The sequence below is a fragment of the Carassius carassius genome, chromosome 5 (assembly GCF_963082965.1).
Source record: "Carassius carassius chromosome 5, fCarCar2.1, whole genome shotgun sequence".
Lineage (NCBI taxonomy): Eukaryota > Metazoa > Chordata > Actinopteri > Cypriniformes > Cyprinidae > Carassius > Carassius carassius.
The window spans coordinates 16,673,254-16,817,432 of record NC_081759.1 but is presented as its reverse complement, the minus strand read 5'-3'; the positions used below and the strand labels follow the sequence as shown (position 1 = coordinate 16,817,432).

Here is a 144,179-nt window from a genome sequence, read left to right as displayed (position 1 = left end):
CATATTTATATTATTTAAATTCATTTTTATATTATTTAAATGGTGGCTGTCGTAAAAAAAGATGGATTTATTCAAACTTAAATTAAACATAAGAACAGTAAAAAATTATAATGAATATGTTATACTGTGCATATATTAAAAAAAATAAAACCTCTCTGCAGTTTTTTTCTGGCTGACTAATGAGTTTATAGTCACCGAATATGTTACTTAATGAGGTAAATGTGACTTTACGTGACATTGTTTACAAGACTTTATATTTATGAGCCCTATTTTAACGATCTAAACGCAAAGTGTAAAGCGCACGGCGCAGGTGCACTCAGGGCGTCCAAATCCCCTTTTGCTATTTTAATGACGGAAAAACGGTTTGGCCGCCCGGGTGCATGGTCTAAACGGGTTGTCCCTATTCTCTTAATGAGTAATGGGTGTTTCTTGGGCGTAACGTGCAATAAACCAATCAGAGTCTCATCTCCATTCCCTTTAAGAGCCAATTGCGCTCGTGCCATTACGGATTTGCTATTTACACAGCAGAATTTGGCAAGCGCAAAGACAGAACGCGTCTCCGAGATGAAACAGAGCTGCTTGTGTGCGAGCAAATAGCCTTATTCTGATACATGTGATGACTATCCATTATGACAAGTAGGCATTAATATGTCATAATGTTCAACTTATGCGCTACATTGATATGTCACTACACATTAAACAGTGTCAAAACTGTATTTATTGATTGAATACTGCAATACAATGGATGGACATCAGACTTTGCTTCATATTAAAAGCACCAAAGAACAATGCTTATTGCGATTTATTGGATGGGACGTGCCCTTCAATGTGCCATCCATTTACCGAAAACAGGCTAGACTAATCGATTCTTGGGATTTAAAAATCCATACCGTTCTGAAAAAAAGATAATCGATTAATATTGAGATATTAATATTTTTTTACCCAGCCCTATTGTTTTCTATTCTTACATTATCAGTAAAATGATCATATGTACCTTTAGGGACAGTGAGATGATCAATATATTTTTCCTTACAGTTAGCAACACGTCATATATTGGGGCTTTGGTTTGCTGTAGTGGGAAACAATCCCATTAGACTGAATTTACTTATTTATTTGCCCTGTAATCAGATCTGTAAAGAACTGTATGTTGGAAAGCTTTGTAAGTAGCTTTGACTGGAAGGTCTTAGCCCCGCTCTTGCAATTCTCTAGCAATTCGAACACTGCTGTGGGATATAAAATATTTACCTTTTTCATTAGTGTTTTTGGAGTCTTCGTTTGGCCCCCTGGTAATGAAAGCAGAAAAGTTTACGAAATAATAATAGTGAATATTTTGGAGTCTCTTGACAGACAGACTTAAACAAGGTTTTTTTTTTTTTTTGCTGTCACAGTCACCGTTTGTTCTGTAGGTTTCCCTTCAGGAGTTTCATTTAATGGAAAATCAAATGTAACTGAGCAAAGCTGTTTTGTCAATTACAGCTTGTAAGCTGTCACAACAGACACTTAAAGAATAAAATGTCTCTTTTCCCATGAGCAGGAAACCTGGCATTTTGCAGACAAATTAGCATTCTTGTAGTGTCTCACACAGCTACATAGCAACTCGTAATATAAAGGTGTGTTTTTATGTTTCGGTTCTCTTGGCTATTTTGGTCCAGACATTTCAGTTCCAAAATGTTATGCTCCTATGACAAGAAGAACCAGGTATGCTTAGGGATTTCAGTGTTGCATTCTAATATCAGTTGAACTGCACCAGAATTCATTTGGTGCGCACCAACAATTTGTTTGGATGCTTGTATATGTCTCTTATGCTCACCAAGGTTGTATATATTTGTTCAAAAAATGTGAAATATTAATACAATTTAAAACTATTTTCTATTTTAGCATATTTTACAATTTTAATTTATTCCTTTGAAAACAGGCAATGCTGAAGTATTAGCATAATTACTAAAGTCTTCAGTGTCACATGATCCTTCAGAAATCATTCTAATATGTGACCCTGGACCACAAAATCAGTCATAAGGGTCCATTTGTTTATTTTTATATTTTTTAAATAAGCTTTCCATTTATGTATGGTTTTAAAAGCATAGGACAATATTTGGCTGAGATACAACTATTTGAAAATCTGGATTCTGAGGGTGCAATTGCTAATAAAGTCCTTAGAAATGCATTTTTCTAATCAAAAAATAAGTTTTGATATATTTACAGTAGTAGTGTACTTTGTTAAGGATTCTTTAATTTAATAATTTTTTTTTTTAAATAAATATTTTGTAATATTATCAACATCTTTACTGTCTTTACTTGCAATCAATTTAATGCATCTTTGCTGAATAAAAATGTTAATTTCTGAATAATAATTAAAAATAAACATTACTGACTTCACACTGTTAAATGGTTGTAAAGCATCGACAGAGAAAAAAAAATAAGAAAAAGAAAGACAAAAAATAGCTCCTGCCACAAACCTTTTAAACTTTGATTAAGCCAGTGATTATTTATTTCTCAACAAAAATGTTTCCAGGCAGACTGACCTGTGTGTTGTCACTCCTAAACGTTTTGTAAAGCCAGCCAGACTCAAGCAGCCAATTTCAACCAATTTTTAGCACAAGGTCAGTTCACAGACTCTGAGACAAAGTAACATGTTTGTGAGTTTGAATCTAAGTCTTACAAGAAGAAACATAAGCAATATGATGAGCAACACCAAGCTTTATTAGCTTCTGTTCGCCATAGTTTAGATGAAATGGAGAATTAAGCAACAAGCAGGGTAGCGTTGGACTTTAAGTGGCTGAAATAAGCTGTCAAGAGCATGTTCATCTTCATAACAACAAACACGCTGTGGGTAATCCCTGCAGACCCCAGATCCAACAATCATATCAGCTCCCTATTCTAGCAGAACATCTGCAAGTATATATTGGGGATCTCATTGTTTTATTCGGTCGTAATACACAGGATTGCACAGCTCAGTGAATGTATTATTCATCAATGCAGTACAGTCGTTTCAGTACTGAGTGTTTCATGTTTTTTGAACACCTCAGGGGCGTTAGCTGCATGACATGAGATGATTAACCATTTTTGGCATGTAAATGCCAAGTTAAATGGATTCGATCAAGTTAGCTCTCGGTCCAACCCTGGTAATTAGTGCGAGGGATGGGGCACAAACCTCTAGTGCAAGACAGCTTGTACTAAGAGACTGCCAACACCAAGTAGGCAAAATACTTTGCAGTAATTCTGAAGTTAATTGTCACACATTGAGAGTATGAGCTGTAAAAATGGTAGAGAATAAGAATCATTTCACTGCATGAAAATACCTAACTCTAAACTGTCAAACATTCATTTCAGTTAAACTCACAAGTGCCATGAGGCATGATCGTAATATAAAGTCGTGTTTTCTAACTTTTAGACCTCAGAGACCCATTAAGGAACAACAGTTGCTTATATAAATAATTATAAAAAGTAATGAATAACAATTTGTGCACATTTACATTTTCAAAACTGTACCATATTAATATCATAAACACCATAAACAGTCTTTTAATTTCTTAGAAAAGGAAAACTTTTGGACTGCAATGCAAACATTTTATAAGTGACAAAGTGTGTTGGGTGACAGCCTTTGCTGGTGTTTTGGAAGAATGGCTTGGTAGTTTAAGTGCATTTTGGATTTAAAACAAATTTACTGCTGTGCCGAGTTGAAAGTTGATAAAAAAAAAATTGTGTGAAATGTTTTGAAAAACTGACCTGAGCATTAGGAAATGTGTGAAAACGTACTCGTTTTCACACCTGAAATACGGGAACGAGTACTGTGTCGAAGACGCTTATGGGAAAAACTTTTTCTCCTGAACTGAAGCCTTATTCAATCACGCAGTGAAACTGCACAGCCATTGGTTCATGCAGTGTTATTAAAACAAACCAATGGCTCGGCAGCGGTGCTGCACAAATCTATGGCAGCGAAGCCCGCCAAAATGGGCGGAGAATCTGGTTATATATTGGCCGCTTCAATAAGCTCAATGAGGTTACGTCTGGCCTAGCCCGATCATCCCGTGTTCGTATCGCCTCAGTACCAAAGGGACCGAGTGCATACGAGCAGAGTTTGAGACTTGGGCAAAGAATGGCCAAGAGCATGCAAATGAGGAACAAATAGGTGACCTTTATACAGAAAGTACCCTAACATGAAGTGCCGGGATGTCTAGATTATAAAATCTAGCAAATGTGGATGGCGAGTTCCAACCAGCCGCCGCACAAATTTCTGCGATAGTCACACCACTAGACCATGCCCAGGACGAAGATACTGCTCTCGTTGAATGGGCTCTTACTCCAATTGGGCTTTGCAGGCCCAAAGAAGAGTAGGCTAGCTGGATTGCATCCACAATCCAATTTTAAAGCCTTTGCTTTGAGACCGGTAACCCTCTGGCACAGTTTCCAAAGCATATGAAGAGTTGCTCTGATCGTCTTATCGGCGCAGAACGCTCTATGTAGACTTTTAGAGGCCTTACTGGGCAAAGCAGATTATTGAGATTGCTTGCAAATCACCCACACGCTTAACAGACGCTAGTGCCAACAGCAGAGCGGTCTTTAGCGACAGAGCCTTAAGGCCTATGGACTGTAGCGGTTCAAAGTTCTCAGTACCGTGGGCAGGTCCCATGAAGGGAAAGTGGGAGGGCAAGGCGGATGAAGCCTTCTGGCACCTCTCATAAATCGGACGACTAAGTGGTTTCTGCCCACCGACTGGCCTGCTATAAGGGCGTGTGACGACGCTAGAGTCGCTACGTAGACCTTGAGCATGGAGGGGGATCGTCCCTTCTCCAAGAGCTCTTGTAAAAATGACAGTATCACTGATACGTCACAGGAGGTCGGGTTTTCACCATGGTCTGAGCACCATGTGGAGAACACAGACCATTTGGAGGCATAGAGGTGTCATGTAGACAGAGCTCCAGCCTGTGAAATTGTCTTTAGCACACGCTCAGGGAGTCCCGTGGGTTCCCGTCGAGCGACCAAAGGTGAAGAGACCACATCTCTGGGTGTGGATGCCAAATCGTTCCGTCCATCTGAGAAAGGAGGTCCCGTCTCAGAGAAACGGGCCATGGGGCGCAGTCAGCATCTGTGACAGGTCGGCTATCCAGTGCTGATTTTCCCAGAGTGGGGCTACAAGAAGAACCCTGCATCTCTGGTCCTTGCCCCGACTGATTACTTGGGGAATCAGTGATCTGACCAGCACGTGGTGGCTCTTTAGGTCTCACAGGAAGCTCTGGCAGGCTCGTTGAACTGCAATCATCTCGAGGCAGTTGAAGTGAAGCCTGCTCTCCTCTTTCGACCATCGGCTGAAAGCGTGTTTCCCTTCGCACAGCGCGCCCCAACCTTTGTTGGACGCGTCTGTGGAGAACACTTTCCTTCTGCAAACCACACCAAGCGGGGCACCCCGTTCCATACATTGCATGTTCCTCCAAGGGGTCAGGGCCGAAATGCAGTCCTGACTCACCTTGATATTCAGGCGTCCGTGAAACCACGCATGAGGTGGAACACGTAGTTTCAGCCAATATTGGAGGGGGCGCATACGTAGCAGCCCGAGCTCCAGCACCGGCGATGCTGCTGCCATAAGGCCCAGCAACTTCTGGAATGTTTTTAGGGGGTGAGAAGCACCTATTTTGAAAGAGGCTGCGAGTCGCTGTAGAGCCGCAGCACGCTCCTTCACCATTGTTGCTCTCATCATAACTGAGTCTAACACTGCTCCCAGAAACAATATCCATTGGCTGGGGGACAGCGAACTCTTGGCAAAATTCACCCTTAGCCCCAGGCATTCCAGAAGGCTGAGGAGCAAAGTTCTGTAACCCAATGCCTCCCCCTCTGACTGAGCTAGAACTAGCCAGTCGTCGAGGTAATTGAGAATGCGGATTCCCTTCTGCCTGAGAGGGGAGAGAGCTGCATCCATGCACTTTGTAAACGTGCGAGGCGCCAGAGACAGCCCAAAGGGGAGAAGGCAAATCTCGAAGGCAAATCTCAAGAACAGCCTGTGACTGGGGGGCTATCTGGATGTGAAAGTAAACGTCTTTCAGATCCAGCGAAAAGAACCAATCCCCTGAGCATATTTGTGAGAGGATTTGTTTCAACGTGATCATTCTGAAGCGCCATCTCATGAGGGCACGGTTCAGATGTCTTAAATCGAGGATGGGGCGCAGCCCGCCATCCTTCCTGGGAACTAGAAAGTAACGGCTGTAAAACCCTGAGTCACGGTGTGCTGGGGGAACGATTTCTATAGCTCCCTTCACCAGCAGATTTTCTACTTCGGCACGAAGAACGTGAACGTTCTGGTTGTGCACTGAAGTGGTGACCACCCCGCGAAAGCGTGGTGGTCGTCATGCGAACTGAAGGGAATAGCCATGTTTTATTATTCCCATGACCCAATCTGATACCCCGGGAATGGCTTGCCATTGTGAGGCCCGGATGGACAGAGGTTGGATTAACTCGAGTGTTTGTCTGCCACGGGGGGACATAGCACTCGTGAGTGTTGTGTGAGGAAAACTGCTCTTTTTGTGAAAGAGTGTGTTTTTTATTTTGTGCACTAAAACAGCGCTTTGCTGTCTGGGTGCTAAAAAGGGCCCATTGTTTGCAGCAAAAACTACTACATCGACACCTGGAGATGGACGGCAAAACACACGGGGCAGCTTGGGGGGTGGTCCAGCCGCAGCGAGACTTAGCCCCCTCCTCTTTCTTTGCTGTAGATTAGGATGATGGCGGCGGTGCAGGGTCCAGCACTACCTTGGGCCAGGTCCCATGCGTTTAGGGAATTGAAACCGTCTGGTGGACGAGCGAGAACTGTGTCGAGGCTCAGATTTCACAGGCTGAGCAGCGGCGGTAGCAGCGGGCGCTTGCTTGGGAGGCTGACGAGTCGGCACCTGTCTGGGGCGACTGGCAGAAGCAGACGAAGCACGTTTTGGCAGGAAGTGTCGCATCGCCTGGGACGACTTCTGTGCCTCTGTGAAGCATTCAGCAAACCCTTCAATCGCTGGAACAAAGAGGCCGCTGGGGGAGATCGGCGCATCCAGGAACTGGACTCTGTCAGCATCCTTGATCTCCGTGAGGTTAAGCCACAAGTGGCGCTCCAGGACGACCAGGTTAGCCATTGAGCGCCCTATGGCCTGGGCAGTGCTCTTGGTAGCACGCAGTGCCAAGTCTGTTGCACTTCTCAGCTCCCTGAGCATGGTGACATCCGGGCCAGACTCTTTAGTGGCGGCGAGAAGTTTGGCCTGGAAGACTTGTAGCACTGCCATTGAGTGGAGCGCCGCGGCTGCTTGCCCTGCCGATGAGTAAGCATGCCCGGCGAGCACCGACGTCGTACGGCAGAGTTTGGACGGATGGTTGGCCTTGGCTTTCCATCCAATAGCCGTGGGTGGGCAGAGATGCGCGGCCACAGACTCGTCCAGCGGCGGCAATCGCTCGTATTCTCTCTCTTCAGCGCCGTCAATCGAGGTGAGGGCAGATGAAGATGAAGTACGCAAGCGCGCTGAGTAGGTGGCGGGCCAAAATTTTGTAAGTTCGTCGTGGACCTCCGGGAAGAACGGGGCGGTTCGCTGACGAGGGGCTTGCTGGCGCCCTGGCAGAAACCATTCATCCAGACAGCTACGGGATGGTTCCTCTGGAGGAGACCATTCCAGACCCAGCTCATCCACTGCCCTGGAGAGGGCTGAGCCGGCGTGAGTTCGCTTTCATCCTGTTGCTTTAATCCTCTGCCCCGCCTTTTCTTCCTTGCCGGCTCGCGGGAGGAAGAAAACGAAAGGGCGCGAGGAGCGAGATCACTCTCTGAAAAAAAAGCAATTTGCGAGCACAGAGAGGCGATATTCATGTTCTCGCAATGAGAACAGGAATTCCCCGCGAGTGCTGCGTCAGCGTGGGGTTTCCCCAAGCACGCGACACACTCGCTGTGCCCGTCATCAGCGTGCAGAGGGGCTCTACACGAGCTGCAATGACGAGACGGCATTTGAAACAACGCCGTAGAAAAGGCTATTTTAGAGAAATTTGCTCTTTCAATCTCTCTCGCGCCGGATGGCCGCAGGGAAGCGATGTATTTGCAGCGGGGACCGGCAGTCGCGTTCCAGTGCGAGGCGTGTCAACGGCGAGCAGTTCAGTGGAGTTCAGTGGAGATCAGTGAAGCGATGTGACGTCGTCGCTGAAAGAGAAGAAATCTGAATTCATGTGGCGAAGTGGCCAATATGTAGCCAGATTCTCCGCCCATTTTGGCGGAATTTGGCGGGCTCCGCTGCCATAGGTTCGTGCAGCACCGCTGCCGAGGCATTTGTTTGTTTTAATAACACTGCACGAACCAATGGCCGTGCAGTTTCACTGCATGATTGAATAAGGCTTCAGTTCAGGAGAAAAAAGGAGTTTTTCCCATAAGCGTCTTCGACGCAGTACGAGTGAAGTATTGAAAGGGAACTGTAAATAAGACACAATTCTAAACAGATATGGGTTAAAGCTAGATACAGTACAACAGTATTTTACTCATTTAAATGTACCATAACAACAATTTTGGCAGGAACCTAAGTCAATATGGTTAGTTGTTTTAACTGCTCAATCATCCATTTGACCTGTCCATTTTTTTCTTCTTCCCCTCAGTTTTAAATGATGGGAAAAAGACAACATACCTTCAACTTTTTGGAAAGCAGCTGCAGCCTCTAAAGATGCAATTTCAGAGAATATTTCTCTGACATGCCTCCTAGCATGTTCCTAGTACTCCATAGGTCAAAAGAGTAAAGTTTAGTCTAAATTTGAATTTTCAGTACACTTCACAGTAGAGTCTGTGATATGTGGGAGTAGTGTCTTGAAAAGATTAAGCTCTGACACAAACTTTTTATTTTATTCTAAATGTTCACCTCCTATGGCTTCTCAACAAAGCAAAACCCACATTTGCTTGTTTTCCTAATATAAAATAAAATAAAATATTGCTTCATATTTATGGATGCAGTTTGAATTGAAATCCTTTGAAGTGAAGTAAAATTCAAAGAAATGCACTATTATTATTAGGTTTTTGAAGAAATGTATTGTATCATTAATACATATCAGATGATGCTTGTAAGTACTTGTTAGAGCTCACCAGAGAGAAACCCTGGTAAAATCCTGCCGATGCTGAGGTTTTGAGTGTGTGAGAGATTGGCTTTCCTGGGTCGTTATTGATGTTTTCTTGTATTATGATTACCTGTCAAGCTGAATGCTGTAAACACGTCTATTGAACAAATGAAAGTCTCAAAAGGTGTTCAACAGAATTTGGGGCAGGATTTCAAGCCACCTTTGTCTTCTATTGACCTTCACTTTGGCTTATTTATGCAACATTCAGTACAAGGTTGAGAGCATAGTGAAGATTAATAGCCCCGTTAAATGCCTGTGGTCTTGCACTGCATGAAACAGTGTAGCACATTCTTACGTTAGTGTGAACCTAGGCACTCAGCCTGAGCTACATACATACATACATATTAATCACTCCTCTGTTCTTAAGCGAGTTTGATGACATTCACACACAAACTGGAAAAAGCAATCTATCATAGATGTAAATAAAATTGTGTGTAAATACAATTCTTTGGTTGTGGCACTGAGTAGCATCCAGATTCCACATAAAGGAATGGCTTATGGATTTTCTTCAGATTCACATACACAGTAATGTGAAATTTCTTTCAGTAGCAGAAAGAACAGCATACAGTCTAAGAACAGTCTTAGTAGCTAAAGCTCAGGACTAGTAATTGAAGGTTATTGGTTAAAGGATTCACTCCACCCCAACTTAAAATTTTGTAATTTATCACTTACCCCTATGTTGTTACAAACCCGTAAAAGCTACATTCATCTTCAGAACACAATTTAAGTTATTTTGGATGATAACCGATAGTCTTGTGACTGTCCCATTGACTGCCAAATAAATTGCACCATCAATGTCCAGAAAAGTATGAAAGACATCGTCAGAATAGTCCATCTGCCATCAGTGGTTCAACCGTTATGTTATAAATGTCATATGTTTATAAAGCTCCGAGAATACTTTTTGTACGCAAAGAAAAACAAAAATGATGACTTTATTCAATAATTTACTTCCTCTGTGTCTCTCCACATCACCACAGTGCTTTTTTGGAGAACATCTAATGAATGCAAGCAGTGTACGCTCTTCTGTGTCAAAAAAAAAATTAAAAAAGTATTCTCGTCGCTTCATAAAATTCAGATTGAACCACTGATGACAGATGGACTATTCTGACGATGTCTTTGAAACTTTTCTATACCTTGACAGTGCAATTTACTTGGCAGCCAACGGGACAGTCACAAGCCTACACCCAAAATATCTTAAATTGTGTTATGAATTGTTTTACGGGTTTGGAATGTCATGGGAGTAAGTGATTAATGTTGAAAGTTTGGTGAAGTGTGGTGGAGTATCCCTTTAAAGCTCTACAAGGAGCCCTTGAGCAAGGCACTTAACCCCTGGTTAAATGGAGGGCATGTCCGCATAATAAATGTGCTGTGAGGCACTGGATAACAATGTACAGTCCAAATCAAAAGTTTGGACACACCTTCTCATTCAAAGAGTTTTCTTTATTTTCATGACTATGAAAATTGTAGAGTCACACTGAAGGCATCAAGGGCTATTTGACCAAGAAGGAGAGTGATGGGGGTGCTGCGCCAGATGACCTGGCCTCCACAGTCACCGGACCTGAACCCAATCGAGATGGTTTAGAGGTGAGCTGGACCGCAGACAGAAGGCAAAAGGGCCAACAAGTGCTAAGCATCTCTCGGGGAACTCCTTCAAGACTGTTGGAAGACCATTTCAGGTGACTACCTCTTGAAGCTCATCAAGAGAATGCCAAGAGTGTGCAAAGCAGTAATCAAAGCAAAAGGTGGCTACTTTGAAGAACCTAGAATATGACATATTCTTACATATATTTTTTCACACTTTTTTGTTATGTATATAATTCCATATATAATTCCACATGTGTTAATTCATAGTTTTGATGCCTTCAGTGTGAATCTACAATTTTCATAGTCATGAAAATAAAGAAAACTCTTTGAATGAGAAGGTGTGTCCAAACTTTTGGTCTGTACTACCTAATGACCTAATGACTATACCTAATGACTACTTTCAGCCTACTGTGTCTCAGCAGCAGACATTTATCGAGGCCTATTTTATGAAAAAAGCAGAACAGATTTCTGTGTAAATTGTTCGTAAAAACCCACCATTATTACTTTAAATAGACACATTGAATTGCTGTAACACTTTACATTAAAATGGTTTTCAAACCATTTGGCTCATGTGCCTATGCTTAATAAATGAAGTCTGCTGTCCATCTGATATATCTCACAAAGCTCAAAAAGTACTTATGAATATTGTAAGCTTCACTGATAGTGCAAGAATGAAACCTGCGGGAATCAGGTAGCACAGGTTTTTATCAATGTAAATGTAACCAAACCATATTAAAAAAGGCTCCCTGTGTTGATACTAAAGGCTGATTTATAGTTCTGCTTCGGACCTATGCCATAGCCTACGCACAGGTGCACTCCCTTAAGCTGTAGTCTGACGCCCACCTCTATCTAACCAAATCTAACAGCACGTCAATTCTAAGCGGACACCAAATGTTATGATTGGTCTGATAGAACCTTCCTCCGTATGCACTTGAGTTTTGTGTTTTTATGTGCACTTTAATATATTTTTAATGTTACATCTTCTTATATATAATAAAATAAAGCAAAGAACAAGTGTCTTTTCAGTTATTATACTACATAGCATTATACATCAGTAGTTGTCCACGACAAACAATGTTGATCTGCCGTGATACAAGTCCTTGTGGAGATTGAAAGAATCCCATCTTCTGTTCCGTTGTTGTCTTCTTTTGTTTTAAATAATGATTCAATGACTTGATATTTATTTGCCGCCATCACGGCTATTATGCTTCTCTGACGAGCCGCTTCTTCTTCGGCTTTTATCGTGGACACTGCAGACAAGTGGGTTGCATGTGTACTGCATGTCAACAATGACAAGAATTATAAATAAAAACTGATGCACAGCCTACGTCGTAAAGGCTAAGGCATAGGCTTGACGCAGAAGTATAAATTGGGCTTAAGAGTCTTTTAGCGTAAATAATTATTTTCAATTTAAATTAGTTTTACAGGTTTGTGTAATTAAATATTTGATGAATATTTGGTTGTGTTTAAAATGCAAGTACATTAGATATCAATGAGCAGAATGATTACTGGGGGATAAAAACATATTCTTTACTTTGTTGCAGTAACTAATGGATATATTTAGGCTAAATCTGTCACGATCATTAGATGGAGTGCCCATGAACTTCAGTAGAGGGCACTCCACTCAGGACCATTCCACCCATCAACCACCAGATGTCACTTGGACACTAGCACCTCTCATACTGTTGCACCACACCCAAACTACATTCCCCATGCATCACAATCACCTTGCCACACTTGCACCTCATTCATCAGCCAATTTCCTTGCCACACCTGCACCTCATTTGCACACACATAAAATCAGCACAATCACTCTCACTCACTGCGAAGTCCTGTTTAGCCTGTTTAGCATTTCCGAGCCTTTTCCCTGGTGTTTATTTTTCCCGTGTCTGATCTTGGATTGTGTAACCGACTCTGATTCTCTGCTGCCTGCCCCGATCTCTGCTTGTTACCGTTAATGATTCTGGATATCCCTAACACACCTGACGCCGTTCCTGATTTCTGCCTGTATGACCATTCTCTCAATAAAATTCTGCACATGGATCCGAACGCCTCTGACTCCCTGTTACAGAAGACTTCGCCATACCAGGATCCAGCAGCCTGGTATCCCCTTGTCACTTAGGTATCGGTTCCGGTTTCAATGTCAGCCTATCACCAATCCAGCCTAACCACAGATCCAGTCGACCAGCTGTTAAATCTAAGGCAAGGAGATCGATCTATTGAGGACTATGTTCAACAGTTCTGTGAATTGGTATATCTAGTTCCTCTAGACGATGAAGTCTTGTTTAAGGATTTATTCCGTTTTGGACTCAATGAACCAGTAAAATCATGGTTACCTAGAGGGGAGTCTAATGGCAGCTTAAGGGTTATAATGGACTTTGCACTCTTGTTATATGGTTCTGCTTTCACTGAGGTGGCCGCCTGCCCAGCGCCGCTGCACAAGATGGCCACCAGCCCAGCGCCGCTGCATAAGATGGCCACCAGCCCAGCGCCGCTGCACAAGATGGCCGCCAGCCCAGCGCCGCTGCACAAGATGGCCGGCAGCCTCAGTTGAATTACCAGAGTCAAGTCAGGTCCCCGTCGACTTTCCAGAGTCAAGTCAGGTCCCCGTCGACTTTCCAGAGTCAAGTCAGGTCACCACTAATACCCAAGAGTCAAGTGAAATAACAGTTAAACTTCATGATTCTAGTCAGGTCACCGTTGATCAGGTCCCTGTTGATTTCCCGGAGTCTAGTCAGGTCACCGTTGACCATCCAGAGTACGGTCAAGTCTCCACTGACCGTCCAGAACAAAGTCAAGTCACCACTAACACCCAAGAATCAAGTGAAACAATAGTTAAACTTCATGAGTCTAGTCAGGTCACCATTGATCAGGTCCCTGTTGATATCCTGGAATCTAGTCAGGTCACCGCTGACCATCCAGAGTCAGGTCAAGTCTCCGCTGACCGTCCAAAGTCAGGTCAAGTCACCATTAACACCCATGAGTCAAGTAAAACCACAGTTAAACTTCATGAGTCTAGTCAGGTAACCGTTGATCATGTCCCTGTTGATATCCCGGAGTCAGGTCAAGTCTCCGCTGACCGTTCAGAGTCAGGTCAAGTCACCTTTAACATCCATGAGTCAAGTAAAACCACAGTTAAACTTCATGAGCAAAGTCAAGTCACAGTTGATCTTCATGAGCAAAGTCAAGTCACAGTTGATCTTCATGAGCAAAGTCAAGTCACGGTCGATCTTCAGGAACCAAGTCAAGTCACAGTCGATCTTCAGGAACCAAGTCAAGTCACAGTTGATCTTCAGGAACCAAGTCAAGTCACAGTCTATCTTCAGGAACCAATCAAGTCACAGTCGATCTTCAGGAACCAAGTCAAGTCACAGTCGATCTTCAGGAACCAAGTCAAGTCATGGTCGATCTTCAGGAACCAAGTCAAGTCACAGTCGATCTTCAGGAACCAAGTCAGGTCACAGTCGATCTTCAGGAACCAAGTCAGGTCACAGTCGATCTTCAGGAACCAAGTCAGGTCACAGTCGATCTTCTGGAACCACTTCAGGTCACAGTCGATCTTCTTGTACCAAGTCAAATCACAGTCGATCTTCATGAGCACAGTCAAGTCACCAAAGATCTTCATGAGCACAGTCAAGTCACCAACGATCTTCATGAGCACAGTCAAGTCACCAACGATCTTCATGAGCACAGTCAAGTCACCAATGATCTTCATGAGCACAGTCAAGTCACCAACGATCTTCATGAGCACAGTCAAGTCACCAACGATCTTCATGAGCACAGTCAAGTCACCAACTATCTTTATGAGCACAGTCAAGTCACAGTTGATCTTCATGAACTAAGTCAAGTCACCAATGATCTTCATGAACCCAATCAAATCACCACAGATCTACCAGAGCCTTGTCACGTCTCAGCCGAACTCCCAGAGCCTCGTCACATCTCAGCTGCACTTCCAGTGCCCTGTCAGATCTCAGCTGAACTTCCAGAGCTCTCGTCCTATCCTGTCACGGTCATGGAGGCCGTCTATGGGCTCTCATTCGTTCCGGTCATGGCTACGGAGGCCACCCATCAACACTCTGTCTGTCCTGTCACAGCCACGGAGGTCCTCCATGAACTAACCGCCTGCCTTGTCATGACCACGAAGGCCAGCTACCATCTCATCACGGCCAGGGAGGCCGCTATTAACCTGTTTATGTTCTCTGTTTCAGTCCCACCTGACCAGACTTGCTCTCCTGTGCCATCGACTCCACTGTGGTGGTCCTCTGCTCCACCCTGGTGGGCTTCTGTCCCGTCTTCTCGGCTGTATTGGTCCTCTGCTCCGCCCTGGGGGGCTTCTGTCTCGTCTGCTCAGCTATGGTGGTCGTCTGGTCTGCCCTGGTGGGCTTCTGTCCCATCTTCTCGGCTGTGGTGGTCCTCTGCTCCGCCCTGGTGGGCTTCTGTCCCGTCTGCTCGGCTGTGGTGGTCCTCTGCTCTGCCCTGGTGGGCTTCTGTCTCGTCTGCTCAGCTGTGGTGGTCATCTGCTCCGCCCTGGTGGGCTTCTGTCCCCTCTTCTCAGCTGTGGTGGTCGTCTGCTCCATCCTGGTGGGCTTCTGTCCCCTCTTCTCAGCTGTGGTGGTCCTCTGCTCCGCCCTGGTGGCCTCCAGCTCCACCTGCTCCGCTCTGGTGGGCTCCCACACCACCTGCTCTGCCTTGGTGGACCCCTGTTTCCGAGTTAGGTCCACGGCGGGCCCCTGTTCCCGAGTTAAGCCCATGGCGGGCCCCTGTTCCCGAGTTAAGCCCTGTTCCCGAGTTAGGCCCATGGTGGGCCCCTGTTCCTGAGTTAGGCCCATGGCGGGCCCCTGTTTCCGAGTTAGGCCAATGGCGGGTCCCTGTTCCCGAGTTAAGCCCATGGCGGGCCCCTGTTCCCGAGTTAAGCCCTGTTCCCGAGTTAAGCCCTGTTTCCGAGTTAAGCCCATGGCGGGTCCCTGTTTCCCCTGTCAGGCCCAGGAAGGGCCCCTTTTTCCCATGTCAGGTCCAGGAAAGGCTCCTGATCTCCATGTCAGGTCCAGGAAAGGCTCCTGATCTCCATGTTAGGCCCAGTTCCGCCTGCTCTGCCCCGGTCCCCGGTCCCCGGCCACTGCACATCCACATGGACCTGGTCCTCCGTCCCTCCCCCTATTCTGCCTCCACTCCACCGCCTCCTAGATTGTTTTGAGCGTCTGGAAGCCGCTCCTTTGGGGGGGGCTATGTCACGATCATTAGATGGAGTGTCCATGAATTTCAGTAGAGGGCACTCCACTCAGGACCATTCCAACCATCAACCACCAGATGTCACTTGGCCACTAGCACCTCTAATACTATTGCACCACACGCGAACTACATTCCCCATGAGTCACTGCATCACAATCACCTTGCCACACTTGCACCTCATTCATCAGCCTATTTCCTTGCCAAACCTGCACCTCATTTACACACACATAAAAGCAGCACAATCACTCTCACTCACTGCGAAGTCTTGTTTAGCCTGTCTAGGATTTCCGAGCGTTTTCCCTGGTGTTTGTTTTTCTCGTGTCTGATCTTGGATTGTGTAACCAACTCTGATTCTTTGCTGCCTGCCCCGATCTCTGCTTGTTACCGTTAATGATTCTGGATATCCCTAACACACCTGACGCCATTCCTGATTTCTGCCTGTATGACCATTCTCTCAATAAAATTCTGCACATGGATCCGAACGCCTCTGACTCCAAAGATTCAAGATTCAAGATTTTTATTCGTCACATACAAAATTATATATAGCATATATAACCAGCAGTGAAATGTGAGTCAGGTCCGCTCCATGGACAGTGCAATTATTAAAGAAAACAACACAGTTGAAAATATACATAAATATAGCTATGTAAGAATGAAATAAAAGTAAACAATCAAAATATAAGAATAAAATATAAAAAATGTATATTGTAGAATTAAATATAGAACGCAAAATAATGTGCATGAAAGTAAACTGTAGTCTTAAATATTAAGATATAGAGGGATGTACAATGTGCATATGTGCATTTTACTGTAGTCTTAAATATTAAGATACACAGGAATGTACAAGAAGCAAATGTGCAAACAGGGTGACACTGTCAGTGTGTCTATGTGAGGTAGTGAATGATGAATATCTTACTGATAAAGTGAACATTAAGTGGAGGCATGAGGATGTTAAGAGGCTGGTTAAGAGTTTAGGAGCCTGATGGCCTGGGGGAAGAAACTCCTCCTGAGTCTCTCGGTTTTTGCTATCAGGCTACGGTAGCGCTTACCAGATGGCAGCGAAGTGAAAAGATGGTTAGTGGGGTGGGTGGAGTCTTTGATGATTTTAGCAGCTCTACTTCTGCAGCGTTTGAGGTAGATGTCCTGCAGAGAGGGGAGAGCAGACCCTGAAATGCGCTCAGCTAAGCGCACAACTCTCTGCAGGGCTTTGCAGTCTTGACTGGAGATGTTGCACTGAGTCAATACACTTTCTATAGCCCCAGAATAGAAAGTTTTCAGGATTGCTGGTGAGACCCTGAATTCCCTCAGCTGTGTTTCAGATGGTACAGTCTTTGCCTGGCTTTATTAACCTGTGTTTGAATGTGAGTAGTCCAAGTCAGGTCCTCGGAGCTGTTTACACCAAGGTACTTGAAGCTGCTCACCCTCTCCACAGGGGTCCCGCTGATCATAAGAGGAGTATAGGGCTGCTGCTGTCTCTTTCTGAAGTCCACAATCAGCTCTTTAGTTTTGCTCACATTCAGAGAGAGACCGTTGTCCTGGCACCATGATGTTAATTTCTCTACCTCATCTAAGTATGCGGTCTCATTATTGTTGTGAATGAGGCCCAGAACCACAGTATCATCAGCAAATTTAATAGATGTGGAGCTGTGCGAAGACACGCAGTCATGTGTGTAGAAGGAGTAGAGCAGGGGACTCAGGACACAGCCCTGCGGTGCTCCTATGTTCAGGATGATGGAGCTGGAGGTGTACTGCCCTAGTTTCACCACTTGAGGTCTGCCGGTGAGGAATCAAGAATCCATTTGCAGAGTGAAGAATTCAGGCCGAGGTCTATGAGTTTAAAAGCTAGCTTTAAGGGGACTATAGTATTGAAAGCTGAGCTATAGTCACAAAATAGCAGCCTTACATAGTTCCTGTTATTGCTGTCAATGTGTGTGAGAGAAGAGTGCAGGATGTGAGAGATGGCATCATCTGTGGATCTGTTTGGGTGATAGGCAAACTGGAGAGGGACCAAAGTATCCGGTATAGAGGAGCAGATGACGTTTTTAACCAGTCCCTCAAAGACCTTCATGACTATTGATGTGAGGGCAACTGGACGATAGTCATTCAGACAAGAGGGTTTATTGTTCTTAGGCACAGGAATGATGAACGATTTTTTGAATGATGTGGCGAACCACCGATGTAGCAAGAAACTCATTAAAAATGGATGTAAACAAACCAGCGAACTGATCAGTGCAGGACTGCAGAACACGGCCAGAAATCCCATCAGGTCCGGCTGCTTTCCTTACATTCACTCACTTTAGTGCCCTCCGAACCTCGTCCTCCGACACGGTGCTCGCATGATGATCGCTGATCTGACTGCTGCTTCCTGTCTCGCTGATCGGCAGACTCACACTGCTTAGATTGCTTTCAAAGCGGCCGTAGAAAGTGTTTAGCTCGTCAGCCAGCGACGGATCTGCTCTCACCTCTGCAGGATTTATGTCCAAAGGCACAAATGGTCCTTAGTCCTTGCCACATGTGTCGGGAGTCATTAAGCTGGAAATGTGACTCTTCAGTTCCCTGTATCTGTGTTTGGCGGCTCTTACTGCGCGCCGGAGAGCATAGCACGATGCTTTGTACTCGCTCATGTTTCCCGACAGAAGACCGGCGTTGTAAGCAGCAGTGCGTTTGTTTACTGCTGCATGGATTGATCTGTCCACCCTTGGTTTCTGATTTGAGAATGTCCTTATAGTTATTGTATCCGTAGCTTGTTCGGCTAGCGTGTTTACAAAGCTTAATGCTACATCCGTGAACTCGCTGACGTCAGATGAACTTGCGCGAAACATGTCCCAGTCTACGTCATCAAGAGGCATTGTAGGCATTCTTAAACTTAGTGTAGCAATGATCCAGTGTATTCGGTCCTCTGGTTGGACAGGATACATGTTGATAAAAATTAGGCATAACTTGCCTGAGTTTGGCTTTGTTAAAGTCCCCAGCTATGATAATAGCAGCGTCAGGATGTTTGTTGATGTTGCCGCTGAGCGCATCGTGAAGCTCAGACAAAGCCAAGCCGGTGTCTGCTTGTGGTGGGATGTAAATGGCAGTTATGATAATCGATGAAAACGTACTCGGTTACTAAACGTAACCTCGGTTCTCTCTAGAAGAGCGAACGAGTACTGCGTCTTAGCTAAGACGCTACGGGAAAAGTCTCTTTTCACGAAATACTGAAGCAAAAAATTATCCTTAATTTTGTATTTTTGTAAAGCGCATTTGCAGCAGTACACAGCCATAGGCGAGACGGCTCGTTCGCTCATTGGCTTGTTCTGCGGCAACTGCACAGCCTATCGAGCGCAGGCTGATGCAACATCAGACCAATAAGGGCGCTTTGCGCCCTTCTTGCCACTTCCCGCCGAAACGGGTGTGGCCCAACCTATAAAAGGAGCTCGAAAAGGCTGACTCACCTGATTTATTTCATCGCCGAAGCGAACCAGAGTGAATCGTGCGCACGGCAGAGAACGCAGTACTCGTTCGCTCTTCTAGAGAGAACCGAAGTTACGTTTAGTAACCAAGTACGTTCTCTTACGAGAGCTCTCTCGTACTGCATCTTAGCTAAGACGCTACGGGAACCCAATGCAAAACGCCGTGCGCGCAGAGATCAAAGGCAAAGCCTGACCAATGTGGCAATGCGGGTCTTACGCAATACTGCCCATATAACAGTCGGCAGCGCATAGCACTCATGAACTCAGAATTCCCCTCAGGGCCCTGATTCGACTATACCGACAGCAGCCTTGCTTGCAAGGCAGGAACCTCCAGGTTATAGAACCTGATAAATGTAGACGGCGAGGCCCAACCTGCTGCCATACATATATCCTGCAAGGAGATCCCAGTAGACCACGCCCACGACGAGGCGACGCCTCTTGTGGAGTGTGCTCTGACGCCCAACGGGCACTGAAGGCCCCTGGAAGCGTAAGCTAACGCTATGGCGTCAACTATCCATCTGGATAGAGTCTGTCTCGAAACAGCCATTCCCTTGGAACGTCCACCGAACGAGACAAACAGCTGCTCCGTCTGCCGAAAGGCAGCAGAGCGAGACACATAAGCTCTTAAAACCCTGACAGGGCAAAGAAGACTCGAGTCTCTATCCTCTCCTGACACCGGCAGGGCAGACAGGGCAATAACCTGAGCCCGAAATGGCGTGTTGAGGGATTTCGGCACATAATCGTGCCTAGGTTTGAGTATGACCCTTGAGTCATTAGGCCCAAACTCCAAGCACGACTGGCTCACCGAGAGCGCGTGCAAATCACCCACACGCTTCACCGAAGCGAGAGCCAACAAGAATACTGTCTTGAACGACAGATGCTGAAGGCTAACCGATTGGATAGGCTCAAAAGGGGGACCCTTCATGGCCTCCAAAACCGCCGCGAGGTCCCACATAGGGACTGACGGAGGTCTGGGAGGATTCAGCCTCCTAGCTCCTCTGAGGAACCGGATGACCAAATCATTCCTTCCTATTGACTGACCGAGCGCTGTTTCAGAAAACGCTGCGATGGCCGCCACATAAACTTTGAGCGTGGATGGGGCTCTGCCCTTATCCAACAGCTCCTGTAGGAAGGAGAGAACCTCCGTCACCTCACAACTAAGGGGTGAATATCCTCGAGCTGTGCACCAGCTGGAGAACACCGACCACTTCGAGGCATACAGACGTCGTGTCGACGGAGCTCTAGCCTGAGTGATGGTATTCAGCACTCCCACTGCGAGATCAGCGGGTAACCGTTGAGCGCCCACACATGGAGAGACCACAACTCCGGTTGAGGGTGCCAAATCAAGCCCCTGGCCTGCGAGAGGAGGTCCCTCCTCAACGGTACTGGCCACGGGGCGACATCTGCTAACTGCATCAAATCTGGGAACCATGGTTGGTTCTTCCAAAGAGGTGCTACAAGCAGTATTGAACATCTCGTTTCTCTCACCCGTTCTATCACCTGCGGAAGGAGGGAGACGGGAGGGAAAGTATAAAGCGGGCAGCACGGCCATTCCCGTGACAGCGCGCTTTCGTTCTTGGAAAAGAACGCAGGGCAGTGAGCGTTTTCGTGGGACGCGAAGAGGTCCACCTCCGCCCTGCCAAATCTCTCCCACAACAGCCGGACTGTTTGCGGGTGTAGAGACCATTCGCCCGTAGGAACATTGCCTCTGGACAGCCTGTCTGGACCCAGATTCTGTAGCCCAGGCACATGCACTGCCCTCAGCGAACGCACGTTGCGCTGAGCCCAAACCAGGAGGCGTTCCGCTAGCCTGTACAGGTTTCAGGACCCGAGACCGCCCTGGCGATTTATGTAGGACACCACAGACATGTTGCCCGAACGGACTAAGACGTGGTGATCCTTGATTTGGGGACAAAAGCGCATCAGCGCGTTCTCCACTGCCAGCATTTCCAGACAGTTGATATGATGGAGCTTTTCCCGTTCTGACCATAGGCCAAAGGACGGTCTGCCCTCGAGCAGCGCTCCCCATCCCGAAGTGGAGGCGTCCGTCGACACCATCTTCACATTCGGCTGTGTGACACAGCTCTGATTGACCTTGAGATGCAGCCGGCCAGACGCCCACGCTCTGCGCGGCATCCGCGTCTTCAGCCAGAACTGCAGGGGGCGCATGCGGAGCAGGCCCAGCTGCAGAGCCGGAGATGCTGAGGCCATGAGGCCCAGCATCTTCTGACAGTGTTTGAGCGACACGGTCATGCCGCAGCGGAAAGAACCCGCTGCACGCTGAATGCCCATCACGCGCTGTGGTGACAGCCGCGCCGTCATGGAACACGAGTTCAGAACTATACCCAGAAACAGAATCGTCTGACTGGGGTTCAGCGAACTCTTCGCCCAATTGACACTGAGGCCGAGCTTCTCGAGGTGATCGAGTAAAACGGCCCTGTGGTCCACGAGCTCCGCTCGTGATCGGGCCAGAACCAGCCAGTCGTCCTAATAATCCAGCACTCGCATGCCTCTGAGTCTGAGAGGAGCGAGCGCTGCATCCATGCACCTCATAAACATACGAGGAGCCACGGAGGACTGTAAACTGGTATGCCTGGCCCTCGAAGGCGAATCTCAAATATCGCCTGTGGTTTGACGCTATCTGTATTTGAAAATACGCGTCCCTCAGATCTATTGACATGAACCAGTCCCCTCTGTGAATCTGCGCGAGGAGTTTCCTGGTCGTAAGCATTTTGAAACTGCGTTTCATCAATGCCTTGTTCAGCTGTCTTAGATCCAGTATGGGCCTGAGACCCCCGTCTCTCTTGGGCACCAGAAAGTATCTGCTGTACAGCCCCCCCTCGCTTTGAGCTTGAGACACAGGCTCTACAGCCCCTTTGCTCAACAGTTTTGATATTTCGGCCCGAAGTATGTGTGCTACTTCTGTTTTGACCGGAGTTTCGACACGCGTTGAAAAGCGCGGAGGGCGTCGAAAAAAAAAACTGTAGCGAGTAGCCTCTCTTTATAATGCCTAGCACCCAATCCGAAACCCCTGGATGCGCTGACCATGCATCTGCATGAATGGCTAAGGGCTGGATGTGAAGCGCGCTCTGTTGACTGGGCAACGGCGGCGCTCGGGTGTGCTGCGCATTTGAGGCAGGGAGCGCGCTGATCACAGCGGGCAGATCGCTCCTCCTCGACCCCGTCCCGACGCTTAACCGACTGGGGGAAGGCTGAGCAGGTCCAGTGGGACTCGATATGTCTGCGAGTAACTGTGGGCTGCATATGTGCACATTTACCACTTCCAACTCGCTGTCTGCCTGTGCAGAGCGTACGTGCACGGGCCTCGTTTTTACAGAAGCCACGCGCCGTATGTGACATAGTGTATGTGGGCACTGGGGAGTGGGCACGTTTACTATGCGGCGCGCTCGACCGATCTGTGTCGATCTTATGTGCGCGAGCCCTGTGTGCAGGGCTGTGCTTACATGTGGAGATGGGCACTGAGGAGTGGGCATCTTCACTGCATTTATAGGACCATCGGCCGTGGCCGGACGAGCGTGCACGGGTTTTGTTTTTACAGAAACCACATGACGCGTGTGACATAGTAATTGTGGGCACTGAGGGGTGGGCACGCTTACTATGCAGTGTGCGCGATCGACTTGAGTCGCTTTTATGGGTGCAGGCCCTGTGTGCAGGGCTGTGCTTACATGTGGAGATGGGCACTGAGGAGTGGGCATCGTCACTGCATTTATAGCACCATCGGCCTCGGCCGGACGAACGTGCACAGGTTTCGCTTTTACAGAAACCACATGACGCATGTGACATAGTGATTGTGGGCACTGAGGAGTGGGCACGTCTACTATGTAGTGCGCGTGATCGACTTGAGTCGCTTTTATGGGCGCGAGCCCTGTGTGAAGGGCTGTGCTTTTATGTGGAGATGGGCACTGAGCAGTGGGCATCGTCACTACATTTATAGCACCATCGGCCGTGGCCGGGAAACCAGAATTTACACCTTTTTCGGGAAATATCTGGGTAGCCGTGATAACGGTTTTTGTGTGCAGGCAAGCGGGCAACCGTACAGGCTTGCGCATTGCAAAAGACGCTGAAACTGTCACAATCTCTGGAACTGAAACAGCGGCGCGCTTAGGTGAGAGCCCGGCCACAGCGGAACTCGTACACCGGCGCTTCGATGAAGCAGCCATCGTGTGTAGTGCAGACACAGCGTCATGCAGCATGCATAGATGGCTTTCCTAGGATGGCTTCGGGGCTCCCGGCCTCACCGTAATCCTCTGCCGCGGTCCCCGCGAGAACGGGGGTCTCGAGCTGCGTTGCTGAAGCTGTTGTGATAACGGCTTTTGTGTGCAGGCAAGCGGGCAACTGTGCAGGCTTGCGCGTTGCAGAAAACGCTGAGACAGTCACAATTCCTGGATCTGAAACAGCGGCGCGCTTGGGTGAGAGCTCGGCCACAGCGGAACTCGTACACCTGCGCTTCGATGAAGCAGCCATCGCGAGTAGTGCAGCCACAGCATCACACAGCAGGCTTTAGATGGCAACACCGCTTATGCCGCCGTCCAGCAGAGGGCGGACAAAGGTGCGTCGCTATCGCCTGTTCCACCGGCGGAAGTGACTGGTAGTTCCTGTTTTTAGCATCATCAGTGTGGAGAATGCTAGTGAGACAGACGAACGAGTTCGCGCTGAATATGGAGCGTTCCAAGCCTTCGCCACCTCTTCGTGAAGCTCAGGAAAAAATGAGGCAGGCTTTGAGAAGTACGCTCATCCGAAAGGGAAATACCATCCAGCCGGGAACGAGAGGGGGGGGCGCTGGTGCAGACCACTCGCGGCCGAGACTCGTCGCGGCCAACGCAAGCATTCGCCCCGGCTCCTTCTCGATGTCAGCTCGTCTGCTGGGCTTCTGAGCAGAAGGCGCGAGATCCTCGGAGCTCGCCCAGCCCTCACTGCCCGAAGCTAGCAGAGAGCGAGTGTCCTCTTCCCCCGACGCGGCCCTGAGATCGAGTTCCTCGGACGACGCGCTGGCAAACAGCGGGCGCTGCCCACCGGGAAGCGATGCAGGGGGGGCCGGTGAAGCAGGGCGAACCGGCGAGCTCGGTTGAGCTGAAGACGGTTCCGGAATCCGCTGGAAGCGATGCTTTTACGGCGCCTCAGCACAGCGGAGAATGCAGGCTCAGAGAAAAAGGCCAGGCGAGTCCTCAGAGTCACCATGGCAACAGCTCGCAGTGGGGGCATCCGCCGTCAGCGAGCGCGAGCGCTGCATGATCTTCACCCAGGCAGGAGACACAGATGACGTACCGGTCTCCCTCGCTGAGTGGGGCTCTGACGAGCCGCAGGAAGGCATCTTAAAAAAGACGCGAGCTCTTTTACGAGTGTGTGTCGCAGGGCGAACACAAACACACATAAAGAAAAGCTGGATATAACAGAATTGAAAGGATATAGGCGCTGGATAGCGCAGCAGGAACGGCAGTGGAAGGCGGCGATGCCAGCAGCTTCAGAATGGCTCGTCCTGCTGATATGCTTTCTCAGACGGCGCTTGCTTCCTCCGTGATCCAGCGATGCGTGAGCTTCGCTGAAGAGATGAAAAATCAGGTGAGTCAGCCTTTTCGAGCTCCTTTTATAGGTTGGGCCACACCCGTTTCGGCGGGAAGTGGCAAGAAGGGCGCGAAGCCCTTATTGGTCTGATGTTGCATCAGCCTGCACTCGATAGGCTGTGCAGTTGCCGCAGAACAAGCCAATGAGCGAACGAGCCGTCTCGCCTATGGCTGTGTACTGCTGCAAATGCGCTTTACAAAAATACAAAATTAAGGATAATTTTTTGCTTCAGTATTTCGTGAAAAGAGACTTTTCCCGTAGCGTCTTAGCTAAGACGCAGTACGAGAGAGCTCTCGTAAGAGAACTCCCGAGGCAGATAGAATGGGCGGCAAATAATGGATAAATGTTCCAGATGAGGCGAGCAGGAGCGCGACAGAGTGGAGATATTCCTGGGGTCACACCATTTCTTGTTAATCATGAAACACACTCCTCCGCCTTTGGATTTGCCGGCCTCTGCTGTCCTGTCCATCCGTAAAACAGAGAAGTTTTCAGACGGCGTTACAGCAGCGTCCGGGACCAAGGGCGTTAGCCAGTTTTCAGACAAACAAAGGATGTCCCGTTGGAAACTTATCCTGGCTCTAAGATCGTCCATCTTATTCTCCAGAGACTGGACATTGGCGAGCAGAATGCTCGGTAAAGGAGGAATCCCAGCACGTTTCCCGCGGTGTTTCTTGATCCGTCGCCTCGGGTGGTTATTCAGGTGGCCATTGTTCATCTCGCGTTCCAGAGAATCTCAGATGGCCACAATGGGTTGGAGGATAAAGTGTCCTGAAACAGGTCAGTGAAGCGGTGTCCAATGTCCAAAAGTGTTTCCATTTTCGTATATGATCAGTGCAGAGGTAATGTGTATAAAAAGAGAAAGCAGAAGTAGGTAAAAAAGTAAATAAAAACATAATCTAAGCGGAGCGACCTGGACGACGACCGGACTCGGTGGCGCCATCTTGGAACACTGTTACAAAATCAGGATTATCATCAACTAAAACTAAAACTATTAAATCATTTTTGCTAATTAAATCAAAGGTGAAATAAAACAAATATCAGATGAAATTTAATTGCCATGGCAATTAAATTAAATAAGTTAAAGTGAAACACTTAAATTACTGGAAACAAATACAAACTAAAACTGAACTAAAATCAAATTAATATAAATAAATATATTATATATTAATTCTTGGAGAGGTGAGGTGTACAAGTTACAACATCTAACTACTGGGGTGCCTCAGGGCTCAGTTCTTGGACCACTTCTCTTATCTGTCTACATGGCATTACTAGTATCTGTCTTTCAGAAACATGGCTTTTCATATCACTGTTATGCTGATGACACTCAACTCCACCTCTCATTCCATCCTGATGGTCCAACGATAGCTGCTCGCATCTCAACTTGTTTATCAGACATTTCTTGCTGGATGAAGGACCATCACCTTCAACCCAAAACCTCATCACAATTTTACCATCCAGTTAGGAACATTAAACCATAACTCCTTCAAAAGCAGCTAGAAACCTTGGCATTATGATTGATGATCAGCTCACTTTCTTAGACCACATTGCTAAAACTACCCGGTCCTGCAGATTTACTTTATTCAACATCAATAAGATCAGGCCCTTTCTTTTGGAACATGCTTCACATCAACTTGATAAAGCTCTTTTTCTGTCCAGGCTGGACTATTGCAATGCTCTCTTTGCAGATCTTCCAGCCATTTCTATCAAACCTTTACGATTAATCCAGAAAGCGGCAGCAAGATAAATGTTTAAAAAGCAGAAAACACCTCTTTATCAATTTGCACTGGCTACCAATAGCTGGTCGCATAAAATTCAAGGCATTAATGTTTGCCTAAAAAACTGGCTTTGCACCCTTTTACATAAATTCATTACTTCAGACTTATGTGCCCTTTAGAAGTTTGCATTCTGCAAGTGAACAGCAAATTTTTGTGCCATCCCAAAGAGGCACAAAATCACTTTCACAGACTTTAACATTAAATGTTCCCTTCTGGTGGAATGACCTGCCCAACTCAATCCGAGCAGCTGAGTCCTTAGTTATTTACAAGAATCGACTAAAAACACATCTCTTCCATCTTTAATTGACCCTCTAACTCTAGCATGCTCAATTCAAATTCTATTCTTAAAAAAAAAAAAACGGACTCCTTTTAGACTTTTAACTGCTTATTTTCCTAAAAAAAAACTAACTAACACTAGCTTCTCTATTCTTTTTGTATTCTATCTATTTGTTTTCTTTCATTTATTATACAAACAAAAAGCAAAAAATACCTCTAACACTATAGCTTGCTATATTCTTTTTCTATTCTATCTGTTTTATTTTTATTATATAATAAAAACCTTGCTACGTGTATTGCCTTAAGCTACCTGAGACTTGTCATAGCAATTGCATATTGCTCTTTTGTTGAATTTGATTGCTTCCATTATCCTCATTTGTAAGTTGCTTTGGATAAAAGCACCTGCTAAAAGACTAAATTGAAATTCAAAATGTTATATAAAAAAACTAACAAAAATTACAGAAGCACACGGCAACTTTAAATGTAACTAAAAATATAACTAAAATTACAATGAAAACTGAAAATATAAAAATAAAAGCTAATTTAACCCAGGTAAAAAAATAGAATAGAATAGAATAGAATAAAAACAAATAGTATATACTGTAAATAATACAAGAATAACACTGGGCTAAATAGATATTCAGAGAAAATGTATTTGGGTTTGTCCTTCCTAGAGGTTTCCCCCTAAGCCAGTGGTTCTCAAACTTGGCTAGACCTTCACTTAATAGCATTAAGAGCAAATATTGACATGGACTGAGATTGATTTAAACTCTTTTCGATACAGACACACTCTGTGCGTGTTATTGTTTTCATGATTATTAAGATACGAGCAAGAATGCAAATCTCCCTGAATATCCAAACGATGGCAAATGTGCCATTACTTTTTACAACAGTTTAACAAAAAGTGTCATTTTAAGTGAACATTTTACATTTTAAATGTAGCCTACATTTTAAACATCTAAATAATAGTTCCAACGAAATCCATATCATCTTTTGTGCGTCTCCAAGCAACCTACAGCGGTGTTTCATTAGTGAACGAATCTGCTGCTACGAATCAGCGACTTGTTGCCGGTTTTATTTTTAAATCACTTCAATTTGCCATTATTTATTGCTTTATTTATTCAATTATGAGATATTAAGATTATGACATAAAACATGACATAAGAATAGAAAATATTTGCCTCTATACAGGTAAAAAAATGTACCTGTAAATCAATTTAAGGGGAAAATATTGTCCATTATTAGAAAAAGTGTGACTGCGATCTAAGTGGAAGAGAGGGGGTACGCAGAAGAATGTTAAATGCCCCAGGGGGTAAGTCACTGTTAAAAGTTTGAGAACAACTGCTCTAAGCAATTGACCTGCAGGAACATACCAAAAAAGTTCCAAAAAAGTTATGTCATCTATAACTGATGATCCAGCATTTTTCAGCTGAATTTTAGAGAGAGGCTGTATGGACAGTCATTGTAAAATAAGAAGGAGTTATGTGCACAGCCATGACTCTCATCAGGTGGCTGTTAACAGCCGTAGCATACTCCCTACTGTGCTAATGATCCTACTGACTCCAAGAGAACATGCAGCTTGTTCAGTCGGTGGGACTGTGCTCTTGATGCCTCTGTGACCAATGAGCTTGGTCAGACCAACTGACAAAATATGACACTATTGTTAAACAAGAAACTGCATCTTCCAGTTTTAATCGGTGTGTATTAAATTTGTAGGGCCCTATAAAATCAGTTTTATTTTCTTTCAAATTCCGTTTAGTTTATTCCAAATAAAAAAAGAAACCTTCACCAGACAAGGTTGAATTATCATTTAAAAGAGCAAAAATACTCAGTAGATGTGACAGACTTGAACTAAAATCGAATTGCTCAGAGTGAGCTAATGGTTGGCTCTCAAGGTCTCATCCAGCCAGAGTCACACAGGCATTCACTCTGAATTTACATTCATCTGCATCCCTTGGCATTAGCATGAATCCAAAACACAAGTTAGTAACAATGGCATCTCAAACCCATTGTCCCTCGGGAGATCTGTGGCAGCTCCAGACTGGACCTCATCAACAACTCTCTATGGTCCTGCAGCATTATGTCTAAAGCTGCTCATTACCATAATTAGTCCACTAATAAACACAGGACTGAAACAAAAATCCACATGAACAAATGTCCCCACAAGGAGAGTGAAACTGTAAACCACCTACATTATGGGTAGCTGCTAATGGCTCCAAGAAGCAAACATGTTTAATACTAAACAATGTTTTAATTAAAATCCAAATATTGTGCACTTTATGTGTAGGAATTAGTGATAAAAATCTATAATTAACAAAGTATAAGTACAATAAATGTTAATTGAAAGCCCCCAACACTCACTCTCACCCTCCCAATCCATATAAAATATTTAAATTATTAATGAGAAACAACCATTTTGAATAGCTGAGGGTTTACAGTTTGTCTACAGCATTATGGCTTTTAGTTTTGTTGAATGGTTTCATTATGAATGAATGATGTATGTATTCCTTTAAAGGAATCAGAATATACCAACATAAAAAGACTTTTCAGTTCTTTCAGGACATCCATTGAAGCTTGTATGAGAAAAAGGTCTGTCAGTATGCACAAAAATCCCATGCCCACCATCTGGCATAGTGATGGATATCAGTTTGCTTAGTGACTAAAAATTGACAGTTACAAACCCTGGACTTAATAAATATGTAATCTATAGAGGAAAATTCATCAGATATAACCGCATGACTCTTAACATGGTTCTCCGAAATCTTTGATTCTGATTGGTCAACAACAGTATTGTCTTGTGCCTGTAGTTTTCTAAGCATGTGTTTCTAAGTCCACTTCCACACTAAGCAAACATATGGACTACCCTTCCATATGAAGGTATGTTCTATTCAACTTTTGTGAGATACTTCACTTCTTTGTGAAAGGCAAGTTACCAAATGTATCCTATTTTATGTGTGCATTTTTATAGGTCTGTCTTTCAGAGTGATTTATGCCTTTGCTATAAAATGGTGAAAGTAGAATATTATGGCCTGTTTTTGTTGCCCTTACCTCAGTTCACCTCACCCACTTTATACATATTCTTCTTAAGTGTTGTATATTATTAAATGAGACTAATGCCGAATAAAAAAATATGAATTTCAATATAATAAAGCTTTTTTTCCTTTCTTTTTTCGCAAAAACAATTATTGTCCAGTTTGAGAATCCTGAAAAGTCCAACAAAGCAACAACCTTTGTTATTTTAGCTCAACCATAATCATTACTTTTGTCATTCCATTTGATGATGCAACCATGTTCATGGTGTCCAGCAAAAGAGACAGTAGTTTAAAAGTAATCCACACAGTTGCAGTAGTGGTTCTTGCCTGATGAATTCATAATGTTATGTCATGTGAGACGTACAGTGGCCCAGTAGTGCACAACACAACGACATTAAAAAAGCAAACATAAGCTCACAAAACAACGACATTAAGCCACAACACAAATACATTAAGCCACAACACAACGAAATTAAGCCACAACACAAATACATTAAGCCACAACACAACGAAATTCTCACAACACAACGAAATTAAGCCACAACACAAATACATTAAGCCACAACACAACGAAATTCTCAAAACACAACGAAATTAAGCCACAACACAACGGAAGTGCTCCCGACCACTAGGGGGCAGTGTTGAAAGTTAAACACCGATATTTCATCGAGACGTATGTGTAACTTAATATGTGTAATCGATTTTTAAATGAAAAACGTGTTTTTATTAAATGTTTTGATATCCTGATAATCCTAATGTATCGATTCATGAATCGAGCAAAAAATAAATTGATAATATTTTCAATTTGGACCGTTTAGCTCTGCTCTTGTACACAATGTTTTTCCTCAGGGGGGGGCTTATTTAAATCCGGTGCTGTGCGGGGAAACTATTGCTCTTTCCGTAGAGCTTTCAAATTGACAAGAGGAGAAGATTTTTCATCTTACAAGAACTTCCCCTGATGACTGTAAATGAATTTCATCGCGTGGAGAAGGGCATTAAACGTTACATCAACAACTTTAGGGTGAGTATTGTTCTATCGTCTTCTAGCAAATCTAGCTAATAAGGCTGGATAACGCTGCTGCACTGACTTGATCAGCTCAAAAATAGCAGGGCTAAGTTAGTTTAGCTTTAAACTCCATCCGCCTCATCTTTTTATAACTCGTAAGAGAAGAGTAGAAATAAAAGCAGGACTCCCGGTAACCCACGTTGATTTGCATCGGTGGTTCTGATAGGTGTTTGCTGTGATAGAAACTTCTTCACTTGATATAAAGTATTTTAAATACTGTTGCCATTTTTAGATTGCCATGTATCGTAATAAATCTTAAAGGACCGTTCACACCAAACTATAAAGAAAACGATAAAGATATTTAGTTTTAAAAATCGTTCTCACTATTTAAAAAAAGAGTCCACACCACAGCTATAATGATACAGACATAGAGAAACAATATCATTGGAATCACTTCAAGAACTATTTTTTTCCAGCTGATGAACGATTAAAAACATTGACAGCCAATCAGAATCCTGCTATAAAGAGCTCGAGAATGTAAAGCAGCGGACGAGCTTGTGCGCGCTTAGAAAAAACAGATTATATCGTTTGCTGCTGTGGACTCTAATATCGTTATCTTAATAGTTATCATTCATTGTGTGAACGGGGCTTTAGTCTGACAGTTATTGTTATATTTTCAAATTATATTATCTGTAACCTGAAGCTTGAATTAATTGTTCACATTTATATAGCAGTTTTCCAGGGATCCCCAACACAAACATGATAAAGCTATTCAGTAAAAAGCAAAAAAGATCAGAAATGGTTAAGAGAGATAGGGACATCCTTTGAAATATTACTGATCTCTTTACAGTCTATTGGCATGTTTGTAACATTATATAAAATATTAATTATTTGTCATAATTTATTTTAAATATAGAGTAATTTACAATGTAATAATTTAAAATGCAACTGAAAGTAATTCAAAATGTATCTGAAATCAATTAAATATGTAAACCAATGTTATTATCTTCACAGATTGTTTTAACGGACTCCCATCCATACTGTTGCAGCACTGTAGCAGACAGCACACTATTCAGAACTGAGAATCAGTGCAGTTCCTCCTGTACAGAGCTGCACTGAAGGGAGCAGAGCTGGCACAAACCTAGAACAATGGTAAGTAAGAGAATTATCAAATTCTTTAATGTATGACATAATTAATAAACTTTGATTAATAATATTAACACGCCCCATTGGTATGCCTAGAGAGTCAAGCCAGGTCCTGTCAGTGGGATGGTGGTCCTGTTTTCAAGAGAGGAAACTCACTGAGTGGTTAAGGTAGGAGGAAAGTGTCTAATATTGATACATCATCTTTTCATATCTTGCTTTTATTCATAATGTATAACATGCCTATTTGATTAGCCCTAACAGAAAAAAGACAAAAACACAATCATAATGATTATGGCTCTATTCATTATGCATGAAACTTGTAATGATGGTGGAAATTTTATATTTTTCTTAATGGTCAAGTTACACTATACCTTTGTTTTTCATCTCAGGAGAATGTTTACAGTGATGTCACCAGTGATCTGCCTGACCTATCAGTCCTCCAAGTGGCAGAAGTGTTATAAATATAGTAGGGTTTTAAAAATATAGTAACACACCATTACACTGTCATAGTTATTAGTATTTGTATTTTACATATCTATTAAAACTGTATCAAAGTTAAAAAAAATTTAAGTGTGGATATTTACATGTTTACCCTACACTGGTGAGCAAGAAAACATATTAAAGTTACATATATTTGCACTTACATAATATTTAATTTACATTTTATATTGTAAAATTTGTAAAATGTCTGTACAAATAAAACCAAATGAATCCATCCCAAGTTTTTTGTGTAAGGCCAGATCTCTCTGTGGAAGATTGACTGAAAGGTCTTTGTGTTGTGGCTTAATGTATTTGTGTTGTGGCTTAATGTCGTTGTGTTGTGAGCTTATGTTTGCTTTTTTAATGTCGTTGTGTTGTGCACTACTGGGCCACCGTAGAGACGCAATAACCAATGAGGTCTGATGATGTTCAGCCTCATGATTTTGGAACAAAATGAGGATGAGTAAATGATTATGAATTATGAACATGTTTTGGCCATAGGCTGTTTCACAATTTGAAATTAAACAAGAAAAAAACTGCCTATTTTTAGGACTATTGAGAAGTTTTTCATTGTGACATTTTCATCACTTGAAAGCACCTCACAAGGAAAAAAACTGTATTAAATATACTTTAGTAATAGCGAAACTACATAAAAAATAAAAAAGCCAATAAAATATAATTAAAACAATCTAGCAATGCAAAACATCAGATACTGGGGTGCAATGAGGGGTGCAATTGTCTGCTAGCAACTAACAGATTTTGTAAATGTTGCAGTAGAAACGCTGAAGTCCTGGTTATATTAGGTCAAATTATGGTTCAGAATTTTCATTTTGGTTGAACTATCCATTTAAGACGAACTGTAATCTGAATTTGAGAACTGACAAAGCTTTACCACCTCTGGCAGAAATACTTTATCACAAAACTTTAGAAAACTGAAAAACTTGGTTGTTACATTCTTGACATTGATTGGAGTATGATAAATTGCCAGAGCTTTTATCACATTTGGCCTTCTCAGATGTTACTGCGGTATTAAAAAATTATTCAAAGCAATTCTGTCAATACAAAGGTCGAAGGTTGCCATAAAATTCATGAAGATGTGTATTTATGCTGTTCTGCCTCTGAAAGCATGATTGCTTTAATGTTTCTCTTTGGACAGCAATTAATCACAGCTTAAGAACACAAAGTGTGTGAAATTCTGTTCTTACTATATACACTTAAAGGAATGGTTTACCACAAAAAATAAATAAATAAAATACAATTCTGTCATAATTTATAAACCTGTTTCTTTCCAAACATTCTAAAGCTTTATGTATAACTTTTTCTTTCTTATGCAGAACACAAAATCACATGTATTTTCATGTGTCAATCCATCTGCACCACAGACCTTTTTTTGTGGTTTGCGCTCAAGGGAGGGGCACATCAGTACAAATTCTTTCCCTTCGGGCTGTCCCTGTCCCCCGTGTCTTCATGAAAGTTGCGGAGGGGGCTCTTGTGCCCCTGACAGAGCAGAGTGTTCGCATCCTCTACTATCTCACAACTGGCTCATACTAGCACAGTCTCGGGATCAGTTGTGTGAGCACAGGGCTTTGGTGCTCAGGGACCTCAGCCTGTTGGGCCCACGAGTGAACTGGCAAAAGATCAAACTCTCCCTGATGCAGAGGATAACTTTTCTCGGTATGGAGTTGGATTCAGTTGAACAGACAGCACGCCTCACAGAGGAACATGCACGGTCGGGGCTGAACTGCTTGAATTCATTCAAGGGCTTGTGGTGCCTCGCTGACAGATATTTGTAGAGCTGTGAGCTGGGGGACCCCCAACACATTCACTAGATTCTATAGCCTTTGTGTGGAGCTGTATCCACCTGTTTTCTCACCTCAAACTGGTAGTGTCACTGAGAGGTTTAGTGTTGGCTTGCTAAAACTCATATGTGTAACTGCTTCCGAAAACTCCTTCAAAAAGGAACGAGTGGGTAGTGCTACAAGAACAGTGACTGGCCTTCTTGTTGCGAGCCCCGGCCTAGACCAAAAAGGGGCCCGGGCGGCTCTCACAGGACACTGGAAGTGGCCGGGTCTCTGGCTCGGCTCCTCAGTATAAACCTGATTATGCACTGCACCGGCTGCCTACTTATACTCACGTTGTGATTAGTGGCAACTGAATGCAATAATCGCATGCCAATGTGCATTGGCTCGTTTAGTTTACACTCAAAGTGGATTGGTCTCTCTGGCGAGATTCCCAATCCGTCGGTCACCGACATGACATCTCCGTTCCCTCCTTCAGGGAATGAGGGTTACAATACGTAACCAAGACGTTTTGTAAATAGTTAAAAGAGCGTTGGTGGTATATTTCTTTAAAAGTGGCAGCTTGGTTGGACCTTTTGTGACGCTTTCATACAACTACAGCAAATGCATCCATACAATCCATCTATTTTTAAATATGACCAAGAACATCTAGAGAAGGAATTCTCAAAGTCTCTCAGTTAATTTAAATGATGTGCAAAATGCAAGCAGAATCACGTAATACAGTCAAATGGAATTTACTGTATGATGCGGAATATCACAATAGTTTTTATAAATAAATAAAAGTCAGTGCACATACTTTGCCATATGGACTCATGTCCAACTGACACAGATGCACATTTTCATCTACAACACAAATTAAATAAATAAAAAATAAAAATAAATCCAGTTCCTTAGACATTCTTAAAAATATTTTTTTTTATTAAACTATTAAAATGGAATCTCGAAACGATTGTATGGAAAGCTCTGAATTTGAGAACAACTAAAAAAAAAAAAAAAAAAAAAAGAGATTTAATATAACCCTAAAACATTAAATAAATTTTTGTTAAACTGTAAAAGTTTTATTATTTCAAATGTAAAATTCCAGGAAGTTCCAACGGCATCTAAGAGTACAAATTCTATGCTTGATCATTGTTATAGTTATGGATATAACTTACGGATATATGAGTCCTTGGATAATTTTCTTCCCTGGCCCCAAAAAGTTTGAGAACCCTCACTGATCTAAAGTACATGTTTACTGGAATACATACAGTATGTAATACATTTTCTATGCTAAAGGAGCTAACTTTTTTCAGATTGTAAACATGTTTTTATGTTTGAGAAAATGAAAGAAAATAAAGCCCTAAAGTGGAGCATATTTTATTAATACTCTGGTGCCCTTGAGTTCAGCTGTCTTTTTGAGTGAGGACAAAGATTATAGTGCAGGATATTGTAGAAACACAATGATTATATTGTTCTGTATGCCCTACCCTCATTCTATCATTCAGTAATGACACGGCTATGTCTCTGCCATCCTATTACATTTTATTAGAAATTATTCTCTTTAGACCATTAAAATTTTGATGTCAAAATGTGCTAGTTACCAATGGACAGTCCACTAGATGAGACTTTTTTTTTTATGCCTATATGTTATTAAACGAGACACACAGAGCCTGACAGACAACAAGAGCCAGAAAGAGCAGAAGCCATCCATTTCCCATCACATCTGAAGATGCAGAAGACCTACTTGAGCCAAATTTCATTCAGCTCTCCCAAAGAGCCTGACTGGCTGTTGGGGCCGTGACACTACTTGATTTTGACAAGGAGCCAACTGAAAGCTTGGAGGATGTCACAGAGCATGAGGCAGCCTGACAGCGCAATTGCCAGCTGTTGGCAGACTGTTTTGAGACCCCCACCTCTCAAACACCTCAATAAAGCCATCAGGGTCTCAGAGATGTTTATTTCTCTTTAATACATGGCTTTTTGCAGTACTACCTGATGCTGGTTGGTAAATCGCAACATTGAGTGTGAGTCAAATATTTTTGGATATTGACCATTATGTCTGTCGGAACACATGGTGCCACTTTCAGGTCTCTAATATCAGTCTCCACTCTTTTCATATCAATGCAAGTTAGAATAACTAGTTTGCTAATAGTAAACTAAACTTATTCGGTAGCTCAGCTTGTTGGATTCTGTATGAGTCCTGTGAAGCACGAGTCACAATAAAAGAGCTCAAAGACTTGTAGAAGCAAGTCACAATGGAATGGTTGTTTCACCAAATGTGTTTTTATGTCATGTTTGCTTTTGTCACTTTTCCACTGAGCCTAGTTTAGGAGTCCCCCAGTTAATATAAAAAAATAAACTGTTAGGAGACACAAAAGACATGCTATTATAATATAGAATATAATATTGTAATACTATTGTAGTTTATAGTTTTCTATATGGTCAGTGTTTACTCAAGTCATATTTTATGCTTATGTTTTTGGCAAGTAGCCATGTAATAAGCAGGATAATGCAAAGCCAACCAGTCGTTATTGCAAAATAATACCTCTTTTCCATTCATAGGGATGGTTTACTCTTATAAGAAAATTAGCACATTCATGAATAAAGAAGTGACGTCTACAGTGTGAATAAATTCTAAAAATATGTTTTTTTTACACTGGGTCTTTTCAACAACTCGCTTTATCTAGTTCTTAGAAGCAGTCAGAGTGATTCGCTGTAATTATACGTACAAAAATGAACTGGATATCCTTCAGAAATCACATTTAGAATTTCAGGAAAGAAATAATGGCATACAGATGAAGGTGCATAAATGATGACAGAATTTTCATTTTAAGTGATTTATTTCTCTGGAGACCTCACAGAGAGCACCAAAGGGTGAACACGACCAAACGAAAGTGCACTGCTTTAGCAGACACCTCTCGATCACAGAGGGTCACATATGGAAATAACAGGGCAGTATTTCTCTGAATGGAAAACATAGCACGCAGATTTACAGCTTACTCTGCCTCACCCATCAAGGTCCTGCTTTGCCTCATCAATCCAAGCAGCCATCCACTGGCATTGGGAGTTATTATACTGCATTCGTTTCGCTCTCCTTCCCTCACCTAAGAGAAGGTACATGGGCTTTAAACTTGAGGTCCTCCCATTAAATGCCCCACACCTCATAACTGCCCTGACCCTTTGCTCATCTGCACACCGACCATGTGCAAAGCTGTTATTCTGTTCAGCATGGACTCCACAGTTACTTTATATGACTGTGAAAATTAGACAGTCTAAAACAATCTGAAAACCACCTTGGATGAAATAAAAAAGTTAACAATAACAATAAGTCTACAGCATAAAAAAATATAATAGGGGATTCATTTCAAGGTCTGGTTTGAGACTCTAAACCAGACCATTATTTTTTTTACATTTATGTGATCGCATTCTAAATGATCTGATCACCAAAGAAATTAACAGGCGCTCGATAGTTCAAAACATCAGCAACATGATCCATCATGTGAAAAAGTGCTTATTTGTGCTTTTTTGATCTGTCAAGGAATGGAAATGAGACATCAATTGCCGTCTTAATAAAGTATGGGGTTATTTAATGAGAAAAGTTTAGGAAACGTGGGAAAAGAAAGAGAATGGTAAGTACTTGGACTGGTAAAATTTTAATTACCATTATTTTGCCAAGATGGATGTTTTTCTGAATCACATCTTTGTTGGTCCAATGTTCAGTGAAGCTTCAAGTTGAACACCAATGAGAGGTCTGTTTCTCAAACTAGAGTCTCTGATATACTTGTCCTCTTACTGGTGAATTTTTTTCTCTGTCTGTCCTGATTAGATCTAGTTTTTGCATGCAATAGCCTTTATCAATCAAAAGCACAATCAACTAATTTGTTTACAGAGAAACATGCAAGTCTCAGGGAACCATTAGAACAAGGTTTCATTGTTTACTGTTAAATGCCAGTTTAATATTATTATGAAATATTAATAACAACAACATCTAAACATCTGACAGTATAACACTCTTCTCACATTAACAGGACAGCTCATGTTTTGGGGAGGTCACAGTGTGTGAGAGCACAGTGAATTAACAACTGCAAATTAGAGTCTGTGAGATGCACATGGTAGTATGACTTAATTCATAACCTTGCAGATACACTGTTCACAAAATTTTCACTCATACTGATATGAATACCAATGTTAAATTGCATCCAAGGATGGTTTGCAACATTTCTGTGACCAAGGATGCATATTGTGCTGTATAAAGGAATAGTTCACCCAAAAATGAAAATTCTGTCATCATTTACTCACCCATCTGAAATTTTCCCAACCTGATAATGGCTTTTTGCCACAATCTACAAGTAGCAACCCAAGCTCATTGAAAAATTCGTGACTCTGCATATATTTCTGCAAAATTTGTTGCTGAAATGTACAACAGAGCCAGTAAAATGACAACAACCTTTCTTCATTTTCACACAAATGATGATTACGGGGCAAATGATCAATAAATAAAGACTTACAGTATATTTGTGTCATGACCTAAAAACATAATTAACATAACATAATAACAATTTATTTAGATTTTTCATCACATAACAAGCTGTCTATATATGTTTATTCTAATGTAATAAGCTTGCTCTGTAACTCGCCTGGTACAGCACATGGAATTCAATCACATCACATAATTCAATCATGGACAGTGGTTCCAAGATATTAAATCAAGTTATTCAGACATGTCAGATGGCAAATTTTAGTTTAGTTACACATACGATCTTAGTTGTTTGCAGATTATTATTATTTTTTTTTAATTGAAGCAACTTCATTTAAATTTTAGCTGGTCCTCAACCCAACCAAACACTCCACACTTAACCACAATGGTAACTCACCCAAAAAACACCAACATATTATAACAGAAAGTATTTTAAAGTGCCAACGTAATAGAACATTAAATATTAGTCTCCCTCTTTAGGAGACTCCCTATTTAGGGAGCCACAGGGAAGTCGTGGCCTGATGGTTAGAGAGTTTGACTCCTAATCCTAAGGTTGCGGGTTCAAGTCTCGGGCTGGCAGTACCACGACTGAGGTGCCCTTGAGCAAGGCACCAAATCCCCAACTGCTCCCCGGGCACCGCAGCATAAATGGCTGCCCACTGCTCCGGGTGGGTGTTCACCGTGTGTGTGTGTGTGTGTGTGTGTGTTCACTGCTGTGTGTGTGCACTTTGGATGGGTTAAATGCAGAGCACGAATTCTGAGTATGGCTCACCATACTTGGCTGTATATCACTATCACTATCTCCTCTTTTTGCTAAAATAAATAAATAAATAAATGCATAAAATTTATTTCAACATTTTCCCTTCCCTAATACTGTACAGACCATGCAAAACATGATGGGAAGTGTAAAATTTATTTTGAGGTACTTGATTGAAACATGTTCTTTTAAAATGAGTTAAGCCAAAAAGTTGCCATATCAAATCCGTTTAAAATGATAATAAATAAATACAACCCGAATTCCGGAAAAGTTGGGACGTTTTTTTAATTTTAATAAAATGAAAACTAAAAGACTTTCAAATCACATGAGCCAATATTTTATTCACAATAGAACATAGATAACATAGCAAATGTTTAAACCGAGAAAGTTTACAATTTTATGCACAAAATAAGCTCATTTCAATTTTGATTTCTGCTACAGGTCTCAAAATAGTTGGGACGGGGCATGTTTACCATGGTATAGCATCTCCTTTTCTTTTCAAAACAGTTTGAAGACGTCTGGGCATTGAGGCTATGAGTTGCTGGAGTTTTGCTGTTGGAATTTGGTCCCATTCTTGCCTTATATAGATTTCCAGCTGTTGAAGAGTTCGTGGTCGTCTTTGACGTATTTTTCGTTTAATGATGCGCCAAATGTTCTCTATAGGTGAAAGATCTGGACTGCAGGCAGGCCAGGTTAGCACCCGGACTCTTCTACGACGAAGCCATGCTGTTGTTATAGCTGCAGTATGTGGTTTTGCATTGTCCTGCTGAAATAAACAAGGCCTTCCCTGAAATAGACGTTGTTTGGAGGGAAGCATATGTTGCTCTAAAACCTTTATATACCTTTCAGCATTCAAAGAGCCTTCCAAAACATGCAAGCTGCCCATACCGTATGCACTTATGCACCCCCGTACCATCAGAGATGCTGGCTTTTGAACTGAACGCTGATAACATGCTGGAAGGTCTCCCTCCTCTTTAGCCCGGAGGACACGGCGTCCGTGATTTCCAACAAGAATGTCAAATTTGGACTCGTCTGACCATAAAACACTATTCCACTTTGAAATAGTCCATTTTAAATGAGCCTTGGCCCACAGGACACGACGGCGCTTCTGGACCATGTTCACATATGGCTTCCTTTTTGCATGATAGAGCTTTAGTTGGCATCTGCTGATGGCACGGCGGATTGTGTTTACCGACAGTGGTTTCTGAAAGTATTCCTGGGCCCATTTAGTAATGTCATTGACACAATCATGCCGATGAGTGATGCAGTGTCGTCTGAGAGCCCGAAGACCACGGGCATCCAATAAAGGTCTCCGGCCTTGTCCCTTACGCACAGAGATTTCTCCAGTTTCTCTGAATCTTTTGATGATGTTATGCACTGTAGATGATGAGATTTGCAAAGCCTTTGCAATTTGACATTGAGGAACATTGTTTTTAAAGTTTTCCACAATTTTTTTACACAGTCTTTCACAGATTGGAGAGCCTCTGCCCATCTTTACTTCTGAGAGACTCTGCTTCTCTAAGACAAAGCTTTTATAGCTAATCATGTTACAGACCTGATATCAATTAACTTAATTAATCACTAGATGTTCTCCCACTGAATCTTTTCAAAACTGCTTGCTTTTTTAGCCATTTGTTGCCCCCGTGCCAACTTTTTTTGAGATCTGTAGCAGGCATTAAATTTTAAATGAGCTAATTAAGTGGATAAAAGTGTAAAATTTCTCAGTTTAAACATTTGCTACGTTATCTATGTTCTATTGTGAATAAAATATTGGCTCATGTGATTTGAAATTCCTTTAGTTTTCATTTTATTAAAATTTAAAAAACGTCCCAACTTTTCCGGAATTCGGGTTGTAAATAAATAAATAATTTTTGAGTGTGCTGAGATGGAATCTAAAACACTTTTTTGTAGATATTCTGAAGTGCATTTTTATTTTTCATTCAATATAAAAGGGACAAATGCAACTCTGGACCCCACTGACTTTTACTGTTCTGACAAAAACGGTCTCTTTACATCATTACATTGCTGTAAATCAATGATATTACTGTCCATTCCACTGATAGCCTAAGTGGTCTCATTTAAAATATGGATGGCATGTTGCAGACAAACCAATGTAACATTCATGGGTAATTACAAATACACGAGGAAATCATGGCCCAGTAGTTATCACACATAATACTTAAAACATTTGAGCACAGCATACATTTTTGCCCTAATCCTGTTGCTCCTTATCAATATAACTTACAAAAAGACCTGATATAAAATCTCAGCTTTGGTTAGGACACTCATCTCCACTACACAGATTCCTAATACTTCTGTAAATAAGCCAACATAATGGCATCGGTTTATCTGGCAGTGAATTTAAGATAGCCTTGAAATTGAGCTCTAGAACTAAGACTAGTTTACATGTTTAGTATTAGCTCAGTTTAAGCACCCTAAGGGCAAACTCCAGCAAAAGTAGGACGGATAAATGTGCTACAGAAGAGATTGTTGCATAGACTGGGCTCCTATCCCAGGTGTCAAATATAAAGACATCACTGCACAAAACAATGTTGAACTGTGCATCTCCGATACTGTCGGCAGGCACATAACACCACAGCGTCTTCCAGTGTTTGACACGATTTGCAGTCCTAGTTTCTCCTGAAGGACAAATGCTTCATTGGCAGAGGAAACTTTTTGACATTTCCCTCAGGTACATGGATACACACATCAGCATTTTCAACTGCTATTTTAAGCCCCATTGAATAAATGTACAGGAGATTTGTCTCATAAAAAAGAGCTGTATGTGCAAAGGGCCTACAGTCGTATATTTTCATGAGGCACCTCAGGTGAAACATGCTGGTGCTGACAGAAAATGGTGGTCAAAAATATTCATCAAAAAATGCTGTTTAATTCTTATTTAATTGTATATGTACACTGGTTCTACAGAACTGATGAGTTACTAAAGAGAGTGTTACTACTAACTAAACTACATTTTCATTAGTGTGAGAGTAGTTCAGTAACATAACTCTTACTTGTTGGAAAGTCAGATTCATTGATAGTGAATCAGTTCTTCATAAATGGTCCTCACTTTTATAGTGCTGTAAAGTCAAGATTCATGTAAAGATTCATTTAAGTGAACTTGTTCATCCACGGTTTTCTCTCGTTCTTATTAATGAATCAGATAAATCTGATTATTCTAGTGAGTCAGTTCATTAAACTATCCTTCATTAAACACTGTAAAGTCTGGTTCGTTTTAGTGAAACAGTTCATTTTTAACAGTCCTCACTTTAGTAGTGCTGTAAAGTCTGAATTATTCTACTGAACTAAATGGTGATTCATTCTGTTTCTTTCTAGTGAATCAGTTCATCCTAAATTGTTCTCATTTAGTGGAAATTGTCCACTCTCTCTTATTTGTTCTCTCTAGGTCTCTTGGTTTCTGTTTAAGTTTGTTCCTGTCTCTCTGATTAGTTGTTTATTCATTAAAAAAAAACCTTTTTTCAAAAAAAAAATTTGTTGAGCCAAAAATCTACCTGATTAAAATGATAAATGACATCATGATTATTAAAAAACACATCGGCTACTCCATAAGAAGCTTACTTTTTCAAAAGAGCAGCTTTAATGTATCTTCACTTTAACATTGATCTAATGTAGCTAAATTAATATTCCAGTTGTAGAACATAATAAAATGATAAATCAACATCTGAAATTATGAGTGGATTTTTTTTCTTATTATTATTACGAACCAACCATTGCAATTATCAATCATTTACTGCATTTTTTAGCAGGAATGGAAAAAAAAAGGTTTAAAGAGAAAAAAGAAAGCAAGCTCAGCCTTTTCCCTCATCGTATCTGCTGAGAGAGAAATATGAGATAAAGCATGTTATATCCTTTTCCATGTTTCTTGCTGTTTGTTAACAATGAATTATTCTCTGCTTCTTAGTGATCTATGAAGTCTAAAAACATCATTAATATAACATTGAAATACATATTGAGCATATTTTCACACATGACAAGTAAAACAGTGTTTCGCATCTGATTTATCTGATTTAAATAAAATAATACTTGTAATTGCCGTTTGCCCACAATAAGATCTTCAGCTCATGTAAGAAAGTGTTTGTTTGCTCAGAAATGTTTCAGCTTAATTTCTTATCAATTAGCTCATCATTTGAAAGTACTAGAGAAAAGATACATTAAGCTCAACTTTTATCTTTAACAATAATGCTACAGATCTGCTAATCAGCCTGAATGAGTAAAAATGAAAATGAAGATAATTTATTAAGTAAATAAAGCACCCACTTAGACAAGACCACTTCTTGTCATGTCTGAACTGAAATTAACTTCATATTAAACTAACATAACATATGAAAGAGCCCTGTGTTCACTCAACTGGATTAAATTAAAGCTGCACCTCCATGTCTGTGACCTTCATGAGACCTGCAGTGTTTACTGAGCATTTGATGACTGATGATCTGTAAGGACTGCGACCTTTAATAAAAATAGCCAAACAACTGATAGTAATAATACATAAACGGCCAAGAAAAGTCATTACTGTATTATAACACTGTTTTTTTATTTCAAAGCAATGTAAAAAAAAAAAAAATGTTGTAACTAGGCTTAAATCTATAAAATATTAATAATAATATGACATTTAAATTGTAATTGTATAATAAACATGGTTTGGCATGTAACATTTACAGAAAAAATATTGCATTCAATACATTTAATGTCAACTTCATTAATATTTCTAGACTTACATTAAGTTTTACATGCAAATGCTCAAGACATTACTTTAATAGAAATCTGATGCAAGAGCTACAGCTAATTTAAGGCTTTTCAGCCATATATGTTCACTAAAAATTTTAATTCACACTACGGGTGTTTCAACGTGTAACCATCTTTACTTGGCTTATTTTGATGTGTGCTCAGGGTATTTTTTCATTATTATTTTTTTTAATGCAAAAGATGCATGCATAATCAGTTTATGAAAGGATCTAACCAATTTGTTTTTCTGACATGAACTCAAGAGAGAGTTCGCTTAATCAAAATTTAAACCATTATGACAATATAGATAACAAAGTTTAACACATATATTTCACTCTTTTTTTCTCACATACATAACTTACTCTTTTTGAAGTAAGTTAAGGTACAATACTGGTGAATGATTTGAAAGTCTTTTCAATAAATAATGTTACAGAATATCTTATCCTGAAATAAACTTTTTAGGAAATGTACAATAAAAAAATATATATATTGGATTAACACTTTATTTTAAGGACCAATTCTCACTATTGACTAGTTGCTTATTAACATGTATATTACTAACATATTGACTGTTTATCAGTACTTATTGAGCACATATTAATGCCTTATTCTGCACAACCATATTTTAGATTCCGTAATCCTAACCTAAATTTAAAGGGGTCATATGATGTTGCTAAAAAGAACATTATTTTATGTATTTGGTATAATGAAATGTGTTTATGCGGTTTAAGGTTAAAAAAAAACATTATTTTCCACTGTATTTTTTACGGTATAATTCTGGCAACCACAGCTGCCGTTTTTTTACCGTATATTTTACAGATTTTTTTTACAGTGTAAATTTCATGGAGAAAAAAGTAACAGAACTATAAATGTAACTAATTACTAATTACTTTTGAAATAAAGTAATTAGAAGAGTAACGTAATTACTCTTAAAAGGAGTAATCAGTAATCTGATTTTGAAAGTGACGTGACATACAGCCAAGTATGGTGACCCATACTCAGAATTCGTGCTCTGCTTTTAACCCATCCAAAGTGCACACACACAGAGCAGTGAACACACACACACCATGAACACACACCCGGAGCAGTGGGCAGACATTTATGCTGCGGAGCCGGTGGAGCAGTTGGGGGTTTGGTGCCTTGCTCAAGGGCACCTAAGTCGTGGTATTGAAGGTGGAGAGAGCACTGTACATGCACTCCCCCCACCTACAATTCCTGCCGGCCCGAGACTCGAACTCACAACCTTTCGATTGTGAGTCCGACTCTCTAACCATTAGGCCACGACTTCCCGTAACTTGACATAACTTGAGTAACAGAGTAACTTGACCAACACTGTTTACTGGCAGGTCATTACTCAGAAGTTCATTAGTACATGAGATAAAAACGCATTCTTTGGTGCTAACAACACCATAGTCTGTTAACAAGCATTTGTCAAGTGGTTTGGCAGCTCCATGTCATCATGCCACAACATTAAACCCATTATTTGTAATAGAGGAATCTGCTATTCTGCATATTAATAACCACTAATTATTTAGATCTGTCGCAGTATTTCCTGTCTTCTCCAATTCTTTCACTCATTTTCTAGTGCTAATTAAAATGATGCAAAATTTCCATTGGCACTTCTGGGGTGTAAACAAATCAGCCAAACAATCCAATCGACATTTCTTGTGACAACTGCCAAAACAACGTTTCAACAAAGTGTTATATTTCATTTTTCGTTAGAATAAAGAGCAAGAACATGCATGCAATTAAATATGGTCAATATACCTGTAATAATAATGGACGGACAATAGAATGAAACCTCAACATACATGCGATTCCTCAAAATCCACTTGCATTTGCAAGTCTGATTAACTGGAGAAAAACTATAATTCAAAGGCACATGCATTAGCTTTCACAATGAATAGGTTTTAAGAGACACAACATCACTTTGAGAACTGCATCATGGGTAATTAGCGGACAAATGTGAATGCACTCTCCAGAGAGCTGCTCTTAATTATTAATACATTTACAATTTGGAGGGAAGATGTAAACAATTGCAGTGTATTCATGTGCACATCATCACGTTTGAATATGGTGTTGTGAAAAAGGGTTTTGACGTGTGGATATCAGCAGTTTATTTTCTTGACATTTCATCAACACATATTAGACTACAGTGTTAAAAAGATAATTTAATAAAAAAAAATTATTATTCTTGTTTTTTTTTTGGAAAAAATAGACTGATTGCATTAGTATTCATAGGTATTCCAAAAATAATCTGTACAAATCATGTTTATTCTGTTTATATTAGAAGTATGTATGTACAGTTGTATTTGATCATTTTTGAACCCCAACCAATTTCAATAATTAAAAAATATATATATTTATTATATTCTTAATATTATAATTACATTTACACTTTTGAATTTATCTATCAAAGTTCGTTTTTTATCTTAACTCACAAATGAGGACAACGGAAGCAATCAAAATCAACAAAAAAGCCATGATACGCAAATGCTATGACAAGTCTCAGGTCTTTTTTATATAATAATGTAAAAAGAAAACCTAGAACAGGAAAAGAATAGAGTAAGCTAGTGTTTGAGACCTTTTTTTGCTTTTTGTTAATTGTGTAATAAATAAAAAGATAACAAAAATAAGAATAGATAAGCTACTGTTTTTTAAAGAAAACAAGCATTTAGTGAATTATCTCTAAAAAAAATCTAAAATCTAAAAGGGCAAGTATATATATATTTTTTAAAGAATAGAATTACAATAAAGAGTGCTAGAGTTAGAGGGTCAAGTAAAGATGAGCCGATTTTTGAAGATGGCCAAGGACTTAAAAACCAGGAGGGAACAGTTAATATAAAAGTCAGTAAAAGTGATTTTGTGCCTCTTTGGGATGGCACAATAATGCACTGTTCACTTCCAAAGCGCAGGCTTTTAGAGGGCACATTAGTCCGAAGTAATGAATTTAGGTAAAGTGGTGCAGAGCCAGTGGTGGTTCTGTAGAAAAACATTAATGCCTTGAATTTTATGTGAGCTGCAAAACAGATGTGTAACATTCTTTTCAGCTCATTAAAAATTAATCTTGCAGCCGCGTTCTGGATTAATTGTAAAGGTTTGATAAAGCTGTCTGGAAGACCTGGCAAGACAGCATTGCAATAGTCCATCCTGGACAGAACAAGGAGTTGTGAAGCATGTTCCGAAAGAAAGGGCCTGATGTTCCTGATGTTTAATAAGCAAATCTGCAGGGCTGGGCAGTTTTAGAAATGTGGTGTGAAAAAGTCAGCTGATCATCAATCACACCTCCAAGGTAGGCATAGGTTTCTGAATGACAGAACGTATTGATGCCATATAGACAGAGAAGAGAAGTGTTCCAAGAACTGATCCCTGAGGCACCCCAGTAGTTAGATGATGCGACTTGGACACCTCACCTCTCCAAGATACCTTGAATGACCTATCTGAGAGGTAAGGCTCAAACCAATGGAATGCGGTTCCTGAGATGCCTTTTTTTCCAATAGAGTTGACAGGAGGATCTGGTGGTTAACTGTGTCAAAAGCAGCAGACAGACAAATATTAAAGATTTGGAATCCACTCTTGTCAGTATTAGGGCTTCAAAAACTGAGAGCAAGGCAGTCTCGGTTAAATGTCCACTTCTGAAACCTGGTTGCTGTCCAGGAGGTTGTTCTGTGTGAGAAAGGGAGAGACTTCGTTGAACACAGCTCGTTTAAGTGTTTTTGCAATGAAAGGAAGAAGGGAAACTGGTCTGTAGTTCTCTAAAAGAGATGGGTTAAGGGTGGTTTTTTTAATTAGTGGGGTTATATGAGCCTGTCTAAATGCTGAGGGAAAAAACACCAGTGTGAAGGGATGTGTTTATTTGAGTGAGTGCAGGTACAACTGCAGGAGAAATAAAGGAGATGAAACGGAATAGGATCAAGAGGACAAGTAGTAGGATGATTAGAAAGGATGAGTTTGGAGACTTCTGCTTTAGAGAGTGTGAACGAGTGTATGTTTCCTGGTAAGATGTGGATTTAAATTCTAATTTAAATATAAGTGTTCTAATTTCAATGGAGTGTTACAAGCTCTTGGTCCATGAAGAAGATCTGTAAAGTTGCAAAGACTAAAGTCTCAAATCCAAAGAGATATTCTTTATAAAGTTTAAGATTCAACCACGCACTCCTAAAACAGCTCATTCTAACACGCACACACATCTACGTCACAATGTGGGAAGATTTGCATAACACCGCCAAAATGTTCATGCTAAGAAAGAAGGCATAACTTTTATTCTTGCTGTTGTTGCCGTCGGCATGTTGTGGAGTGTTTCGTTGTGAAAGCAAAACTACTTTGTTTGACCTTCCAAAAGAGGTCGCAACTAGAATTCAGTGGTTATGTTGTATTTACAACACTGTTCCAGAACAGTTCAACCCAAAAATTCAGATGTGTGCTGCATATTTTATGGAGGTTGAGGACTCTTTCTTGAACCAGTAGCCTACAATGCGTCTGTGCCACAAAGGCTGTTTCTATAGAGTTGGGCAGTTCCAACTTTGCAAGGACAGTCTGGCTTTTCTGACTCACAGCCTGTAAGTAACATTATGTTTTTTTATATTTGAATAATTAGCCAATGATGATTCAAACATTAGTTTTGAGCAGTGTTGTTTGCAGGCTTGTTGTTTCTCTGATCACAAATGCAGACATGGTTTTATATTTATGCAGTGCAGTACATAATGCAACACGTAAAAAGACGGTATAAGTCATAATATTCAGTAATTATGTCCCCACTGGATGCAACAAATGCCACGTTTGTAATGTGCTTTATTGGTTTTGTCTCGTCTAGTGATGTCCGGATCACGATTGAATCATTATATTTAACCGGATCTTCTAAGTGAACCACTCAAACCAGTTCAAATCGAACTGAATAGTTTGAAACGGTTTGCATCTCCAGTACACACTAATCCACAAATTTCAAGTTATTTGGATTATAAACATGCCTGACACACCCACTGATGCGAAATAAACCAATATCTCGAGTTATTCAGTTACTCCTAACAGTACATTGACTGAACTGCTAAAAGAGAACCAGTGATGGGATGTGAACGAGCAGAGCAGATGGACTGTGTCTCGTCCTGCTGGGAGATGGCATCACAGTTTGAAAAGGGGCATAGAGGAGAAACAATAATGTACATTAATGGAACTGTGCTGGCTCCAGCCCCAAAACTCAGTCCAGTGCCAGCTCTTCAAAAGTGCTTTACTGTGCCTGCTCCCCCAGAGTGCCCTCCAGTATACCAGCCCTCCAGTACCAGCCCTCCAGTACCAGCCCTCCAGCGTGGGGGGGGGGGGGGGGGGGTAGTAGGGCTCCAGCTGTAGAAGTCGAGGCGGGGGCTGAGGCCACGGCCTTGGAGGCAGCTCCACCATGGCCTCACGAGTTTCCTGATCCGCCATGGCACCCCAAATGACCTCCAGAGCAACACCACCCACCCTGCCGCATATTATATTATATTAAATCCGTTCTGCGTCCCGTATTTGTTTAGTTTCCTGTTCCTGTTCTGATTATGATTATTATGATTTTTCTAGGGGCTACCCGTTTGTTTTGATTGAATCCAGGTGTGTCTAGTTGGTAGTCCCTATTGTCTGTCTATTTAAAGAGTTCAGTTTCCTGTTTCTTGGTCCAGTTATTGTTGTTGTCAGCTCCTTGAGCTACGTGTGATTCCCCGCGATATGAATAAATTCCTTGGTTTTATACTCCTGCTCTCCTCATTTCTCACTTCGAGTTCCCGCACCGTAGCAAATTGTGACAGCAGAATCAAATGACCCCATTAATATATATATATTCAATTTATAAAATTATATTTACCCTTAGTACAACCATTTAAATGCAACAGAGAATGGAGACGATTATCTATCAAAGTTCAGTTTTTATACTGATTTTAATATGGCTTCGGAACATTTAAAACAAAATATTATAAAAAATGTTTTTAACTTGCAGGTCTAAAGAAGTGCTTGTTGATTGAGTTGTTTTTGTTTTTTGTCTAGCTGTTTACAAGGTTTAAAGGCATATGATTTCCTTGGATGTCTATTTTAGTTATATTTGACATCCCTTACAGCACCTTTGACTTCTTTTGACTTCTCTTCCTTTTCTTCTAAAACTTTTTCTAATGTATTGCTTGTCTCATAAACTAAAATACATACAGTTTTATGTAAAAATAAATGGGATCTGCATTGTTTTTCTACACAGAAGAAATAGGTGCATAAAAATTTAGAAAATTGCAAAACTGTAGACATAGCTGTGTATGGAACCTGTTGCCACAGAACAGCATGTCTATAACCTCCTCCTGTCCTTGGAGATTCCACTGAAGATTCTGTCAAATGAACACATAAAATATACACAGTGTGATTTATGGCAATCACTAATGTCAACTTTAGGACACATGGCTATTCCTCTCTAACTGCTGAACTGCATCATAACGGCAAACTTGTTCGCTTTCAGTACTATTTGTTTCTCTTCAGAGCCTGCACATTGACGCAAACTCTATCAAACGCACACATCTGTGGGATTGCCTCTATCATTCAACCCTGTCCAGGCCAGATCTCAGCCTCTTATCTCTAGAAGATATATGGTGTTATTCCCGAGAAGGGAAATGAAGCTCCCAAAACTCACTGTGCTCCCATGAGTAATTTTCAAGCCAGTAAAGTCCATGCTTTAAATTCAGTGGAGATGGCCTTTATTGTTGGCTTCTGGTGTTTTCTTCAAAAAACATGACCATACTATATATATTCTTCTTTACTTTCTAGTACTGAATAGAGGTTTTCTTTCAACTCCTAATGCAGAAGTTAATGTAAAGCAACATAAAAGTTAATTGTTGACATACAAAAGAAGATATTCTTGAAGAATTTGTATGGTGGTCTCCACTGACTTTTTTTTCTTTTCGATACTATAGAAGTTAGTGGGGACAATCAACTTTTTGCTTACCCATATTTTCTTGAAAATGTCCTCTTTTGGGTTCAGCAGAAGACAACTTGAAGATGAGTAAACTACATTACAACTATCCCTTTCATGAATATTATGATTATGTTTCTTAATACAATTCAGCAAAATGCATTATAATGTCAAATGAAAAGTTTTGCTTTAAAGTACATTTTAAATCATTGTATAATTATTTTTTGTAATGCTTTAAAAAAAAGTACACTTATTGTGTTATGTTGACTAAAACACTAAAGCACAGATAAAGTTATTGATTATAATTGTATTTGTAATGTTATTTTTACAGTTAAAGCTAATATACATTAATGGTTCTAAATTGCAGAATGTAAAAGTTTAATTAACATTAAAGTATATATTAGTTTACCATAATTGCTTGTCATTCAGCAGTGTATTTCATATTTATTTTAACTGCATAGGAAACGGCAACCAACATTGGCTACACAATTTCTCCTTTTGTAATCCACAGAAGAAAGTAAGTCAAACAGGTTTGGTTGTTTAATGCTGACAAGGTGAATGATGTCAGAATTTTTATTTTAGGTGAACTATTCTTTTAAACATTCCTGCTTTTACCCAAAGAAAAAAAGGTAAAGGCAGATAATATATAGAGCTCTTTCCATTGGAACTCCAACTAGCTCTCAGCTGCTCTGAATTAATTCATCATACAGCAGGTCCTGATATAAATGCAATTTGTTTTGCTGGGGTAATGTTCCTTACTGCAAATTCATCATGCCAGACTCCAGGACAGTTTGTTCAGCTCTTCCAAGAATGCCATATTTCATCTGCGAGGCCATTGTAGATGCCAGGATCATGGATAAGAGAAATAAAATTTAATTAAATGTTATTAACGATTTGGTTAGTATAAATCTCTTCATCACTGACTGATAGTAAAACTGAGATCAATTGAGATCTTTACTCAAAACATGACAGTTCTACGTGGTCTTTGGCCTCATCATTTAAATGAAAATACATATTATTAAGAGCGTGTGTAATGAGCACATTTTCATTATCACACATCACAAGTGACTTGAACTAATTATTGCCCATTAGTACCTGAACTTACTTACAGTAAACTCAGAAATCCACTGTGTTTTCTGCCAACTGGCAACCTGGGATGTTGAAATACTATTGAGTAAATGCAGTGGGTGGAATCACACGGATCAAAACAAAAACAGACATTCCGAGAAGGAACACCTTTCAAATTAAAATAACTGGCTGTAGCACTTTTTTCCAGAGAAAAACAAGGTAGGTAATGTTAGCACGTTTCCAAAAATATCTGCAAGCATAATATTGTATTTTTATGATTTACCTTTAATGGAGGCTACCATGTTTATACTATAACTTTATTTCGATAATACTGCTTTTAAATTTGCTTAAGGAATAAATCAATTGTGTGAGACTACAGAACATTTTTGCATTAGAATCATTAAATGACTTTCCATTCCTCCACACAACTAGGTGTCAGCAAAAATCCAAGACAACTGCCAAACCAGACAGTAGAATGAACAAAAACTTGAACAGTAACTTAAACAATAAATCCTTGTATGTAATGCTGATTTAAGCCTTTAACCTTTAGTGTGGGCATCCAAACATGCATTTTTTGACATTGCTTCCACACAATTTCTACTTTTGCCAAGGCCTGTTTTCCATTACCCTGCACTGGTTTGTTTGTGTTACAGAACTGCCTGCACAAAGCTTTTATGTTGACAATTAGTAATGTATTATTAACAATAAAATACGTTTTTTTCTTGGATTGGTTTGTGCTTTTGTTGTCCGTCGCACAAGCATTTCAGCTGACCTGCACTTCGGTCTGTAAAGTGCAACTACATATTAAAGCGAGCACGAAGCTATTTGATATAGATGCCAGCTATGTTTTATCTTAGAAAAGAAAACTTTTCAAAGAATTCTTTGGAAACAGATAAAAAATATATTTCCTATCCAAGCTAAGAGAGTATTACTAATGAGGTCACTAAGAAGAAAGGCTGCTATACATTTGCATATTTGCAAAGATATTCATCTCGGTGGCAGCTGCTTGAATGCCAAGACATCTGAAAGAACGATATCACGGATTATATAGTTTCTGTATTTAAATCACATGCGCTTTTTAGAAACTGACCCTATTAACTTTATCTACCATTAATGCTGGATAGCTAACTGGCTAAACAGCAGAAAGACCATAAAAAAATGGATAAGGATAAGAAAACAAAAAAAGACAATTCCTTTTAATAGAGTAGCATGTTACTGTCATACTTGCCTCCCTGTGGTTGACTTTTACAATATGCATGTGCTTGTTACTTAGCAGCATTCCTTTTTATATTATCATTGGAGAAAGAAACATGAATTACCCAGCATGCCCGAAGACACAGATGTAATATAACGCCCAGCATGATCCCATGCTGTGGATGTGACATGAACAGATAACGAAAGATCTGACAGCTTTAATTTGAAGCTTAACAGCTCAACAGGTGGAACATGACATGTTTTTCAGCTAATCTGGATCACAGGAGCATAGCCACGGGCAATGCTTTTCTCCAAATGAGGCCTCGACCTTTAGTTACAGTGAGAAGATAACACATTGATTGACTTAGATTCAACACACTTAGCACAAGCTTAGAGCTCTGTCTGTGTGTTAGCGAAGAACGGAAGACATATTTTCAAACAGATTGTGAGACTGTCCTGCAATTCTACACTTTGTGTTTAGTCACAACATCACAGACTTACCGACTATTTGTTAAAATACAAAACATAAAAAGTGTAAAAATAGATAAATAAACATTTTATTTTTATTGTATGCTAACTCTGCCGAAAACTGACAGGTGTTGGAAAGGATGGCACAAGTTATCCAAATGAGATTGTATTGAAAACGAACACAAAGCACCACTGTTCACATTTTTCAGAAAAATCAACATAAATGGTTTACTTATAACGTTCTCTGTATATTACCCATACGGAAAGGTAATATATTCACAAATATGTGAAGCACTGTTAAATATATTGAAATATATTTTGAAAATATATTTAAAAAAAACATAGGCTGCGTGTGTGTTTACATAGGCTATTTGTGTAATTATATGCATGCCTCAAATAATTTTGAATCAATGTTTTTTTTTGTTGTTCAGCAATGCATTTAGTTTCTACAATATGTTTACCATTTTTAAAGCTATTATTATATTATATTATATTATATTATATTATATTATATTATATTATATTATATTATATTATATTATATTATATTATATTATATTTCCAATAAAAATATATTTAAATATATTTAATATATGTGGGAAATATTAAAAAGCAGCCAAAATCAAATATTTAAATATATTTTTGTAATATATTTTAAAATATATTTACATATATTTTATAAAATATATTTTCTTCTATTTTAAATTTAAGATATTTTAATATATAAAAATATATTTATTTTAAATATATTTCGATCTATGTGACTTCTGTATGGGTAAACACAAATGAAAGTATTTTAACATTGAAAAACACAGCTTCAAATAAGAGAGGACGGCAGATTCTCATTAGTGTGATTGCCTGCATATAATATCCCATTTCTTCACCTCAGATTTGATATTGGCAGAGCCCTTCCCCCAGGGAAAGCTTTCAAGGTTAGCTCAAACGTTAGCGTAACGGCTAACAGGGATACCAAAGGCTGTTTTGTGTGAATAGAAGTCAATGAAGGATATATCTTAGTGGCAGAGTTAACTTTTGCGCAGAAACAGTCTGGCTTTCTACTAATTTTCCACATATTAGCAAATAAATATTTGGAGTGAGATGTCATAACTAACTACTATCTGTCTGCTAGTGTTGTACCACTCAAGACTGATTTTATTTTTAATTTTATTTATTTATCTATTTATTTAGATACTGTTGTGCCATGTCAGAATTTAAAGGGATACTCCACCCCAAAATGAAAATTTTGTCATTAATCACTTACCCCCATGTCATTCCAAACCCATACAAGCTTTGTTCATCTCCAGAAACACAATTTAAGATATTTTGGATGAAAATCGGATGAAAATCTTTATATTTATATAATTATATATTAATATATTTAACTTTATATCACACAAAGAGTGTAGTTTTTTTTCCTCCTTTTTCTAGCCTGCTTTTGCTAAATTTTGCCAACGAAAATAGTTCCAAACAAAGAATACAGCTCTGTTTTGCATCTCAGAGCAATGGACAGTGTTTACTTATTATTACTTAAATTCACATTTCTTTTTTCATGTTTTAAATCATTTCAAACATCAGTATTCAACAATTTATGTTAACAAAATATTTATGCATCTATAACGGCAGGTTAAATGCATCCATGTCCCTTTTGTGATACATTAAATTTTTCAAAATTTCAAGATGCAGATTCCAGAAATGTTTTATGTTGGAACAAAAGACACAAATACCGGATGAAGTGCTTCTTATTTGTACCCAAAGATACAACGTGGAACAACAAGTTGGATGTTTTACCACTACCTGTTTTTTTGTTGTTATTTTTTTTAGTTCTTCATGAAGCATGAAATTGACATTTTTTTCCGCTGTCCGCTGCCTGTGACAACACATATCAAAGTTTGAGACAGTCTGTTTTTCTGGTTCCATCAGCCAAAATCAATTATTTCAAGGTGTAATTTTCCAGAATAAATGTCACGGTGCATCAGAGGGAAACGAAGAGATGAGGAGATGAATACACAACTTGATTTTAATTAAACAAACCAAAGGAGAGGAACACAACATAGGGAGCGTAGGAGTACACACATGGGGTAACGTTTAATACTTGAAAAGGAAACATCAGGCAAACTACACATTTACACTAAACTTAACGAGTGACAGCCTGTTGCATGTAATTAATTATGAGACAGATCAGGAAACAAAACCAAATATGGGCGTAAGGAAACACAAGGGAGAACTCAACACACCCAAAACATGGGACCGAGTCTGACATAACTCCCCCCTCCCAGAAGGCACATCCTTGTGCCACACAACATCCAACGGGGAGGGGGGGATCGGCGCTCTGGAGGTCCCTCAGGACAGACACGGGACAGATGGCGGTAACTATTCAAGGCACCATGGCAGATCAGGCAGCTCAGGGAGCCATGGTGGATCAGGAGACTAGGGCGACCATGGCGGATCTGGAGAGTCAGGCAGGCCATGGCATATCAGGAGACTCTGGCGGTCATGTCAGATCAGGAGATTTGGGCGGCAATGGCAGATCAGGAGACTGGGGTGGCCATTGTGGATAAGGCGGCTCTGTCTCCAAGGGCATGGCCCAAGGCCCCCGCCCATATGACTGGAGCCCTACTCTGGAGCACTCTGCAGGAGCTTGCACAGCAAGACACTTTCAAGGAACTGGCACTGGAGCGAACTCAGGGGTTGGAGCCCACACAGAAACGAGCTCTGGAGATGGAGCCGACAGCCTTTTCCTCCTCAGTTTTCATCAGGGTGAATGGCGTGGTCAGACAGCTTCACTGCAGAACCGCGCCGATGTCAAGCTGACAGTCTTTAATTCTGAGCTGCTGGCTTGCTTGTCTTCGGAGCGGCAGGCAGGCTAGAGTGAGCCACCGCAGGCGAGCTTATCTTTTGAGAGGCTGGTCGTCTTGACTTCCAAGTGGCTGTCGCTCCAGGGCTGAGGACCACGGTGGAGCTTCGGAGGACAGCCGGAAATATGGGGTTGAGCTGGCGGTAGGAGCCAATAGAGCGGTATGTACTGTAGGGGTTCTTGGTGTGGGGTTAGCTGGGGAGATGCGGCGTGTTCTAGCGGGGGCTGGATGATGAGATTTAGACTGTGCCGTTAATTCTTTGACTGCAAAGTCGGCATCATTTAAATAAAGGACAAGGTTAATCAGCTTGATTAGCGCTTGGAGAGCTCAAGAAAACCCTCCACATTTCGCTCCAACCTTTGACCACCCTGCCACAAACCACACACAGCGCATCCTCAGTGGCAGTCATCCCTTTGTTCTGGATCAAGACTTCTATCACGGTGCATCAGAGGAAAATGAGGAGATGACTACACAACTATGACTACACAGAGCAGGAATACACACATGGGGTGACATTTAAGACTCGACAAGGAAAAAATCTGGCAGACTACACATTTATACTAAACTTAACGAGGGACAGATAGGTGCAGGGAATCAACTAATAATGAGACGACGAGAACAGGAAACTAAACCAAATATGGGCGTAAGGAAACACTTTTCAAGGTGCACATAATCTGTATTGAGCATCGTTGACTCTTACACTTCTTCCATTGATAAAGATGTAGAGACTGTCATCTTAACCTACAGAAGAAAATCTCAAGATCTCTTAAGCAGCAGTCATGTTCTCTGGTACGGATTCTGTCACTAAGCACCCTAGACACTTTACAGATGCAATTCAGAATCTCCCTCAACAGAGCCAAGTATGTATGAGTTTTTGTTTTGACAAATGAATGTGCAGCTGGCAAAAGCTCACTTCCTGTGAGAGAATGTGAGCTTTGTTAATGTCCGGAAGGGAGTGTGGCAGCATTGACAACTCTGTGACAGGGGCTGAGTCACCTTGTCGTTCATCATTGGAAGTAATGTTTTGACATGAATGTTTAGACAGCGCACACTGACGCACTGCGAGTGATGATTATGCTGTTTATTTGCCACTGCCTTCCAATGCAACCGCTGGGCAGCAAAAGAAATGAAAAAGATGAGAGAATGTGAGATAAATGTGGTGTTTTTTCAGCAGATCGCATTATCATGTAAACTTCACTGCAAAAATACATAAAAAAGAAAAAGTAGAGCTTAACAATTTCCGTTTTCCATATCTATATGACAAAAAGCATCAGTCAAACTCAACACAACAAAGCAAAAACCTACTGTGGAAATATACTGCGCAGTCACATAGTGGACTTTTACTGTACTCCCAAATGCAAAGTCAAATAATCTGTCATAACGTAAGCTGAACAAAGGCCAAGGGAGGTGTCCATCATAAAAAATCAGGAATTTTAGAGTTTTTGTTCCACAGGATCAAATACAAATACGATCATGTGTACTGGCAACTGTAAGCCCACCAGCACTAACAGACTTACACCCTTATCATTCAGATCAGCGGTTTTCAATGCTTCCACTCAGGGGGCCGCCAGAGCATAACAAGGGAGGCACGATGATGATAAATCCATCAAGTAAAACTACAAATATGCTGTCTTGTAAGTTTTGTAAGTGAGGAGGCGCTTTGTCTAAGACACTGAAAACCCCTGCTGTAACATTCAACCTAAATATTCTGAGGTTTAGATTTTAAAGCAGTTTGCTAATGGTGTAAGAAAACACTTAATTCAAGATATTCTCTAAAAACATGCATCATCAACTAAATTTTTTTTACTTCTCATCTAAATTTACCAAGTTTTAGGAATGGTTAGATATCTTTACGGATTAATGCAATGATTTTTAGCAATGATCACTGAAGAATGCATGTACAATCTTCCAGCACTACCTTTCAAAAGTTTAAGGTCAGTAAGAATGTTAATGTTTTAGTCTCTCATGCTCAAAGAGGCAGCATTTATTTGATTAAAAATACAGTAGGAGCAGTAATACTATAAAATATTATATAAAAAATTTAATCTGCAGCCATAGCTTTTTATCTTCAATATCTGCTGCTTAATATTTTTGTGCAAACCATGATGCATTTATTCCAGGATTCTTTGATGTAGAAAGTTAAAAAAGAACAGCATTTATTTAAAATATAAATATTTTGCAATGTTATAAATGTCTTTACCGTCATTTTTGATTAATTTGATGTGGCCTTGCTTAATAATTCCTTACAGACTCCAAAGGTTTGAACAGTAGTGTATATTGCTACATTTATTTAGGTTTTACTTGGCTTTCTTACATATAATACAATAATGCAATAATAAATGAAAACTGAATAAAGTATTTAAATAAATGTATAAGTTAATTTAGCATTATCTGCCTTAATATTAAATGTATAATGCCATATTAGAGGACATCTCTCCTTGCCACTGGGATACAGGTCCTACAGATTTTGTTTTTCCAAAAAATGTATACATTATTAAATTGATAGCATTCATATCTATTGAATAAGTGAATGTCATGTTTTACATTCATACTATCTGAAAGAATACTGCACAGTCGCCAAAGGTTTTGAGAATTACGTAAATATTGGAAATTGAAAAAGTTGCTGCTTAAGTTTTTATAATAGCAATTTGCATATACTCCAGAATGTTATGAAGAGTGATCAGATGAATTGCATAGTCCTTCTTTGCCATGGAAACTAACTTAATCCCCAAAAAACCTTTCCATTGCATTTCATTGCAGTCATTAAAGGACCTGCTGAGATCATTTCAGTAATCGTCTTGTTAACTCAGGTGAGAATGTTGACGAGCACAAGGCTGGATATCATTATGTCAGGCTGATTGGGTTAGAATGGCAGACTTGACATGTTAAAAGGAGGTTGATGCTTGAAATCATTGTTCTTCCATTGCTAACCATGGTGACCTGCAAAGAAACGCGTGCAGCCATCATTGCGTTGCATAAAAATGGCTTCACAGGCAAGGATATTGTGGCTACTAAGATTGCACCTAAATCAACAATTTATAGGATCATCAAGAACTTCAAGGAAAGAGGTTCAATTCTTGTAAAGAAGGCTTCAGGGCGTCCAAGAAAGTCCAGCAAGCGCCAGGATCGTCTCCTAAAGAGGATTCAGCTGCAGGATCGGAGTGCCACCAGTGCAGAGCTTGCTCAGGAATGGCAGCAGGCAGGTGTGAGCGCATCTGCACGCACAGTGAGGAGAAGACTTTTGGAAGATGGCCTGGTGTCAAGAAGGGCAGCAAAGAAGCCACTTCTCTCCAAAAAAAAACCTCAGGGACAGATTGATCTTCTGCAGAAAGTATAGTGAATGGACTGCTGAGGACTGGGGCAAAGTCATATTCTCTGATGAAGCCCCTTTCCAATTGTTTGGGGCATCTGGAAAAAGGCTTGTCCGGAGAAGAAAAGGTGAGCGCTACCATCAGTCCTGTGTCATGCCTACAGTAAAGCATCCTGACACCATTCATGTGTGGGGTTGCTTCTCATCCAAGGGAGTGGGCTCACTCACAATTCTGCACAAAAACATAGCCATGAATAAAGAATGGTACCAAAACACCCTCCAACAGCAACTTCTTCCAACAATCCAACAACAGTTTGGTGAAGAACAATGCATTTTCCAGCATGATGGAGCACCGTGCCATAAGGCAAAAGTGATAACTAAGTGGCTCGGGGACCAGAATGTTGAAATTTTGGGTCCATGGCCTGGAAACTCCCCAGATCTTAATCCCATTGAGAACTTGTGGTCATTCCTCAAGAGGCGGGTGGACAAACAAAAACCTACTAATTCTGACAAACTCCAAGAAGTGATTATGAAAGAATGGGTTGCTATCAGTCAGGATTTGGCCCAGAAGTTGATTGAGAGCGTGCCCAGTCGAATTGCAGAGGCCCTGAAAAAGAAGGGCCAACACTGCAAATACTGACTCTTTCCATAAATGTCATGTAATTGTCGATAAAAGCCTTTGAAACGTATGAAGTGCTTGTAATTATATTTCAGTACATCACAGAAACAACTGAAACAAAGATCTAAAAGCAGTTTAGCAGCAAACTTTTTGAAAACTAACTAACTAGTTCTCAAAACTTTTGGCCACGACTGTACATAAAACGAAAATCCTGGATCTAACTACAGAAAATTCCTTCAAATTAATACAGTACATCTTGCTGCAATTTTAGAGAGTGTATTTATAAAAAAAAAAAATTTTAACCAATGCATTCTCCCTGGACACTTCCATTGTAAGTGCATTACTGGAATTTCTATTTATTTATTCATTTATTTGTGGAAATCAATGGCATGTCACAGCCTAAGTTGGAACATTCAACAAATTCGTTTTACAATATGGCATTGTTCAATCCACTGAGTGAGTATGACAGTGTTGTTTCACTCCACAATACATTAGTAGAGCTTCAAATGGCATCAAACTAAATCAGATTTCCTCTAAATCAGGTGGATTTGTCCTTGCATTTCATGATGTTGATAGCAGCATTATCTGTGCCAGGGGATTAAAAGATACATAGCACTTGGAGGAGAAAGGGCAATAACGTTTATATTCAGCAAAAGTATATCATGTTATCTAGAGCCTTTCATCCTAGCAGGATGTTGCTCTTTCTGGCCGGTGAGATTGCTGCTTTGCAAAGTTCAATCTCTAAAAGCCATGACACATTTAAAGTTTGACCACTTAAGCTTGTCTTTGTCTAAGTAGTCAGACCTAGAGAAATCTCTCTTTCTGTCTGCACGTCTATATAAGTCATAACACATTTAAAGCTTTGGACACTATTTTTTTCCAAATGGACAGACCTTTATACCTCTCTCACACACATCCTTTATTTTCCTTTCCTTTTTGTTCCTCTGCCTGTATTTAATAGCTTTATTAAACCACAGATCAATAAGTTAATTTCATTGGCATTCACAGCTTGAGGTGTTAATGGGCTGGTCAGAGTCATCAACATGACAGCTGTTTCAGTGAGTGCCCCTTCTGCAGATCTCCTGAGTTAAACCTCGCTGCGCATCCCCATAATGCTCAGCAGTTATGTAGATCCTTAATTTATGATTGCACTCATATGGAGTACATACCTGCAATTATACAGAGCAAATCCTGTATTTAAAAAGATTAGGGACTTAATTTGATTCACAGATCTGATTATGGGAAATACGCAGCCAATCTCGCAACTAGGAATGAATACAAATCGCAGTAAAAAAGTGTTATGCAATGTTATAACCACATCAGTCTATCTCAAATGTTGTCTATACTTTAAAAATCACTAGATAACACTTTCCTCTGTAATTGTGAGTGGTACTATGCAAAAAAATTGCTGTTGTGATGCTCTACTGTTGTGGGTGGTTGCTTGCTTGCTAGCCCAAGATATCTATGATATTCTGGGGCCGGACTCACAAAAATATTCCTAAGAAGGAAGTTATGAAATTTCTTAAGACAGTTTTAAGAACTTCACAATGTTAAGTTATTCCGTAATACAGAGGTTTTTCCTGGCTCAAAATGGCCTTCAATTGGCTGAAGCAAACACGTTTGTGTTAAAAAAATTTTTTAGGTCTTCTAATAAGTAGATGAATGAAGAAAATGGCCTTTATCGCCTATTTGTTATTTACAGTTAACAAACCACAAACTTGTTTAAAATCAAATATAACTTTAAAAATAAATAACTATTCACTATTAACTAGTTGCTTATTACCATGTTTATTAGTAGCATATTAGCTGTTTATTAGTACTTATAAAGCCTTTATTAATGACATATTCTGCATGACTAATTTCTAGATCGCTTAAACCTATACCCCATACCTAAACATCCAGTAACTACTACAACAATTACCTCACTTACTTTCAATAAGCAGAAAATTCAGAGTTTGAGGGAGAACTATTAGTTAATAGTGTATATGTGTTACCTAACTTTGTATTTAGAGTTCACAGTTCAACATTTTAAGCCTTTGCTTTCCTTTACATGCTTCACAACTAGAGGTAGAACTTAGAATCTTGAGTAAAACAGCATATTCACATACAAAAAGAAGCACATTCATAAGAACTGAACCAGAAGAAGTGTGATCTGTTTTACAGAATCTGGAATATATGTGCATAACCTCTATTAGCATCCAGCTATGTAAGGCAATTTATAAGATTAATATCTCACTTTTACTCAAAACTCAATTTTAAACCACTATAATGTTTAACTACCAACTGCAATCTAATGTAAATGTTTTTATATCTCAGATTTCATAATTATAATTTTAAAAATTAATAATTTTAAAAAATCTTTTTTTTATTTGCTACTCCAAGAACTTTATTCCTAAGAATGTTTCATGAATCTGGCCTGTCTTCCTCCTTCAGTATACTGTAAGGTTCTTGATTTGTCATCTGCAAGTTTTAACCGTTACAAAATTATTAGCACACTTATCAACATGTAACTATCATTTGAGCTATAATTCATTTTTATAACACAAAATGTAGCACAATACCTATTCAGGATTCAATGCTTTGTGGATGTTGATAAAAATGGACCAGAATCAGCGATCAGAGACATGATGATGTTTATGGATGTCATATTCAAAACTCATATTTACTCATATTTCCATTATTTTCAGTGAGAGGGAAATGAGAAAATAAGAGATTGCAAACTGATTTACATGGGCTGCAGTCCTGAGGTCATGGAGCAGTAATGTGATTTTACCGCAGTATTGTGTAGGTATATGACTATGATAACCACATCAAGTAGACCTGTGTTTGGTGGGCGACCAATTGTCTGTGGTTCTGGATTTTAATTTGTTTGCTTAGATTACCATTTAAAAGCAGATCCAATCTTGCTTTAATCCCTCCATGCACTTCTGCTATAGTGTTCAGATATGACTGACTGCTCATTCCTCCTGTCACTGTCAGTAGGATCGGTAAGTCCTTTTAAAGCAGTGTGGGCTTTTGTTGTAATTCTTTTCAAATCTTAGACTACCTTTCCTCTCAGTGCATCTTTCGTAGTAAACCAGCAGAGAGACGGAAGTAATATAAAAGAGGAATTTTCCTGTTTCCAACTTCAGGTTGCCATTATGTGTTCTTAACAAGCCATAAAGCAACAAATGATACATTCTTCCATAACCAGAAAGATCTCATTGGTAGTAGCATCATGATGACACAAGGAATGTGTTGGTTTTAGCTACGAAGCATGCAAAAGAGCATACAAGTCATCCACGATCTGTGAAGTGTTATTGGTTGTGATTTTGTTGCATCACGTCTGGCAAGGAAACAGTACAAAGGTGCATTATGAGGGATGGTGATTTTAGTTGAGCAACTGCATTTTTTACATATTTTGAAGCTAAAAAGGATAGGATGAGTTCAGTCAAAACAAAAATCATCATCATGACATTTCAAACCTGTATGACGTTTGTTCATTTTTGGAACACAAAGTTATTTTTATTATTTCCTTATATCATTGATTAATAAGCATTCATAGAGTACATCAACTATGGTAAACAGAAGCTCAGCCATGCTTGTTTGACACAAAATAATCAAGTAGGCACATTCGAGCATTCTTTATTATATTTGATGTGCTCCATATGTATGTCTGTTGATAATTGTTTATATGTGAATAAAAGACTTAATTAAATCGGATCCTTAAAAAAAGTGAGTGTATCTCTTCAGAAGCTGCTTGATTCATACAGATCACTTTTTCAGTCTTTTCAGTCTTTATGCACATTTTAAAGCTTCATGGAGTTTCATGGACTTTCAGAGGATGGGCAAAAATGATGAGAGAATATTAAAAAACATCTTAATTTGTGTTGCAAAGCTATACAAAAGTACTGTGGGTTTGCAACAACATGAAGGTGAGAAAAAGTGGCTTTGTTACTGAAAAAGCTAAGGTTTATGGAAAACTGTTCAGCTATTGTTCTCACTACTTTTAGTTAGTCATTCTGCAATAAAGTGTTGCAGGAATTAGGTATATTTGTAGGTCAAAATCTGGAAATGATTTAGCATTTTAGCACTACCGGTTCCATCATCCTGAAGTCAATGGGTTTTAGTTGAAAGCTCTGGTTAACACAAGCTCAAGATACTTTCATATTTTATTCTATGACGTATAATACATCAGTAATTTGTGATGTATTTTTAAATTTTTTACCTTTACTCGTCATGAAAAATGCATGTTTATAATCAGGCTCCTCCAAATTAAATTCAAACATTCAGGCGAAATGTATGTTAAATAAGGACTGGAAGAGTAGTTGAAAGCTTTGCGATGTAACACTGAAATCATGTGTTTGTGGTGTAGTACTCGTTTATTAGCCAACATTTATATTGGATTCACTAGAGTAGTTGGACTGCATTTTTTTTTCTCCCAAAGAATTTGATATTTAAATGTTAAAAGGGAGTCATTATTATATTAGCCACTTTTATAAAAAAAAAAAAAATAAATAAATATATATATATATATATATATATATATATATATATATATATATATATATATATATATATATATATATATGATAATACAGGTATAATATGAATAAATTATATTTAGCACAACATGAGTAAAAATTAAAATAAAAACATTTGAGTCTTATCATCAGTCTTACTGATGGTGCTTGTGAGGGTACATCAAGGGTCACAGTGATGAAAGTGCCTTGCTGAGAGTTCTCTCAAATAGCAGAATCAAAGAACGAGACAGTATTTGTAATGAAGACATGGTAGAGTCTTCGGTAGAGAATACTCAGTTTTGACATGTTCAGTCTGTTTGTGGATGCATGACACACTAACTTGGAATCTGGAAAATAGGAAGTGAGGGGGGATCAGGTCTGGATATTATAAGAACCTGAGACCAAGGTCTTCAGGTTGTCACTGTGCGCGATGCTGAGACCAGAAGAATTTGACATCCCCTTAGAAACTCTCAGCATAGAACCTTAATGTGTTGGGACAGTCACAGATGTGTCCATAGTCACTGGAGATTCAGTGACTTTCCTCGCCCGGCGTTCAGTTGGAAAGTGTCCATCCAGTGAGACGTGAAGCATGTGGGTGACTGGGCTCGGCTCAAATCCTCAAGACCTCTCTCTCCCCATGTCTCACCAGACAGCAAGTTGGCAACAAATGCTATTACCTTCTGCTTGTTTATTCCTCAGGTGATTTATCAAACCCTCCTCAATCTGTCGGCATGACCATATTAGCAGCAGTTAAATTAGCATTGGACTCAGTCAGTCATGTAAGTGCAGTGGGGCAGAAGTACACCATAGGACATCCAAAAGTCTGCATATTTAGTATGGTTATTAGTTGTAAATATTGTGTTCATTTAGCACAATTAATTATAAAAATAAAGTGTCTACAAAAGCTAATGCATTAATTGGAGCAATTCTATCTACAAGTATTAACTAAAGGCAAGTATACTGTATATTTTCAGTGATATAAAAATAAAAGACTATACTGATGTCTAAAGCTCACTATACCTATATACTGTTATCTGCTACAGTAATGTTTTCCAATTACACTATCATACACTACTAAAGTTTAGGGTCAGTAATTCTTTTTAATGGAAGGAAATTAATACTTTTCATTAAGGATTTATTAAATTGATCAAAGGTGATAGTAAAGATTTATAAGATATTAATAATAATAAAAAAAGTTTTATATTTTAAGTAGAAGCTGTTCTTTTGAACTTTCTAATCAAAGAATCATGAAGAAAAAATTATCATGGTTTTCACAAACTATTAAGCTGCACAGCGGTTTTGAACACTGATAAAAAATGTTTCACAGCATATTAAAATGATTTCTGATGGATCACTGAGACTGAAGATTAGAGTAATGATCAGCTTTATCATCACAGGAATAAATCACATTTCTGTTAAATTGTAATAATACTTCACAATATTACTATTTTTAATATCTTCATTTTATTAATTTTCTCAGCATATAATCAGTATATATATATATATAAGAAAATAATCAAACTAATGATACTTTACTCTGCATATTTAAAATGAAAAGACAGCCCTTGCTTTAACATAGACAGGCATATCTTTTGCCAGCAATTTTGCAGATTCACTAGACAGATGGGCAAATCAACAGATAATAGCTCTGACCAATCTGATGCAAAAGCAATCATGTAACATCCTTTAAGAGTAATTTAAACGAGGAGTTTAATGAGGAAAGAGAGATGCACAAGGCTGAAAATTAAGCATAACATTATAAAAGTTCCCAGCGGAAGCTAAAGTACTGCTGAAGTATTGCTCTCTAATGACTGAATGAAGAAATCAACCCCTTCCCCAAGCACAGAATTTTCCTATATCGCCTAGCCTATATGATATTTCACTCTATAATTATGTGGGGGGAAAAAACGTTATATGCACCATCACTGCTTAGATGTTCAAACCACAATTACAAAGACCACTGAACCATGACCGGCTGTCAAGTTCAAAGGGGTGGACGTTTCTGCACTGCCTATTTTGCCACAAATGTAGTTCAAAATTTATATAACATTGAGTGTACCAGTAAGAGCACCACCTGTCATTCCTATTTGAATTTTCTTAGCCATTGTGTAGTATTTACATCTACTTTTCCTTTTTAAAATGGACAGTTTCACTTTAAATTCTGTTAAACTGTTTTATCTCTCAAGGTAGCTGATATAAGCCACCGCTGTGCTGTGTAATGAGGTATATAGATGAGGAACAGCTTTTGAAATGTACAATGTCGACTAGAATCATAACATAGTCAGGATGTGGCACTATTATCAAGAAAAACCCATGTGTGGCTTATAAAAACATAGAAATTGCCTTACTGAATAGATTTAAATTTATTAATGAAAGTGTTTCTTGGATATGTCGGTGTGAAAAAGAAAAACTCAGTTGGACAGGAAGAGCTTCATTTCTGGCTCGCTACAATAATATTCTCACAGTGTCTGCTGAGAGGCATCACATGTTCATATATATTCCCAACAAAACGAGTTATTGCACTGTAGTCATTGAATATTGAAGAGACACTGTCCTTGAGGACTCCTTGAGTAATGACATGTGTAGGTTAGGCGATGTGGATCCTGAGCCAGGTGCCAAAATAATTACATCAAACATTTTCAAATTGCATCGCAAGGTTTGCTCAACTACTTCTGTGCTATGAATGTAAGTCACACATCAAGCATTTCTATATGGTGCTCTCTGTGCTTTTGTGCATTTCGCCTCCTCAACATGTAACAGAAGCCTATGTTCTTTATACCATTGGGAGATCTTCGCACAGTGCCAATTTATTGATATCAGAAGGTCTCGGGTGTTTCTCTCATAAATTCATCATAGTTTTATTCTGTGTGCACTCTCTGGTCCAGCACAAGTGCTCTTGAACTGTAAAACATGCCTACATATTTTGACATAAATATTGCATTTGCTCTACAGAATCTACAGTATCTCAACTTGTACATCAGATCGCAAAATAAGGATTATACAGTAAACAGAAAATGACAGAAAGGGAGAAGACTACTTCTATGAATGAAAAATAAATCACAAATGAGGTGTCTCTTTGAGGGCGATAATATTAAACTTAACAGGTTTAAGGACAAAAATGTACTCGTTCTCAGGCCATGATGTAGATGAATTTGTTTCATCACTTGCTCACCAATCATGGATCCTCTGCAGTGAATGGGTACCGTCAGAAAAGCTGATGAAAACATCACATTAATCCACAAGTAATCCACATGACTCCAGTCTATTAGTTAATGTCTTATGAAGTGAAAAGCTGCATGTTTGTGGGAAAAGAAGCGTTTTAATTTTAAACCGTCAAATCTGTCCAAAGTACCAGTCCATAATCCATGATAAATCTTCTTCCAGAGAAAAAGTCCATCTCCTGTTGTCCTCTCACATCAAAATCCACAGACATGTTTGTTTGAAACTGTTCTGGAGAGCTGTCACCTGTAAACAATGCGTAATCAGTGTAATTTTTCTCCTGATTCAGACGAGAAGACTTTTCACTGGAGAATGCATAATTACGGATATATGACCGAAAACAATGGGTTTAAGTAAAAAATGTCTTAATAATGAATTTGTTTCTCATAAACACACAGCCTTTCACATCACAAGATGTTAATGGTGTAGTATGGATTACTTGTATATCACAGTGATGTTTTTATCTGTTTTGGACTCTCATGGCGGCACCCATTCACTGTAGATTATCTATTGATGAGCAAGTGATTTTTTGCTAAAATTCCCCAAATCTGTTCTGATGAAGAAACACTCTTCTACAATGTATGGTCTGAGTGTGATTATATTTTCAGCAAATGTACATTAAAAAAAAAAAGGTTTATAATCAAAATTCTGAGATTTCAATATGAAGTCATGAATTTCCTCATGAACTTCTCTCAGTTCCATATCTAGGCTATGATATGCACTTAATTATTGTCTTTTAAATTGTATTTTTACCTAAAAAAAATTTAAGGAGGAACATCCAAGATGAAGTTGCTAGTTTTAAAAGAAAGAGAGAAAGAGAAATTTCTGAGGACTTTATTAAAGAGCAACCTCTGAGCAATAAAATGCTCCTCTGGGTATACAGAGAGAAACCTGGCACGGAAAATGAAATTTGTCGAGTAAAACTGCAGAGTGGATTTTTCCAGCTCTGGTAAACACTTTTACTTTGGGGATGGTGAAGGTCTTCTCATGTATCAGTTTGTTTGAAATGGTAGCAATATTTCTGGAAATGATTCAGGAATTCAGTTTAAGTGCTCTCTCCGAGGTGTTAAGCACACATCATGGGACCCATGCTGTGAAAAATGCCTAATTTCAGCAAAGCTTTTTGTGACCAGCTAGCACATTTAAACGCATTTTCTGAACATTAAGATTTGATCACCTCAGAACCTGTTAGGACATTTTGTGCTTTGCTTTTAAACGTCCTTTAAAACAAAAAGCCACAGCTTACGTAGTATCCCTGTGAACTTTATGACTGACAATAAGCTACAGAAAGTGACAGCTGAAAATTAATTCATTTGAATTAAATGACTAAATATTAACAACTATAAAAACTGTTGTGTTTAATTCTCTCTAGTCTAGACAGTTCTGCCTGGTCTCTTTAATTAGAATGAATAAATATCTTACAAAAGAGATGTCCCTCTGATTTACGAGGACAAAATAATGTGCTGTACCATTTGGTCAGCCGTGACTACTTATGAATTTAGAGAATTTAGGTTTTATCAGAACGTCCATGTCATTTGAACCTCTGTGGCATGTAAATAAGTTGTTATTCCTGCAGGCTTCGTGTTTAACGTTTCCTGTCTACTGTATTTCAGCTTAATGAAGTGATTCTATAATAACTACACATTTTAATCACAAGACCAATGTTTTCCAAAGTGTGAACTGCAGAGGTATTTTGGTAATCAAGGCTTTCACAGTCCTGATTTTCCCCCCCTCATAATATCAGTTTGAAATATATCAAAACCATTATTTCTTTATAGCAAGGTGAGATGCCTTACTTATATTTGCTTACATTAATAAACGATTTCAGCCTGTCAATGATGATCATCAACCTATTCCAAATTACATTGATGGATGCTCTGTAAAAGAGGACCAGAGCACAACCTCATCAAACTCATTAAAATGATCTGAACTAACCACAACTAAACTAAATGCAGTCCTGATTTAGTGCTTGAGAAAGATTTCTTGTTATTATTATTATCATTGTTGAAAACATAATATATATATAATATTTTTTGTGGAAACTGTAATGCATTTTTTTCTTCAGGATTCTTTGATACATACAAAGTCCAAAGAAACAGCATTTATTTGACCTATAAATTGTTTTGAATGTAATTAATTTACTGCATCCTTACAGAAATTAGAAAAGCATTACATCACATCCCCCGCAGTGAATGGGTACCGTCAAAATGAGAGTCCAAACAGCTGATAAAAACATCCACAAGTCCATCAATTAATGTTTTGTGCATGTTTGTAATAAATAAATCTTTAATTAAGACTTAGGTGTAGCTTAAAACCATTGATTCCAGCTACAATTTTAGTCCCCTATCCATAATGTTACTCTCTCCAGTGAAAAAGTAATCTCATCTGAACCAGGAGAGAAATATGCACAAATCAAGAACCATTTACAAGCTAAAAACTAACAAAAAAAGTTCTAAATAAACCTGTTGGTAGATTTTGATATGAGAGGATTTATGGACTATTCTGAAGGTGTTTCTTTCAAACACACAGCTTCTATCAGCTATTTAGACTCTCATTTTGACGGCACCCATTCATTGCAGCTGATCCATTAGTGAACAAGTGATGTAATGTTAAAATTCTCCAAAACTGTTCCAACACAGAAACAAATTCATCTATATATTGGATGACATCTTGGGGCCTAAGAGTGAGCAATTTTTTGACTTTGGGGTGAACTATTCTTTTAAGTAAGCGCGAGCTATTGTATAAAATCCTTTCCTCGTGTTCCAAGTGAGATTCGTCCAGTCATTTATGGAGGCCAGTCAGCCGATGCGACACAAAAGGGAAAATTACTTCATTGCGGCATGCAAGATGTTTTGCAGTCTGATTCCTTTGACTTCTTAAAGCTTATCGTAATGACCTAAAAATTACAATGGCCAATCAAAATACAATCTCAGTTGTGAAAAGAACCCAATTACGAAAAAACAATTCCACCTCTTAAAAGAAAGCTATTAATATGTTCTTTATGCCCACAACTGTTTGAAGGCGTGAAATAAATAGTTGAGCAAAAATCAATTTTAGACATTAATAACAAAATGAGATTTCAAGGACAAAATAGCTGTTTTTTTGTTGTTGTTTAGGGACAACTAATGTACAATAAACAAGAAATCTCCCAGACTACATACACAACAGAGTGATAAATCTCAGACCATTTGTTCTAAAGCTCCTGTAAATAGTTCCCCGCAGATGAACTGCAGGTGTTACAATGACTGATAATAGAGAGTGTGTCCTCGAGCTCCGCTCTGCTGCAGGGCAACACGGCATCATCTAAATCTACAAGATGGTGTGCAAAGTAACAAACAGCTACACAAGACCAGAAAAGCAGGGCAAAGGACAACACATTTGGAGAATTGATACCACATGGATCAAGTGTAGTTAGACATACCTGAAAGATACTTGTGTGGGAGAGAGAGGTTACAGTAAAGAATAGGCATATCTGTATTATGCAACGTCGTAGCAGGAACCATAAGCAGTCAAAATACTCAGATGTCAGATGAAATATGGCCTTTCCTTCACTCTACTGCCACTTTCTGAGGTGTTGAAAAAAGAAAACACACATAGCCAACGAATTTAGCATATTTGGAAGGTTGCTCCTACCTGTCATATCTTTTAAGCATGTACCTAAGTTTCACAGCAACTCATCTGAACAGTGTTCTCTCCTTTGTTCATTTTTAGAAATGTTGTTTACAACGAGTCGTCCTGATGATTAAAACCTACAGGAATAGAAACAGACATTTCCTTAGAGTAAAGTGATATTGTTTTGAAAGTATCAGGCAAAGCAGGTTAAATGAAAATGCATGATGGCCAAATGGGGGTTAGATAAACCTTTTTATATAGGTTTCTTAATAGGAATATTCTTAGAAATAAAAGACATGCAGGTGCAAAACAATAGCCTCCTTATTCACCTGTCTATTAAAAAACATAAAATGGTATAATGAGCAGTTACTAATAAGCTACAGAAATGAAAGTCAATGTTTTTAAATGACATAAAATTTGATATGTGATTAATTTAATCAGTGATAATCTAATTAAAAGAGACCTATTATGCCCCTTTTTAGTATATATATATATATATATATATATATCAGATGTCCACAGACATTGTTAAAATAGAGCCCAGAAAGTGGCTGTCACACGGCATGTTCTCCCTGATGTCTTATTGCGCTTAAACTTTCGAATACACACAAGCTTGTGAAATAAATAAATAAAAAACACGAGCTACAAAAACTGTTGGTTATGTCTGTGAAGGTAAAAAGCTGGGAAAGAAATCACATTTATATTTGATCTGTGTGGAAGCAGTGTAATATACAGTAAATAAATCAATAAATCCACTGCTCTCTTGTCTCTTCTGAGGCTGGGACTCAACTGAGTGTTCTGTGCTCATCAGTGCAACCAAAGACAAAACAGTTGGCATGCTTTGCTCAAACTTTGCATAGGGTTAGAACTGGAACACCTTTGTCGCTTGTGAAAACACAATGGTGGCGCCGTTGGCAGAAAGATCCCTTTTCTACGTCATGGTGGGAGCAGCTCATTTTTAACAAGCTCTCCGAGAAAGGCTTACCCAAAAAATGAGTGGGTTGTTCTTTTTAATGTTTTCTGGGTTGGTAGATGAATCGGAGACCAGATTATAACGCTTAAACATGGAAAAAAGTCTGATTTTCATGATGCGCCACCTTTAACTGTTATTAGTATAGCCCATTTCTAGGAGGACAAAATCATAAAAAAAAACTCACATATCCCAAAGGTTTATTTTGCCAATTTTTAGAAAGCCACTAGCATACAGATGCAAAATAACAGACATGGACACACACTCTTTACCTGTTCAACAAGCTTTTAAGAATTTTTTACATATGCTCAGACGGATCACGCACTTGATGGGGCAGATGTATCCAGTGTCCATGTCTCCTTCTCTTCATGTTTGATTTAGTTAGCACATCTGGCTTAAGGAAGTGTGCAGATAAGTATTTGATCCAGCCTGCATGCTGGAGTAGTCAGTACAGAGACAAGCACTAGTGCTTCAGCACACTTCACATATTTCAGCTTATCAGCAGTGGGACACACATGGCTTTACTGTGCAGGAGTCAAGCTGTTGATTCATGGGCTATATAAATGCGGCACTTCGCATTAGAGTCATATTAAAAGAAAGAAAAATAGACAGTAAGATACTGCAGAAAAGACCAGCATTGCTAGTGAAAGGTTTATTCCAAGGTTTGGATGCTGTTTTGTTAGTGTCTCAACTAGCCTCCACTAAATCAACACTAAACTGTATCCAGGATGGAAATTCAGGCTGATCTTAACTTTTTAGCAGGGAAAAATACAAATATGAAATATCTTACAAAACAAATATCTTACATAAAATACTACATAAAAGTTTTTTTTGTGAACAATTGTGTTATTTGAAAAACCCAGCAACAACAGAATTATGCTGCTTTTCTGAGCTTTCTACACCTCAAACAATCCTCAAAAAAAAAAGTTTTCACAAAAAAATATTTAGCAGACCACTACTGTTTTCATCGTAGATTATAATAAGAGATCATTCTTAATCTGCAAATCAATATATTAGGATAATTTCTGAAGGATCATGTGACACTGAGACTGGAGTAAAGATGCAGAAAATTCCGCTTTGACATCATAGAAATAAATGACATTTTTATAATATATTCAAGCATAAAATACAATCTTAAAAATAAAAGTGCTTCACATTGACATAGAAGAAACTTTTTGTCTAAATGATTCCATAAAAAAACCTTTAACATCTGAAGAACCTTACGGTTTCACAAAAAGTTCTTTGTGGCGGAAGAAGGTTCTTCAGATTACAAAAACACAAGAAAGAAATGGTTGTTCTGTGGCATCACTGTGAAGAACCTTTTAAGTACATTTATTTTTAAGAGTGTAGGTCAGTAACACTTTACTTAAAGACTTTATATATAATGTATTATAAAGTAATTGGATTAGTTGTCTTATAATACACTTTATAGTCCATTTTATGATCTCGTGAATAATTGCTGTAACCACAGTTCACAGTATATATATATATATATATATATATATATATATATATATATATATATATATATATTACAATATACATTATGAATACCTTTACAATGCATTATACATAAAGCTTTAAAGGGATAGTTCACCCAAAAATGAAAATTATGTCATTAATAACTCACCCTCATGTTGTTCCAAACCCTTGAGACCTCCGTTTATCTTCGGAACAGAGTTTAAGATATTTTAGATTTAGTCCGAGAGCTCTCAGTCCCTCCATTGAAGCTGTGTGTACGGTATACTCTCCTGGTCCAGAAAGGTAAGAAAAACATCATCAAAGTAGTCCATGTGACATCAGAGGGTCAGTTAGAATTTTTTGAAGCATTGAAAATACATTTTGGTCCAAAAATAGCAAAAACTACGACTTTATTCAGCATTGTCTTCTCTTCTCTTCAAAACAAAGCAGTTTGTGATATCCGGTTCACGAACGAATCATTCGATGTAACCGGATCTTTTTGAACCAGTTCACCAAATCGAACTGAACTGACACTCCCTCTGAGTTAAAACAAACCAATATCCCGGAGTAATTCATTTACTCAAACAGTACACTGACTGAACTGCTGTGAAGAGAGAACTGAAGATGAACACTGAGCCGAGCCAGATAACGAACAAAAGACTGACTCGTTCATGAGTCAAGAACCGGTTGCATCAGTTTTCGGATCCCCAGTAGTTCTTTCGGACACTTCGATTCAATATACCAGTTGAAGAAAACGGTTCACCGGTTCTTTTGCGCTCGACGTAATGGCTTCATTGGCAATGATTGCCCTTCATTCAAGCCTTCAGTTTACCCGCGCTCATAACACTAGCACAGAATCAGTTCAGAATCAATCATCAAAAGAATCAGTTCGGTTCAGGCTCTGTGTGTCGGTCTGCTTCACGCTGAATCACACATGCGCAGTATCATCAGCTCCTCGGTTCTCGAATCGGACGCGTCTGACAGAAACGGTTCTTGACTCATGAATGAGTCATTATCTGGCTCGGCTCGGTGTTCATCTTCAGTTCTCTCTTCACAGCAGTTCAGTCAGTGTACTGTTTGAGTAAATGAATTACTCCAGGATATTGGTTTGTTTTAACTTTAAGTTAACAGCTAAAGTCATTTGTAGATTAATGCTTATTGGAGACGCGAACCGTTTAGAACGATTCAGTTCGATTTGGTGAACTGGTTCAAAAAGATCCGGTTACATCGAATGATTCGTTCGTGAACCGGATATCACAAACTGCATTGTTTTGAACTCTCTCACAACAGACACGGAAGAGAAGACAATGCTGAGTAAAGTCGTAGTTTTTGCTATTTTTGGACCAAAATGTATTTTCGATGCTTCAACAAATTCTAACTGACCCTCTGATGTCACATGGACTACTTTGATGATGTTTTTCTTACCTTTCTGGACATGGACAGTAGACCGTACACACAGCTTCAATGGAGGCACTGAGAGCTCTCGGATTAAATCTAAAATATCTTAAACTGTGTTCTGAAGATAAACGGAGGTCTCACTGGTTTGGAACGACATGAGGGTAAGTTATTAATGACATAATTTTCATTTTTGGGTGAACTATCCCTTTAAGTGTTACCAATATTTATTTTAAATTGTAATAATTATTGACAATATTACTGTTTTGACTATATTTTCTACTTTTTTCAAAAAACATCTTCCTCAGTATAATTTCTTTAACAGCAATTGTAAAACACACTACATTTCAAAAAGTATCGCTACATGACTGTGGTATAACATGAAACAGTTGTGATGCAATTACTCACTAATCTTGATGCGAAAAGAATCCCACTTTTCCTGTTATGGACATGTCAAGCCAAAAATTTACACACAAAACGCATTAGTATACAACAGGATTTTTTAGAGCCAGAAAATTGTTTGTCTTATAATACACTTTATAGTCCATTTTATGATCTCGTGAATAATTGCTGTAACCACAGTTCACAGTATATATATATATATATATATATATATATTACAATATACATTATGAATACCTTTACAATGCATTATACATAAAGCTTTAAAGGGATAGTTCACCCAAAAATGAAAATTATGTCATTAATAACTCACCCTCATGTTGTTCCAAACCCTTGAGACCTCCGTTTATCTTCGGAACACAGTTTAAGATATTTTAGATTTAGTCCGAGAGCTCTCAGTCCCTCCATTGAAGCTGTGTGTACGGTATACTCTCCTGGTCCAGAAAGGTAAGAAAAACATCATCAAAGTAGTCCATGTGACATCAGAGGGTCAGTTAGAATTTTTTGAAGCATTGAAAATACATTTTGGTCCAAAAATAGCAAAAACTACGACTTTATTCAGCATTGTCTTCTCTTCTCTTCAAAACAAAGCAGTTTGTGATATCCGGTTCACGAACGAATCATTCCATGTAACCGGATCTTTTTGAACCAGTTCACCAAATCGAACTGAACTGACACTCCCTCTGAGTTAAAACAAACCAATATCCCGGAGTAATTCATTTACTCAAACAGTACACTGACTGAACTGCTGTGAAGAGAGAACTGAAGATGAACACAGAGCCGAGCCAGATAACGAACAAAAGACTGACTCGTTCATGAGTCAAGAACCGGTTGCATCAGTTTTCGGATCCCCAGTAGTTCTTTCGGACACTTCGATTCAATATACCAGTTGAAGAAAACGGTTCACCGGTTCTTTTGCGCTCGACGTAATGGCTTCATTGGCAATGATTGCCCTTCATTCAAGCCTTCAGTTTACCCGCGCTCATAACACTAGCACAGAATCAGTTCAGAATCAATCATCAAAAGAATCAGTTCGGTTCAGGCTCTGTGTGTCGGTCTGCTTCACGCTGAATCACACATGCGCAGTATCATCAGCTCCTCGGTTCTCGAATCGGACGCGTCTGACAGAAACGGTTCTTGACTCATGAATGAGTCATTATCTGGCTCGGCTCGGTGTTCATCTTCAGTTCTCTCTTCACAGCAGTTCAGTCAGTGTACTGTTTGAGTAAATGAATTACTCCAGGATATTGGTTTGTTTTAACTTTAAGTTAACAGCTAAAGTCATTTGTAGATTAATGCTTATTGGAGAAGCGAACCGTTTAGAACGATTCAGTTCGATTTGGTGAACTGGTTCAAAAAGATCCGGTTACATCGAATGATTCGTTCGTGAACCGGATATCACAAACTGCATTGTTTTGAACTCTCTCACAACAGACACGGAAGAGAAGACAATGCTGAGTAAAGTCGTAGTTTTTGCTATTTTTGGACCAAAATGTATTTTCGATGCTTCAACAAATTCTAACTGACCCTCTGATGTCACATGGACTACTTTGATGATGTTTTTCTTACCTTTCTGGACATGGACAGTAGACCGTACACACAGCTTCAATGGAGGCACTGAGAGCTCTCGGACTAAATCTAAAATATCTTAAACTGTGTTCTGAAGATAAACGGAGGTCTCACTGGTTTGGAACGACATGAGGGTAAGTTATTAATGACATAATTTTGCAAATTGGACGAACTAACCCTTTAATCTGTTTTTTGTTTACATGACTGTGGTATAACATGAAACAGTTGTGATGCAATTACTCACTAATCTTGATGCGAAAAGAATCCCACTTTTCCTGTTATGAACATGTCAAGCCAATAATTTACACACAAAACGCATTAGTATACAACAGGATTTTTTAGAGCCAGAAAATTCTTAACACAAGCATTATATCAGTGACATAAATAGAATATAATACAAATCCAGCATTGTGTAATAATTTACACAAATTCCTAGCTCAGAAAACACAGGTTTTCTAGTAAAGTAATCAAAGTTAAAATAAGCGCTTCACATTTTTGCTTTTAAACTCTCTTTTTTTTTTTCCTCATTGTACTGTAACAGAGATTTTTTGTTGATTACCTGAGGAAATGGACACTATGCCACAAATCCTGTTGACGGAGATTGTAAACCCACAATATGCATTTTAATATGGTATGTTTATGTGTACGGTGTATTACTAGTTTACAGTATTTAGGCAGGACCAAATACTTGTCTGCTGCATGCCACTAATAGTCAAGGTCATGGGTTTCTAGGGAATAAATACATATACTGGGAAAATGCTTTGGATTTGGATAAAAACATCTGCCAAATGCATGAATGTAAAGTAAATGTAATACTTTAAGGGTACACAATGTCATCACGCTACAGGAGATTGTCTCTGGACAAAAAGGGGTTGATGATACACTCAATTATGTCAACTGGAACATCTTATTACATTAATGAGATCTAGAAAATGGCTCAGCTGGATACAAACTGCTAAATGTAAATGCGTAAAATAAATTTTCACTGTTTCATCAATGCGTTTAGCACAGGAAAGCTTTATAGCCTATCTGCAGTAATACCCCAGGGCGGTTGTTTCGTTATTAGTTTATGATGAGACAATCTTCAGAGATCCGCTATAAATTTGCTCGCCCAACTTCATTATACCGAGATGTTAATACAGGGAAGGGTTCTCAGTTTTGACATTATTCTCAAACCAGTGTTCGCAAGACAGAGTGGAATTTATTAGTGGGCTTACAGCTCTTCAATACAACCACAAACAAATACACCAATTCTACACTTAGAAATCAGCCCTACTCATATCTGATTATCGATAACTGCCAGAGTGTAAATAATTCTCACAAGACCTCTTCCTATACAAGGCCACAGACTACAACATTTCCCTCTCAGTCTCCATGGACATTGCCGGAGATGAATGGGAGCATGTGCGCTGGGAAGTATAGGCAGTGTATGCAAATGTGAGTGAGCATTTGATTTGTAATGATGAATTAGGGGCCTTCATTGCTCATGCTGATTCAAGGCAATGCATATGGCAATGCATATGGCAGAAAAGAGCAAAGAGCTTCTGAAATCAATAAGCTCCTAACAACCGACTGAGCAAAACTGTTGTGGAACTCGTTTCTCACCCTCTAGTTGTTAATGAACCACTCAAATCCCGAATAGCACTTTTAGAGGCTAAGGTGCTTGATAAGAAACGAGGACCTAGGGTTCCTTCTCCTCAGTCCTGATGCCAGTTTTTCAACATACTCCAGACATTATTGCTTACACGCACATATAAATCATGCCTCAGTCTGTTGGAAGGGTGGAAATGCTACTTTGCATCGCAAAGCAATGTGTTTTCTGGATGCGTAGAGAGCTTCTAAGTCATCCATTACTATAGTGCTCAATCTGAGGAGCATGAGTCAATTACTCGGTTTAAATTTCTAAAGCTCCTTCATTCGTAGAGAACAAAGTAAGGCAGTACAACCCACTGGAGCGCTAAATTCTCCACAATAACCACGTGGGACTAGCGAAGAGGCCTGCATGTTTGATTAATGACTAATATTTTATTAATACTATTTTCCCCTTTCCAAATGGAACTTGCAGGGGGAAAAAAACAAATCTTGTTGGAGCACGAGAAACCAAAACAGGCCCAGAGGAGTGCTTAAGGTTGCAGGACTGAAGCGTGTCAGCGCCGTGTCCCTGTTTGCTCTCGTATCAGATGGAAGGAGGAAAAAATATTTGTTTGCTTGAAAACGCACAAGCCCGACCCAACTGTCCACCATTGATTTGCCATCTCTCTGCAGAAGCACTATCTGCCGACGCAGTCAGAGAACTTGCCTCTATCTCTCTCCTGTGTTAATGAAGCAACCAAAAAAAGGACTGCAAGAAAGGTCAAGACAACATTTCAGCTGGAATGAATGAGTCACTAGAAGTTCAGTATTGAAAAGCAGTTCTTTCCGAGATAAGGGGTGTTTGTAGCGGTAAAGAGCAAAGCAGGCAGATGTCCTATTGTGAGGATGAAAATGGACCCAGTTTGGAGCAACTTAAGATTTTATTCATATACAGTATACTGTTTTGAGCATAAGGTACAGACCAAGCATTTTCCAAGAGAACTCACCATGGACACAGGACTGAGCTCCAAAGATATTTGGTTGTTGCTGCAATCTTAAGGTTTATTGGCCAGAATCCTTCAGCCAACAATTCTTCGTGGCACATTATATACAACGTTTTGGCTGGGCTTACATTCAGTGAAGCTCAACGTCTCCCTGAGCTGTTGTCAGAGACTCACATTGAAGCAATGAGCCGGAGTACTTGTTGTCTATTCAAAGAGGGAATAAAATGAATTTGATCGTGTCACTGCGCTTAGTAACCGTCTCTTGCCTGGGGTCTGATCTTAAGTGTACATGAAGTATGTGGGATAAAAATGTTGAGTCCCTGCCCTGAAGATTATGAGCTGGACGGCAATTTTTCCCTTTCATTAACCCACTTACAATGATTGCATGGAAAGCTTGTGGCACACAGAAGAATGAACCTGCACTGCATATTATTTTGGGCACAAACTAAGTGCAATCTGCTGGATCTTTTCCTCGTTCATTCGAGACATGATAAATGGCCACTGTGATCCTCTCGGATCAGACCATTCATTTCAGCACATTGTGTTTTGAAATTGCATCACACTTGTGATACTTACATCTTAATGATTGTTCAATGTGCTGCGATCAGTCTATTTGGCAGTTTTCTCAATAAGACTGTCAGTTTATGATACTAGGTTGTCCATCAGGGTGCTAATTACTCCAAAATAGAAATTAGTGTTACATGAAGTAATTAGCCATGAGAGGTTATTAGTGAAAACACCAAAAGACACCAGAATATCTGTGCTAATATTTACCCCAACACCACAATTGCAAGTCTGCTTTTATACAACAGTTAGGCTAAATATGTTAAGATATAAGTTATATATACAGTACAGACCAAAAGTTTGGAAACATTACTATTTTTAATGTTTTTGAAAGAAGTTTCTTCTGCTCATCAAGCCTGCATTTATTTGATCAAAAATATAGAAAAAACAGTAATATTGTGAAATATTATTAGAACTTAAAATAATAGTTTTCTATTTGAATATAATTTTAACATTTTTATTTTATTATTTTAAATAATTTATTCCTGTGATGCAAAGCTGAATTTTCAGCATCATTACTCCAGCCTTCAGTGTCACATGTAACATCCAGTCTATCACATGATCATTTAGAAATCATTCTAATATTCTGATTTTTTAATGAGTGTTGGAAACATTTCTGCTGTCTAATATATTTGATGAATAAAAGGTTAAAAAGAACTGCATTTATTCAAAATAAAAAATAAATTATAATAATATATATTCTAATAATATTTTTTCTTTACTATCACTTTTTATTAATTTAACACATCCTTGCTGAATAAAAGTATTGATTTTATTTAAAAAAAAGAAAGAAAAAAAAATTACTGACCCCAAATTACTGACCAGTAGTGTATATTGTTATTACAAAATATTTATATTTTAAAAACATATCTTTTTTTTTTTTACTTTTTATTCATCAAAGTATCCTAAAAAAGTATCACATGTTCTGAAAAAATATTAAGCAGCAGAACTGTTTCCAACTTTGATAATGAATCATCATATTAGAATGATTTCTAAATGATCATGTGATAATGATCCTAAAAATTCAGCTTTGCATCACAGAAATAAATGATAATTTAAAGTATAATTAATTTAAAAACAATTATTTTAAATTGTAATAATATATCACAATATTACATTTTTTTCTGTATTTTTGATCAAATAAATGCAGGCTTGATGAGCAGAAGAAACTTCTTTCAAAAACATTTCAAAAACATTAAAAATAGTAATGTTTCCAAACTTTTGGTCTGTATACTGTATATATAAGAAGTATTCTTTTAAAATAGCAATTGGATTTTAACACTGAAATTGTTTACCAAAGGTTACCCTGTCATTCATTTATAACAATTATTGTTATTTTTATTGCATATCATTTTACATTGTAAATAATACATTTAATACCTTACTTAAAGAGCTTTAAATATTTTTTTAAATAAACATTGCTGCAGACAGTACAAATAAATACAACAATTCTAACTGTAGAATCTACTAAACAGTCTAAGAGCTAACATATCAAAGATCTTTTTGCTATCAGTGTTGCTGTGGCAGTTCTATTACTACACTACAAAATTTAAGGGACATTCATATCATACTACACTTTTTGTTCCACTGCATGCGAATGAGGGAAAACAAAAAAACTCACTCAAAGATTTTTCACATTTTGTTGCCTTCCAAAGTTCAAGTTTGATGAACTCTGTCTTGCGGATTCAGATGTGTACCTCTTAGAATAAAAAGAGCACAAACTGCAACCCTGACAACCTGTAGCACTATTTATTTATTATTTAACCTAGAGGTGGAATGTAGGGTTCATCGTTTAAAAATTGCTGCTAAATTTTCAATTGTGAAACTTAACCCTCGAGTTAAATTGTAGTGTAAAATAATAATAATAATAATAATAGTTTATCCAAGTGCAATACAATTCAATTCTATTGAAAAGAAAGGCAAACAGGTAACAGCTCTCAATTATACTGAATATTGTTATTCATCCATCACTGCTTACTGAAGGGCAACATATTGATGGGAGCTGTCATTATTACCGTTTCATCTTCATGCAGACAGAAACTCAATGGACTGCACTGGCATGAAGGACAGAGCCATTGAAGACGCAGAAACACACTTCTACTTTAAACAGTCTCAACCGTGCTTCCCGACTGAAAGAACAGTGCCTGCACATATGAATGTCATTAATAATCTTAGATGCATCAGATATGCATATCAAACAGGACTGCCACAGTTGAGTTTTGAACTAGGCTCATTTTAGTCTGGGAGAAGGCCACCAATCACTACTGTCAATTTAAACTAACCGCTGATCACAGCTGCTCTCCATCATTGTCATTGTAAAGATCCTAGCCTCTTACTTTTATCCATTAAAGCAGAGAAACTAGTGAATGTCTGCGTCTGGAATACAGAATCCCGCCCGATTTCCAAATGCCAGGGATCGATAGGCAATTTGATGGATGGCTTCAGGAATAGGAAGATCCCACCATGAGAGCCCTTAGCTCAATCTAACAGGACTTGTGTAAATCAGGTTAACAGTAACCTGAGGCAAGAAGACACATGAGTAGTCCGTAGCTGGAGGATATTTGTTACTATACAAATGACAACAAGTATAGTTAAAACATCTGTAAACTGCAGTTCACTGCATCAAAGGCTTCCAATCAAAAGGCATATATCAAAAAAGAGCATATATGTTAATGGCAGCGCACACGTGTTGAATTTTGAGTGTTGATGGCGAGCAGGAGTGCATTATTCATTTATCTCTAAAGTGGCATTTACACTGGCAGCGCTTCGCAGTTGTACATTGACCCAAAATCATTCATTTTTCAACTAGAGTTGGCACTTTCCAGCAACATGCTGACACACAGCCCTGGTGATGTGACAAAGGTGAGCTTAACTTTATGCAAATAAGCACCTGCAGCAAATACCAATGGGAGAGCAGATACTCTGCAGCCTCCAGTCCAGAAAACCTAAATAAAATAGCAGTTTAGCATTCCTCTTCATGTCAATGGCAGCTGCTTGGCTGGCACCAACACAACTTGCATGTACATCAGGAAAGAGAAGAGCACTGCAAAAATAAGTGGGCTTGGTGAAATCGTTGAAAAAATAATGACAATGAATGACGCTGTTATGCTGCACAACAAAGCTCTTACTGTATTCATGTGGTGTATTCATGTGTTTATTGTTAGGTGTTTATTGTTATTGTTTATTGTGGTGAAAGCATTTTGTGAGAGAAAACGTATTGCAATAATGACGAGATCACTGCATTAACGCGATAAACAGACTCTGTCTACTCAATGCTCATCACTGCAGCATTTCATGTGATGGGAAAATATCGAAAAAATAATTATATAATTAACACTTCCACGATTCGTTAATCTCGACAGCTGTAATAGTAAATATATATATATATATATATTTGAGAGGGGTTCCACATGTAATACGCATTTCGAATGCAAAGATGTCAGCCAATCACAACAGTTGTCATTTACTCAGAGTCTCACAGCAGACACGCCCCTTCAAACAGAGCATTCAAGCCAGAGGGCTAATATCAGGATATAAAAATGCTTTTTATTTCTAAATTTTAAATGTAAAAATCATACTAACAATATAAGTACACCTAAGGAAACATTAAAAAGCATTTAAAGAAAAGGAAATAATCCATGTCATGGGACCTTTAATGAAGTGTTCCCCCCAAAAAAGGGAAAATTATACAATGCAAGAACATCAGCACTCTCAGACATAAAAAAACCCCTGAGCTGCATTGCACAACTCACAATTAATTACATGTCATCTCATCAAACTCTGAGAGACAATGGAGCCTGCATTCATTAGCTGACGATGATGAACTAATAGTGGCGTGACTGCGAGAAAGGAAGTGAATTTCCATAGTACCATACCAGGACCTGGGCCACTGCGAAATGTGCAATTAGCCCGCAGGAATTGTGAACACACTGTGTGTGATCAGCCGTTTGGGTGAGTGGAGTGTCAACACCCCCAGATGAAACGTGACACACTGATTAATGGCACAGCAGCTGAGACTGCCACTGAGCTCATGAGATAGATGGGCTGGAGTTTAGTTTGACTTCAGACCACTGCATGTCACAGATTAATGCTCATCCTTCTCTGGGATCTTGGTTTAAAGCATCAAGTTAGGCAAGCTCTTCAAAACACATAGATTGACAAATTAACATTTCACCAGAACAAGCAATGTTGCAGCATGATGATTTATGCTTGTCCAAGTAACACTGCCATTTCATTTCATCTTACCTGTCTGGTCATGATCAAAGATATAAAGAAAGACTATCATTTATATCTAACTAGATTATTTATCAGCTTAACATTTTAAATGACAAAACTCCCTCCAAAAGCTTAAAAAAAACTTTTTTTTAAAACAAAATTTTAGGGTCAGTGAGATTTTTTTTTTTTTTTTTTTTTTATCAAAACTGATACTTTTATTCAGCCAGGACACATTGAACGAGAAGTAAAAAAAGAGAGTAAAGACAATATTTATAATTTTAAAAAAACATTTCTATATCAAATAAAGCTCTGCTCAACAAAATCTCTAAAGAAGTCATTCCACACTTGATTGGGCAGCACAACCATTTGAAAGTAATTCTAATAAGAAAAGGAAATGTTTCTTGAGCACCAAACCAGCAAAAAGAAATGTTATTTTGAATTGTAATAATATTTCACAACATTGCTGTTTGACCTATATTTTTGATCAAAATACAAATGAATTAGGGAAGTTAATACCCTTAAAATGAATAATCAATCAATATTATTGACCCCAAACTTGAATAGTAGTGTACTTTACAGTAGGAGCGATTTTGTCCTTACACTTTACATAGCTCATTATTCATAAAGTGTGTGGTTATCTGCTTCTGCTATTTGTCATTTTTAATGTTTATAGCTGAGTATTTAATTGTGGTTGTCAACTGTGGAGGAAAGCAACAGTGGCCATTTCCAATGTATTACAATTTAATTGCTTTACGACGGCTCACTTTTTCGATCTAGTTAAACAAAAAGCAATCTATTGTGCAATTTTGGATCATTAAAATAAAAAAAAGTTGTAGCAGATGAGATTATAATCAAATGTCTCGCAGTCATGTGAGCATTTGAATCGGTCAGCAAGAATCATTTATCTCTCAAATTACTGTGTAATTTTAGTTAATATAGTTATGTGCTATTAAAAATGCATCTATTAGTTATTTATGTGTCGTTTGATGTCCGGACTCCGAAGTAATGTTGTAAAACATGATTTTAGACCCTGCACTGCCATCTATCGACGAGGACGAGCAAAATAGCACGCGTGCGTCACTGCTCAGGATTTTAACCGACATCAACTCTTAGCACCGTCAGTATCATAGACAGTAAAAGAAATGGACACAGCGACCCCATTGGATTCAACGGAGACAAGTGAAGTCAATTAGAAGCACTTACTTCCTGGGGGTCGGGCGTACTGCGCAGACTCAAACTGAGCTTGATGACGTAGATGTCACGTGAGCAACCTGTAAGTCTTCTAATGGCTGTGCCAAGAGAAATCTGAATCACCCACCGAATCTTTCAGAGAAGGCGAGCGTGAACAGGAGCACATTTTGGTAAGTATTCTGATTAATTATCTCCCTTGACTTCATGCCTCCACGTCCCCTCGATAGCCTCATAGACAGTTAAAGATTGCCTGCGAGCTTCTCCTCCTGTCTATACGGTAATTTCTCTACTGTGCGACAGAGAGTCGCAGGTTATGATGCAATCGTTAGCCTATTTTTTACAAAAACTGCTTCTACGGGACCATAACGTAAGATACATGATAATGGAGCCTTTTATACATTTTCATGTTTCTTTAGAAATAATTAGTGGACAAATTGAGTCTTTAAAAGCCTCAGATGTAAAGTTATTCGCTGTCAAAGTGACGCCAAAATGAATGGGAGTCAATGGAATGCTTACAGCAGGTGGGGGTCCGCTAGCCAATGGCGGCGCCCAGGGATGCTTCAATAAAATATGAAACCCTGCCGCCCTGGTCAGTATGCAGTAAAAGTAATAATTCTTCAGCTTTAAATAACTTATTTTTAAACCTTGTATCAAACTACACGACGACGCTACATGCTAGCCATATCCTCCAAGTAGGTATAACTGCAGACCGGAGATCTCCAAAATGGGCAAGTGGGGCGTGAACTCCAAAAGTGGGCAGAACATCCAAAATGGGGCGGGGTCTCCTTTCGCAAAGACTTTCACCATTGGCTGTGGCTTCAGCTAATTGTTACCGTTGTTACTGACTTACATTTCAAAATAAAACTTTATAAATTAAGCATTGTTTTGTAGTTAATCTGAAATAAAATATTCTATATAAATAAATATTCTCCATGAGAGCAATATCCAGAGGCAGCCATCAAATCCGTTAATGAATCAACGTGAGGAACGTCATCATAGTTGACAACCCGCAAAATACAGCAATTAAAGTCTTTCAATTTAGAAGTGATATTGATTTGAAGTGTTCTTTTTGTAATGTGTAGACATTTAAGGGGAAAAAAGTTTTGACGATGTATAAATGATAACATTAACCGCACATTTTATTTGGTTTCACAAATATCCCCTCAAATTAAAAGTTTAGCCCACCCACTGGCTGTAGGTGTATTTTGTATACAAATTTAGTAGGCTATTTTATATATTTTACTAGATTACATCTCACAATTCTGCCTTTATTTTAGTTTGTTTCTTTTTTTTTCAATTCTGTCTGTTTTCTCTCAATTGTGAGTTTATATCAAACAGTTCAGCCTTTTCTTGTTGGAAATAACTGTTTATATGTCGTTTACTTGTTATAAACTTTCCCCCCTCAGAATTATGAGATAGAATTGTGAGATAAAAAGTTGCAATTACCTTTTTATTTTATTTTAATCCCATAGTGGATACAAGCTTCCATAGAATGCACTTTTAAAGTTAGAAATTAGCAATATATACGTTTTCAAAGTATATTTTTAAGAGTATATATACATACACTTCTAAACCAGATTCTTACATTTATGAAAACAATTCATTTTTGTATTAATTTTTCATATCACGGTGCTCTTTTGAATGAGGATTAGTTCAACTTGTAAAAATCAAGGCCGAGCACTCAAGGACAAGTAAAATGTAAAAAGCCTTTATTTTCTCATGGCTATACAAAGTTAAAAACAACACATTTTTGTGTAATGACCTGTTCATCAAGTTCATTTTTGTGAACCTAATTAATATTCATGAGCCAGCCCATTTCCATGTCACAACCAGCACAATCGTACTACTTAATTTTAAAATAAAATAAAGACCCATGGTCAAAATCATATTGGCTATGCATGAAGAAAACCATGTTGTAGTACATTAGAGCACCAGTAAACCAAACAATACCTCTACAATCATTAGTTTCATGGCAAATATAACTTGAATTTAAACACTGAAGCTTTTTATCTATTTCCTTAATTTGAGATCTCAAGAACCAGCAGTAAAACAAGTATATGATCGAATAATATTCTTTCAGAAACTTCTCCAAGTGCCCATTTTAGGAGAAGATGAGCCTGTGGACATGGTGCGGGACACACTTCAGTGGAAGAGAGTCATCACAGCACCCTTCACTCCTTGTTTTAATTACACACAACAAACGGCATAGATGTTTCCTAATAAGATGGAGTCAGAGAGGGTCTCATTACCAGTTATGAAAAAAAAAGGAGGGAGAAAGTGGGAGAGCTTTCATAAGCGAAAGAGAGGATTTCTCATGCATACAGAGGAAGTAAGTACAATAAACCGACAGTAAATCAGTTCCAAAATGAGTTGGCATGAGAAGTGTTGTGCTTAGAGTATTTGTTCAGGGTAGAACCAGGGGTAATACATTTTTAGGAGATCATCTCAGAGTAGTGATTGATCTACATCATATTTTCATCTGATTCAAATGCCATACAGCGGATCCAGAAAGTGTTTGGAAACCTAAAGGCACAATTCAACCAAAAAAGAAATTATGTAATTTATTTTGAAGATGTATTCCGTTCATGTTTGACAACTAGAAAACAGTGAATTGCGTTTCCAAATAAGCTTTTTTTAAATTCAATATTCGGCTAACTGTAAGAACAATGTCTATAGTTCTATATACAAGATGCAATAAATGTCATGCAATCACTTAATTTTGCCCAGGGTTGGATATTGTTTGCCAGTAAGTACTCAAGATTTCAAAGGAGCTGCATTCTTGAATCAACACTTGAGACACCGGAGAACAAGTGCGTTCACTGTGCATCAGCATTATTCTTGTTAATCTTGTTTGATCTTCACATTTGCATTACGCATCTTCTTACAGCGTTACCACTTAGCAACCATTTATTCTTACCTACACTCAAAGGCCTGATATTTATCAGGCATGTTTTTCAAAGTCAGTTCATTTGGGACATTTAAAGCACATTGGCAACTGTTTTGTGCTGCAGGCGCATATCAGTTACTTCAAAAGCAGAGCAAATAAGATATAGATGCGGAGAAGTTAGAAGTTGTAGAAAGAGGAAACGTTCCATTTAAAACTCTAGTTTAGATCTTGATAGGTGGTACAATGATTTTCTCTGAGCAACCAGCATGTCTGTGACACTTTTCAGCTTTCCTTACAAGAGGGAAGAACAGAATCTCACTCTATAGGTGAGAAGCGTTTGTCTTTATAAAGCATAAGAGCAGCAGCTCAGTGACGCAGAAGTCTGGAAAGTCTCACAGAGCAACACTGCCTTCTACTGACACAATGCTACATTCCACATCCACTACAAATATAAAAATCATGTATACATATGAGATATTGCAGTGAAAGTTTAATTGGTTGTCAATAACGTGCGCAGGTCATATTTCATCCTTAAAGTAAAATCATAACTAACTGAGCATATATACCCTACTGTTTTGAGGTCGGTAAGATTTGTAATGATTTTGACTGAAATCTCTTATGATCAACAGGGCTGTTGTCTGTTTGACGATTAATTGCATCCAAAATAACGTGTTTTTTTTTTTTTTTTTTTACATAATAGGTATGTGTACTATGCACATTTATTTTATGTATATATATATAAATATATATATATATATATATATATATATATATATATATATATATACACACACACACACAAACACAGCATTTTGAAAATATTTACATGTATATATTTATATTCATATAATTTATATTATATATAAATATACTTAAAATATAAACATTTCTCTTAAATATATACATGCATGTTTGTGTATTTATTTATACATCATAAACATACACAGTACACACACATATATTATGTAAACCAAACGGTTAATCGTTTGACAGCACTAGTTTTAATATATATTTTTAAATTGTAGGATCTACCTTTAATCATTTTAATGATTTAGCCCAGTCAATTAAAGGCTTTTTATTGCCTTTAATAGTGCCTTGGAGCAATTCATCTTTTCAGTTCATATTTTAGTTCTTGTGATGATAAAGCTGAAGGTTCAGCAGCCATTATTCCAGTATTCAGCAGCACGTGATCCTTTAGAAATCCTGCTAATATACTGATTTAGTGATGTAAGAAACATGTCCTCTCATTATTGTCAATGCTGAAAACAGTGCTGGTTGTTTGTGGAAACATGGATTAAAAATTCAGAATAAAATTTGATAAAGAAATCTTTTGTAACCCTATAAATGTTATTTTTCATCAATTTAACGTGCCCCTTCTGTATCAAGGAATAATTTCTTATATTTTATGGCAATTTTGGCAAATCTTATTCTTAATACTGTAATGCAATCATTCAATCAATAGTGAAAATATTCACAATATATATAGTATTAACGGTACATGATAGTATTTGCTGTACTGCCTTTATGCAGAATGAAATTAATCTTTAGAGAATAATGGGAACAAAATAACAAAAGTAGTTACATTTAAGGCAGATTTTCTGGACGCATAACAGTATTGAGAATTTGGAGTGAAAATGAACTCAACCAATACCAAAACCTTAAAATTGTTTTTATTTTTCATTTTTTGGTGAAATGTTACCTTTTATTGAGATTACTGATGGCTTTGGTGGCTTTCATTTACCGTATTTTTCGGACTATAAGTCACACCTGAGTATAAGTCGCATCAGTCCAAAAATACGTCATGACGAGGTAAAAAACTTATATAAGTCGCCCTGGACTATAAGTCGCATTTATTTAGATCCAAGAACCAAGAGAAAACATTACCGTCTACAGACGTGAGAGGGCGCTCTATGTTTTCAGTGTAGACTGAAGAAGCACTGAGCAGCATAGAGCGCCCTCTCGCGGCTGGAGACGGTAATGTTTTCTCTTGGTTCATTTCTCTCGGTTCATGTCAAATTAATTTTGATAAATAAGTCGCATGACCAGCCAAACTATGAAAAAAAGTGCGACTTATAGTCCGGAAAATACGGCAGTATTTTGTTGCAACCAAATGCCTGGAGTTCAGTATTTCATAACAGTGTTAACAGATAACAGAAACCAAAAAGTGTTGTTATATGGAGTAATGTTTATTGCTGATTAGAAGTTGAATATATATTTATATATATACAGTTGCATACATTGTAAAACCAAATATCCCATAGCATGGAATATGAGATGATAAATGAATGAATGTGCAGACTCGCAGTCTTAAACATTGCTGATTGTCTCGGTGGCACCATCTAATACTGCAACTCAAAAACAACATAATGTAGTGTTGACGAGCTGTTCAATGTCTTGCATTTTTGTAATAGAAAACGTATTATGTGGAATTGAGACCATCACTGACTCACCCTCGTGTCGTTCCAAACCTGTATGACTTTCTGTGGAACGTAAAAGATGATATATTTTGATAAATGTTGGTAACCAAACAGTTTTGGTTCCCTTTGGATTGCATTGTAATTTTTGTCCTGTAAGTCAACGGGAGCAGAAACTATTTTCTTTTGCCTTCCAAAGTAAAAAGCAAGTTTGGAACAACATTAGAGTGAGTAAATGATGACAGAATTTACATCTCTGGGTGGACTATCCCTTTAAGTCCCTCATGATTGTAAACAAAAAACCTACAAGAAAGAAGTAATAGCAGCAAGTGAACACCATCACCAATCTAACCGAAACAGCTGCAGATTCTGTAAAAGTGCCTTTTAATTTCTGAAGCAGTACATTTTACAGTACCTAGTAAAGATCTATGACTTCCATTGATGTGCAATTTTGACTGTTTTCGTTCTGCTTTTAAAGGAACCACTGTATGCTTGATTCCCAGCGATAGTACAGTGGTCATAGTCGCAGATACCCTACTGTAATTTAGTAAGTCATAGCCTCTATGATGAATCGTGTGTTGAGATGGATGCTAAACTGGCGCGTTTCCTCCTGGCACGAGATTCGTTCACCCTCATCAATCGAAAACATTAAGCCGAGCTATTCCTGCAGAACCATATGTAGCTGCCTTCCAACACGGTGAAAGTAAAGATGACCATGAAGCCAGTGACCTCACATGTGCCTTAATATTCTAGACTCAGCCGAAGAATGGAAACGGATTGGGGAAGTTGCGTTCAACCACTTTCGCATACATCCAACCAACAGCGCAACACCAGTTTCCCCTTTTTGTCAAGTTTTATTAGCTCTACAGTAGATTGGAGGGTCCGGTTCACATGGCTGAACCTTGAGCCCCTTGGCTCGGAGTGTCCCGTTTCAGGCAGTCCTCCGTCACACCTTGTGACGCCAGTTCAGAGAGCACATTGTCTAGGTAGTTGGGGTCGGGGTAGCCGTGGCCGGAGACGTTAGACATCATCTCTGTCTTGTGGTGGATCTCGTTCCATATGACGGTGTCTGGCTCCCCTGTGGTGCTGGAAGTGCCCACGGTGAAGATGAGGCGCCGTGTCCACGCCACTTTCAGCAGCTCCAGCACCTGGAGACGGTTGGAGAAGATCAGGACCCTCAGTTTTAAAGTAAACACGGTTTGCAGTTTGCTTTGAGAGGGAAACGCAAACCTGAGAACTGTGCAAAGATCAACATTAAATCTGAATGCTGAGCAAGACCCGGTCGTGAGCCAACACATACTAAATTTCTTTTGTTACTCCGCTGCAGTATGGAGAGATTAATTTTTCTTGCAAGAGAAATCACGTGCTGTTAAAACTCACATGGAAGGGTTTCAAATTATGTTCTGTGGTTATAGGCAATCAATAAATGCTGGAGTTGAAAAATTCTTGTAAAGTTTAGGATGCTCTGATTTCAGACCAAGTTTTACTGGCTCAGCTAGCTCACAATGATTACAGGGCTGAATAACAAAGATGGACCACTTTCCCTGTTGGGTCAGTGATTTTTGATTGTGTATTTACAATTTTTAGACCTAGTAAACGTAAAAGTGAGTCATTCACTCAGAAATGAATATTCTGTCGTCCTAAACCCGCAAGACGTTTATCTTGGGAACACAAATGAAGGGATTTTTGATCATCTCTCATCACTTGTGTTCACTTGCTATGTATTTCTTAAAATAGCTATACTTTGGGAGTCATTTTAGTATAGAAATGATAACATTTGATGAAAAAAAATATTTGTATATGAGAAAAATGTGTATTTTTTAATACATTTTGTACATAAAAAAGTTATACATTTCTAATTAGACATTTAAAATTATAATTTGTAAATGTAAAATAAAAAATTACATAGGTGTGTGTGTGTGTGTGTGTGTATATATATTTTAATTAATTTTTTACATTTTAAAATAAAATAAACAATTAAATATTGATTAATTAAATCAAGTTTTCATTTCCTCATATAGATAAAGCATCAGTTTTAGATTTTTCACATGAATTCTCCTGCAGTGACCAACAGAAAAGCTGATTTAAAAGTGACATCGATACACCATTGACCTTTTTTATGTGAACGCACCTTTAGTGACATGCACCGAGCATTCAAATGTACTTCTCTAGCAGCTGGCCATTTATTTGAGTTTTCCCTTTTTAAAACTACTAGTAGCCTGCTATATTTTTACACACAATGACATTTTAACGGCATGTTGGTGTCAGCGTGTGAACAGCAGCACCAAGAGCCAATGCTTGTGTGAGTAACACATAGTACTGGAACAGTTGATGCAGCAACTGAACGGTAATTTAAACAGCTTTAAAGTATGAAAGGGCCAGTGATTCAATATTCTGACAAATGAGCATGGCATAAATCTTTATTTGAACTGGGTCAATTCTCTCCATTACCTTTCTTCCTTTGTCATTGTCAGGAAGGAAACAGAAGCGAGGGAATCCTCTGCACGTATACGGCTGCCCAGGGTTTGGGTGCTCAGGACCCTGCAGACAAAGAGTGCATTAAGATGATGAGTGCATAGTGCGGCCCGAGGCAAGGACAAAACCATTTCCACACAAAAGAAAGAGTCAGCTATGCCCCTAACAAACGCAGTCTGCTGGATGAAAACATTTGGTTGGTTCATATGGACCTCTAGCACTTCGTTCAGTTTATTTATTTAGCCTAGCTAGAGGTTATTGTTAAGAATATGCTTAAATCATGGTGCAAATCAATCTAAAACAGTTCAGAGCACATCATCAGCTTGCCAAGTCAGACCTGTATCCCGGGCGGGATGTTGTAAATGATTTGTATAGTGCCGCAGTCTGGGTGTCCAGGCAAAGACTGAGGGATACTGTAAATCTCCATCTTGCCCTTGGGTTGGGTGCCGGTCTTCTCTCCATAGATCATCTTACATGAGGGGCACTGAAGACTCCCATCCTGTGGTGTAACAAAAGTGGGAGAAAGTAAAAGGAAGGATTTACATGAAAATATTTGCAATGTTTTGTAATTACATGCACCCATTGTAACTGCCGGAGTAATTTAACAAAATGCATTACACACACTGACGTTCAAACGTTTGGTGGTCTGGAAGACCTTTTTGGTTTTGTTTTTGAAAAAATTCAAACGGTTATTTTACAAGGACTGACTGACTTATTCAAGGTCACCAGTGAATTAACCAATAGTGACAGTGAAGACGTTTATAATGTTACAAAAGATTGATTTTAAATAAATGCTGTTCTTTTGAAATTTCTCTTCAAATGGTTTCACAAAATATTAAGGAGAACAACATTAATAAGAAGAAATGTTTCTTGAGCAGCAAATCAGCATATAGGAACTGAAGACTGGAGTAATGGAATAGAAATTTGTAATCTAATATTACTGTAATTTTTTTTTTGTCAAATAAATGTGGCCATAGGCAGTCTAAGAGACTGCTTTCAAAAAACCTCTGGCTTTTGAACGCTGTGGTATATTGGAATATTTTTTCAAAGGTATACTTGATCCAAAGATGTCAAATTCTGTCATCATTCACTCCAAGTTCACATTCCATATCCATTTCTGAATATTAACAGTATACCAATCTATAACAAATCCTGGAGCTACCCAACAATAGTATAATATACAACTAAAAGAACTGCTTTATTCGTTTAGTTCCCAGATCCGTGTCAGTTAGAAGTGTTGGTAAGGAAATGCACACCTTGGTTCCATTGTTGTACATGGCCAGCATGCAGAGCATGTGGAAAGTGTGACCACATTTTGTGAGTTTGCCCACGGTGTTGGGCTGAAGAGACTGAGAGCACTCGGCTGGGACCTCATAACCAGACGGGCAGGACAGGCGCTCCATACAGATAATACAGTCCTGAAAGCACACAGCCAGAGGTCACATCTCACAGGGCAAGGCATGGATAATATTTCCAGAAGAAGCATTAAACGTATGGGTGAATGGCATAAAAATATATACAGGTCATGTTGTATTATAAGACCATTAAATTTTTTTTTGCATTGTTACGTAAGAGAAAACTGCATAATAATCATGAAAACAAATTTACCAATTGTCCAGAAATGCAAAATATTTCATTCCATTTAATCGTGGTGTAAAATACGACCTAGGAAATTAACCCATCTATGCTAGTACAAAAAGTGTTATTGGACTGTGAACTTTAAATATACCTCATCTGGGACCACAGGCACATCCTCCATGTATTTCTTAATGACTTCTTCTGGTTTCTGAGCTGGTGCTAAGAACATAAGACAGACTGTAACCTACACGAGTCCAATAACTGGTGCTCAAAATCAATCATTACATTTAGTTAAAGACACCTTGAAAGCTTAAATTACAGTGTTGTGGCTTGTAGCGCCATAAATATTCCTGTCAGCTAGGCTGTGTGTTTGGTTATACTACACAGATTTTTGGCCAATTAAATGAATCCTTCCTCATAATAACACCTATAAGAAAAAATCATTGTACATGGCTGTGACTCATCAATTGGATTATATTTTTTAAATATCAATATGTCCCACCAAAAGTTTGTTTCACGCCATTTTGTGGGTTATTTAACATCCAAGTATCTTCCCTTTACAATATTAAGTCCTCTCTAAAGTCAATTTTTAAATATAAATATATAATGAATTATTCATAGTTAGAAACACTTTGACTATTTGTGCATTATGCAGACACTTAAATGTTTATTTGAACATAAACTCCTTCTGGATCATTAACGTAGAATGCGGTGTTTGTTTTGGTTTCTAAATGACCAGATACATTATGGAAATGTGTTTTGGCAGGAAGCAGTGAGACATGCTATAACATCTGTTTCCAGTGTATTTCCAAGGAACAACCACCAAATAACGAAGGCAATAATGTTTGCTCCAGACTTCCTGAATCAGAGTTTGCTCTAATGAGAGCATTTTTATGCATTATACACTGATTATAAGCTGACACATAAGCTGATGTAAACACAAGCTTATTTGAATTTTCCCCAAGAAAAGTTGAACTTAAACCAATTAAAAACTCTATGTTTTGCACATCAATCCCTAAGGGGATAAAGTGATGGGGGGTGAGATGGGAGGAAAAATTATATTTTAATGCTTTTACTTAATGTAAAGCGTTACCAGTTAAATTTATAGATCTTAGCCAATTAAAATTTGCAAAATAATTATTTTGTTCTTAGGAAAACGTAAGCATTATGTTCATAGCATTAAAAATAAATTGTTACATTTTATAATTAAACATACTATTACTACTAATAATAAACCATTTGCTAAATAACAGTTTATTAGTGTAGGAACTTAAATAATGTGACTAAATGTAAATAATGTGCATATATCAGCCATTTTACAGAAACTTTGAAGGTGGCTCATCCAATCAGAATGTTGAGTCAGAAATATCTTTTTTATGGCTTTTCTTAAAGGAATAGTTCACCCAAACTCACACTTGTGTGTTTCCAAACCGGTGTAAGTTTCTTAAACACAAATGATGATGTTTTGAAGAATTATAAAAAACAAACAGTTGTTGGTCCCCATTGACTTCCTTAGTAGGGAAAGAAATACTATGAAAGTAGATGGGAACCATCAAATGTTTGATTACAAGCATTCGTCATAATGTTTTCTTTTATGTTCAACTTAAGAAAGAAACTCATACTGGTTTGGAACGTCACACATTTTCATTTCTGGTCAAGTATTCCTTTAAACAGTCCATTTTTGATCCATTTACTCATCAGCCGTTGACATACCATATCAAAGCACACACTGTTCAGACTAAATATCCGGCTGTTAGTTTTTGAGTTGTCAGACAACAGAAAATGTGTTTAGGATGTTTTAGTAAGTTGATATTAAAGCAGTAAACTAACATTGCTTGTGAGTGTCAGTCTGAACCTAATATCCATCTTCTGTATTAAAGACATTAAAATAAATGACATTAACAACAACACAGGTTATGTAGGGTTAGAGAGAAATAAAAAAAAAACAGACCACCAAACAATTGTTATTCCATAAACCCCCCAGCAGACATCTGTCTGCAGTGTCCCACAGGTGAGCAGGCAGGTGTCAAGCAGAATACCATCAACGGTGCATTCATTATGTGATCGGGAAGATGGAAGCAAGACAGCGTTACCATGACAGCATTAACATGAAATGGGTGAAAACATGGCAGCCAGAGCAAGCAATAAACAGCTAAACATAAACATCTTGCAATGGCCAGAAGGAGCATGTCAGAATGAAGCTGAAGTACCAAACCCCTTGAGAAAAATATAAACAGAAAGAAGAATGGTAAGAAAAACAGCCATTAAAAAAAAGGACAGGAGGGCAGCAGTTTGCAGGCCAGCGGAGGGCAGGTTCGGTCGAGCTGGTTGGCGGTGCTTAACTACCTGTCCTGGACTGTCTCTTTGCCCTCTTAACGGAGTTGGGCTGGCTTTTGGTGGGCCTGCTGGAGCCACTCTGGGAGAAGGGGGCGGTCAAGAAGCGAACTCCCAGTCCTGCAGCTGACATCAAAATGGAAGCCATGCCTGGAACGGACAGAGGCCATGTGGAGACATGCAGGAGGAAGGGAGGAGGAGGAGGAGGAGGAGTGAAGGAAAGGAAGAGTAATGAGCCAAGAGTGGAGAAGCCAACCACAAGTGAGGCATGCTCTGATGAGGTCAAGAAAAGTTTAGAGTCCTACTTACTGTAGAGGAAACAATATCAGTCCAACACAGAATCCAGAGACTAACTCTGATCCGATCATTCAAACCACCTTCAGAGGAAACATGGGGCTCTTTTGGCTATTTGACTATTTGCATAAAGTCTGGTCCACACTGACAAGACGACACCATCTGATTGACATGTAAAGTTACCAACCACAAATCAAGCTGCTTGTAAGTAACATTTAGGAAATTTGAAATCCATTAAACCATAATAACAGACCAGCATGAAAGTGTATGCTTCCTGATGCATCACAAGCAACATTAAAACAGCACAGGGTTTTAAACTTGTTGCTTTAAATGCACCAACACATTTGGAAAAACCTGAACATAACCATTACATATTTAAGAGAGCAAGACTTCAAAAGTTTAACTATTTTGTCTTGAGACCCATGTTGTGAAAAGCATCTGGTTGGGGTCAGATGGACCCAAATTAGTGTAATTATACAGTACATTAAAGGGGTCCTATTATGCTCTTTTACAAAGTCTTGATTTTGTTATGGGGGTGTACTAGAACATGCTCTCATGCTTGGTTTTCACATAATTTATATTATTACAATACCTTTCTCCCCATCCTGACACAAAAGGCCCTGATTAGTTCCGGGTTTGATGAAGGGCCGCCTTCCGAAAAACTAAATGTGTTGCGATTGGATCATGCAGAACATGCCACACTGATATTGCAAGACATATTAGAGTGGTAACTATATATACCGTATTTTCCGGACTATAAGTCGCACTTTTTTTCATAGTTTGGCTAGTCCTGCGACTTATAGTCAGGTGCGACTTATTTATCAAAATTAATTTGACATGAACCAAGAGAAATGAACTAACAGAAAACATTACCGTCTACAGCCGCGAGAGGGCGCTCTATGCTGCCAGAGATGCTGCTCAGTGCTCCTGCAGTCTACACTAAGCAGCATAGAGCGCCCTCTCGCGGCTGTAGACAGTAATGTTTTCTCTTGGTTCTTGGGTCTAAATAAATGCGACTTATAGTCTGGTGCGACTTATATAAGTTTTTTTCCTCGCCATGACGTATTTTTGGACTGATGCGACTTATACTCAGGTGCAACTTATAGTCCGAAAAATACGGTGTGTATATATATATATATATATATATATATATATATATATAGTAGTAACGTTATTGCGTTATTTTTATAGCCAAATCTCATTTTAGATAGGATATCAACAACCGCTTAAAGTAACTGCATTTACTATGTAAGTAATATGCAGGGGTGCATTGGTCCGCAAGTATGCATGTGCGACCAAAATACAAAATGCGTAATATAACTATGTTCTGACAGCGCATTTGCATACAGACATGGTTGACAGCTGTTAATGCACAATTACCATTTTAGATCACAAAATGTACTATATAAGTTTTACTTTCAACCTGAAAGCATAAATCTAGGCTATGCCTACCGTTTCAAAGCACAATGCAAAGCTGTGACATTCATCTACTGACGCTCTTTAATCAGCAGCGCTAAATCTGGAAGCGCGTATAGTTACTTGCCGGCAACCCGCCAAAATAAAAGCCTGCTGATTTTAAGTTTGAATATGATGAAAACCCTTTTGTTTATTTATTTTTAGACACTTTTTTCCAAAGCGACTTAAAATTGGGGAATACATAAAGCGATTCTTCTTAAAGAGGCAAACAAACAAAGTAGTAGTAAATATTAGCATTTTATTTTTACGTTTTTCAGCAGGCTGAAAAAATTATGTGCACCCCTGGTAATATGTATTGTTCTTTAATTCTAACATTATAAAATGAATTGCAGGGTAATTGTTTTGCAGTTGAATTAGTTCATACCATAGTCCAGTGTTTTCCACAGACTTGCAATCTATTTTTCATGGCATATATATGCAGATTCCTTCTCTACTTGCAAGAGGCTCTTTTGGAGTGGTAGAGATCTAGTTTTCCCTGGTAACTGCTGTACACAAACACTGCTTTATCAGATATTACATGCAAGTAGAAATGAAAATGACATCCAAAATTTTAAGAAGACAGTCGTCTCCTTTAGAAATACAGTGATATAAAAACACCCGCACCTGGTTTCTGATTTTGAAACGTGCAGTGCTCATGTTTATTCAACGAAGTCAAAGCCTTTTGGAAAATCTATTTGTGGCTGACAGTTTTGATATTGTGGTGGTGCCACTCATAACTCTATGTATGGGAAACACTGTAGTCTCATAATTGAAGTGTAAATTCTGCAGATAATTCTACATAATTGTCCAGGATTGTACTGTCAGCAATTTATAAAAACTTTTCATAATTGTAACATACATATTCAGGTGCATGTACAATAATTAGCAAAATCTTGACACTACAGCAGCACTTCTTCGTCGTCTTGTCTGATGCACTCAACCAAGTGTTCTAACCACGACCTCACCCCTCCCCACCCCCCAACCATTAACATTTCTGTAGACGGGAACTATTTTAATGATATTCTAATGGGCCACTTTGTGACATCACAAAACCCGGAAAACAATGCTGTAGTCCAAATGAGCTGTTCGTTGTAGTTCTTGAAAAGGGATTTATTTTTTTTTTTTTACGAAATCTCTCACTTTGGAGTGGACTTTGAGATTTGTAACTTTGTAGATCTTTTTTATGCCCAAACATTCACATTGACTAAAATTCAGAACGTGAAAAAGCATAATAGGACCTCTTTAAGATGATTAGCCATTTAAGCAATCCAAAGTTACCTAAAATCCACCAATAAACTGATTTTAAAGATAATCAATCATAATTTTCCACATCCCTTACTTACACAGGCACAATACCGCATAAAATATAAAATGGATAGTTCAGTCATTTACTCACTCTCATGTGCTTCCAAAATAGGAATATACAATACTGGAAATGGCATGGGAAAAACTTCTTAGGGAAAAAAAAAAAACTTAAGATTCTGGCTTTTTTTTATTATTTTTATTTATTTATTTATTTATTTTTTTAGATCTGCTGATACCGATTTTTGCCAAATCAGTTTTTTTTTTTTTTCTAAGAGCTATAATTGACAGCATATACAAACAAAAATCTACTTTTCAACGCAAGGTTTTATTTTCATAAAAAACACAAGTAAAAATGTCAGTAATAAAATAAGAACAAATAAATGCAACAGAAAAAAGAGAGCTATGAAACTAAGATTTCAGGTTAAGTAAGCTTTTATTCAGGTAAGAAATACTACGGAAATGAATTGACTCAAAATTGGAAAGAAGTGATCCGGCTAGGGATGTGCACGGATAGTCGAACATTCGAATATTCGTTCTGCTCTAATTATTCGATAAATAAAAATGATATTCGAATTTCGCAAAAAAAAAAAAGTTCACAATAAAACCTAATTTGGTCACTTTCTGTGATTCTCCACGGCATATTTGAAGGTGTATGCAAGCAAAAAATAATTAATGAATGATTAAGGGGCCATTCACATATCGCGCCTAATAAGGCGTGGAAAAGGCTATGCGCGCCCCTTTCTCCTTCTTTCCAAAGCGCTCGGGCAGAAGCGCTCCTGAGGCGACGCGTTCTCTCCATGAAGACGCGGAGATTTCAGCAAAGGATAAATGTATTTGCAGCACAAAAAAAATCGCTTTCAGTAGCTCTGCTACTAAATTTATTTCAAAATGGAAATCCATAAACAGATATAATCAGCTGTTCCTTCATCTTGGCTGAGCTTTCAACGTTGTTACAGGAAAGGATGAAGCTGAATGTTTAGTTCTTATCACATGACCCGCGGTGCGCTTGCAGCATTCTGAAAGTTGAGATGTTTTTAACTCCATGCTGTTCGGACGCGCCTGGAAAAAACGGGAACGCGTCGCACCGCGTGCGCATCGCGACCGCGTCGCTTCCATTATGAGCGCGCATACCGTGCGCCTACATTGGAAATAACGAACTTGAGCATGCAAAAGACGCGATATGTGAACGCCCCCTAAAAGAACTGTGGTCTTCTAGTACTTCAAATATGCCGTGGAGAATCACAGAAAGTGATCCAAGAACATTGTTGCAGCATCTCTCAAGCAATGAATAAACACCGCTAACTTGGAGAATGAAGTGAAAACTCCTCTTCTCGCGTCTGCCCTAGACCCTCGGCACAAACATCTCAGGTTTCTCGATGAAAACATGAGAGAAGTAAGAAAAAAAAACTTTGAACATTATCAGAACATTTTCCTTGATGCGAGTGGTGCGGATGCAATCGCCACGATGAAGAAGATGCAATGCCCACTCGTTGGAAAAGGCTGAGCCAGTTCTCCAGCGATGATTACAGAGAGTCCAGCCGAGACGAGTGGGAACAGTTCTTGCTGGAGCCATGTATTCCACCAGATGAGGATCCCATTCAGTGGTGAAATGAAAACACGAAGCGCTTCACAAAACGTATTCGCTTAGCACACCGTTATTTGTGAGTCCTGCCAACGTCTGTGCCGTCAGAGCGTGTTTTCTCCGCGCCCGGCCTTATTGTTAACAGAATAAGGAGCCGACTATCCCCCAATCATGTTTACATGCCCGTATTTCTTAACAAGAACATTTGAAACAATAGAAAAAAAGCAAAAGAGATTTGCTGACAGTTTAAAAGTTAAGTGTAAGCTACATTCTGTACAATAGGCTAATTGCTGCAGGCTGCTTTACGTTTTTTCTTTGCTTTTAATCTGTAGCCTACTTTTGTTTGTTTGCACGCATTGTTAAAGGTTTTCAGCTACAAAACACGATGTGTAATGTTCAAGCTTATTGTAAGCTTGTTCAAAATGACGAAAACAAATGTTGCTGAAAAATAACGTCTGACTCATTAAACTTAATTTAAATAAACGAATATTCGAATATTCGTTTTTTGTGAGCTCAAATATTCGAATGTGATATTTGTGGAAAACGCCCATCCCTAGATCCGGCCGATCATGAGGAAAATCGGCCAAAACCGATCCCTGGCTGATCGATCGGTGCATCTCTTCTAAGTAAACAACTTAATATGTATTTCATATAGATTATGTTGTCTTTATGAATTTTTTTGAAAGGTCAAAGTTTTCGTGGGATTGACATTTCATTAGAAATATCGTTTTTTTTTTTTATATATATATATATATTTGCTTTTCAAAGATATTATGGGCTTGAAACTACTTGAGGGTGAGTAAACTTCTTTAACATTCAATATTCAAACAACTATTACACCAATGTGTAAATCCAGATCACCCATCTAAACATTTGTGTTTGGATCATTGGAGTCTGCCAATAATCCTAGTCCTGAACGATTCCTTAGTTTAGCGTGTTAACTATTCACACTCCCTGCACACACACCATTATCCATGCAGAAGCCAGCACAGACACAAAAATCACACAAAAATGTGAGTGGATTATGTTGCTAATGAAAACTATAATCACACAAAATGTCCACGACATGGAGCGGTCAACAGTCAGTTGATCATGAACGATAAGAAATCCTACAGTTAATCTAATGTTTGCACTGATCACGCCATCTTCAGTCTAGTGAAAATTACATTGGAAACATCACTTTGTCCCAGATCTGTCTTTCTGTTCCCCCAATGCCTCATGCATCTTAGTGCAGCTGCTGTCAGCTACAAGAACAACATATCCAACATCCCAAGACACGCACCATTAGCTTGAAAGCTCATTTAAAAGCACACCAACTCAAAACCCACAAACTGGTGACTCAATGAAGACACTAATGTCATAAACTGATATGTGACAAGCAACTGATGCAAGACAAAAACATCAAGGTGGAACCAAGTCTGAGGCATGAATAGACTTGTGACATTGACTGAAGAATACCAAAACTAACTTCACTGACTATCACTGCTCTGGGAAACATCTGTGTGGTTCATACTGACACTCCCAAGAAACAGTTCAGCTGCCACTGCAGCATCAAACGCCGTTCTGGGATGAGGAGGAAGAGAGCCCAGTGCATCACTGTAAGGTGAGTGAGTGTTGTACCTGCCAGTGCAGAGTTCACATTACTGGATCCGTTCATGTGTAAAGGGATGGTTGGGATGCTGTGGAGACAGAAACAGAGATATTTTAATGCATGTAGACATTAATTCATGAGAACAAAAGCTTTTCACAATGACCTACACTCCCATTACGGAAGATGTGTCATGTTCTTTTTAGGGGTGTGTTTATTTCAAAATGGCAATCCATATACAACTATGATCAGCTGTTCCTTCATCTTGGCTGAGCTTTCAACGTTGTTACGGGAAAGGATGAAGCTGAATGTTTAGTTCTTGTCACATGACTCGCGGTGCGCTTGCGGCATTCTGAAAAGTTGATGTTTTTAACTCGATGCGGTGCGGACGCGGCTGGAAAAAAACGGCGCGTCGCACAGAGTGCACATCGCGACCGCGTCGCTTCCATTATGAGCGCACATACCGCACGCCTACATTGGAAATAACGAACTTGAGCGCGCAAAAGACGCGATATGTGAATGGCCCCTAAGAACTGCGGTCTTCTACAGTACTTCAAATTCTGCCGTGCAGAATCACAGAAAGTGACCGAATTCAAGAACATTGTTGCGGCATCTCTCAAGCAATGAATAAACACCGCTAACTTGGAGAATGCAGTGGAAAATCCTCTTCTCACGTCCATGGGCGTGGTAGTGGGGGGAAAAGTGGACCTGACTACCCAGGGCCCCGTCTAGGGAGAGGGACCTTTGAAATCCCATCAATTTATTTATTTATTTTTTGTAAATTGTTTTATTTTTTTGTAGCCTAATTCGAATTAATTGGGCCCTCCAATTGATGTCATTATTCATTTCAAAATATATTGATAACACCAACTGAGAGAATGAACTCAGTGCCAGACACTCTGGACCCCCCCCCCCCAAAATGGTTTAGTCCGCCCATAGACGGCAGCCGGCCGCAAACAAGTAACGCAGTGAGTCTTGAGCAGTCTAGAGCCTGGGAGCCGGATCATGCTGCGCAAAAATAGCCCAAATCGGGCTTTCAAAAAAAAAGAAAGACAGGAAGGAAAAAGAAAGGAGGCAGAATGAGGGGAAGCTGCTGATGACTGCTTTCTTTCCAAAAGGTGAACTGAGTTTGCTTGTTATGCACCTACATCCAATTAAAGTTAACGTAGTCAACTCCAGACAGCTGCTGCTAATGTATGTATGCTAATGTTAAATCTTTAGCTTAGTTTGTCAACCAGGCTGCTTGTTGCTGTAAGTAAATTATGGGCCAGGCCTAACGTCAGGTTGCCAACATTAACCAGTTTCAGAAACAAACAGTGCTGTGCTTAAAAGCTATAGTCAATGCTCAATAAATTCATGATGTTATCAAAGCCAATGAATAGGGTTGCAAAATTCTGGGAATTTTCAAAGTTGGAAAATTTCCATGGGGGTTAACAGGAATATAAGGGAATTAATGGGAATTTACAAAACAGAAAGGTTATTCCTTTATAGTTGATTTTTTTTTCCATTATGGCAGGCTTAGCTTATTTGATTGGTTTCTGAGGGTACAGTTGTCTCTGTTCTCCTGTTCTAAAATAATTTTTTTTAATTTAAAACTTGCATCAGTATCATGGATCAAAATGTTAGTACACAAACGAACCCGATGTAGCCTAAGGTTTAAAAGGTATTTGAGCACAAGTAGGCCAAAAGCATCAATTCAGGTGGTGAATGAAAGAACCAGTCATTACTATAATCTGATTTGATTATAGATTTAAACACTATTTATACTTGCTTATATTCAAATAATTAAAAATATATATTTATTCAAAATTGAATTTTCATTTTGCTAACCCGCATCGTACAATGGCATGTGTAGGGGGCCCACTTCAAACACGTCTGAGCGCGTTTTCTCCGCGGCCAGCCTTATTGTTAACAGACTAAGGAGCCGACTTTCCCCCCGATCATGTTTACAAGCCTGTGTTTCTTAACAATAACATGTAAAACAATAGAAAAAAAGCAAAAAAGATTTGCTGACAGTTTAAAAGTTTCAAAGTTAAGTGTAAGCTACGTTTCCAATAGCCTAATTGCTGCAGGCTGCTTTACGTTTTTTCTTGGTTCACTTTCCTTTTTCTTTTTTTGCTTTTAATCTGTACTTTTGTTTGTGTGCACGCATTGTTAAATGTTTTCAGCTACAAAAAACGATGTGTAATGTTGAAGCTTATTGTGTGTAAGCTTGTTCAAAATGACGGAAACAACAAATGTTGCTGAAAAATAACGTCTGTCTCATTAAACTTAATTTAAATAAACGAATATTCATTTTTTGTGAGCTCAAATATTCTAATGTGATATTTGCGGAAAATGCCCATCCCTAGTTCTTTTTATGATATACAAGAGAGAGGGAATTGAGATAGCTGAGATTCCTGTTGACGACCTATTAAAGATAAAATGAAAGCAAGATAGGATCCAACGAAATTCCCCAGCCTTCTCAAGCTGTCATGATGTAATTCATGCTATGCCATCTGATATGTCTTTTAAACACACACTACCTTTTCAAAGGTTTAGGGTCAGTAAGATTTTTTTTAGAAGCAATGAATGTTTTTATTCAGCAAGGATGCATTATATTGATCGAAAGTGATGGTAAAGACATAATATTTCAAAAAGTTTCTATTTCAAATAAATGCAATCTTATAGTATATTAAAAAATGTATAAAAGTTTTTCACAAAAACATTAAGCAGCACAGTTGTTTTCAACATTCCAATTAATAAGAAATATTTCTTAAACACGAAGAAATCATATTAGAAATATTTCTGATGAATGATGTGACACCGAAGACTAAAGTAATGGCTGCTAAAAATTCAGCTGTGCCATCACCAAAAAATAAATAAATAATCACATTTTAAAATATATTAAAATAGAACCCACTTACTTTAAACTGTAATAATATTTCACAATATTACTCTAACTATATTTATTTAGATAAAGCAAATAAAGCCTTAGTGTTTATAAAATAATTCTTTAAAAATATTTAACAAATTTTACAGACCCTAAACTTTTGAACTTTTAAGTGTATACTCTGAGTGCATGAAAAGGAATTAAAAATAACTAATGAAATGCATATATAGAAATTCCACTTCAGGAGATAGATATATATATATATATAGTTTCACTGGTTGTGATTTCAACCTCTCATATGGAGAATAAAACTTAAAGGCAGGGTAAGCGATTTTTCAAAAACGTTTTGGAAAACTGAATCGGGCTGAATAGCAAAACAAACTTGTAACCAATTAGCAGAAAGGTGCGTGTCTACTCATGATGCGGAGGACAGAACTTTCGGTCTACTAGTGATGGGAACTATCAAAATAGAGGCGAGAACCTTTTGTGGCAGGGGTGTGTTTGTTTTGGTGATTTCAAATGTCAACATTGGCTACCAGACATCACTTAACCTGCCTTTAAACAAATCAAAAATCATTTTAAACAAGGAGAAAGATGTGAACTTTATCTTAAAGCAAATGTCACATTTTCTACTTTTCAGATAAGACTTTAAGTGACAAGAGAATATGAAACCCAACATATAAGTACTTTCAAAATGTCAATTTGATGCATACCCTGAAAGAACAACATTATGTGTTTTACAGCAAAATAACCGAAATGTAAAATGCAAAGTAAATCCCACTGATTTATGCAAAGTGTCTAAACCTCATTTTAGATGTTTCTTCTACTATTTTAATCTTCTGCTCTCCTCATGATTCTACTTTGGTTCATCTATGTAATGACACTTCAAAATCACATAAATCACAAATCACACAATAAAGAAGGAAGTCATTATCGGATTGGTTGAATTATACAGGATTTCCAGGAGAAGTATCACATTCTTTAATGTTCCACCTGGAAACAAAGATACCATGACGCCAAAACCCCTCACGAAAGAAGAAAGCCACCGTGTTTACAACTGTGATGATAAGCGCTTATCAGGATCAACTGAAATATTTAAAGTTTGCACCATAAAATCTTTAAAATACGAGAGTTTTACACACCAGTCTGTAATAATGCAACATTTCCACACCCCAAAATGTGACGCTGAATGAAACAAACTCTGATTGGTTGTTTGACAAGTTGACAAGTTGGGCCTTGGCCAATGAAAGCTGCCATGGATTCCAGACCGTTCAGCCATCAGTGTGAAGGTCTGGCTACGCGAGACTAGAGTAATGACAGACCATAACTTAAGGTGCACTTTGTCCACTTGTTAATTAATCTAAGGTCTCACAAGATCAAGTGGATGTTCGTGTGAGTTGACGCTGTGAATGAGGAGTGAGATAGGTATGCGTAAAAACAGACGCTTCCTGGTTCCTTTCGACCTAACTTTCCATAAAAGAATAATAACTCAAATCTGGGTCTTCCCCTTTCTGTCAACACAGTAAGTGCAGACTTGCTCTCCTCCACATGACCTAAAGACCCACACAGAGGACAGGATATGACACCATTACACAGGAACAGCCAATTATAGTATTGGGACAAAAGGAAGAATGATCATTAAAATCAGTCCAGACTGTCATACTGGTTTTCCTGTTTACTTTTTTTTGCACATTTTCACGCGTATTACTTTTGTTGCAAATTTCTTAGGCAACCACAATTCTGTTTGTGCTTTATTTTTACGATAAATGCATGAACAACATACTTATTGTGTACTTACCCAAGGAAGTACAGAGTAATATCATGTAAATGCATGGACTTCGAGGAACAGTTCACCAAAAATAAAAGATCTGCTATCATTTAAGGTGAGGTCCTATTAACTGTTGCTCAGCAAAGTTTTATGGGCAAATTCCAGTCATTCTAATCGAAATGTGCACAATCTGGAGTTTCACATTAGGGCAAAAGATTTCCCAACTCTGGTTCATGTTTCGTTTTCACAAATTAACTGTGCTGACTGACAGAAAGCTGCTTTGTGTAAGCTATGCTTCATTCATCTCTACACTATTGACAATAGCCCTTTACTTGCTGTGAAATTCTGCATGTGTGACTGTACCTTAACTTTCTTTTTTTCTTCATCTGCAGAATACATATCATTTTGAAGAATTTTGGTAACCACCAAATAGTTCTGCTTACCTGATTTCCCCCGTACAAATCAAAAACACTGAGACATTTTGAAAAAAGCCATACTGGTATGCAAAAACGTGAGGGTAAACGAAAATTATTTTTTTATCACACTTAATTTTAACGTACAATTCTCGCTATTAACAAACCATTAACTAAGACTAACTAAGACAACAAGTTTGCCACTTGGTTTTGTGTTGGTACCTAGTTATTACCCAGTAATTACATAGTAAGTACATAATACCTCCAGAAAGGCCTATAAAATAAAGTGCTACCACAGTTTCTCCTGCCCTTTTTAAACTAAAGAACATATCCAAATTACTGTTTACAGTAATCAAAATTATGCTTATGCTTTTACTACAAATGGAGTCACACAGAATGACGAAGTGTGCAACTACAAAGTACATAAGAGGACAAGCACAATGACGGGAAGGGTAAGAGCACAGTAACTGATTTAATATAACCTTTAGACCTTTGGTGTCATTTGAAACTCTGCAGGTCAAACATCTTGTTTCCTTATCATGACTAAAAGCCAGTTGAGTATTTTTAAACTGCTCTCTGTGGGAGAACTTCCATGCTTGTGCAAAGCCCTTGAAAATATGGCTAAATAAGTCTTTTTTCTATACAAAAAAATACTTCAGTGGTTCCACGATACAGTAAAGGTATGAAATTTGACCCTAGACCACAAAACCAGTCATATGGGGCATTTATTTTATATTGAGACTTATACATCATCTGAAAGCTGAATTAATAAACTTTCCCTTGATATATGGTCTCTTAGGATAGGACAATATTTGGAACTATTTGAAAATCTGGAATCTGAGGGTGCAAAAACATCTAAATAATGAGAAAAATCACCTTAAAGTTGTCCAAATGAAGTTCTAAAAGATCCATATTACTAATCAGAAATTAAGTTTTGATATAGTTATAGTAGGAAATTTACAAAATATCTTCATGGAACATAATCTTCATGAACTTTACTTAATATTAGGCATGGTCACTTTGGTTATTTTTCCCAACCAACAACCGACGTTCGTTAACCGATTATTAACCGTTAAACGACAAGAGTATTTTAAATTAGAATTGAATTAAATTAGAAAGGATAAGTGTCTGTGACCAGGTAAAAATACTAACATTTGTTTCTCGGGGATTCATTTTACAAGCGCAAAAAGCAACATACACAGAACATGAGGATTCACATGGTCTTCATATCACATCCCATCACACACCTGCAATGCTTCCACGAGCGGAGAATAACATAATAAAGCTAGACTAATTAGAAAACGGCATCCTATTTTTCTTTAGGGTTATTTTAAAAAAGCACAAAGATTTGTTTTTATTGTGAATGTAGACAAATAAAACCAAACATTTTACAATTCCGATTATCTTTATGACTAAAAGTAGTAGTTGCTTCCACTGTTAGAATATGATTGCACCAGTGCCACATGCGTGCTCACAGTTAAGCTTTGCTACCTTGACAATGCAGCCGGTTCATTATCATAGTAAAATACAGTCAGCCACATCTGGAAAAAAAACACACTGCTCAGTTTAAATATGTAGTAAACTCTGTGCCATTAAGTGTTATCACCATACCGCCGCGATGTTATGCAAAACATTTTGTTTTACGTGGATATTGGAATGCAATTGAAGTACATAATAAATAATGTTACGGCACTCAAGTTTTCGCCTAAATAAATTAGTTTTGGCTTGTTGTTTATGTAGCTTCTTATATTTTTAATTCTTGTCCTTTTCTAAATACTGTTAACTGAAATGATTTGTTGTGGAGTGAGGGGAACTAAAATAGCCTAGCTATGTTTACAGTGTTTATTATAATGTTTGTAAACATTCAGCTATTTCTAAACTAAATAATAAAATGCAACTTATAAGCGACTTATGCTTCTTTTTCCTCTAAATTTTTTATATCATTTTTTAAACGCATAGTACATTTAACCCTTGCATTTTTTTTTTTTATAATAAATTACTTTTTAAATCGTTTAACTGATTGTATTAATCGGTCAAAATTCAAAAATCAATCATTTTGACCCATCCAATGTATTGTTGGCTATTGCTACAAATATACCCGTGCTACTCATGACTGGATTTGTGGTCCAGGGTCACAAATGGTAAATATAGGGGATAACCTGCATTTTTTCAAATTCGGAATTAGTCCTGGTAGTCTTACCTTAAGCCATTTGCATGGTGACTGAAAGCCTGTGGTGGTCCTGAAGGATGAGCCACCGAGGTGGGGGTGCTCCATGGGCCATTCCATAACAAGTTCCCCATGGAGAGGGGTCTTCTGGGGTAGGGCGTGTAAGCTGAGGAGGAACTGGTTGCAGGAAGTCTTCCATGCTGGGGCTGGAGGCTGGGCCGGTTGGCCTGCCCCGCAGTGAAGGAATGCCGTGACCGGCTCAGCATGGGTCCAGCGGCGCTGCTATTGCTCATGCATTGGTGACAGGTACAGGCCGGGCCCGAGTGAATAACCGACCCGGAAGCCAGAGGATACGGCACACTACCTTGCCGCCTGACGCGTCGTCTGAAGCTGGTGGACTTGTTGACTTGCTCCAGAGCAGTGAGGTCCACAATATAGTTGTAGCCATGTGAGCTCAGGTCAGCCGTGGCCTGCCCTGCCTGGTAGCTGTGCTCCAGCAAAATGGAGGTTCGGATCTCATACGCCATCCACCCTCCTTCATCACTGGCCCACTCCCAAAGAACCCCGCTGCCCAGAGCAGAGGACTGTGGGAACAGGGATCGCCGCACAGCGCGCATCTTTCCTTCAAAGAGTTAAAGAAAAAAATTCACAGTAATTGGCAGATCTTTATCATTCCAAAAAACATCTACACATTTCTCAACCACAACAAAGATCTTCTCTTCTAAAACAAATGTGAAAAGAGCTGTTAATCTCCAGTTAACAGACCCAGCGCTATTTTATATATATATATATATATATATATATATATATATATATATATATATACACATATATATACACATATATATACATATATATATACATATATATATACATATATATATACAGTACAGACCAAAAGTTTGGACACACCTTCTCATTCAAAGAGTTTTCTTTATTTTCATGATTATGAAAATTGTAGATTCACACTGAAGGCATCAAAACTATGAATTAACACATGTGGAATTATAGATGGAATTATATACATAACAAAAAAGTGTGAAACAACTGAAAATATGTCATATTGTAGGTTCTTCAAAGTAGCCACCTTTTGCTTTGATTACTGCTTTGCACACTCTTGGCATTCTCTTGATGAGCTTCAAGAGGTAGTCACCTGAAATGGTCTTCCAACAGTCTTGAAGGAGTTCCCCGAGAGATGCTTAGCACTTGTTTGCCCTTTTGCCTTCTGTCTGCGGTCCAGCTCACCCCTAAACCATCTCGATTGGGTTCAGGTCCGGTGACTGTGGAGGCCAGGTCATCTGGCGCAGCACCCCATCACTCTCCTTCTTGGTCAAATAGCCCTTGATGCCTTCAGTGTGACTCTACACTTTTCATAGTCATGAAAATAAAGACTACTCTTTGAATGATGAGGTGTATCCAAACTTTTGGTCTGTACTGTATATATATATATATACACACACAGTATAGCCTGTGTGTCATACTGCAGCACTACACATCTTTACCCAGAGGATTAAATGACCTGTTATCAAGGATAAAGCATAAATATCATACATTTAGAGCAACTGAATTTCCAGGATTCACACTAGGCTTATTTCACTCTGTAGATTATAGAGACACTTCCTTGAGAACTGATAACACATTTACATACACCAAATGGAACAATAAGTGCGTCTTCTTAACGCTCTTTTACAGTAAAGAACTGTGGCAGTACCAGATGCTAATATCATCACATAACTCAGTATATGGGTCAATAACGTAAAGATGTCAAAGACTACTTTAAAAAAATTAATAAATAAATCAGACAAAATCTAGTACAAACTGAAGGTTTTATATGTTCTTAGAAACGTCTTCAGTTTATTAATGCAAAACAAAGTCTACATACCACTATAAACGATTATTAAAAACAAGTAGGCTATTATAAAATATCAAATATTTTTATATACGTGGCTTAAAATGATTTCTTTTTAAAGGAAAATAATACTTTGTATATTATTTTATATTATAAAATTATAATTTATTTACATATGAGCAAAGATGCATTAGGTTTATCAAAAGTGACAGCAAAATAACTTATTTTACAAAAGGTTTTACATTATTTTATTGAATTTTAATTCAGTTTTTAATCATTTATTTTTTCAAACTTTGTATTCATCCAAGAATACTGGAAAAAAAAGCTACTTGATAAATTACCAACAGTGATTTAATAATAAATTTTTTTGAGCACCAAAAAGAATGATTTCTGAAGGATCATGTGACCCTGAGGACTGAAGTAATGGCTGCTGAAAATACAGATTTGCCATCATGGGAATAAATCACATTTTCAAATATACCGAAAAGGTTCTAATATTTTGGTGTTTTACCATTTATTTTACTTAATAATCATCAAATATATAAAGCCTTGGTAAACACTAGCAACTTATCAACTCCAAACTTTTGAATGAATGTGTGTGTAATAAAACTGAGGTTTTTGCCCAAATATATATATTATATATACACACACTTTTTTTGTTTGTGAAACAAAGTTGATTCTACAATGTACTTTCATTTTTATAAGATATCAATCTCCAATTAATGCAGTTAGTAAAAAAAAAAATACTATGGTACCAGCAGCATATTTTGGGATATGTACCATAACAATGAATACAATATGATTTCCCCTGGTTAAATAAAGGAATAATAATAAAACAAGTCCATAGTAGTCTGAGGTTTAATACAGATTGTAATGATTCATATTCAGCACAGTACTATCAGTAACTCTTCATCACCAGATGCCTGAGGTCCCACTCACCGGTGTCCTGTCTGAACTGTTTGAGGTTGGGGATGTCGATGATGTACGCAGACAGGCTGGGGTCTGCCTGTGCCAGACTGATGCCGCTGCTGTTGGCTCCTCTCTGGAGACTCTGCTCGATGTAGCTGCTCACCTGTCCGGTGTAGGGCCTCCAGAAGCCCAGATCATCCTGCCATTCCCAAACCACCGCCATCGGCTGAGCCTGTCCCGGCACTCCAGACGAGGAAGACGACGGTGGTGCGAATGACGGTCCGTTTCTAGATCCACTCCCTCCTCCGGAATGGAAACTGGAGCCTGTTGCCATTTTGTCTGTTAGAAAAGATCTCAAGCGCCCGCCGGCTATCTTAAAATAAGCGATCTGGCCCAGTTAACAACACCACCACCACCCTTTCAGTTTCACCTCATTTACGTCCAACTAGCCTGCTAACTAGTCGTATTCAGTAAGAGATCGATTGATATCGTCACTACAGAGCTTTATTCAGCAGTACGTGTTTATTTATCCGCAGATTTGACCATAAAGCCACTGACATCGCATCATCTTCGGCTGCTGGAGTAAGTTAGCAGCTTCAGACTAACGTTAGCCGCGTCTCGCTCTCCTCTTCGCCATTCAGAGCGTTACTGTACGGCTACCAGGCTTGTAAACCAGTATTATGTGATATAACGGTGACTAATTACAAGGCAGCAGACTGGAGTTGTCAGGTCGCGAATGAAAACACACCCCTCGACATGATTTTTCTAAGTACCGTTCCGCACTGGGTTGTAGCTCTGTGGTGACTTCCTCGCCTGCGGTTTGTGTTTGTGTCGCTGGCTGCTGCTAGACTCCCGGAGATACACACTTTGAAGCCCGACACAAGAATACACCCCTCTGGAAATATGGCTTTACTGTTTCCGTAATTTTTACAGGTTTTAAATAAAATAAGTTTTTTTTATTATAACCCTTACTTCTGGTACTACTATTGATTGTCATTAATCGCATTATACCAAATACTTGTCTTTGGTAAATAATGTCCGACTTTTATTTTGAAAATATCGATAAGAGAGCTTGACAAACTAAAGGTCCTTCTACACTTTTTTTTTTTTTTAGAAAGAAGTAACGTATAGATACGTGCTATTTGTATTATTTTAACAACTTCTTTGTCCTAATGATTCAATGACATTTTTTCTAAACATTTCGCGGTCAACCGCTGCGACAGGAGGATCTAGGAAGATCTAGTCTGAATTTGATTCATTGAAAAGATCCGACTCAAATGAAGCGTGCGTACATGAACTGTCGTCAAGATTTCGAGTAAACAACAACAATACATGTTTTTTTTATACATTTTATATAAGTAAGTTATTATTTATGTTCCGAAGTCCTATTTGCGTCATATTTGCATGGCAATTAATTTCTGACTGAATTGTCATTTTTGGTTGAACAATTCAGCAGTCTTTAATCAATGAAAATTTAATTTAGTGAAATGTAAAAAAAAAAAAAAAAAAAAAACTACGTTAGCAAAGGTGCCAGCGGACAACAGAGTGTTTTAACTCTAGATATACCTGTGGTTTGAACTTGAATCATTCTATGAAATCTAAAGCTCAAGTTTAACTAAAGACTTAAGATTGAACTTAGAACACTTTATTCCAATTATATTTAAGGAAAAAATAGAACTACTGTAATTTCAAAACTTCTAAATAAAAAAATAAAAGGTAAAATGCTGTTGTCTTTAGCCCAGCAGATGGTGCTACTGATGATTTTATGTTTTTGGAATATTAATTTTTCTTCTCCGTTAATCTGGTTTCCATCTAAAAGATAACATATTTTAAGGCTTTCACTGCATAAAACAATAATGATCACACAAACGCAAGGCAACACATTTTATCTGAAAGGCCTAAATGGCATTAAGGTACAGCATATAAATACTGGCGATTCCAGAGACAGTCATTACATAATCACATTAGAACATTCTTTCCTTTACAAACAATACATTCATGATGTTTTCTCCGTCAAAGATCTCGCTTTGCCTTACTTTAACAAACTTAAGAGTTAACCTACAAAGCTAAAATAATACAAAAAGTCTCTCAGTTGAATACAAGTTAGTGCTATCGTGTTAGGGGTTTCCAACTTGACATACTGAAACCTGAAGCGGATGTTTTCTTTCTGAATACATACAGTAGCTATCTTAGCATCATTAGTCGTGTCATTCAGTACTTTATGCTCTGTACTAAATGTGGTAGATTACATTCCCTGCATATACAATAATTTTTTATTTTATTTCAATAAATAAATAAATAACAATACAAACATTTGCAAGGCATGAGACCCAGATAACCACAGGACTCGTATCCAGTATGCACATACTGTACGAGCTCTGGCACCAAACAAGGCTGTGTATCCCAACAGTGATTAGACGCATTTGGGAAAAACAAACCGTAAATCCTGTTCTGAGTGCTCTTTATGAAATGGTTACTTAACCATGATTGTGTCCAGGATCTGCAATAACAAATACTGGTGGCAAAGCAATTTCTTCTGATATGCAAATAACAGCTACTCCTTTTACAAACAATCTCGTGGAGGAATAGTTCTGTCCTTATTCACTCCAAGCCTGCATGTCGTTACTCTTCCAGTGGAACACTTAAAGGAATAGTTCAACCAAAAATTTACATTTCCTGAAAATGCAGTCAACCTCAGGCCATTCAAGAAGCAGTTGAGTTTGTTTCTTCATCTGAACAGATTTGGACAAATTGAGCATAACTTGCTCAATGCAGTGAATGGGTGCGGTGAAAATCCAAACAGCTGATAAAACATAACATATATTCCTAACAAATAATGTCTTGTGAACTGAAAATCTGTGTCTGAAATTTTTTTTTTTTAATTTCTACATTACATGTATTATCATCTGTTTAGACTCATTATGACGGCACCCATCCACTGCATTGGTGAGCAAGAGATGTGATGCTAAATGCATCCAAATTTGTTTTGATGAAGAAATAAAGCCATCTACTGTACATCTCGGGTGGACTGAGGGTGAGAAAATGTTCAGCATATTTAAATGTTTGGATTAATTATTGTTTTTGACAAAACTTCACACAGAACACATCTTTGACATGATTCCTATTTTTGCATTTCACAAAAAAAAAAAATCAAAAGCATTTATTTTGGACTGACATGAGGGTGAGTACTATTCCTCCAAGTAATAAAGCAGCGGTAGACTGATTTACTGCTGTTTTGCCATCATTAGCACTTCATTCAAAAACAACTGCATCCAACAGTTCACACTCTCTGATACCTGCCAGAACACACAGGCATCTCCACGTGCGAGCCACAGGATCTGCCGCAGCTCGGAAGAAAGCTGAAATCAGCATTCAGAAACATCAGGTTTAAAAATGGTTATTTTGTACGGCATCAGAAATTCATTAATATTTGACTTTTCCAGGAACTTGAACATTCACTCCACTGTAGTCCACCATGTACATGGGCCACTGCTGAAAAAGAAAAAAAAATGAATAGTAGCTCATTTAGCAATTTTTAAGTTTGCCATGAAAATTCTATGGACCCCATTTACTCTCTTAATACATGTTACTCATAGTCAAATTCATATTATCAAAATTAAAAACAGCTGTGCTGGTGAATTGAGAAACGTAAAGTTTGAAAACAGCATTTTCTGAAATCGAAATCTTTTGTAACATTACAGTTTTGTTTGATCAATATAATGTATCCAACAAGCCCTAAACTTTTAAACAGTAGTGTAATGTTAACTTGTAACTAACTGCCTATTTATTGGTATCATACTCGCATTTAAGTCTGGCTTCATTCTGCACTCGAGGCCCACTTTTCAAAATCAAATCAATTCCAGTTTGATAAAATCAAGTCCCACTCCACTTTTTTATTTTCCTCACTGATTATCTTGTTAAAATCACATTCTACAAGTAAACTAGGCTGAAAATTACAAAGTAAATAATATTAAAAAAGCATTTGTGTGTAATATGTCTGCTTACCATGACCGGTATTTGATTGGTTGATAGTGTTGAGTCTGCTCCAGTGGGCATGGATGCTTGACTGTTGTCAAGTACTCGTTTACGTTTGCGTCGATTCGTAGACACTTCTTTACCTTCTACAAAAGAAGACATACTTATTTAAGCACATTTGCATTTGTAAACACTGACTTTTTTCTTCTTCAAAAGTGAAATAAAAGTACACTAAAAAGGCTATTACCTTTATTACAAGTTTGAGTACATAACTCTGTTAAAGGCCTAAACAAAGACAAAATCAAGATCAAACAAGAGTCTCTAAACACAGCAAGTATTGATCATTATAATCATATCTGACATACTGCAGCACTTACTGTAGAGGGGTTTTGATATTGAAAGTAATTTCATCTTGGGTCTGCAGGATTTTTTCCAACCGAACTATGTCGTAAGTATTAGGATTCCTGAAGGGAATATCATCGGGAAGTCCACACACTTCCAGTGAGCCTGGATTGGCGCGGATTAACTTGTATGGAACAACGACTGAGCGGTCCAGACCCAAAGCTTCACCTGAACACACAACATTCACTAATGAAGCACTGGAGTGTTTTCAAAGGGGTAGGGATAAATCAGTTATTAGTCATTAACACACCATATTTTTTATTAAACAGCTCTTTAATTTGTTCCCGTAATATCACTTTTTCTCCCATCCGGTTGACCTCGTCTTCTTCTGTTGGACAGTGAAAAGACATTTGACAAGTTAACTGACAGAAAAGAAGTTGTAGTTTGAACATCAAATAATCCTGAAAAAACGAATTACAGTGTCCATAAAAATATTAAGCAGTGGTTTTCAATATGGATTACAAGGAATATTTCTTGACATCAATGTTATCTGAAGAATCATGTGACGATGAAGACAGCTTCTGAGAGCAAAATGGCTTTTTTAACATTTACAGATAGAGAATATACCTGTGAAATGTAAGTTATGCATTAAGGAAAAGAGCACATCTCAAACACATGAAACAGCGAGTCTCAGTTCTCTGTCAGCCTCACACGCAGCCTTTCTGTCAGAGCTTCTAACGGGGCGAGTGCGAGCCGCTTTGAGCTGAAACTGTAAGGCGATAGTTTTGAACACTGGCTGGTTATGTACTTGCTCAAATATTGATTTTGAATCATTTTTAGCCCAAAATTTACAAACTGCATCTTTAATATAAAAAAAAAAAAAAACTGTCTGGTTTAACTCTTCATCTTTTTCTGTTTCTTGTTTTGAATACTGTGCGTGGACAGCGGCGTCACTACATTTTTGCGTAGTTCAGAATGACAAATCGTACCGGCATACTTTGAGGTAAAAATGCGTAGCCGCAACACAAAATGCGTACAGGTTAGCAGGTCAGGATTTGCCATCCCAGGAATAAAATACTTTTTAAAAGATTAAAAGGCAGTTATTTTACCTGTAAATTTTATTTATGTTACTATTTTAATGTATTTAATAATTCAGCCTTGGTTATAAATAAAATCATTTTTATCTCAGTCAAACATTAAAACTAAAGTGCCTGAAGGAGCAGTCTCCATTGATTGAGAGCAATCTATTTTGGTCGCATCACACTGTTCTGCACATCCAGAGTAGACATGGATGCTTGTGCATTAATTGCAATAAATATCTACAACACTAAATCTTTCTTAAGTTATGCCTTATTCTTACCACTTATTGGGGTGTAACCTTTCTTCAGTATGGTTATTCTTCGTGGTGCTGGCAAAGCAAACATGATTTTATTTCCATGATTAATAATAAAAAATAAATAAAATTGTGTATATATATATATATATATATATAAAATTAAATTTTGACAGCTTACCTGGCTTGGGAATAAGCCCTTGGAAAGGCCTGAAAAGATGATAAAAGAATTTTGTAATTCTCTGGGATTTCCAAAATACACTCCGATCTATTACACAAATTAATTTTTCAGTTTTTTTCTCATTTAAAAACGATTTTAAAAGCTTGAGGGTTCTTCAAACATTTGGCACAGTTCTTCACCTTGTAATGCTGAAAGAGATCTTGTCTGCCACTGCTAATATCCTCTCTAGGTTCTGTGAGCCGAAGGTACAGGGTTTTCTGAAGGGGATGCCAGGGGGCAAGCCCTCGATAATCACTGAGCCAGGGTTACTCTTGATCCTCTTGTAAGGCACTTGCACAGGATACTTAATGCCCAGTGCCTCGCCATATTTCCTGTTGAACAGGTCTTGGACCTGCTCTCGCAGAGTGTTTGCCAAGTCGATACGGGAGAGCTTGGCCTCTAAACTGTCTGCGGGCAGAACAATGTTAAAAAAGCCAACGGTTTAGTGATAGCATATCGGGTTAGGAAGGAATGAAGGTTTAAACATAAACTGGCATCCAGAAGACAGACACGTGGCACACGATATCAACTGAATCAATTAATTTAGTCAGGATGTAACAAAGTCTTAAACTTACTGTGCACAACACCTGATAACTTAATCACAGTGTTACCTGAGAATCCTGGTCTTTTGGAGGCAGGTCCCGGGTCTTCTGATTGATCTTTGGAGTCAGTCTCTGCTGAACGTTAAATCAAAAGGAGCATTAGATTAGTAAGTGATATTTTGGCTAAAACAGAAGAAATATACATATAAAACAAAAACAATACAAATAAAACAAAAAACAAACCAAAGCAAAGCAAAACACTAAACATAAATCGAAGCAAAACAAAACAAAAGCAAAAAACCAACAAAGCAAAGCAAAAAATAAACAAACAAAACAAACAAAGCACAGCAATAAAAACAAAAAAACTAAGCAAAGCAAAAAAAGACAAACAAAGCGAAGCAAAGCAAAAAACAAAACTGAATAAAACAAAATTGAATGGCATTGTTACTTCACCTGAATCAGAGTTTGTCTTAGAGATACCTTCAAGTTTAACCTGTTCTGTCAACAACTCTGGCCTGACAAAAACAAAAAAGGCACACTGTTGTTACACTACTTCTTTAGACACTGTAGTGGTTTTATGCTTAAACAAATCTGATAGATCATTTTAATGTGGTCTGTATGAATATACCTCTTTATAACAAATGTAATCTGACTACTGGCGGCAAGAATCTTCCGGAGTTTTGCGGCTCCAAAACAGTTTGGTCTTCGAAAAGTCATCCCTTCTGGTAGCCCTGTGACATACAGGTCATCTGGATACATCTGGAACTTGGAATACGGCACTTTAGCTGCTTCAGGCAGACCGAGAGCCTCACCTAGAATGAGAAATAGATGATTTGACGGATGTGAAAATCTACTAGGAATTTTGCAATCTATTATCTGTGTATATTAAACCTAGAAGAATTTGATTGGCTGAATAAATCTAACTGGCAGATTTGCAGGTTGCCTGTAAATGAAGTTCATGACTCACTGTACTTGGAACTGAACAGGCTCTCGACTTGCTTTCGCAACTGAAGGATCATCTCTCCAATGTCTTCTGGGGAAAGGGAAGACAATCACACCAATAGCCTAAAATATCTGAAGACAAAGCTTGTGTTCTTCCAAAATAAAGTTTTACCTTCAACAGCTCTCTCTAGCCCTTGTGTTGTAGACTTGGGCGTTAAATCTTCTGCAGAGGTACAAACAGAGTGACATTAACATCAGTGTGGCACATGGGAAATCTTCCTATGTGTATGATTTGATGTGAATTGAACACGCTTGCAGGAGGTGTTTTGATGATTCAACTCACCTGTGGTTTACTCCAGTGACCATTTGTGTAATGCAAACTTCAACATAACAAAGTGTTATTAATTAAAAAGTCAGACTGCTTAATCTGTGAGTTTATATGAACGCTTCAACAATGCCAGGTTTCTACACCTGGCTGATGTACGTTAAGTTATTTAAAAAAAAAAATGGTAATATAAAAGGAATCAAATATTTATAGATAATTTGCAAACTATAAAATGGAGCCATTAAAATGTTAATTAAATGTTAACAAAACAAAACCGTAATAACAGATTATATTAATATATTATTATTAGATATACACAAATATTACATTCTTAAAAAATAGTAAATACAGTACTGTTCAAAACTTTGGGATCAGTTACATTTTTATGTTTTTTTATGATGTCTCTGATTCTTACCAAGGCTTCATTTATTTGCTCACAAATACAGTAAAAACATTAATATGGTGAAATATTATTATGATTTAAAACAGCTGGTTTCTATTTCATTACATTAAAAAAATATATATATATTTCCTGTGATGGCAAAGCTGAATATTCAACTCCATTTTTCTATTCTTCAGTGTCACATAATCTTTCAAAAATTAATCTAATAACCTGATTTAGTGTTCAAGAAAATTATTATCAATGTTGAAAACAGTTGTGCTGCTTAATTATAAATGTCTTTACCAATAATACAAGTCTGCGTTATAAATGTCTTTACTGTAACCTTTTCTTCATTTCTTACTGACCCCAAAAGTTTTAACTGTATAAATCACATTTATTTTCATAATTTGAGAAAATTATTTTCCATAGCCTTCCATGATTAATGAAAAATGATTTTTGATTAAGATCAATCATTTTGACCAAACTGTTATCAAAGTGATCATTTCATGGACAAGAACCAATTCAAAAGAATCTGGCTTACCTACAAGGTTTACTCTACAAAAAAAGCAACATCTATGTGACAAAGGATTTTACAGCATTACTAAAATTACTAAAGTTGTCCAGAATCAAGATTTCCTGCCTGTTAAATAAACACATCACATGTACTGTAGTTGAGCGTTCATATCAACTCTACAGTTTATTTCTATATATTAGGGGCGCTAACACTGGGTGTCTATTTAGGGAGTTCTACTGGATCTGGGTTTACTAGCACTGACTCGGGTGAGACTACGGTTTGGGTAAGTCTGGGGTATTGGGATTGGAGTTGAAATAAGAAATGTAAAACTCTTGTCTTACCATATTTTAACCTATGTTATTATCGCTAGTTAAAATGTTTTTGTACATTAACTGCTGCTGTCCTGTTTCAATCTTCACAGCGGTTCAAACTCATGTACAATTCCTTTTGAGAGATTAGGACAAGTTTTCTCCACACTACTCAGTGGCCAAATTAGCTTTTAATATCCATGTTGAGCATTAACTTACTGAAATGCATGTCTTGCAAGAATTGCTTTGACAGTTAGTTGGACGGACATGCACATATACATATAAAGACTATGAGACAGACATTAACGCTTGAAGGAGGGCAGGTATAGACCAGCCAGAGGGATCTGAATTTGAGGCTTTGATATGTCATATGTTTGGGATTATCGATGTACTACTGGAGGCAAGAGAAAAGATGGATGTGGAACTACACTCAGATATAAGGCAAGAAGTTACCTGCTACACACTCCTTGGGATGACAGAGGTCAGGGGTCACCCGCTCCTCCTGAGGCTCACCTGGCTCTTCTGTAGAAGCAGAACTCTGAGACTCTGAGATGTAGAAGATGAGAGGAAGACCAGAATAGACAAAATGAGCAGTTGGATGTTCAGATAAAACCAAATGAAATGACATTCAAAATGCATTAGATTTTGATAATATGATTGATTGATTGATTGATTGATTGGGATTTGGTTTTGAATTGTGAAAACCAAACAATTCATGCTGATAAAATTGATTTTTGTTAACAGAGGCTGCATCTATCTGATCAAAAAATACAGTAAAAATTTTGAAAATATGTAAAATTAAGAGTTTAAAATCACTGTTTTCTGTTTTAATATATTTTAAAATGTATTCCCGTGTTGGCAAAGCTGAATTGTCAGCATTCTTATTTTTATCAATGTTAAATCATCAATTAATTGATATATTATCAATTTTGTTGTTTTTTTGTAACCATTATTTATTTTCAGAATTCATTGATAAATAGCAAGTTTAAAAGAACAGATTTTTTTTTTAATCATTTTTTTTTTTACTTTTTTTACTGTCAAAAAGTATTTTCTTTTAAAAAAAATATTCGAACAGTACTGTACATTTTGTATAAACCAGTGATATTTATTAATGAAGTCAATAGGGCCCAGAGTGAAACAGAATGTTAAATGACAAAAAATGCATGGAAATTGATTTTATCCATCGTGGATTGATTGGATTGTGAAAAGCGCTCTCTGTTTGACAGTGGTTTCAGAAACAGAGAAAGTACATTTTGATGAAAGATGACAATGTGCACACTCACCCAAGATACTTATAACATTAATAGGGTCTTTAAGTAAGGTCAGAAGGTAAAAAGTCACATTTGATCAGAATAATGTTTTTAAATATTGCACATGCAGCACTTGAGGTCATATTTGCAGTTTTTATATGTAAGATCTTCCTCCAGTTCACAGTGTTTAGCCAATGAATGTGCCATGTAATGCAAAATGTCCCACCTGTCCTCAAAGGCTCAGATCACTGCACAGCAGGGTGGAAAATGAGAGCAAATATTTTTAAATCAGAAGGCAACCCTCAAAGACACACGTCCTCTCTGTGAGTAAGTGAAATATGCTAATGCGCCCCCATCCAGTAGACCTACAGGGACTTCATGCTGCTTTCAGCTCACAACTTTATTTCAATTTCTGCACGGAGGATTGTTGTTCACTAACAATAACACCAAAAAGAGAACAAAACTTGAGGTACCAGGCTGAAATATGAAAACTCTCAGCTTGAGCTTTACTGTGGGGCTGGGAGACCATACCTGGAACTGTCACCTGGATAATTTCACCATCTGGAGGTTCAGTTTTGATCTTTTTCAAAGGCAGACAGTCCCCAGATGGCCCTGAAAAATAAAACATATTGGATTCTTTTGAATTTTACATTTAAAATATGTTTTATAATCATAAAACCTTGGGGCAAAAGCCAAAGCTGTATTAAAACCACGAGCAGACAATCTACCTGCTTCACACTCAGCCAAAGGACTGACACAGGAGCTTGATCTGAAACAAAAAACAAGACTTTCTTACTAGTTACCGGTCTACTTTTTTTCTTAATTACTGGAAACCAAAGTGATGCACCCAAATGAAAATTCAAAGCCAAACATGGAACTTCTGACACACTTTTCTGTTAACAATTAAACATATGCAAAAAACAGAGAACATTGACTTACTTATTAACTCTTTGACTGATTATTATATAATACAAGCAGATGCAGCCTTAGTCTCTCCCTGTATATAACTAGAGAATAGGAACATTTTTATAATAAAAATCTTTCTCTACGATAGTTACTGCTGAAAAGGAAAATGTCTGCAAATATGTACTCTTTGTTTACTGGGGTAAAACGGGACTGCAGTTGTTCATTTATTGTTTGCTTGTTTTTATATATATTATATATATTGTCACATTTATTGGCCTTTTTATTTGACAGTAAACAAAAGTGGCCCAAATTTAATTCGTTTTCCATAACTTGTACAATAACATAACACGGAATCAGATTTTTCCAATTCTGACCACTTCACTAAATCAGATACAAATCAGATGATTTGCAATACGAGCTCAGTCTGAACAATAATATCAGAATTATTTCAGCAGACTTCACATCAGACTTCTACATCACTCTAGATCAACATTCATCAAATTTCTGAGCTGATGGGAATCACTCCAAAGATAACGGTAATAATAACTGTAGTTATTTGGGTGATTTGGGTGACAGTTAATATGTAAGACAGCCATGATGGTAGTCAGTGGAGGGACAGTGAGCTGTTAATATTATGCTAAAACTAGAAAAACTTTGCTCTCTTTCTCCTCATCCTTGTATTGTTTTCCTCCTTATTACCTGCACACAAATTAATCTTGTTATTATGAACACAGTCAGTTTCAGTCACACTACAATCTGATATTGGCCGCAAAACAAATATGATGTGTATAGCCACACAAAAAAAAATCTGATCTGACCAATAAAGCAGAACTAAGTACTACGGCTCACGAATGTAGCCAAAGTTTCAGGTCACATTTTCAGCTGAAATTTCTTTCCTACAGAACTGCTAAAATGTCAATGTATCACTACAGGAAAATAAAACACGAGTTATCTAAGAAAATACAGAATATTCTGCTTTTGGGGTGACAGGGGAGGTAAACTGTTACCTGCTACTGTGAGTGTTGCTGAGCAGCTCTAGAGACGAGTTCGGCACCCTGAGCCCATCTGGGAATCCGTCCTCAGGGGCGCCACCATCCTGTCTGCCCTCCTCCTTAGCTATTTTACCAGCAGCTGGCAAAAAATACAAAATGTTAAATGTAAAATGTGCTTTATGTTCTAACATCAAATGAATTACAATCAGAATTTGACATAGTAAATGTGACTTTATAAGGTTAAACCAATAAATGTGATTTGTTATGGATTAGGTTAGTTAGAAATAGCTCCCTAAAGTAACAAGAGAACAGTGCAAAAAACTACAATGTTATGTAATAATAATGCTATTACATTATAATAATAAGTCACAGATGATGGTTAAGGAAATTCTTACCGGTAAAAATCCGCTCATCAAACATTCTAAGAAAAGAAAAAGAAAATTGTGAGTTCCTGTGAGCCGTAAACATATTGAAACGTTGAAATGCTGTGTACGCATGTCTGGTGCCGAGCAGCAGGAGATTTCCTCATTACGCCAAATCAGCGGCTCCACACTGGCTCGTGTATGGCAGCGGTTACCACAACCAGCATGATGCTCCACTTTGGATGCCTAGCGCCGCTCTGCCAGATGGCAAAGACGGCTAGACATTTTTTTTACGAAGCAAATTAAAAACTAAGTATATCCAGTACCAATATCTGGATTCATTTTTAATGAGCCACACAGTTAATAACATGACAAAAAAGGAAAGGTTATCAGTAATTACATCTCTGACACCGTCATCACATGCTCAAACTGGAAGAGCTACAAATCACACCGCCGCTGTTTCAGTTTAACTCTGACTGTGGCTCTATTCCTCTTCATTAACACAAAAGGAAATCTCTCTCATCGGGTCAACATAAGTTCTCCAATATAAGTAGGTTTAGATGGAGTTTCAAACCTTTTGACGACAAAGCGGACAGCATGCCTTTCTTCCAGGATCCGTTTGAGTTTAGGCACACCATAAGTGCATGGTCTCTTGAAGGGAATCTTGTCTGGAATTCCAATGATCTCTACTGCTTCAGGATCACAGGCGATTTTCCGGTACGGCACAGGAACCATGTGATCCAGGCCTAATGCTTCAGCTAAAATAAACATCAATCGAGTGATGAGATAAACCTGACGTGTGTGGCATTCTGCGCTGTACCAAATAGAACAGAAAAAAAAAACAGTTTTTAAACAACCCCCCGACTGCTATTGGTCAAACAAAAAGGTAGTCCAACCCCATACGCACACCATTGGTTGAGCCAATGTTGCTGGTTGTTTTGATGAAAATTCAGATGAATCAACCCACTAATGGTTTACTTACAGTTCTCTGCATATTAATCTGGGAAAAGAGAAAATACTATAACCTTATAAAGCCTACTGTATATTTGATATACACTTTTCTAAGGCCTGTAAATTATAAAAAAAAAAAAAAAATTCAAAAGATTTTGAATTGATTATATATATATATATATATATATATATATATATATATATATATATATAATGAATTGATTTAATATATATATATATTTTTTATAATTTACAGGCCTTAGAAATGTGTGTATCAAATATACAGTAGGCTATATATATATATATATATATATATATATATATATATATATATATATATATAGTTTGTTTGTTTATTTTTTAATTGATTGTTTGCATTTTTTGCATCATTACATTTATGCATTTAGCAGATGCTATTATCCAAAGCGACTTACAGTGCATTCAGGCTATCAATTTTTACCTATCATATATCATTACATATGTCAGGCTTTACTGTGTTAACACTGAAAAAATTACATGCATCAGCTCGATAGGTATTTTATCATCAGTGTGCAATGTTATATTGTATAGTTTAATGTCAATTCTGCATTGTGCACTTCAGCTCACCATATCTACTGTTGAAGAGGATCTGAACACATTCTCGAAGGGTGTTGATATCCTCAGTCTCCCTAATGAACGAATCCCATTTTTCTGGGCACGCAATAAAAAAAACATTATCATGTACAAATCAATACTTGTATAAGTTGTCTATTAAGATGACAGCAATAGCGCCACAGTCTCAATCAATATTTTCTGAAATGTATTTGTATACACAAATGTCAACACGTGTTCTTTTAGACATAGGAGACAATTAAGGCAGGTCTCGACTCTCTGCAGTTACTGAAGATCTCATGCTGATCTTTTGAGAGGAACAGACTTTGGTAGCCCAGGTGACCTGGCCACATTCCCATTACTACTGCCCACTCTGCCAAGACCAACACTCTTTATGTCTCGTCTGACTGGAGCTCTATCTAAACAAATACCACTGTTATAATACAAATAATGTGTCGAGTTTCAGGTATGACTGATTTATTTACCAAGAGCTTAATATAGGATTTGTGTTTTCATACTGGGAGGAACAGTTCACCCAAAATATTCGGTTATTATTTACTTACCCTATTAAGTCATTCCAAACCCATATGCTGTTATTTTCAGTGAAACTAAAAGAATCGTCATGCCATACTTTTTGTAAACGAAACAATAGATAATAATGGACATATCAATATGCCATGAGTCTGAAAGACTAGTTTGATTTATCCCCTCAGGCAAAGCTCGGAAATGGATTGAAAAATTGTCTTGCTTTGAAAACTAACTACAAGCAAAACCATTGTTTTTTTCAAGCACTGATCATTTTTGAGATTTTGTGCTTTTTGTTTCTACAACTTTCATTCGATTCCATAAACTGTATTTCAAAAGAGTGGAAAGAAAACATCCAAAATATTTAAGCGTTTATTTCATGACATCTTATTTTTTGTGTTTGTAGATTTCAATTACAATGCATATCTTTAAAGCTGTTGTTTTTATTCTGAAGGTTCATATATCATTCAACTGATTTGTATAAAATTGTTATTTCTAAAAACGTGGTAAATAACTGTTGACAGTGTGTAAAAACCTTTAGCTTTAATACGTCAACAAACTGAAACGAGAATTTGAACCTGGCTATATCCTATGTTCAGCTTTCTGTACTTAACATTTAAGCAAACTGGTGAATATTTATTTAGAAAATGCCTCATGTGGATTAATAATAAAAAAAAACTGGTAATACAAAAAAGTTGTCTAACTGTGATTAACTAGTGATCGCTAAATTATGAGCGCTACAGTAAAGAGGAAGATTATCGGTGAATAATGAAATTAAAATAAAATTATGAATAATGGGAATATTTTCAATTGTCATGCGTAGCACAGGAGTCATCTGGACAATGTTTACACTTTTGTTTTTTGGTCACTATGAAATGTTATAAAGAAAAAAAGATTCTTCAAAAATTCTCCTTTTGTGTTCACTATTTAACAGCACAAGGGTTTGGAACAACATGAGGTGAATAAATGATGTCAGAACGTTCATTTTTGGGTAAACTATCCCATTTAAAGTGTGAGAAGAACCCTTGTCTTTGCATTTTAGGGAGCAAATTAACTCAGTCTACATCCTGTTCTAGTTATATTACAGACACACTGCTTGGGACCCCACAAAACCCACTGAAAATGAAGGCCAGCTTGTCCTTGGCCAGACGCTGTATTGGTGAGTACAGTCTGTCGCCCACCTGATTTTTCATGCACTATGGAGAACAGAAGGCGCTTGGAGACATGGATGCTGGGAGGGCTCTGGGTAAGATCCGCTGCCAGCCCTATTCGCTCGCCTGAAGAGACACACCAAGTCAGAGCAATAAGCTCAGAGTTAAGCACATAAAAAAGAAGCATATCCATATGGTTCAGCACCTACACAAGTGGTAACATGCATCATAAGTGCACCTCTCTGAAAGACAGTGGAGGACAACGTATACAGAAAGACAACAGGAGGCTCTTACCATTGTCAGCACATTCCTTGGCCTGAACCGCTTTCTCTTCAGCGGACGCCCACATGCCCAGCCGCTCTTTACCTATGCTGAGCAGTGATGTGGGCTTCAGGTCCAGCTTGCTGTCTGGGTTGGGCTGGGAGGACATGGGCATGCCGTACAGGAAGCTGGAGAGCATGGAGTTGCTAGCAGACGCTTCCTGCACGGAGGGTTTGACAGAGGCCTGGTTGCTTACGCTCTTTGAAGTCGAAGAGTGATGGTTGACTTCCGGACAGGATTTGGCATCCCGAGAGGGTTCCTCTGGTGTTCGACTAAAAAAAAATAATAAACAATAAATAAATATTACAAAAACTATTTTTGGTCTTTGTTCATAAGGTGCTGATAAATAATGATCAAATTGATAGAACTGACCAATTCAATAACTAATATTAATAATAAACAAAAGTTTGCAAATTATTTTATGCACAAACTGCTCGTACCAGTGAACTTTTTTTTAACGAAAACTGTCATTAATATGATTTTAAAAATAAAATACAGACCATAATAGATTCATTAATTATAATGGAAAACATAATAAAATATGGTAATGACATGTCTTTTATGGATGACTGTAATAAATACAGTCCTAACAGTACACCATTCAAAATTTTGGGGTTGGTAAGATTTTTAAATGTTTTCGCAAGAAGTCCATTTCATCAACGGTGCATTTATTTGATACAAGAATACAATAAAAACAGTAACGTTATTGCATTTATGCATTTAGCAGATGGCAAAGCTGATTTTCATGCATCCATTAGTCCAGTCTTCTGTGTCACAAGATCCTTCAGAATTCATTTTAATATAATGATTTGGTGCTCAAGAAACATTTATCAATGTTAAAAACAGTTGTGCTACTTAACAGGGACCGGTTCCCGAAAACGTTCTTATCACTAAGTAGTTCTTAACCTATTCCTTAACCTCTCTCTTAACCTTATGGCATGGTTCCCGACACGTTCGTACGCTAAGTATATCTTCTGTAAGTCACACTTTCGTAAGGTTGGTCTGGACCATTCGTAGCTCTCTCTTAGCGTTATTTGAGCTCATGAGGCTACTGTACAGCAGTCTTTAGAAACCAGCGCAGCGAAGTACAAGTCAAACTATGGTATGTTGACAATTTTGTGGCTCAACAATGATTTTCTGTTATTTTTTAAGACTCATAATAAATTATGTTCGCAATGGATACAGGCCTATTTATGAAGTTGACTTTATGTGGTTACAGAACTAATAAGGTGGTAGCCTGATTAGCCTAGGCTTTTTCGTAATGTAATTAAAGCGAATTGGCAATCATTTTTTTGATAATTAAAATCTGGCAAACAATTTGGCTCTAAATGGCTAAGATCTATAAATGGGTAAGCATGGTGGTGTCCAGTAAGCGTCCAACTATGGCAGCGATCCAACGTGTTCTTGTATTGAATCAAAGACGGAGCCGGACTCGGAGCCGTTTAGTCCATGTCAGTTTTTTTATTCGGCAAAACTTAAGCCCTTTTGAAATTTTGCCTGACGTGGCTATATTAAAAAAAATCCCCTCCCAAGACAACTCATTGTGGAGCAGCTGGACCTTCCCAGACCAGCGCTACTTTTTTTTTTCTTTTTTGCTACAGAGAGATTCATCGAGGTCGTGGGAGAGGGCTACAGCCTAATCAAGACCTCTGTGTGGAAGTGCGTCCACACTGTCACCAACGCCCTTCTGCGCCATGCCGGGGATTGCATCCTGGTGGATGGCACTCATCCCTATCGCCAATCCATCAGTGAATGATCAGGCGTAGGCTACTTATCGCGAAAGGAAGACGCGGCCATAAATGTGCAGGTTATAGTGGACCATAAGGGTGTGATATCTGACCTGGTGGCAAGGTCCAGCAATACTTCAAGTTCCTCTGACGAGAGGCTTGGTGCCCTTTTTTACGTTGCTTCCCCAGCATATTTTGTATCTAACTCTCTCTCTCTCTCTCTCTCTCTCTGTTCATTGTAGATAGGTTGCTTTTTATTAAAAACATAAACCAATTGCAATCAATACCGCATTAAACAGAAGTAACTGCAGCTGCTTGCCAATTAATTCTAATTTTAAAGTACCTTGCCATTAATATAAAAGTGTATTATATAATTTTTATAAGTCGGTAAACCCATGTCAAGAAGCGGCACAAGTGGCACAACGGGATGGATGATTAGCGAGGGATACCCGGTTTGTCTTACCGTCACAACATATCGTGTGAACATTACTGACCCTTTGATAATTTAATTTATAGTCTATATTTTACTGATAACTTAAACTATGTTAAAATAAATGTTACTGTAATAATTTGAGGAATGTTTCATTTGCATAGAACGTGTTGTCTTTCTTAACGCTGTATTGCACCTTCGCATAAAGTGGAAAATCGATTCATGAGCAATCGATGCCAACTAATTCAGCACCCTGACTTTGGACAGCGCTCTTGTAACGTCGGACGTAAGAGGCAGCGTGCTAAGAAGCTTCCTAAGGGACACTTCGGGGAACACACTTAGAAACATCAACAACTTTGGTAAGATATATCTTTCGATGTCTTCTTAGCGCGCTAAGAGTGAACGTTATCGGGAACCGGGCCCAGTTTTGTTTTTCAGGATCCTTTGATGAATTGGATTTGGATTTGAATCAGACACTTTTTGAATTATAAAAGTCTTTACTGTCACTTTTGATCCATTTAATGCTGAATTAAAAAAATATTAAAATCTTGTTTAATAAGGATATTGTCCTTATAATCTGAGATAAATATAAACATCTTTATGAAATGCTGCTAATAGGCATAAGACCAAAAGCTTCTATCTTATTATGTGAGGATTTGCAGAAATCATTAAACTTTTTTAGATGGTTATAGTTGAAACGTTATGTGGAGAAGGTAATAGAGCCACACATTTATCCATTTTATTATTATTTTCTATTTTCATTCAGTCAAACTCAGACCTTGTGTGAACAGGCCTTTGCTTTTTATTCCCAAGACTCCACAAGCATGTTAGAAGAATAAAGTAGATGGAGACCTTTTGACTATGAAGCGGATGCGGTTGCTCTGCTCTAAGATCTTCATTAAGGTCTTGGTGTCATATTCTGACGGCTTTCTCAGGGTTACACCATCAGGCAGGCCGTAGACAACCACTGAGCTGGGATCCTTGAGAATCCAGTCATAAGGCACAGGAACCAGGCTGCTTTTCCCAACAGCCTCACCTGAAACAGTAGATAAACGTGTTGCGATTTGTGCCAATTATTTCCTCTGCATAATAATATAGAGTAAATCTTAATCAGACTTACTGTAAAGCACGCTGAACACCTCCTCCACCATCTTCCTCAGGACGAAGATGTTGGAATGAGTGTCTGTTAAGGCTCTCTGTCTGCCCGGCTGCCCACTGTCTTTGCTTGTCCTGCTGTAGTCCACTTCAGGAACTTTGGCGTGGGAGTTCATGGAGGTCAATGCTTGCAGACAGGACACTTCTGTGGAAAATAAATCTGTTATTCTTTAGGAAACAGCAAAAAAAACCTGCAGTACTATAGGCTGATTACATACACAGTCATTCAAAATGGTTGTGTTCAAATTTGATTTCATGTTGACTCACTGCAGAACTTGTGAAAGTCTGTCTGTATTTCCTTTCTGGAGTTTAGGAAGATTCTTCCCTTCTCTGTTCCCACAGCGATCACGCTGTCTTCATGCACAGTGACACAGGCCACCTCAGCATTCAGTTTAGACATGGCAGAGCACTGCAAACACGATTCACAAGTCATCCACCACCAAAACGCTGCGTAAAACTCACTCTGTGAGCACCTTTAAACTTATTCAGACGTTCCTACCACAGAGTCCAGGGCAGACACTAGGCTGGTGAGGATCTCTTGTCTGGCTGACACTTGGGGAACTTTGAGCTCTGGCCGAGAGTTTGTCCTCATCCCATCACAGCCCAGCTTCCGTATCTGTGCCATTCTTCTGCAGGAAAAGACACAGAATGAAGCACACTGAAATTCAATGCAGGTTTATAATGCAACACTAAAATAGACTGAATTACTCACTGAGTTAAAGCTAAAAACACATATCAGTTGTTCTGCCAAAAGTTTGGGTAGTGTTACACTTTATTTGAAAGTGTTCTTGGTAAAATGCAATTGCACAAATAAGAAAAGAGTAGTATTAATTATCAAAATGTACTTATTATGGATTTGTTTTTTTACCATAGTTAGTGGGTGTAACATGTATCAGGAACACTAAAATGACATGGCAGCAAAGTTTGGAATTAGATTGTTAAAGGACAAAAGAAAAAAAACACCATATTTAATTGGACACAAATAAAAACTATTATTTAAGGGACAGATGTACAGTCTAAAAAAATAACTGTGAAAAGTATGTCTTGCTATTGAGTTGACCGCACAGGATACAAAGAAAAACAAACATGCAATGCCATTATTGAGTGTAATCCTATTTACGAACAAATGCCTCGTGTGAAGGAGGTTTTTCTTTTCATGAACTCACTAAATGAGAGAAATTACATCTGAATAAACTGCATGTTCTCATTATTTTCAATGATGTCTGGCTCAAAATGAATTGATGATTTGTGAACTCAAGGTTCATCAAAATGTAGTCAAAGAAATTCATCTGCTACAGATTTTGTGCAATAAAAGTTATTTTAATAATTACTCAAATTCTTCATAGAGAGAGAGAGAGAGAGAGAGAGAGAGAGAGAGAGGCTGGTAATTAATATATTTTCCTTTAAGTGCCATCCCAAAAAAAAAAAAAAAAAATATATATATATATATATATATATATATATATATATATATATATATATATATATATATTATATACAGATTAACATGAGGTCTGATGGGCCACACAGAGATCATCAAGTCTGATTTGGATTACATGAAGAGACAGAAGCAATGCCACAGAAGAACTGTTGCAACTTCTCCAAATGACCTTAACACATGGTGTACAAGTGTACCAAGGACAATCAGTGGAGTTTTTTTTTCTTTTTTCTGTTTGCGGTACTCTTCAAGGTTCTTAAAATGATGGCTATTCCCCTGATTTACTCACCCTCAATCCATCCTAGGTTCAAATGACTTTCTTCTTTCAGACGAATAGAACCGGAAAACAACTAATCACAACTAATGGTCTCCTAATCAAAACAAAACCAATACGCTTAAGAAGGTTTCAAGCTCCCCATTAACTTTTTTTGGCTGTACAAAATGTATTGAAGGATGGAAAAACCTGTAAGAAGCTTTGGAAGGTGATGGTAATACCCTTCCCTGTGCTAATATACCAAAATCCGTCACACACACGTGAAAGTAGCTAATTACGATAAGCCTTTGTCAACCAATTAAAGCTAGCTCAGATTATTGCCGTAAAACCCTTCATCCTTAATTTGTTCTCCTTGGAAGCAAGACAGGACCTGGAAGCATGAGTCCTACTACTTTACCCGTCCCTCTCGACAGACGCCGTGACTCCAATCTTGATTTCAGCCACATCGGCTCTGAACTTCACAGTCATAAACCTGAAAACTGACTAAACTTGGGTGGGTTTAAAATAGAGCCCAAACCTAACTACACAGGTTGAAGAAAACAAACAATCAAAAACAGCAGGAGTGACGAATAGGAGCTGTAAAACAAACAAATCAATAGCCCAATCCTAATTCCGGGCCTTGTGTTCACATGGCAACCGCAATCCGTTTCCTTGGAAACTAATCTGGAGGCATGTGAACAATGCAGCTCTGGCCTTTAATCTGTCCAGACACTGGGAGCCATTATCCCAGCCTCCGGGCAAAGCCAAAACCACAGACGGCACAGAGAGATCCCAGCACTACTATTACTCGTCTGAAAACCTCCTATAACTCCTGCTACAGCTCAGAGCCGGAAGCCTCTGCCTGACTCTAATCTTACATACAACATATGAACAATATGAACAACACTTCATATCTCTAGTTCGGTTCGGATTCATTCCACCCACCAAATCTAATTCACTACTTTGGGTCCTTAGTTGACAAATACTGCTACATTGTAAAAAAGATTTTTTTTGAAGTTGTGAATAAAACTAAAATGTGTACAAGAAAACACATTTTCAGTCTTTCTACTTTTTCTTTGTAATTATTTGTGAAACTTGCTATATATTATGATGCTTTAGCATAATGGGTGTCAGAATCAGCACTTGCATTGCATGTTCACGATAATGTTTTCAGACAGTAAAACAAACTAGATTTTTACATTTTATGAAGAAAATGTGAGATGTGCTTGCACATTTAAAACTCTTTCACAATGCCACATTTGCAATGCAGTGCAAGGTGATATGGGTCCCTTCTTCAAAAAAATCAGCCATAAAGTTTTTATTACTTTTATTTTATTTGCCCACTTTATCTCATCTGCCAAAGTCAAATCTAGCCAAGCCAACACAAAAGAAGATCATTTGAAAAATGGTGGTACCAACCAAACGGTTTTGGTTAGCATCGACTTCCAATTTTTAGACAAAACAGATATTTCTGCATTGAGTAAAATATATAATTTTTTTTTTTTTTGGGTGAACTACATCATAAAAACTACTTAATTCACATTTATTTCAATGTGTTACTTGCCATTTCTTTGTAATTGTGTGTGAAATGTACTTGAAAATTCTGACTGAAAATTGGAGCTGTCAAACAATTCATCGCGATTAATCGCATCCAAAATAAAAGTTGTTTTTTTGCATATGTTCTGATACTTCAACAGCCTAATAATAGACATGCATAATCTACACTGCAAATAATGTGTAAACTGCTATTTCTTTTTAATTAATTGTGAAATGTAATTTGTGAAAATTGTTTCAATACCAATACTAGGGCTGGGCGATATATCGAATATTAGCGATAACATCGGAATAATTTTGACGACGATGTACAATTTGAATATATCGGGAATATCGAATATTTCAAATTCAAGCATACTTTCCCAAAAGAATGCGCCGAATGTCCAAAAAAGGAACCTGTAACTGCTGACTGCTCTACGCCCCTCTACTACGAGAGCATTAATGATAGCAGTTGCCAGATAACAAGAGTTTAAATCTCCGAATCAGAGCTCCACTGTTACAAGGATACATTTTCTGCCCGGTGTTTGCTTATTTTAAGCAATCTGGCAACCATGCGCACGTGCTCACTCCTCATTGCGGAAGAGCCGCCGACGATAATCTGAAAACACTAACAAGCTGGAATTGAGCGATCTAATGAAAGCGTCGTTCAGTCGGTCTGTGTTCTGTCGTGAGATCTCAACTGTATTGTTTGCATTTGTGATCGCAAAATAAATGCACTTACTCGACCGCTGATGTTTGAATAGAGAAACATAGGCTATGGCCATTTGGAATTACTATTGGGGAATTTCACTGATATGTTTACCAGTTTCCATAATATAGACAGAGAGAATGCAAAAGTCTTTGGTATTCATTTATATATATTTATATATAAGAAATAGCTATGTGCTTCAGCAACTAGCTCCCCATCTAAGAGGGTTTTTAGTGTCAGTAGGAACATAGTTTCATGCCACAGAGCTTCTCTTAAAACCACAGACAGTTGACAGACTTGTGTTCTTAGCTTAAAAACTTGTTAAAAAAATGTAAATAAAATACTTATCCCAGTTGCATAGTTTAAATTGTGAATTGCATGCACTAAAAAGAAGAATGCACTTTCTGTAACTGTTACTTAATTTGCACTGCTTCAGTTACATATAGGCCTACATGTATTCATTTAATAAAAAGCAGTAAGTGATCTCTTGGTCTAGATTTTTTAACTGCTTAAATTAGCTGTTTAATCTAAATAGTTTTTTTTTTTTTAATGGGCAAAAGAAAATCATGTTTTATTTTTTATTATTTAAATGCAAATGCAAACATATCGAGATATATATCGAAAATCGTAAAAATTTTGACAATATCGAGATATCATTTTTTTTTGTATATCGCCCAGCCCTAACCAATACCAATGCTTGCCTTAAGCCTGGTTCACACGGGACGATTTTAAAATTGTCGGCCGATTTTCCAAACCTGAGAGACCCCACACATGGCGATAAAAAATCATGGGTCTAACAGTTTTGGTCGTACAGTGTGTGGTGTGCAGCCACACGGCAAAATCAACACATCACACACGAACCGATTTGACTCCCGAGCATTCCCAAGTTAGACGGGAAATCTCGCAAAATCCCTCGAGATCAAACATGACTTCAGAATAAACAATCATGGCGGACAAAGAGGATGCAGTGGCCATAGTTTGTGCTTTGTTTGTAACCGGAAAAAAAACACAAGAAAAGGCGATGGTCAAAGAAGTGGAGACAAACATTCACGGTGTTACCACAGGTCGACGAGTTGTTCCTCCATCTCCGACGTCCACCGGACTTTCTGGTGCGCCATGTCGCCGGCTGTTTTGATTTTGTTTCCCGGTACTTCCTCACCGCCTCGTCAACTCGCTTTCTGATTGGCTACATGCCACAGTCCACAGGCTGCGTGATCGTTTGTCCTCGGGGGACACCACACACGAGAAGAAATCAGGCCAAATAAATCCAACATGTTGGATATCCCCGATTTGAGATCGGAGCGGTCCCGACGTCCTTCCGAGCAGAGGAGAGTAGTCTTAACACACCACACACGGCAGGAATATCTGATCAGATTATTTTACGATAATCGGAGCATCCTTAAGATTGTTGGAAGGGGTGAATCGGGGCTAAAATCGGCCTAATTATCCTGCCGTGTGAACCAGGCTTTAGGAAATAATCTCAATGGGTTATAATCTTAAAAGAGTTCATGTCATTTAATAGCTTCATTTTAACACTTCTAAGTTTAACAAAACTCTTTGAAGAAGAGACTGATGAGGCTTTCTCACTGAACAGGCTTATCCTATCTGCAGGGGCAACTACATTCATCTGACACCTTAAGCTATACGTATAAATGACTTGTTTTGTACTCTACACTAAGCTTTCTTTGCAGTAGCCAAAAGACATGAGTTAACTATAACAAATATATTTTCTTAGGATGAAAAAACACTAGAAAAAAAAATCAACTGGTGACACTCCAGAAAAAAAAAATGTGCAGGAGAAGTAGGCATCCGGACTGAAATGCTTAAATGCACAGATTAATGACTTCCTGCTTGTTAGGAGTCCGCCCTGCCAAAATAAAGTTTTTTCATTCACGCTATCTGAGATCCTCAGCTCGAGGGAGAAGCACAATGTAGCCGCTCCTTTACTTCTTGAATTACTGCCTGTATGGCGCTTAAAGATATTACCGGCATCTCAAGAACAGGGTAACGTGGTTTTATGAGCGGTTTTGCCCTAAGAGGCTTGTGGCTCCGCCATTGATACACTATACTTCTGTTAATAGCCTTTATAAAGAGTCAGCTTACAGATCCCTTCAGAAACACAACTGTATCTAAATCGTTCAGATCAGAGGCTGATAATAGACTTTTAATTGGTCCTAAGTCCTTTCACCCTGGCCATTTTCCCCAAGGCCACACAAACATGTTGCATCGAGTAAACACAAAGCGCGGCCTGCATGGGAAGACAGGAAGATTTACTTCTGCACTTCAGATCAAAAATTTATTACTGGTAAAACAGATAACTTGTTCCATGTATATTAGCCAGCATGTGGATTGAAAGACTATGAATCATCCAGCTTTTTAAACTAAAATCAAATGTCTATGTTTAAACTAATTTACTGTACAAAAAGTACTGAAAATGCTTAATGACTGCCATATTAATATACAATTGTATTTACATGCTACTAGTGATTTGCAACTCTGTTGGAGTAAAACAATACTAAGTGCAAATAATAAAATGCAACTAACTATAGAATAAAGATTAGTTAGGATAACAAAATAAATAGACTTAATAAATGTATAAATTAAAGAGAAAATGCTTTATGTTTCAGCTACATACTGTATGGATATATTTAGATTGAAAAACCTGTTTCAGATGTGGTCATTTTACATTTACATTACATTTATTCATTTAGCAGACGCTTTTATCCAAAGCGACTTACAGATGAGGACAGTGAAAGCAATCAAAAACAACAAAAAGAGCAATGATATACAGTATAAGTGCTATAATAAGTCTCAGTTAGGTTAACACAGTACACGTAGCATGGGATTTAAAAAAAATAAATAAATAAATTTTAAAAAATAAATAAAATAACTGATAGAATAAAAAAAAAGAATAGAGCAAGCTAGTGTTAGAGGTCTTTACACATACACACACACACACATACAATTGCATAATTAATGAAAAGAAAATAGAATACAAAAAGATTAGAAAGGTAGGTAGATTTTTTTAAAGAATAGAATTAGAATAGTGAGTGTTAAAGTTAGAGGGTCAAATAAAGATGGAAGAGATGTGTTTTCAGCCGATTCTTGAAGATGGCTAAGGACTCAGCTGCTCGGATTGACTTAAAAGTCCGTAAAAGTGACTTTGTGCTTCTTTGGGATGGCACAATCAAGCGACGTTCACTTGCAGAACGCAAGCTTCTAGAGGGCACATAAGTCTGAAGTAACAAATTTAGGTAAATGGGTGCAGAGCCAGTGGTAGTTTTGTAGGCAAACATCAATGCCTTGCATTTTATGCGAGCAGCTATTGGAAGCCAGTGCAAATTGATAAACAGAGGTGTGACGTGTATTCTTTTTGGCTCATTAAAAATTAATCTTGCTGCCGCGTTCTGAATTAATTGTAAAGGTTTGATAGAACTGGCTGGAAGACCTGCCAAGAGAGCATTGCAATAGTCCAGCCTGGACAGAACAAAAGCTTGAACAAGGAGTTGTGCAGCATGTTCCGAGAGAAAGGGCCTGATCTTCTTGATGTTGAATAAAGCAAATCTGCAGGATCGGACAGTTTTAATAATGTGGTCTGAGAAAGTCAGCTGATCATCAATCATAACTCCAAGGCTTCTAGCTGTTTTTGAAGGAGTTATGGTTGATGTGCCTAACTTGATGGTGAAATTGTGATGAAACGATGGGTTTGCTGGAATCACAAGCAGTTCTGTCTTGGCAAGGTTGAGTTGAAGTTGAGCTCTATATGTATTATATGCTTCTCTATTACCATTATCATCCTCATTTACAGTTTTATATGAATCTGTGTGTTGAATTAATCTTTTAAGTGAATGATATCATTCTTTCACTGATTCATACCTTTTATTTACTGAACTGAACAGTTTTTTTGATGGCTTTTCTTGGCTCCACAGACTGACTATAGGACAAGCCAATCACATTTTATTGTGGCCTGTGAGCATTTTTCACTGTGAATGAACAAACCTGTGTTTGAATCCTGAATGAATCTTGTTTGTACATATGCACATACATATTGATGTTCACATTATTATTATTATTTTTTTTGCCTTTTATTCCTCTTTTTCCAGCTTGTTAAATATCCAGTATTTATTTATTTTAGGGAGTGCAAGTATAAAACAGGGGGAATGACTAGTTTGTGTGGGTCCTCTTGGAGGTGACATCTGTATGTACTGTATGTAAGAATGAGGGGGCTCCTGCTGGAGGATTCGATAAGAATGAATAGAGACTAATAGTGTTCATAACTGTTGTAATGATCAACTTATTCTTGAATTACTTTGTAAACATGTTTGAAAATGAGAATGTACGAGAAGCTGACTGTAATGTAAAGAATTTTAATACTTTTAGTTGTGAATAAACCAGTTTCTTTAAACGAATGTCAAACGACAATGTTTAAAGTTATTTACTTTGGGGGAAAAAAGTACTGAAATCATGATACCTTGACTGAGTGATTGCCATATTCATATACAACTGTACATGCTAATCGAAGGTAATTCAAAGAAAACCATGGTACTTTTTTCCATAAAATATGGTGGTTTTGTTATGAAAGGATGAAGGTCTGCTTCAGTAGTCCTAAACTGGTGATGCGTTGGCATATTGTAGACAGATCTTACAAAAAATACTGACACTTTGATGTACTGAATGATTGTCATATCCATGTAAATTATATTTACTAGTTCATTCAAATATTACCGCAGTTCTGCATCCATAAACTATAGTACTTTTCACTGTGCTCAATTTGTGATTAATAAGTGTATTGGAGTAAAACAATGCTTAACAGAAAATACTGTAATTAAAATGAAAAACATAAATAGTAAAATCCAACTAACTATATGATAAAGTATAGTTAGGACTATAAATAATCACCTTTTTAAAGAGGAGAACATGCTTTCAGTATCTTTTGCTGTTGGCATCATATTTCAGTCAGAAACACTGGAAGGAAATCAACTGTCTTGGTAATATAGATTGTTCTATACTGTTCAGTCTCTGGTGCTCTGCATTTCCTAGTCATCCTGCATTTAAGCCATAATTTTGCATGTGCAGTTCATGGTAGTACAGTATGAATAAACTTTATTCCTAAGAATATTTTGTACAGTAAACAACTGTGGTACTCTGTCCACTATATAAAAAAATATCCTGGATGGAGAAGAAGCACAGAGAAACACGGACATCTACTACTGTTATAAATAACGTACACAGTCCATGTTTCAGTGACAGACTCATAGCGGGACAGCATGACATAAATCATAAACTCTCATTGTCTTCATGAATAGATCTGACAGTCGAGAAGTCCTTCGAGGAAAACCGAGCAAGTTTAGAGACATGTGATATTATCACTCCGCAGCACTGGGACACATTCAGTAAAGCATAATCTAGAAATGCAGTCTTCATAGTAGACACAGATTAGCAGCCACTGATGGGTGGATCTGACATTGTAAACATGACCTTCTCGGGTCTACAGACGCGTCTGTGACCACGCCAACCACGGCGATCTTCATCAGATTGTGCGAAATAAAAACCACTGACTGTAATTTATCACCCAGCCAACAATGGAACTGCTCTATTTAGGCAACTTGCTAGCACTCAAATTGTGTTGCCATTTTCACAAGACAAACAAAACAGGAGAATTGCGGCTACAGTTTGCTTAAACGCAGAACGCAAAGGCGTTTAATTGTTTATTTGATCTGCGGTGTATTACAAAGCGTGTTACTTTGATAAAAGCGTCTAAACATCGCATCGAGCGACACGGATACGCGTGCGGAGCGTTAGCATGATAGCCAGCGTGCTAACACTCCTAGCAATCCTCCTCCCCCCTAAATTATAATCTGTAATTTCACTTTTTCAACATCCATAAAAAGTCACGTGCTCAAGAACGATACTCGTAAATGGTTTTTCAAACACGCTGAAACAGAATTACATTTAATCCTTACCGATTTCCCCGTGTTTAATCCCGGGATAGGTTTATTCTCCGTTTAATCCAACTGTAGTGAGAGCTGAATTCCCATCTAAAGAAAGACGATAGCGACTTTCTTAAATGTCATAATGGGTTATAGTCTGCTGAAATGAAATCGACGTGATTTATTTGATCTATTCGCACCGTTTTCTTTCTGTTTTCTTTAACAGAGGACTGTGTCCCCTTTCCCCCTTCTTTGTTCTGTAATCCAGTAAAATTGAAAGTCATTCGCCTCCGCTAATCCCAGCCCAACTCAACAACAGCATCTATTGGCTGTCATTTACATACAGGATTAAAGCACCGCTGGAACAGCACTCGCGGGACAAATGTGTGCAACTAACTCTTGCGACATTGGGACTGTAACATGTCCATTTTTCTCTCAGCCCATCGCCACAGCCCCCTGTGATCGCTGCTTTATTTTAAGAGGAACCGGTTCGTTGCAAATGAACGCAAACCGTTCGCCTGGTAAACGTTCTGCGGATCAGTTTTGGAATAAACACATAGATTTGGTGAATCTGTAAATACATTTATGATTATAAAATAAGGATAACGCAATGCACAAAAAAACCCTGATGTAACAAATCTTAAATAGTATAA

At 38.3% G+C, this 144,179-nt stretch overlaps 2 protein-coding genes across 8 annotated transcripts; both read right to left on the bottom strand.

The window, feature by feature from the left end:
- Window positions 1-91,772: 91,772 nt before the first annotated feature.
- On the bottom strand, window positions 91,773-115,321 carry LOC132140875 (probable E3 ubiquitin-protein ligase DTX2). Of its 4 annotated transcripts, XM_059549922.1 has the most exons (10): window positions 115,193-115,321; window positions 114,450-114,743; window positions 111,695-112,283; window positions 104,474-104,532; window positions 98,230-98,367; window positions 96,035-96,102; window positions 95,562-95,723; window positions 94,643-94,804; window positions 94,282-94,371; window positions 91,773-92,978 (listed from the first exon to the last, which is right to left on the bottom strand). In XM_059549922.1, exons 2-10 carry the CDS (start codon window positions 114,640-114,642, stop codon window positions 92,718-92,720), a joined length of 1,722 nt encoding a protein of 573 aa, XP_059405905.1. In that variant the 5' UTR covers window positions 114,643-114,743; window positions 115,193-115,321; the 3' UTR covers window positions 91,773-92,717. The 4 variants fall into 4 exon arrangements, with proteins under 4 accessions (XP_059405905.1, XP_059405904.1, XP_059405907.1 ...); XM_059549921.1 differs by having other exon boundaries at window positions 114,450-115,263; XM_059549924.1 differs by lacking the exon at window positions 115,193-115,321 and having other exon boundaries at window positions 111,695-112,278; window positions 114,450-114,585.
- A 968-nt stretch (window positions 115,322-116,289) lies between these two features.
- On the bottom strand, window positions 116,290-143,976 carry LOC132140874 (general transcription factor II-I repeat domain-containing protein 1-like). 4 transcript variants are annotated; one of them, XM_059549917.1, is made up of 27 exons: window positions 143,560-143,976; window positions 134,163-134,292; window positions 133,931-134,072; window positions 133,629-133,808; window positions 133,361-133,544; window positions 130,325-130,623; window positions 130,061-130,156; window positions 128,370-128,453; window positions 127,387-127,570; window positions 126,846-126,871; window positions 126,466-126,589; window positions 125,281-125,321; window positions 125,084-125,164; window positions 123,756-123,848; window positions 121,946-121,996; window positions 121,799-121,864; window positions 121,460-121,643; window positions 121,285-121,346; window positions 120,901-120,966; window positions 120,430-120,697; window positions 120,251-120,279; window positions 120,097-120,144; window positions 119,047-119,124; window positions 118,772-118,964; window positions 118,642-118,679; window positions 118,425-118,540; window positions 116,290-117,911 (listed from the first exon to the last, which is right to left on the bottom strand). In XM_059549917.1, the coding sequence occupies exons 2-27, from the start codon at window positions 134,286-134,288 to the stop codon at window positions 117,843-117,845; spliced, it is 2,928 nt and encodes a 975-aa protein (XP_059405900.1). In that variant the 5' UTR covers window positions 134,289-134,292; window positions 143,560-143,976; the 3' UTR covers window positions 116,290-117,842. The 4 variants fall into 4 exon arrangements, with proteins under 4 accessions (XP_059405900.1, XP_059405903.1, XP_059405901.1 ...); XM_059549920.1 differs by having other exon boundaries at window positions 116,290-117,908; XM_059549918.1 differs by having other exon boundaries at window positions 120,901-120,963.
- Window positions 143,977-144,179: the final 203 nt, after the last annotated feature.

Bases quoted from the DNA above. Each gene is read 5' to 3' on its own strand.
- LOC132140875 (XM_059549921.1), bottom strand. From the start codon at position 114,753: ATGGCAACAGGCTCCAGTTTCCATTCCGGAGGAGGGAGTGGATCTAGA. The intron at 95,724-96,034 runs GTATATTTAAAG...GTGTGCTTTCAG, and splicing joins TGCCTGTGGTCCCAGATGAG to GACTGTATTATCTGTATGGA. The intron at 94,805-95,561 runs GTGTGCATTTCC...GTTACACCACAG, and splicing joins TGTACAACAATGGAACCAAG to GATGGGAGTCTTCAGTGCCC.
- LOC132140874 (XM_059549917.1), bottom strand. From the start codon at position 134,288: ATGGCACAGATACGGAAGCTGGGCTGTGATGGGATGAGGACAAACTCT. The intron at 118,965-119,046 runs GTGTGTTAATGA...TTGTGTGTTCAG, and splicing joins GCTGTTTAATAAAAAATATG to GTGAAGCTTTGGGTCTGGAC. The intron at 117,912-118,424 runs GTAAGCAGACAT...TTTCTTTTTCAG, and splicing joins CCAATCAAATACCGGTCATG to CAGTGGCCCATGTACATGGT.